The following is a 144,179-nucleotide window of genomic DNA, read 5'->3' on the forward strand; positions in this document are numbered from 1 at the left end:
AAGAATTCATCTGCTGTTTACCTGCCTAAATCTTGTTTTCTTTCAGACTTTGCAGTTCATGATGCTTCTGCTACAGGTTTGTACTTGCATAACTCCTTTTATCTAAGTATATCAATCTTCTTTATTTTGGGGGGGAGGGGTGGTGGTTTTTTGTTGTTGGGGTTTTTTGGGTTTTTTTGTTTGTTTGTTTCTTTCTATAAACCTTACAAAGCTCTGGGAGATAGGGAAGCCTCTGCACTTGTGGCTGGATAAACTGAGGCAAAGAAATCATACATCTTGCTTAAGATTTAAAAAAAAAAAAAAAATATATATATAAAAAAATCAGTAACGGGTATTCTTTCCTCTGATTTGCAATACACAGGCTTGTGTTAGGCTTATATTTAAAATGTGACATTTTGTCCATTTCTAAGTGATCTTCAAGGGTAAGCATCCATCACATTTGTATCTCAGGATTTAATCTGACCCTCATACATTGATTCTTTAAAAGAAAGGTAATAATATTTTTAACAAAGTATTGCTTTAAAAAAAAAAATAAACTGAGCAGAGATGATTCAAGGTAGGGATAAATTCTTGTGCAAAAGGGCAATGGATTTGAAAACAGTGATTGCTGAAGACTTCATTTGTACAAGCTTCACAGTATATTTGATATCTGAGTTTCTCATAAGATTATATTGGCTCAGGTTTATCATTTCAGCAAACAGATCTGTAAAAATATAACTTTTTGAAAGATGGTAAACAAATGTAGCTGGCTGAAAATCACTTAAATTGCTTCTGTTGGCAACAGATGTAATACAACAATAATTTTACTGATTTCTGTTTAAAATTAGTATCAATTGAATATATTCATTTTCATTTTGATATTTTATAAATATTTTTATCAACTCACCCTAACTTTCCAAAGAGATTTATTATGTTTTATCAAGTATCTCAACAAGTTCTTTAGAAACCTTTTAATAATGCAATTAATGAGAAACTTCAATATGGCTCTCTAGTGTATTCAGAGAATGATGGAGTATTTAATCTTAAATGGGTAAAAAAGATATGGAATGGAATGATAGCCAGAGCTTTGATCCTTTAATATTGTTCAGATATGCACATTAAGAGAAACCCTGGAAAACTTTTCTGTGCTCTAATTTTATTGTATTTATATGCCCACAGCTAACTCTAAGCTTTTAGTGTGTCCTTTCCCCACTATTTCAGTCAGAAGGATCTGAGATTTAAAATTAAAATTAAAAAAAAAGTTGGTAATCCAATTTGAGGCAGTTGACTGGCAAAACTAATTAACTACTCAATCTTCAAGAATAAAGACTCTAAAACTTGGGAGAAAGAAAACAAGAGAGTTCCTCTGAATCCTAGCACTGTCACAAGAGCTCTAATATTTGTCAGATATAAATTCTGAATAATATCTTCCATTTAAAATTGTACCTGTTAGAATTTAATTGTGAAAGCAATATATGTAAATAGCCTTTTATAAAAATGTAATATTTAGAACACACAAAGCTTTAATGAGTTGCTTGTCTCCTAAGAGCTAATTAACAGCTTGACAAAACGTACTCTCTCTAAATCCATTAAGAGAAGTCCATTTTGCTTGCTCAGATCACATCAATGACTAATGAATATTTTACTAATTTTTGAAGATAGTCATCACCTACAGATTTCTATAGTACATCCTCTTTAATCTTTATTTCTAAGGGGAAGAAGAGATCTAACTTGTTCAATATCTGTAAAATCATTTGTGACAGAAAATACGTAGGCTTGCAGACCTGCAAGTGAGACAAGGGCCATAGTACAGAACAGAGTAAGACTGACTGGTTGTGATTAGTATTAAATGACATTCTTTTCTTCCATGTAATCCATACTTCTACAATATTACAAAACAATAATGTTTTGCAAGTGCGAAAACAGATGTAGTCAGCAAGTGACCTGGTAAAACCAGGCATATAATGTCAGTCTTCTGTCACAGGTATCCCTGCTGCTGTTGTCTCTTAAGTTAGCAGCCAATGAAATAATATTTTCCTGTATGTGTATGTTAACATCCACAAAATGGAAAATGAGAGTCATAAGCTGACTTGAAACAATCTGCTTAGTTTTGCACTGACATAACTGAACACAATTCCAGACCAAGGATGTCTTTTAGCTGTACGATTCTTAATAATAACATTTCTCTAAATGTTTCCTTTCCAAAAACAAATAAAATATTCCTTCCGCCCGCCTTTAAATGTACCATAACTGATTCTAGTAGAAGAGAATTATAGTAGTATAATGCAACAAATATTAACTGTTTGGTTGATTAAAATTATTTCTATGAAAATAGAAATGATTAGGACAAATAAGGGCAAATCATGATTAGCTGAACATCAGAATAAGGCCCATGGAAAGTATTTGTATTTAAATTAATCCCCAAACTAAGAAAAAGGAAAATATAAAGGCTCATTCAGTAACTTGTTGACATTCATAGTTCAGAATCCCAAGACCTGTGAGAAATGTCCTATCTTTGCATGAATAAATGCATCCTGAGGTGCATTTTAATTGGTTTGTTCATTAAGAGAGTTTACTTTTAAAAATGGTTGGACTTGATGATCTTAAGGGTCCTTTCAAGCCTAAATGATTCTATGTAAAGACCTATACAGTTAAACAACATACATGTAACTCAACAAAAAGAATGTCACAAGTGTAACTGATCATAAGACTACTGTAAAATGATGTGGTTTAAAATATTAAATGTGTCTTCTGCTATGTGGTAAAACTGATGTTTAGATTAGGAATGCTGTTCTCACTCTAGAAAATAGTAAAACAATAAATTGCATATTCTCGTATACATTACTCTAGTAGTTTTATGACCCATTACCACTGGATGCTTAAGCTATGAAGACATGCAAGACAGGACAAACAAGGGAATGAGTAATTTAGTTTTGCAACAAAGTTGTTACTATATATAAATAAAAAAAATCAAGTGTGAATGAAATAACTATCCAATTATTCATTATGTGTCAAAAGTTGGGGAACAATAGAAAATAAATTTTCTTAAAAGATGACAAACATTTGTGTCATTGAGATACAGTGCACATCTGTGCTTGCTAATAAAGTCATACTTTGTATTTGTTAAACAGTGATAGGCAATATAACTGGTTAAAGTGGGAGAGCTCAAATCAGTTTTTCATTATTTTAATGGAAGAACTTGGAGAATGAAAATTAAATACTATTATAAAGGTGTATATCTACTTATTTATAATACATACACATAGATATTTATACACTTAGCTACAATGGGGTCCGACAGATGCTGTGAAAACAGCCATGGGTCTAGGTGCGTTTCAGAATGGGCACAGACATGAAAATGTGTGTGTGTGTATATGTTCACATTATCCCTTCAGAAATCAGTCAGAAGATGAGGAAGACATAAGAAAGACACACATGAGGTTTTGGGATGGGACTGCAAGAAAATAATGAATATGTGTTTGTAAGCTGATAGCTAATGTTAAGAATAGGAGGGAATTTTAGCATCTGATCTCTACCAGGGTTTGTAGTTTCAAAATCCATGGTGTCCAAGGCAAAGAGGTAGGTGGCTAATACATTGCAGTAATTTTTAATATAGAATATTCATTTTACTTTCTATTTTTAACAAGATTAAACAACATCAGCTATGTAACATAAAAGCTCGATGTCCTGCTAGTCCTATTTATTTACACAGTAAAATAAAGACAAGTTTATTAGGAATGAAATCACTTAATAGTTGCATTTACAACTTCCGTTAACTTTTTCCATAAATGAAAATTACTACTACTACTTTAGCTCACCCATTTATTTTACGTTATGATGCTTTCTGAACAGGGATTGCTTATTTCAAACCCGCCAGGATACAAGGACAGAATAGGGGCAGGGGAAATAAGGACAAATCATATTAGTTAGGAATCTTACTGCTTTAATTACTCAGCATGACTGTGTAATGCTGTTTTTAAGTAACTCTCTGGTACAGAAGCATTAAAAGAAGACTGAAGTTACAGGACAGAGGATTGATGATATTAGCAAATCATACTGATTCATCACTTAGAAAAGAGCCAGCTTAAAGTTAACGAGTTATGAGTAATGGCAGAAGGACAGGGTCTACCTTAATGTTAATGAGACTATTTAGGCAGGTTTTATGGATTGAAAAGGTGTTCAAAGGTTGCAGAATGACTGCGTTTGCTGGTTTGGTGTATTTTTTCCCCTTTCAGAGTGATTTTCTAGCAGCTGTGAGGAAGGGATTCCTCTGGGCTCAGTGTCTTGGAATCCAGGGGCCTCTGGGCAGATCTTTGTGCCTCTGCAGCCACTCTGAAGTGTTGGCAGCTCTTGTTTGCAATAGCAAATTGACAAAGACATGTAGGTGGACTTCACAGCCACTAAAAGGCCTGTTTTCTCATTTCCCCCTTCCTCTCTGTGTGCAGATTGCCAACCAGCTTCAATATATGCAAGTGAAAGGATTTCTGTATTTAGAAAAGCTAACAGCATTACACTTTTTGTAAAAACATTTGAATTAGCCTATCATAAAAAGTGCCTTTCAGAGCCAAATCTAAATAAAATTAATCTACGTACACCTATTGATACTCGATCTGAACAGAACGGATCAAGCAATTCTTTAGGGTGGTGGTGTTTGTTCCCGACAATTTTGGATCATATACAACCTTGAGGATTTGACCATATTCTGGGGTACTTCGTGCTTCTAGAGAAAATGTTTAAGTGATGGCAAGCCCTTAGAGAACAGGCAATTTCATTTTCAGTAAAAATACTGCATTGTTTGTGTTATGCTCACCAATAGTCATCTAACTTCTTTTAGACTACTGATTAATTTTGTGAGAGTACCAAATGATCAGCAACATAGAATAGCCTTTTTCACTGTAGAAGGGAGAAGACTGCTAAAGGCAGGGAGGAAAGAAAGATGACTTAACTGTCCTGGGGGATTAGGAAACTAAGATTAGCACAGATATGTAGGAGGGCTGGAAATCCACAGATGCCTTTGCAGAAAAGATATGCTTAAGGACTCATCTAAATGTTCCCTAACTCAGAATCTATCCCTGAAGCGGTGTCTACATGTTTGTCTATACGTTTCATTGTCTCACTTTAAAATACCAATTTATACTACATGCTGATGAGATAAATGTCTCAGTATTCAGTCATTTTTTTCCGCTTGCTTCCGTCTTGTATTTACATATAAATCTGTGATATGAAAATGGGTATCCTGTAACCACTGTGCCCTTGATGCAGTTTTAGGGATCTACTACATGTCAAGGATGACCTTTCACTAAAATATAACTTTCGTTTCCTGGGAGAAAAATCTTGGTGATGGTAGGAGGGGGGGAAGGATTAAAACAACCAAAAAGCCCTTCATGCTTATGTATGCCCATTCCCTCATGCTTACTAGCGCTACACCAGCGTATTCAGGGACAAAGAGGGGAAAAATAAAAGGAGCATGGCCCAGCTCTAGCTCCATTCCTCCTTTGTCATGGGAGCTGATTACCTGTGCAAATGGCCCAGCCCAGTTCAGGGACAGGAGAAAGGAATAGTATAGAAATAGCAGAGCAGTGTAGGGGCATATAAGCTTAGGCTGGTATTGTGGATGTAACCAATATTGCAGTAATACTGATGACTATTAGTTTTGGTATTGGATATATTTAATATTATAATATGGTTATGTATTTGGTATATCACCTGTCACTGAGTCAGGTGGTCTTCTCTCTTAATATTCCTGTTAATAAATGCAGTGAAATTATAAGCACCAGCTCTTGTTCTTCGTGGGTTATATATTTCTAGTATATATTCGCACCAGAAAAGGATTTATGTCATCTTTGTATAGAGAAGGATAAGGTAGAGATTTCTGTGAACATTGCAGTAGTTGAAATAGATGGTAATCAGTAATAAAACAGCTTGAATAAAATGTTCAGGTGTAAGTTCTTGAAAAACATAAATTCCCTTTGTTATTGAAGTTGTGCATGCCTGTTTTGTAATGATGATACAGTGAAGTGCAAACTATGCAAGCTTTAATTTTAATGGGAGAAATCCCAGCATTACTAAGGTGTACAAAGCTTACCAATTTAGTAAGTGTTTTTGTAAATCTTATCTAGATGAAGGTTTGTTTTTTATCTGACATTGACTTGATTGCTTGGATCCTCATATTAGCAGTATGTTCAGTAACTTCTATGAAATGTTTTTTCAAGAAAAAAGTTAATTTTTCTTTTTCCTTGAGAATACTGCTTTCCTGCTGAAGCTGATCCAAGAAAATCTCGGCAGACTATTCTATTTGAAATCAGCAAACATTAGCGTTCTCTCCCAGGTGAGCTTGGGAGAAAACATGAAATACTTAGAGGTTTATGTGTATGAAATACATATATTTGGGGAAGTAAAAATATTTCAAACAATAATAATCCTGTTGAAAACACTTCCTCATTTTTGCTCTTGCTTCAACAACAAGCCAAAGGAGAGCTTAGCAAATCATGGTTTTTTTTCTGTCTCTGGAGCCTGTCTTAACAATAATCCTTAACATTCTTTAGTTTCCCATGTACTATATGAAGACAACAGGTATTTAATTTCCCTGGAGCATAGTTTGGTAATTTCATGTTCTAGACATATATTTCTGAGTGTGCATATTGTTTTCTAGTTTATTTCTTGCATTTGTTCAGGCTTTTAATATGTATCTGTAAATAACAAATGCCTAATGTATCTTTACACTTATTTGAGAAATCTTACCTGTTCAGAAAATTATCCTTCCAGCTGAAGATCGTTATTTTAAAATGAAGAGTAGAATTTTGTTATTGAAGTAAAGATACTTCGGCCTTTCTTGGGATGCTACCAGTAAGTCAAAGATCATTCTTCTAAGCTGATAACTTAGCACGTTCCATTTTGAAATGGGCATTTGTACTGTTATTTCTAGCAATTTAAAGTTCTTTTTCCTGTAATAGCACTGACCTAAGCCATTATTTTGACAGCTTTCTATTACTTCTATTTTTTGTGCTCTGGTTATGTTAGTGTCTACAAGTACAGACAAGAATCTCATTTTTCTAGGCCTTTGTGAGATATATCAGATTATCTACCATTTGAAATACGTTTTTTTCATTATTTTTCCAAATTCTTATTACAGTTTACTTTTCTTACATTTGCCTGGCTTTATAAAACAGTAACTTAACTAATAGTGAAAATTAAATAGGGGATAATTAGACTGATACTGAAGAACAATGACAGACCATATCGTGAGAATGCTTGCAGGGGCACTGTCGCAGCCCTGAGAATTCAGGGAACAAAAGGTAAGGTCATCTCAATGGGAAAAGTGAGTCAACACAGGTAAATAGTCTCCAAGGGCTTTGTCTGCCAAAACATGGAAAACAGATTACTAGAGCTCTCTTTGCTCTTTTTCTCTCCACTTCAGGGCTACCCTTTTGCTTAACAGTGTCTGCCACACCAGCAATCTGATTTGGATGGATTTTTGTGTTCAATGCTGTCAATTAGTGAGTTGAAAAAGACGACAGCTATGATCAGGAGATAGAGAGGAACTTCAGTGACAGCAGAAATCAGGATTAAAGAGAACCCATCTGCCAGAAATCTCAGAGCCCTCACTGAAGTCAGTGGAAATGTCTGCATAACTGGAAATATGTTTTCCTTTCAAAGAAAGAGGGAGTAATTTTTTATAAATTGCTGCGTTTTGTTCATAATCTTCATATTTTTAGTAAGATGAAAGGAGAGCAGAATGGGTCTACTAGGCTTTTGTAACTATTAGGAACAGAGGAACATAGGCACAAATTTATACTACTATTTTTATCAATGAATACAAGAGATAAAAGGAAAAAGAGATATATATCTCCCATTCTCATAAGATGTTAATGAAAGATTTAATTAGCAGCAGCAATGTTGTATAATAAATCAATTAATCTCTCCTGCACTTTCCCTTGTGAACTTTTAAAAAACCCCCACAATTAATGAATTGAAACCTTTTGTCACTTAATCGCTGCCCTACAACCCTGAACTATCCTGTGATGCCATAGACTAAAAAGTCATATTTTTGATACGTGGGATGACCCTTCTAGCTTGAATTAATTTACAGTAGTTTTACAGAATAATTTAGAACAGATTTTTTGCTGCTTGGTTTGAAATTTGAAGGGACCTTCTCACTGATATGCTTGCTGATGAAGAAGATCTATCTGTATATATATAAATGTTATACATATTACAACACATATAACGTATACAGTCATATAAGAATTACAATGTAATGTATAATATACAATACACACTTTTTTTTCCAGTTCATCTTGCAGCACATGTCCTTTGTACCTCAGTACTGCTAATTGGATCACAGAGGGAGAAACATCTGGGCTGGAAGTGCTCATATGAAGGGGACAACACTGACTCGGGGCAATTCCTTAATTTTGGAATGTGGTAAGAGCTTAGCCATATTTTACCTCATATTTCTCACATATCAAAACACTCACAAGTGTTTGTAGTGGAAGACAAGTGAAAGACTTGTCTTAATACTGCATATTCAGAAGCTAATCTGCTTAAAGAATGAAGCGGGGAGTAAGGAGATGAATGTTTGACTCTGGCCTGCTACAGGGTCCTATGTGTCCTTGAGCCACTTATCTTGAGCTCAGCGTTTGCTTGTTCACTCAATCACTAAATCTATAAAAATAGCTCAATAAATCATCAAAGGTAATTAGGATGTGTTGGAGATCTTCAGAGAGAAGATGTTGTTATTAATAGCTCTCTTTTTATGTCTTTATTTTATTTAAGGATTAACGTGTTAAACACGTAATTTCATATAGTGCTTAAGGTGCTTTCCACAATTACCATAACCCTGTCTGAAATCCTGACACGAGAGAACTGCAGCCAGCCTCTCCCCAAAGGTCAGCAGATGTTTGAATTACTTTTTTGCCATTAAGGTGACAGCGATTATACTCTCTCTGCTGCTTGATATGTGTGTGTGCAGGGTTAAAATACATTCAAATAAAAAATAAAAATTCAGAAATGAGTAATACATATTTATAAGAAATTCATGTTTTGGCAAAGTTTGTTTTGCTGACGCTGTTTATAAAAGCACAGGTGTGTGATAAAAGCTTTCGTGTTGAAAGAAATATGCTCCTTAGTTTTGATTGGGCTGTTCTTTTTTTTTTTTTTTCTTTCTGCCTTTTATGAAGCACATTGCATCTTTGACAAATTATCTACTCAAAAATAATCAAGATGTTCTCAAGTATTCAAGTTGCCAAAAGCAATCCAAAGCTTGTCTTGGTTTTGGTTGTCATTAAAATTTGGTTGTCTTAAAAACACAGAACAAATTTTCACTTCACTGTAGTAAATGCACTTTGATTAATATTGTATGCTGCATTTTTACATGTAGATTTCAAATTGTGTTCTGAAATCTGCAGTGAGGAGATGCTGTTTGGAAGGTCTTGGAGAAAAAGAGATTGATAAAGAGTTTTGCTAGCAGAGAACTAAACCAACAGGTGCCACACTGACGCAAGCGAGCACCTGAACTCCCCTGTGCTGGTTCCAAAGCACATCCTCCTCTTCTTGTCCAGCTTGCTTTTTCTTGTGGGGAATACTGTAATAGAGACCAGAGGAAAATCTGTTTTACAAAGGTCATTTGACCAATATTACAAAGGCCCTTCCTTCTGCCACTCGTCTAAGCTGCAGTCATATCTTTGCCAAAAGGATTTGTGCTTTACCATGTGCGGAGTGCCTCTTCTGAATGAATGACTACTTGGAAAGGAGTTTCTCAAGAAAGATTGTCTAGAAAGACAAATGTTGAAAGGGACTAGATAAATGAGCATCGGTGTTCGTGAAGTAATTGGGTGAAAGAACTCCAGCAGTTCTGTTGACCTGGAGTAGCTGGCAGATATAGACAGACTCTTAGCTTTCATGTGAAAGACAAGTTTTAAACCGAGTTCATCAGGCTGTAACAAACCTGTTTCCTCCTGGTTGTCAGTGAATCAGAATGACGCAGAGCATCTGTGACTATTGTATGAGAGATTTCCTAGGACTGCCAAGCTAGAATTTACTTGAAAGTGAATGTGCTAAAGCATAATTTCTGTCAATCAAATTATGCATAAGTTTTTTTTTTCAATAATTTATGATAAAAATGTAAACATTTTGATAAAAGTTGATCTTCTGTTTGGCAGATGGTTTTGTCCCTTAAAAACAGGATATTAAAATACAGGATACTTCAGCTTCGCATATTTATTATAGCTCTTCATACTTATACTAATATGGGTATTTCTCAATGATGAGAACAAGGCAATGAAAATGACAGTAAATTATTCTAAAATAAAACGGCTTTCAGACTAATTGGCTGACTTAAAAGCAATGCATTAATAAAAATACTAAATGACAGTTCAATTATTAAGAAATGATATATATGTAAGTAAGGACAAATAAAGACTTGGTTCAGAAAGGTGACAGCGGTGCTTGCTTTGAAAGTTAGGTATCTTCCCTCGCCCCCCCAAGAAGGCAATGTTAGACTATTAAATATGGAACTGCAAGTTACCACATTTAAGTCAACGATCTTAAAATAATAAAGTTTCATAGGGTTATTTTCTAGAAAACTTAAAGCATGCTGCTGGGCATTATCCTTGTCTTAGTAAAAAGAAATATGAAGGATTATTGTGGGGATAACCAGGTCAGAGCAATCTGGGATATCCTTGAGAACTGAGAATAAATATGAGGCAACTGAACCATTAAGGAATTGATATTAGCTGGCGCAGTTTTTTTTATTTTATTTTTTTACAGCAAGCTTGTGGGCCTGCTGTTTTCTATTCTTTGTGGGGTTTTTCTTTAATTAGCTCTGTACTACAATCACTAAAGATACTGAAATTAAAAGCGTTGCTAAGCAGATGTTGTACTAGAAAATGGGTCCAGTTCGTTGAATATATTTGTCTCACTTAAATGATTTACTATCATTTTCAAAAAAAGTACTTTAAAAAAACCCCACAAATACAGACATGTGAGTTTATTCCTCCTAAAAGCAAATATATTTCACTTATTAAAATTTAAAGCTAAGATACTGACAGTTAATAAATAAACTCTCTCTTCTTTTTTATGCAATAACAATCCATCTATATGAAAATTCATGGGGTTTTATGGACAGTAGATAGTATATGAAGTTATTGGAGAAGGTGGGAAATGGAAGTCCCGAGTTGCAGAGGCCTGTTGTCTTGCCTGATTTGTCTGCAATAACTTCAAGTCAAATGCACCTTTTTCAAATTTGGTTTGAGGCAACTTCCACCACCTTTGTGAATCCTTCTTCTCTATATTTCCCATGTCTGAAACTAATGATCTGTTTTTTCATTGGATGCTTAACATTTCTGTTTTATCTCTTATTTGTTAGGGTTTGTCATAATGCTTTGAAATATTTTTGAGGCATTCTTGAAGACAAGTTTAATTTGATGGCTGTACTATGATATAGCAACACTGAACAAAGCTATGAAATGGTATCCCAGGGACTTAATAGAGAGCCACAGACAAAATCTATAGCTTTCACTATACTGCTTTTATGTCACAACTCTAAAATAACTCCTGCTCGAAGCAGTCAGCATGAATTTACCAAGTGCAAATAGTGCTTGACCAACCTGATCGACTTCTGTGACGAGAGGACTTGCTCTGTGGATGAAAGGAGTGCAGTAGATACTGTTTACTTTGATCAATGTACCTGCTCTTCATTTAAGTCTCCATTGAAATTTTTATGTCGTCGTGATATTCAAACTACCACCTTTGCAGAAGCCATTCTATGAAATATTGCAGAGAAGTCTAAGGAATATTTTTAACATTTTATGTAATTATCCTCTTAGCTTTTTTTTTATCTTCTGTGATGCAAAACCTGGATTGTCAATATTCATACCATTCTTCTTGAATTTTAAGAGCAAGTTTTTGTTATTATATAAAGGATGCCTCTTGAAATTAATCTCTAATGAAGTTTTCTTTAAGCACTTTTCTCAATAATAAATATTATTAACACCTTAAAAATACCTCATCGTTGTCTGTATGCCGTAGGTCATGAACGAATGTAGGCCCCATAGGATAACTAGACAGAGGCTTGTGTAAGTCTAAAATCCAAGGGCACTTTTCAGTGTGACAGTGTGAGAGAGCTGGAGAATGTGTGTGTTATTCTTATCTCCTTTTAACAATATTTTTTTTTAACTCAGCTTTCTTCATGCAATAGTTCATTAAATGTCTGAATCTAATTCACAAACATGTGTTTCTATTCTTAACATGTGAGTACAGAAATATTCCATGATAATATGCCAGGAGAGATTTGCTTCTTTGTACAACCAGTTTTCTTGATCTCATTGCTGAGAAGTTCAGTCTTCATGTAAAATATCTCAGTGAATTTTTTTTCACTCAGCTGAGCTATAAATGCCCATTCCTATGAGAATAGAAGCAGAGTTTTCAGATATTTTGCCTCTACATCTTTTTTGTATTTAACTTGACCTTCAACAGTCTGTCCCCACAGCTGCCTCATAGTCACTCCGCTACCGCAGTCCTTCATCTCCTCTTTCTGGGTATAAGCAACCAACAGGCTAAAGGATTTTAGTTCTCATATAATTTATTTTGTCCTTCAGTCTTGACTGTTTTGATCAGTCCCTGGCCTAGAAATCACCTTTGCCTATACTTCAAGGCAGTTTTTGCTGGATCTTGCTAGTGGTGTAAGACAGTCACCTAAAAGTTAACCAGAAGTGGATATCAACTATTGTTAACAAGAGAGAAAAACAGCTGAATAGGTCTTAGATTAACCATTGATGTTGGTTTAGGGAAAGCAACTCCTGAGTTAAAAGGTATTGGTTCTTGGGAGGAGCAGGGAGGAACCTGAAAGAGGGACGTCTGTTTCAACTAGTCCTTCCAAGTGTTCCTGTCATCAAGTAAAATACATTTTTCAGGATATGTTTGTGTTTCTTCCTTTTGTGTGTCATGCCCCATAAAAAAAAGCATAGTAACCTGCTTTCACAGTAATTTGAAGACTCCAGTGGCCTTCATTATAGGCAGATAGATATAGATTTATATGAAAGGACAGGACATCTTCCTCTGTTCTGAATTATCCAGGTACTCGGGGAGGGAGCAAGTCAAGCTGTTTTCAGAAGTATTTTTTTATATAGTCTTCATTTATGTGGGAGCTAAGATCTTCAGAAGTAATTTATTCTTTGTCTCAATGGCTATGTGCTTATTATTATTATATTTTTGGATGGAAAGTGGCTCTTAGTCAAAAGAATGGTAGTTACTGTACTGCATAGTAGTCTAGAGCTAGCTCTCGGATCCCAGGCTTCTTGCGCTAGACCTGTCTTGCCCCAAACTGGGAATAAATATCTGACTTCTTTTCCTTCCCTCCCTTTCCCCCCGCCCTTATGTGTTATGTAGATCTTTAGAAAAGTTCTTTTTAACTGGTTGCATTTGCGCTTTACTGTGCAAGACAAATGTGTGTTATTACCAAAGGGAGTGGCATCCACTTCAGCTGCTGCTGTTCAGTTTGACAGTGATCATGAATCAAAGCCATCAGCTGTCACAACTCAGGCTGGTGTATTAAGTGAAATCAATGGCAATTTACATTAGTACATCGGGCTTTGAATGGCAGCAACTACAGTGGTCAAATTATCTTTTTTAGTGAGTTTCTCTGCCTTTTGCCAGTAATCTCTGGCTGCAAACCTTTAAATCCAGCCTAGCTTACGTTGCTAGAGTTTGCAAGAGCCATTCTGGTCTGTCATTCCCAAGGGCAGAAGATTAATTCATTTTTAATAATAGCAATAAGAGTAATAGAAAACTAGTCTGGGGCTACCATGGGACGCATGACACGGTTCAGAATACTTTTCAAATAAGAAAGCTGTTTCTGTAAAATCTGGAGGGCAGTTGGTTCCTAATGGAAACTAAAAAGTTGATTATTAATCCATATTTTCTAATAATAAGGCCAGCTGAACCTTGTATGATAGTGATTATAATGGGCATAAAATGCTACACCAGAAATTACAGTTTAGAGTTCAATGCTGAACACAGGTAAGAGAAACAGTAATTTTTGTGTGTGCATTCAGCTTTCTAAATGTGGAAGGAATGTTATTTGACATAAATATTATGCCATAGCATTAAAAGTCTATGTATGTGTTCCTTTTCATTGCTTCTGTAATATCCCATCTTGATTTTTTAAATTTTTTAACAGTACATTTATGAAAGAACTATTCCTTGCTGAATCAACTATTTCCCCATCTCAATGTCCAACCACTCAATCCAGTTATAATGACATATATATATATTAGATCAGGCATCATGCCCACATTCTAGCAACTCATCTTGATTCCATCAATTTTATCATCAGTGTAGGGAGATAAAAAGGCACGATGTTATTCCAATGGTATTAGTTTAACACTGCATATTTTCAACTGCACTGTTACTGAAAACTGTCACAGCTCTAAGCAAACTACATAAATATGAAACTAGTTAGACTGTTAGCAAAATAGCTTTATTTTACATAAAACATTTATACAGTTGATTGTTAGATTCATTTGAGATGTAGAGAAATAATTAAAAGCAGTGATTTCTCATTTTTAACTCCAAATTATAACTGCTAGTTAATGTTTAAAATGTATTGTTTATTTGCATATGTATAAATTTTGGATTTTGTCTATTTTTGACATCTCAAATATTTTTTTCTCAAGTTTTCCAAGGTCTGTTTTGAAATTTGGGATTATTTGTCTATATGCAAAGAATAATCGTACACTTATAAACATATACAGTAGCTGTATTCATTTAGCTTAAAACAAACTCAAATGATGGAAAGTAATTATATTCCTTATGAAAAATCAACATATTGTGGCATCAATACCACTGGAAACCTCATTCTGGACAGAATAGTTTTGATGTGGCCAGAAAACAAAACAAACAAAAAACCCAACTACATTATTATTGTTGTTGTAAAGAATTAGTTCACTTCAGATTTTAATTTTAAAAATTCCCTCTCCACATCTCCCCTGGACCAAATCTGTTCTGATTTCTTTTTGGATACTTTTCCTAAGCTGGATTTCTGTTCAGATTTCATTTAATAGTCTTTGTATTTGTCTTAGAGGGCTTTCCATACGTTTTTCTCCATTCCCAGTAGCAACCTTATTCCTTTTATATATTGTCTTTGATTCAGTTGATTCTTGAGCAGTTCTTGTTCATATTTGTTTTGTATGTATCCACCTGCAGATTGCAATCTAAAGCCTTGAAATTTAATTTACAGAAGAAATTCCTGCTGCCTGTCTATGGATAACAGTCTTCCTTATTAGTCAGTCTTATAACAATTATTTTACATTGTAGTATGTAACTAACATGTTACACATGTATTTTGTAAGTAGCATACTCGATGATGTTTCATATTCTTTTTGTAAACGCTATAACTTAAATGTTCTGTTAGTAAAATCCTTTTATTAATCTTTTGCATAGCCTGGGTTTTTTATGATTTATCTATGTGATACTTCTAATTTGATGTTTTGCTGCATACTATAGACTATTATGAGAGCAATTGCTTTAGGAAAATTTGAGTGTCCAAAAGAATTGGACAACATTTGTGAATGAAGTAAGTGTCAGTGATTTACATTTAATTATGAAACATTAGTGCACAAAACATGTTGAATGAAGTGAGTTCTGAACCCAATTGTGTCATGTAACTAAATATTGATGGGACTCTTGTTTGAGACTAGTAGAATGTAGCCATTAGTTACTAGGTCGATTCTTTTTTTGCTTCAGGGAGACTTTATGCTAAAGTCATGATTAAACACAACTTCCATCTGTTGTAGCCTAACCTAATTATATCTGACCAAAACAAGAGCCATTGGGAATGTCCGCACCTGTTCACATAAGCACAGAGTCTGGCCCAATGTATTTACTCTTACTGTGGCATTCCCTAAATTTTTATGATGATATAATCCTTACTGGAAAAAGTTGTCTGGAATTATAAATAAGTCACTTTCCTATTTAGTCCTACTTCTCTGCCAGATTAATGAGAAATAATATTCTTTCTCTGTGGTCTTACTTTATTTCTTCCCAGAGCATTGTTACATGATAATTTGGAAGGACTCGTACAATAGGTCATGAAACATGCCCTGAATGGTTTTAAAGCCTGCATCCTTCCAAGTTTTGCAAGTGACAACACATCCGCAAGCTTTACTTTATTTGGTTTTAATCTTTGAATCAAACTGTTTCTAATGCTAGTCTCTTAATACCTGACAGGTGAAAACAAATTTTAAATTGTGTTGGGTCAGGTGAAGTTTGATACCACAAGGCAGTTCTGTATCACATAGTTGTTCAGGATGACAGCCCAGACTACCTCAGGGCATATCATTCTGTAATGTTTCATGACACCTTTGGCCCAAAGATTGAATAACACTGTTAGCTTCCTTATTCTGGTCTTTTTACAGAGTGAAATGATTTCAGACACTATCACGTTGCCTTGATCAACATTTTTAGCTGTGGTAACTGTTTCATTTCATTTAAAACTGTGGCAATAAAAGACTGTAAGTTTTAAGAAACAAACTACATCCTTCACAAAAAGTCACAAAGGGAACAGTCTGTTGTTAAATGTGAGCAGATACCAAACATTGACTTCATCCCCATTAGATCCAATCATGTTCTATGTTGTTATTTCATGTACTTGTGTAATTATTATAAGTGATCCTCAAATATTTCACCTATTTTAGTCCATTTATGTTTTTTATATTTCTTAATGTCTCCAAAATATTTTTCTCCTCTGCTTTGCTACAGTATCGCTAGCTGCTATTGAAAAAGAAGTCTCTGGAATTTCTTCTCTCTCGTTGCTATGCATGATAGTAACAATGAAAACATTCACGTACAAATTCATGAAGCCTTCTAAAAAGTTTTCCCCCCATTAATGCTTTGTTTCTTATATAGCTTTTGGTGGGTTAATAAAGCCCACTTTATTTTCAGCAAAGTGAACATCTCTAAATACTTGAGACAGGAAGGTTTAGGATGGTAACGATTCACGATGGGAATATTGGTCCTGTGAAGAAAAATAAGCTGTTAGAAACTGCTGTCTAGTTCTCACTGGGTGATGCAAAAAGTTGCAGTTGTGAGGAAATTCTGTGTCCTTTTTCTCATTGCTGTTCTATTGAGTCTGAAATCTCACTCCTACATGAGTAAGAAAAGGGGGAATGGTCAAAGTCCAGAATCCTTGCATTTATACTGTCCTGGGGGAAACGTTACCTCAAAATAAGATTTTAAGCTATCAGCAAGGTAAAGTAGTCACAAGCCAGACACGATCAGATTGCTGAATTGGTTAGGAAAGATTAAATAAAAAATAAAAAAAAAAACCCACAACATGATTTTTAGGTTTCATGTGGAAACTGTGCAAGTTGTTAATTTTTGTTTAGAGACCATGCACCAGAGAAAAAAAGTATTGTAAGAGCAATCAATGTATGTATTAAAACCCATGCATGTTATGTAGAGACCTGTTATTGTCAGTCAGTTTTGCTCATTCAAGCTTCTATATAAAAAATACAATTTCTTGCAGGGACAAATGAGATTAATCCACCCTCCCTTTGTTGGATCAGGGAAGGGTAATATAAATTTTGAGGGCAGTGGAAACTGAGGGGGAAGCAGGACAAGGAACTTCATTGTGAGAAGAAAAAATAGAGGAAGGCAGACACCAAATGTGGAGAGTGAGAGGAGGCGGTTCATATTATTCCCAGAAAGTTTTAATCTTCATATTAATTTAGTAATTTGTAGGAAATTACATATTAGATCAAATAAGTTGACTTAGTTTGCCTGGTACCCTTCCTTTGACAGTTTTGAGTTTAGATGACTCCTACAGACAAGCCTGGAAATTAAAACAATTAGAAGTTGATGGATGCACTGAGTCTTCATGTACCTTAATTAAAACTGCACTTGCAGTTATCCATTTAGAGTTTATATAAATACATTTCATCTATATACATGTGTGTATGTATATCTATATAGGGGTATGTGTGTATATAAAGACTGAATGTTTCATGTAATCCTGATACAAAAAAAAAAAAAAGAAAAAAGGTTTTCAGGAGCACTTTCCTGTGCTCTTGTTATCTTACAGACCACTAAAGCAATGATCAGTTATCAGTTAGACTTAGTTGACTGTTGTACATTTCTGCATTGCCTGAAGTATAGTCTCAATTTTTACTTTATAATTTTTTACTTTATTATTTTTGTTTCTGCCTTCCTTCTCTGTTCGTTCACTATACCAAATATGTCGTCTTTACTTTCTAAGTGAAGATTGTCATTACTTTTCTTCAGTTGTATTTACCTCCTTAGCCTTTCTTTGTGAATTACTTTTGTAAATACTCCTATTTAAAGATGAAACTGCAGAAAGGGTAGAAAAGTGCATACCAGATGGTACCTGAATCAGAATGAGTAGATTACTATGTCAAGCTTTTGCAACCTATGTATTTTCACAAGTTTCACTATTGCTGACAGAGACACCTGAGAGAGAAATTTTGAATCATAAACTTGAAAAAAATCAGTGGGATGGCTTTACTAAACTGACAAACCGTTTCCCTGGAGTTTTCTTGTATAAGCTTTCACCTTAAAATGGCAGTTCCAAAGGTAACAGAATGTTACAGTAATTGGATGTAAACCAACTTTGTATGTCCTTTCATTACCTACATGAAACACAGTATTAAAATAGAACCGAAAAGGTAAAATGTTAGCTTTTTTTTTTAACTCTGCATTGTGTTCACTTGTATTTAGACTGCTTTTTTCTTACTCCTTATTATAATTCACCCAGAAAATCAGCTCTCTGCAAACCAAAGTATGAGTTGTTTGTGTTTGTGGGATTTGGATGAGTACATATTTAAATAAGGAAACATAATACGGAGATGGGAAAACATTATTTGCCGGTAAAGGATGCAGGCAGTCACTGGAACATATGGAAATCCTTATTTGACTAAAAAGCAATAGCTACATTTTATTAGACTAAAACAAGAAAAGCTGGTGCTTGGAAAGCTTTTGGTTTGGGTCTGGCTTCCACTGCTGACATTTGTAAAGTTCCTGGGTTTGAATGCTGAAAGAGATGGACCGTGTGCAAAACAGAGAAACTTATGATTGTGGTCAGTAGTAAAAGAGGCATAGTAGTTGTGTTGAACGTGATTTGGTAAAACCCAATTACTAGGGATATTCCATGTATGTAGCTTTTCCAAGAGTGTTGGAATAGGCTCAGTATCTCCTTCTGCTGTGGGACTTGCTGCCTTATACTAAACAGAGTTGTATGTTCTGGGCTTGGCATGAATCTACTCTCTTCATACACACATTTTCCAGTTTAAAAGACAGTGCCCCAACAATAACATGCAGAATATGATCTCCCTGGTAAGAAATAGAAAAATACTGAATAATAGGATTGCTTTTTCTCAGTCTATGAAAACGTAGTAAGGAAAAAAACAGGCTGGTTACCAACTGAACTTAAAAACATGTAATAATAATGAATAATAGTGATATAATAAAATGGACATATTGCAATTTGTATCATTATTTTGATGAGATGACTGATGCGTGCGATGACTTCCTCTGCTGTCTCGTATTTCCTATCAGTGATGCGACCTTTGCAAGGCAGGCTGACAGCTTTATTGAAAGTGAATGTCTAACCACATATGTAATTTTTTCTTCCATATGGTTGTAAACACACACTTATTCAATGCATTAAAATTAGAAAAAAGAATCATGATCATCTTACCATGCAGTATCTTATCCCTTGAGAAACTGAGAAAAAGAAATTTGTGCAAAACCTTGAAGGAAAAATGTAGTTTACTGTATCAAAATTTGTAAAATACCATTCAGTTCATGGGGTTGGGTGGGGAAATCTCGTAATGCACGCAGAAAAATGGTCCTTCATTAATGAAATTTATCATCAAGATAGTGAGGAGTCAGACAGGACTTGAACTATATTCTTTCTTCCTTGCTAGTTGCTCAGATACTGGGACAGGGCTCTGTTTCATGACCTCTGTAATGTACAGTTCCTTTCTAGCTAATTATAATTACTACTGTTTTGAGATAGCTTAATAAACTAGCGGACATTGAATAAAATCTCTCTTCCCATGCAACCTACTGATAATAGGTACATGAGTAACTCTAGGTGAACCAAAACTGTTGTTTCTTAATCCTTAAATTTAATAAACCTTTTTGCTTCAGTCCTATCATCGTGCCAGCATGTATCTGTAGTTTTCTGTAAGCTGCAATTTTTCTTTATAGGAAGAATCTACGCTGTAAGTCATGCATAAAAATAAGTGGATACATTTGGGGCAAACTGTGAAAATTACTTGGTTTTATTTATTTATTAGATATAGCTCACAGTCATAAATATTTCAAATGTTCATAAGAGTACTTGTATTTGTAGGTACTGCACAGTGCACAACTATTAACTTGAAATACAGAAGAAGCGGAAAAAGAGCTAAAACACTTGAATATTCATTATTTCCCATCTTGACTATAAACAAGGTATGAATAAGTGGCTGCCCACATAAAAAATTAGTTGTATATGTCTACTGAAAACAATTAACAGAATACGTTGGTTAAGATGGATGAAATCTAAATCTAAAAACATATTTTAACTGTTGTTCCCTGTTGGGAGATCACTTTGTTCAAAGTTCAGGTACCGTTATCTTTGGGGATAATGCAAGTCGACAGGGTAGGTGTCTCATACATAGACAAACATTTTTAGCCTGTCAATTCATTACTGTATGTTTGACTTTCCTTTGGAAAAATATTCTTTCTGTCACTGCCCTTGAACCAGTCTGTGTCAGTTTTATTTATATTGAATAGTGATAATTTATTCAGAACTATTCTGGTTGACTCTAAGGATTGTTCACATGCTAACTACTTCACATATTATGAATCATGATGTATGGATATTTACTGCTTTTGACTCAGTTTGGGGAGGAATAACGTCTAAATTAAGAAAAATTAGAGATACTAATCACAAAGACTTTTTTATTTTGATTTAATGGTCTTTTTAAAATTTATTTATTTCAATACATTGTTTAATATCTTCATTTAAGAGTTAGTAATACTAACTGTGCTAATAATATTTGGGTCCACACACCTTATCTAAGTCTAAAACTTTCCTCTTCACCCATTTACAATTGTAGATTGTTTTCTATGTTTTCCTTTAAATCTTTCAGTAATGTCAGTGAGTTTGGGTGTTCTTTAAAAGAATCTGATGGCAAAAGAGGCACAACAACCATCGCGGATTATTTCCCTGGCTCTTCAGTACTGTGATAAAGATGTATTTTTGTCAGCAGAGCATAACTTAAGAATTCACATTCTGAACAAAGGAATACATGTTTTTATGTACTAGTCTTTTTTAATAATAGTTATCTAAATTAACCTACATATATGACTTGAATGCTATTTGTAGTTAGATTTTTCAAATTGTGACAAAGAAGCTGCTTGTGTCTGATGACTGTGTGAATTGTTCTGATGCTGAAGGTTGCTACACACATTGCAATACAAGTTGTTATATGTAGGAAGGGACAAAATTTCTCTTGTCGTTGTCGCATATCTTTTGTTTAGAAGCAGATTGCGTTCCTGAATAACCAGCACTTCCCTGTCACTCTCACCTGGCCTTATGGTTGTTAGGTGGGTCTGGGATGTTAACCCGCATTAAAATACTGCGAATAAAGAGTAGCCACTGCTACAGCTTATAGGCTATATCAGTGATTAGCAGAAAAAGTAAGTGTATTTTAATTCTATGATTTAGCTAAGAGCTGGGAAGGAATTGTCATAGTACTGCTCACTCCACCCACATGAGGAAACTTTTGCTATTTAAATTATGTTGTTGAATGTTGGGGTTTCATTATTTTTGTTGGAAAATTCTAGACTATTGCTTTTGAGGCAACATTGATTTCAAATAGCTTTCTTCCTCAACTTTTCTGATATCTGTTCATTTTCCAGAGTGTTGCTTTCCTGAATAACATAAATGCAAAAAGTTTTGGTAAAATTTAAATTCCATAAGAATTGATTCATAAAGCAGTTTAGGTGGCAAACTCTTGTAGACTTGATTGGAGTTGCTTCAATGTTTGATGAATTTCTGTACCAGTGATAAGAGATGGTCTCTTTTCCTAAAATGGCTGGAAAGTGTCAGAAGTAGCGCATGGCAAGTTTGGAAATATGCAACTAGGAGCTTGAGTGAAAGCTGGAATATGTTCATAACTTGCTGCCTGCTGTCTCAATTGATTGTCTACGTTGAGGATTAGCTTTGATTATTCCAATTTTCCAGAATATTCCTTATTCTTTGGAACAATGAAGTAGAATAAAATATTTTTATAATTAATTTTAAATAGCTATTGTATGTATTCTCTCCATTTCTTTATAACATCATTTATAATGTATAAATATACATATGCTTATAACGCATAACGTCTTTTTTTATAATGTATACAGGCTTATGCTATGTGACATTTAATGTCCACAGTGCTCAAAAGCTCTGTTCTGGATAAGAATTTCCTTCCTTATGTTAGCATAAGGCAATATAATATTCAAATATATTTGAAGAACAGGTTGTTTTTAGGACCTGCTAAAGCAGGTTATATTGTTTTAAGTAATTAATCTTGCTGGGTAGATGAGCTGTTCTTTCTTACCAGGTCCACAGCTAATTTCCTTTTCAGTTTGAGGCTGCTGTGAGGTATGCTTGGAGTTGCACATTGTCATTGATCACGTGATATCTTCCCTGATTTCCTTCGTTATTGTTGTTTTTTGTGTATGTTCATGCATGCAGATAGTTGTCAGTTGAGTCTCTGACATTTAGATGTTTCTGTCTCCTGGAACTTATCCTGAAGTTGTAAACTTTGGCTGGTGCACAGCATTTTATGAGACTCGTTATGATTTGTGCATGTTTTAATGTCTGACAATTTAATAACTACATGCTACTTCTCTTCTACTACATAATACCGAACAATAACTACACTTGAAGGTTTGTATTTTCTGCATGTTATTAAAAGGAAAGGTATGCCTCGAGGTGGTTTGTAATAATTCTGCAGTCAAAGGCAGAAATCGGAAGGGACAAAACTGATCTGACACTGCTTCAGCTCATGTGAAGCAGTAAATGTATTAACTTTGGTTCATTTGTGAAGTAGACATAATTTGGGATTAAATATTACGGCGTATGTAATCAGGGTTTACTTCTTTAAAGAACTGGAGCAGTACTGTTGAAAATACTGAACCATAAAGATACTGAAAAAGTACTGTTGTTTGATTTTTATTTTTTGTTTGTTTGTATTCTTCCTGTCCAGACATTCAGTACAAGTTGTTAAAAACATAGTCTCCTCCAATTTTGCTCTTGCAAAAAAGGAAAAGGGTTTTTTAATCTGATTTAAGATATAATATGTTATTACAGTTATTTGTATATATCTGACCTATCGAAGTTAATTCTGCTAAAATTTAGAGTGAAATAATCCTGTCAGATATCCTTGAATTAGAAAAATTCCTAAACATCTGCTTGGTTTGGAGGAGGCTCTTGAATTTATGTCTCTACACTATAGGAATGTTCTGACCACAGGGTCTTACTGCTCAGGAAAGAGTCTGTCTCTTTCTTCATTTCTTTCCCATTTATCTCTTCTTTTCTTTGGAGACAAACGCCCCTGTGTGTGCAGGTCCTTTTGTAAGAAAAAGGTGTTATGATTTTGTTTGCTGCCCCCCATTTTACTGTCTCTCTTTTCCCTAGGGTACTTCAAAAGTCTGTATTTCCAGTACAGAGCTTGGGGGCTCTAACAGGCTTTTCTTCTGTGGTTGTTCCCCCCCCTCCAATATCCAGCCTTCATTTCAGTGACCTGGCCTTTTCAAGTGGAATAATATTCTTCATGAGAATTTCCTACTAGATCTGCTGCTGAACTCAATGAATGTATGATCTTTCTTGATAGCAAAATGGGAGCTGAGTACCTTTGAATCTAGCCAAGAATTTAGGAAAATCTTGCTTTTAAGTAACTGTTTGCCTAACAAACTACCTTTGGCTTTAAGCTCCATACATAATGAAGTGCTTTTTTGGTCTTGGGCCAGAAGCCTCAGCACCACGCACAATCATATCATTGATTTGCTAGCGTGCCATTATTTCTCATAAGGCTAATGCCATAAATCTCTTTATACTTTACTGCAGATAACAGGTAGCAGACTCCCTTGACTCTTCTCTGAAAACGGTCAGCAAAAAGTTGCAGAGTTCCCAGGGCTCATTTGAGTTCCCCCAGTGACATCTAGGCTTATTCCAGGAAAGATGATACATCTTAATATCTCTAGGATCTTGTAAATATGAAAGGAAATATATAACACACAAGCTGCTGTCGTTTCAGGAAGTTTCATATATTTTATGTACTTAAAGGCTTGAGCAGTCATTTGATTGTGCAATTTGACCTCCTGCATATTTAATGGCCAGAGGACCATTAAATTGCTCTGTTACCTATGCATTAACCTCAGTAACTTGTGTCCTGTTGCCTTCAGGAGTCTCTAGAACAAACTTATTTATTTTTCAAAACTTAATGTTTGAAGTTCTTTTTCTAAACTCTATGGTTAGCTGTGAGTTGCACACCTAAATAACATGAGCCTCCAAAAAGGCTAGCAATTCAGCAACATCTGCTGAAAGACAAAGAGTATCTACCTTAGCAAGTACTGAAGAGCCAAGGCTACTGCAGATGTTTGCACTATATTTTTAGATTAAAAATAGCATCATGCTATAGAAATAAAAAGTGGCAATTTCTGAAGTTCCACCTGGCAATGAAACAACCCTTTATTTCTTCTCTCTTTCATAGGCTATTACTCTCTCTCTTATGGCTGTCAATACAGCTAGTCTAGATATAAAATCACACAGTTGATGGAATATTTCTCACCTGACATTCATTCTATCATTGTTCTAATAACTGAAGAACAATAGTATATGTTTAAAAAACCAAACAAAAAAATCTTTGTACCTACTTATTTAACATGACAGTTGCTGATTTGTTGTTGTCCTACTTGAAGCTACCAGAACGTGGAAACACTTTTAAACTCTTCTGGAAGTCCACCCCTGTTTACAGTAACATCAGTTGATTATTTTCCTTTGATATTAACAGAATGCGAAGCAGGAGTTTCCATTTAGTTTGGCTGTGAATCCTTTTTGCCAATGAACTACTTGTACCTTTTAAAAAATAGTAAATTAGATTTCCATTTTAAAGTACTAATTACTAAAAGGAAATATAGAGAAATAAGATATTAATGCCCAAAGAATTCAGTGGACATAGCACCGTTGAATGGTGATTTGCTTGCTTGCTGGCTTATTAGTTTGTGATGTTGCTTCACAACAGACATTATACTGATTATATGAGCATACAGATGTGTTGACAGGTAATACTGTCTATGCATGATTGTCTAAGTTAAGTCCAGAAAAGTGACCAAAAACCTTGCCTGATTTATTTCAGCTCTACTAACGCCGTTTTAATAATGTAAAAGTAACAATATACCAAAAAACAGAGTGCAAGTCTTATAGTTGTTAATATCTATTTTATAGTTTTATTTAATTCAATTTAGGAATATAATGCAAGGATGCATTTAGAATACTAATGGTTTTGGTGGTATTTATAATTGTACATGATAGTGTGGCTGGAGTTTCTATTTTTTGGTGGTTGTTTTCCTTTCCATATATGTGTTTTCTTCCTGTTTTCCTTCTTTCCGTGATCCCTTTTCTTTTATTCCCACTGCATTAAGGAGGTCATTATTATTTTTTGCCAAAGGCTTGATTTGTATGCATTTTGGGTATGTTTGTGGAGTACTTATTCTTAATGTTAACAGTTCGGACTAGGTTTGTGAGATTGTCAGCTTTACATATAATCCGGCATAAAAACTTGCATTCAGTCCTAATCTCTAAAATGCTACTAAGAAAAAAGAAAAATCAGTAAAAATAAGGCTTCTTATGGGTTTAGCTTAAATCCATTTTGTTATGGAAACTAGTTATTTTTCCCTTCCCTTTTTCTTGTTTTGATTATAGATTTTATAAATGCTGCTGTTTTATTAGCAAAGATACAAGATAAATACATTATGAATCTTCAGCTCTCTAGCTGTATGTTTAGAGCTGAGAACTCATTTTTTGACAATAGAACTTGGATCGCTGCTGATAAATTTAAAAATGTAAATAATGGGGGGAAAAAAAAAAGACTGAAAATTTGTAACTAACTAGATTTTCCCACTCCATAAAATATTTTGTGTTCAGCGCATTCAAAATACTCCCATGTTGAAATCATTCAGAAAAATGAGACAGACACTTTAGAACATTTTCCTGATAATCCAGGCAGTCACCTATGATGTGGAAGAACCAAATGATAATTCTGTATTCTGCATGACCGTAGGTGGTCCAGACAAGGGATTGCTTCTTCCAAAACCTAAATGAATGATCTAACCACTGGGTTTATGAACTCAGCCTTTTTCTTGTTGGTCCAGTGAATATTTGAGATATTTGTATAGTTTTCCTGCAAGACTTGAGAGACTAACTCAACATTGAATATTGAGATGGTTCAGAGTAAGAACTGGAACATCTGCTCTTCTTCCAGGGTTCAGGCTGTGTACTATTGTTAAGAATTTTACCAAAAAATTTCTTTCCTGAACCTCACAAAATTTTTGCCTTAAAAATTCTTGAAACTAAGTGGAGCTTTTCCATGAGAACTTTCTATATCAGCTGATCATGTTTTCTGATTAAAACAAAACAACCTCCCCTCAACTTTCTGCATTATTAAAGAAAAAAATACTGTTCTGACCAGCTCAGGAATTTATGAAGGCACAAAGACATGATTATTTATCTTCTCTTTTTTCTTTTTTTTTTTTTTTTTTCCAAATCTTGTAATTAAAATAAGTGATACAAATTTAACAGGTTGTCAGAGCTATCCATAGGGAAATTCTTTATCTTATCTTGATAGGTTTTTATACATTATTAACCTTTTTTAACATCCATCTGTCTTTGCTAAGGATGCCTAATTGTGAAAATTTTACACTTCTTAAAAGCAATAAATAAATAAATAAATAAAACCCCAAAACAAAACCCAGCCTGAAATTTTAGGCCGGATCTTATGTAAAAATGAAACAATCCTTTGTTTCTCAGAGAAGTGTAAACAAACATGCTAATATTTCAAATGCAAAAATACATCAATACTTTTGCTTGCAGGCTGGAAAACAGTGAATTATTTCTTGCAAAAATCTGCACTGTTTTTAATGCTCTGTGACCATGTATCTATTAATAGTCCACCAGCTCTGATCCCCAAACCAAATCTAAATCCAAACAAAAAGTAGTTTTTTAAAAAAGGCATAGCTTTCTGTTGTATTCAATTACGTTAATTTAACTCCACTGGGCTTTAAATTCTGTTCCTTTAAATTGCGATGTAAAAAGGCACATGAGCATTGGGCCATTGAGACTTTTGGTTCTGCTGATGTCAAAAGAATTTATATGCAGGGAAAACTAAAAAAAATTGCTGAAATATAGTAATATATAAAATACAAATATGCAAAATAGGTACATTAAACTCTATAAATCATAGTTAATTGGACTGGGGCTTGCTTTAATTTAATTAGATGTGGCTCTCTGGCACTAATGCCCGGAAAATGTTCTGGTCTTAAGGTCATTGTTTCTATAAAATGCTAATGTTCTAAGGGTTTTCTTCCATTCCAATTGTCAGTGCAACCATTAATTCCTGTGATTTATAGGGTTAAACACTAGGAACTAGAAAACAATTTGAGATTCCTCTTATTGTAAGCTTTGGCTAGGAATAATAATCCTGAGTTGGGTACAAGTAACTTCCATTGTCTCCTCTGGAGAACGCAATTCCATGTCATCCAAGTGCTCTTTACCCCAGAAATATGTTTCAGTAGAAAGAAACAGTATACTGGTTAATTTATTTTTTAACTTATCTTTCACTTCCTCACTATCTCTAATCAGATTTTAAACTCTGAGACAGAAGCTGTCTTTGTAAACAAAACCCTAGTAATAATTATGCCTCTAAAGAAAATGATGATATTTGAGAGTCTAAGATGACAACAGCTCAAATAAGTATTTTTTCTTTTCTTTTTTTTCGCTCCTTGTCTTTATATGAATTATCACTTCCATTTAGTGTACATTAAAAAAGAATCTTTTTCTGCAAGTTATATCCAGTGTCACATGTACACATCCAATACATGTAATAGGATGAAGTTCCCCCAGTATGAGTGAGTTGAGTCACGTAGTTGGGTTCATGAATGAAGTAGAAAAAGAACCTCACAGATTTCCAAAACTGGTTGCTAATACTGAAGATGATAAAAGAGGAAACATTAAGAATACACAGATACAGCAGAGGGTAACATTTCAAAAATGAAAACTTAACCTCAGGTGAGTTCAATTTTGTGCATTATTGCTTTTAAAATACTTTGGTATTTTGCAAGTTGAATTGGAAGATTAGCTTTACAGAAAAATACAGTAAATCTTACTTGAAACCTGGCAAAAAACCTAAGCAATTCCATGCTAAGGTATATAAACAAGTTTTTTTTCCAGAACTTCTGTTTTGCAGCTATGAAAGGGTGGGGCTGAATTGCTAAAGCAAACCATATTAACAAAAAAAAAATCCCAACCCTCAAAGCGAAGAACAACAGCAGAGGGCATTCCGTGCTTATTAAGGACTTCCAGATATTAATTTCTCAGTTGAAAAATGAAAAGGTTATTTAGAAACTTGTAAACCTGTACACTGTCCTAGGACCTAACTGTTAAGTACCCACAAGGGGCGTAAATGTATTCAACCAATAAGCCAAGTTTAACAACTCTTTTATTGATTTGAGACAGAATAAGATCCAGAACACTTACCAATAAATATTCTTGTTCTGCGATTCTAAGAGCTACGGTCCAGTTCAAAATGATCAGCAGATGGAAAGTGATCAGAATTTAACGATTCCATAGTATTGTTCTAAGGTATTTTTCTTCACTTCCAGTTTGCAGTTTCACTCTTCCCATGCTCTTTTCAGATGATTTTGGTGTGAATGTAAATAAAGGCAAAGCTGATTACACTTGACGTTTCAAATAATCCTTTTGTCTTGGGCACAGATGAAGAAATACAAGATGCGAGAGAATGCTGTAACTGCAAAATTTAGCTATTAATTCTTCTGGGAACTGCCAGTAATTTGTTTGGGGAGGTCATAACTTCTTTCTTACCACTGACAACTGTTTCTATGAACCATTGTGGGAGACCTATTGCCTTGCTTTTCCTTAAGAGAGTGCAGAAAACTATTTATTTATTTATTTATTTATTTATTTATTGAAAAATTATACCTAATGTTGGGGTTTCCTTCCTCCCAGATTTTTTCCTGTGGATCTTTTTCTTAGGTCTAGTACAATTCTACTACGTCTGAGAACCAGACCATCTTTAAGGAGAGCTTCACTGGACTGAAGAAAGTGGCAGCACCAGGACTTTCCTCTACACCTAGGTTTCTAGAGAACTTGACGTTTTCTAGGTAAGCTTTTTTCCATATAGAGTGATGTATATATATGGCTTATGAAGGATCTGTTTACAAAGTGTAATGCGTTTTGTTGGGTAAAGGCTGACGTTACTTTTCTTTGGCCATTTGTCATTTTTTTCTTCATGAATAAAATTAATGCTTCATTGTATTGTATAACATTAATTTGACACAGTAAAACTAATACAAAGCAAAAGAAAACAAATCCTTTTAGTAGCACTTCTTCCAAGCTGACTAGTGCTGCTTTGTGCCCAATCTCACCTGACTGGTCTGCCCTGTGTCAGAGCTCTGTCTCAGCTGCAGCAGTCTCCAACAGGCACACACCTTGGCGGAGGTGAGAAATGAAGAACTTGGAAGTCTGATTGCTGGAGAGCAGCCCATCGTTGCGTTAGCTCACGTGACGTTCTCCATGACATCAACGTCAGCTGAAATCAGGGTGGAAAGAGAAAGGTTTTGAAAAAGCTGGACTCTCTAAGAATGGATTAACTCATCTTTCTTTAATTCCTCTGGCAATTGTGGAACTGTAGTGGTGAAGCATGATAGTATGGGAATATGAAAATTCTATCGCAAATATAGAAATTTAGATCAAAATGTGCCTGCCTACATAGTGGAACTGTCTTCAGTGGTAACTACCAATATTGACAGCAATTATCTTATGAAATAAGTATACATATTTAAGCATAAACACCTATTTTGAGAATTAAGGAAAAAAATCTAAAATATTTCATTGTAATATGAATAGGTCTATTTACTTTCCTCTAAGTTTTGAAACCGAACACAAGGGCACTGTAAAAATGTATCAATATCGTTAGTTCATTATGGATGAAAAATTATTTTTGAGTTAGACTGAACAGCAAATAATGTTTAATTCATTACAAAATGGGCATTTGTCTTCATAAAAAAAAGAGTAAAAGTAGTTAAAGAGTTTATAGTCATTATAGCAAATAGTTGTAAAGTTTTGATTTGTAGGTTTTCATACTTCTATATAATTTCAAACTAGTTTTGAAGTTAAAGTGAATAGTTCACATAAAAGTCTATTCCAGTAGATCTGTTGCAGTAATCTTATATAGTAGGAGCCATGTCTCTAGACTGTCACAGTCATTGTTTCATTTCATCATGACACTCAGACGCATTGTCTCAACAGAATTTTTCTGTCAGCATGATGAGATTGTTGTGACATCTGCAAGCCCCTGAAGTTTATGGGAAATTGGCATTCATAACATCCTGTAAAGGGACTGTGGTATACACTTAGTGACTCTTTTTAACTCACTGTAACTACTTTGGCCATCGTACATCAAAGGCACTTAAAATTGTACATAAAAAGTACTTTAGCTATTTGAAAACTTCATTCAACCTATCAATATGACTAGCAAGGCAATCTGTACAGATCTGTGAAACTGGTCCTGGCTTTAGGATTTTTTGTCTTAAGTTAAAAATGGGGTAAAAATGAATGTGTTATATTTAGAGGAAAGAGGTGTAACACTTTGGAAGTGGATGCAGAGACTGTCGACATAAGGAATGAGCAGTGTAAATTGAATAACAGATTATGTTCCCTGGTTTGCTTTTCTAGGACCAGATCTGAAGAGAAGCAAGATAGTTCTACTTCTGCATTTTTACTAAAGCAAGCATAGGTGAAGAAATTCCAGAAAGACTCAGAAAAGCTAGTAGACCAAAGCAGAAGATAACATTTTACACAGAGAAACTGCAGCTCTGGAAAAAGCATGTTGAAAATCTCATTATAGCAATGCTTATTTGCCTGGTGGGCCCCAAGTTTCATGTTTATTCTCATTCTATAATTTAAAAAATTTCTAGATTGCAATTCATTCCATGCTGGCTTTTTGGATTCTTCTTGGACTTTATTTTTGTACTCTGTGAAGACTGGCTGTCCCTTGCTCCTCTTGTAAGGCTTTTGGTCCCTACTTTATCTTTAGACACCTTTCCTGTCTCTCCCAGCCTTTCCTCCTTGTCCCCTTTTATTTTCTTGCATCTGTGGCACATGGGAGCAGATGCTCGGTTGCCCTCAGAGAAGAAGCAATGGCTATGTGTTTCTAGGTGGTACCCAGTGAGAAGCAGCTTCTGACCGGCTGTAGTCTTTAAGGGAACACAACAAACAGTGGCATTTGGTTACTGTGTGTGGTCAAGTACACTAACTGTACTGTGCACCTGGTATAAGTACAATCTTTGATGTTGATATCAGCATCGCTGTAAGGTCATGAGTTCAGGTTTAATTTTAACAATTTTATAGCGTTTTTCTTTTCACTTAAATCAGCCTGTGAAACTGAAGCTTTTTACAAAACTTTGAGAATTGTTCTGGGCCGACTGCTACTGAAACTTTATTGACTCCTCTAAAAATCAGTCCTCTTCCACTTAAGGAGAAACTTTTTTTAATGTATGTATAGAACAACTGAAAACTGAGGTCTCCATCTGGAAGAAAGTGCTGATGTTTTGAAATAGTTACTATGCTTAGTCTGAGGCTTAACAGCACTATGTTTAGAGGCTGTGACAGGGCTGATAAGTTGATTTGTTACAGAAAGCAGGCTCAGGCCCCGAGTCATCCGCTGACCTGCTTGTTGAACCAAAGGCAGATGGATGTGATATTAGTCAGTTGTACGAGACTGCTACGGACACTGATGTATGTTTAGCATGCTGTCCTTACAGTTCCTGTGAGCTGTGGGAGACCTATGTCTTGAGTTTGTCCAGTCCTGTTGCAAGACAGAATTCTTACTATTAACTCTGAGGGGAGAAGGATTTCATGTTTACATTTTCATTCAGGAACGTTACCTTCTAGCAGATGGCTGCATTAGAAAAAAGTGATTTATAGATATTCTTTGGCTGTGGATTATTCTAGTGCAATACTGGCTCCCAACCTTATAAAAGGTCAAAGCCATTATAGATGGATCCATTTCATCTCCTACTGAAATCAATGCAAAGACTTCAGTGACTTCACAGGGAGCTTAGCTAGCATAACAAAGTCTTCCTGAGAAGTACTATGTGGCTTAGTTGAAACCCACCAATTATTATAATGTGGCTTGCTGCAATGTCTGGGTAATGTTACAGTTATACAAGTTCTCTATTTAAGAGCATGGTCCTAAAATTCAGACTGTGTCAAGTTAGTACCATTTTCACTAAGCCTAAAATACATAACAACTATGGTAATTATTTTACCTTATTTAACAAATAAGAGGGGCTTATTTTAATTTAATGTCTCATTCCACAGTAGTAGTGATTTACATTAGACTATGATCTTTGTCCCACAAGTACATAATCATGTAAGTAAAACAAGTGTATTTAAGCATTTTCTTGAGTAGAGTATAAATACAGGCTCTAGGACAGTCACTTTTACAAATACGCTTATGTCCTAACTTTTTCATTATTCTGCAAGCATCCTGAAGTGACGATCGTGTGTGAATAACCTACTATGATTTTCTGTTTCAAGCTAGTGTTTTTCTTGTTTCAAGGGCCATGGAAAATTTGTCATTCCATTGTCTTTTCCTCTTCCCGAAGACTGTGTGAGATATCTTTGATTTACTTCTTCTGAGGGTGTCCCTGCCTGGCAATAAATAAATACATCTCTGTTTTAATGCTATTTCTCCCCTTGGGTGTCTTTCAAATGCTTTTAACTAGAAGGGATTTTGCTGGAGTAATGCATCAATGCTAGTAAGACCTTGTTCAAATTGTGGAGGCCAGTAATAGCAACACGACTGGCTCTGAAGGAGGTTAAAAGAATGTTAACCTTGTATAAAGCTATGTCTGTTTCCCATAGGGATGCTCATCTAGGTTTGACAAGTTTAATTAAGGAAGATGAGCGGAATTTGGAAATGTTCCCTGAGTTTCCTAACAGTTGGGAAACAGTTTGGATGTAGATAAAAGCATGTGCTTTAGTTGCAGAGGATGAAAATGGAAACAAGGAAGGAAAAAAAACCCAAACCCCACAAAAAAGAAACCAAACCCTTTTCTGCTGTTATCTGCAAAAGAGTCAATTATTAATGCTACTACAAAATTATAAAAGTTTTTTTTTCTTTCTCTTCAACTAATGTGAAGATAGAAGGGAAAGCCAAGTACCAGGCAGTGAAATTCATGGTTTTCTCCAGCTACCAGAACTCTGATTTTTCAGGTTTAGAATCAGACAGTAGACTCTTATAGAATCAGACATGAATGACTATATATTTTAAAAAATAATAATAAAAAAAAATCTGATACTGAAGTGTTGGTTCAGAAATAGTTCATAGTTTTCTGAATAGTTCTGAAGGGATCAATTATTGTATCCCTGGAGTTTAGCTATAAAACAACTAAAGTGGAAATCTGAAAATGATAAATATTATTTTGCGTGTTCTTCTTGTTTTATACATGGCATGTGTTTTATTTTCCTTATTTTATTCCTGTACTATAATGGCCATTGTGCCCTGGATATTTATATGTGGCTTGATATATGTATATATTACTACTATTATTTATTATATAAAAATGCTTTTCAGCTATTTTGTAGTAATAATAAGACTGAACAGCTGGACACACTGATAGGTCTTCCAAGGAAAGAAAGTATTTAATGATAAGTAACTTTTAGGTATATAAATACTTGGAGTTCAGTATCTACTGTTTCTGGAGAGACTTAGGTGCATGTGCATATCCATTACACCTTGCCAACTCAGTGCCAGGCCAGACATACCTGAGCTAACTCTGAGGTAGTTATGTCATGATGCTTTACTGCAGCAAGATGCAAGGAGATTAACTTTTGTCCAAGAAGTAGGACCTTGTTATTCCTGTGTCTGAATATGTGAACTGTTCCTTATCTTTGCACCGAAAGAAAATGAACGCAACCACCTAACCTACTAGTGTGGTTACTTGCCTGACACAGCAGAAGTGTCCTACTTAATCTGTGTCATCCCATTACTGTGTATATATTTCATGATAAGATGTTGCTTCATAAAGCAGATGGAAAGGGGGGAGCAAAGGTTTGAATCTCCTTGAACAGAGAAATTAATTAATTCCAGGTGAAATGCTGTTTTAACCATTGCCTAAAGGGGAGCATTGGTTCAGGTGTGAGTGCTTGCTGGCACAGGTGCTGCAGGTGAGGCAGGCAGAAGAACGTGCAGCCTGTGGCCTTTCATGCCTTGCAGGGTACGGGATGGGTGCTGAGCTGCTCAGGCCGAAGTGTTTCTGAGCATTTCCTGACACAGAATTGAGGCAGCTAGGAACTCTAAACTAAAAATATTGGTGCCTACAGATTCCTAAATCTCCTCTTCAATAATAGAGAGAATTCTCTGGACATGCTTTGGTGGCAGCGAATCCAGACTAGTGTTGTTTGGCAAAGGGCAGCTTGCGGAAACCAAACAGTGGTCACTGGAAATGTTGCTTCATCATTGACTCTGTAGAACATTTGGGAAACAGAGGAGGAAACTGACTGGGAAACTAAACCGTCCTTCAAATTGATGAATTCCCCTTTTTGCAGCCGATATTGTGATCTAAGGAAGAAAACTACAGCCACTATGGTAAATCAATCCCATTGGAATTAATTTGGGGAATTTTCGGCATTAATTACCTTGTTTCTTGTTAGGATCAAAATAGATCACAACTAATTCTAGTCATAATTTGTGACTATTTGGATGAACAAAAACCTTGACATATGGGGATGTATCACTGCAATCCAATATTTATAAAGTGCTGGTTTTACATAAATAATGAAATGTGGTTATTACCATGAGAGCTATTCTATTTTTTCTACTTTAATGTTTTAATTAATAGACTTGAAATTGCAATTTGTTAAAATGCCAACAAATGAAAAATCTCTTTTCTGATGAATCTCACCTGTTAGTAGACAGCAAAGGGGGACTTAATTTAACTGTTTTTCTGTAAAAACCCTGTCAACACCTTAAAAACACTAATATCCACACATCCCACACCACCACATTCCTCTGTCCGTTTTTTTTAAAGGCAGTTCTGTGGAGGGAGGCTGGGAATCACCCTTTGAAAATACCTGTGTTTGTTTAAAGTCTGGGAGCGGAATAAAGACACTGCTTAAAAATGCCATTCTCATTTCAGCTCCCATGTTCTTCTGTAACAGCTTGGGACACTTAATTGGACTTTGGGGAGCAAAGAGTGTTTATACTTATGCATTGCAGGCTGATGTGAACTGGCTTCTGAACCAAAACAATTCTGAGTGACTGTATTAGTGTAGCACTGAGCTAAGGGATAATAAACCCCGCCGAGATGTTATTGAATGTTTTGCAGTGGTAGCCAGAGTTAGGTGATGCATATACAAACTGCCATCCCTTCCCTCCCTCCTCTTGGGTTCATCTTTTGGATCTGGTGGAATACTGTGGATTTGCTGCTGCATGTTCTGAGGAGGAATGCATCAATGAGTAATTCTTATTGCCAGGAGGTACCAGTTTTGGGGTCATCCTAGGAAATACTTGTTTTAGTTCTAAGATTAGTTAGTTCTTCTATTAGCTAAAGTGTTTGCTGTGTCCCTAACATGCGAGGATTTGTAGATACCTACAGTCATGCAAAATATTGACATAAACTGCATTTTTAAAAGTATTTAACTACCTGCAGAGGTTCAAAGGACTCCAAATAACTGCATGAAAAGATATCCAAGACACACACCGTTTGTTTCTCCTATCCCCTGAGGTAAGGAAAGGCAAAAGTTTTGCTTCTGTTTTGGTTTTAAGCTAAACATGATTGCAGATTCATGCCTGTGCCCCCTCACTACTCCTTTTTTTGTGTGCTTTTTGTTTGTTTGTTTTCATGTTGAATGAAAGCCCGCAGACCAAGTTACCCTATAATTCTGGATAATTGGGTTATTCATTTAAAAACCCTTAGCTGGTAGGAGGAAATAATCACTGTGCCTGTATGAATTAGAAAGGTGCCATTCGATTGAAACCAAGGTGAGACAATTTGTTTCTGGAATACCAGCAAGAACTGAGCTGTTGGAGAATGAATGCCTTTTGAGATAAAACTAGACTAAACAGCTTTAAGCTTTCCTTTACTTGCTGGTGCCTGCAGTTCTGAACATTTTAATTGAAGTTTTTTTTTTTTGTTCCACATAAAAGAAAGCTTTGTCCATCTGTTCAAAATAAAATGTTATTTTCTTTAAAAGAACACATTTTGACAGTTGAACTGCAATGCATTATTTTAAAAGCATTTGGTCATATCCTGAGTTGGTGTAAAATCAATACTGAAGTTAATAAGAACTATACACCATAAAAGAATCTAATCCATCTACCTCTTGCACCACACTTAATTTATGCGAGGGCCAGCATTTAATAATATCCTAAGGTAAGCAACACCATTTTGGTTATCATACAAGTGATTGTATCTGTCCTTTTTGATCTGTGAGATGTGACGCCTTACATGCTAATTAAAAGGTCTGGCCTTGAACATGATGTTTCTGCTTTTCTTTCTCTGCCTTCAAAATAGAAATATATTAATTTTTTAAAAAATTATTTCTATAGTTATTACAGAGTGGAATCCATAAGTCTAAATACCAGCTATTGTTAAAATATGTCTGCTTGAATTTCTTCAAATTTGAGCATCTCTAAACTTCACTGCATGTGGAAAAACGCAGTACACAGATGACAACACTAATATTTAAAGCTGAGCATCTGAAGATTGGCTTTATTAACAAAACATTCTATCACCAAGCAACTGAATGCGTTTTAACATCCTTTATCAGATGTCCAAGGAAAGTGATGAATTCTGAAGAAAGTAAGATGATGTTGTCACTGTTTTTAATAAAAGACAAATACTTCAGGGGATGTGTTTCTATTTCCTTTCCGATAATGACTAAGTTCTGGCACAACTGTACAGAATATAATGAGCTATTGAAGGGTATACAAAGTTATAGCTGCAGTCATTGAGGACGTTTCCTTAAATGTGAGCTCTCTAATATTACACATAACCAATCATAATCTATAAAATCTTAGGCTAAGTGAGCTTTTTCTTTGGAGTTGGTCAATACCATTGTTGCTGTTGAATAGTTACTGACTATAAGCAGCTTAAGAAATACGGAAGAAACAAATCTCTAGTACGTACAAGAAGAGCAAAACCAAGAATAAGAAAAAATTGACACAAGTTTCATTAATTCAGGGAATAGTCACTAGATAATCAGTGAGTTTAAAGAGGTTTACATTAGCATGTAATGTTTACTTTGTTAAAGTGAGTGCCTAGAAAATATATTGTATATAATTATTATTATTTAATACTATGAGTACCTTGAATGGCGTTACCTGTGGGCTGGTGATAATAAAAGGGCACTTAACTCATTCATTAATCATGAAGGAATGATAAATGGAAGCGTTTTAAATAAGTGTTATGTAAATCTCAGGTAAAACACGTCTATCTGAGAAAATAAAAATGGAATTTAACAATACAGGAAGGATGAGGCCCTCAAAGCTGCATCCTCTCTTCATAAAAAATACTCTTAATTCTAAAAATTCCAAAAAGTTTAAATAAAAATGTTAAAAATTCTAGCTATTCTAAATAAGATTAATAGGGGAAAACAAGGTCTTTCTAGCACCTCATGGCAATTACCACCTGCAGTGTTGTTCAAAGACATAACATATGTGCATTTAATTTTCTCTTGATTTGCACAAACTGCTTTCCATGAGCTTTGCCTTGATGCATCCTGCTTGGCCTACTTGCCTTGACCTTGATGGACCAGTATTAACTATCGGAGTCATTTTAGTTAATGCCTACTTTTGCAATCAGTGATAATTGACTCTAGCAGCAGCCGGACCTTCAGTTCCAAAGCCTGTCTTGAGAGAAGAAACCTGGATGGATAAATCACTGAGCACTACAAAAACTGACTGACCTGTGGCAGAGAGCATAAAACCAAAATTCCTCTCCCATTCGAAAATATGGATGTCTAGGAGCTTCTGAGGGTAAGTTGTTTTTCTTCTTATTTTAGGCTATTTAGCAATTGTACAGGAACATCTTAGCAGGAAGAGGAACTGCAGAAACTGAGATATTAAAAAGAGTTAAAAAGATAAGTATGGTGTTATACGTGTGTGTATATATATGTAATCAAAGTTAATGTCTAGCTGAATGGTTCAAAACACCTGCAGATCAAAGGACACCGTCTCCTGTTTACAGCCTCTCTCCTTCCTCTAAAATACTGTGTACTGGTAGAGATGTTTGGGAAGCTGATTCAACTGTATTTGGTGCATGGCATCCCAGGCGGAGAGGAGCAGGAGTGTTTCATGGCAGTTGGGAAATGTGTGTCTAGTATCTGGGACCTTTATTTAGTGCAACTCTTCATTCTTGCTGTAGCCCCTCTTCTGATCTTTCTGTCATGAGAATCAAGGGACTCTTTGATCCTACACTAAGTGTATCTTAATCTTATGCCTCCAAAATGCATGTTTTCCCATCATGTGGCCTGATGCAGTGGTGTGCCTCTTAACAGTCACTTGATCCGAGTTATCACATCTCTTGGAAAAGTGAGCGCGTGTCTTGCCTATGAAAATCAGTACAATTTTAAAACTTAACAGAACAAATGAAATACCAAGGACTAGTTTTATTTTTATGTAAATAATGGACAAGACAAGAACGCAGTCTGTGTCGTGTATTTAAAGATTCTATATGGGATGTGCTAGTAGAAAGCCTGTGGAACTGATCAGAGGATTAGCTGTTACATCAGCTGCTGCTACTGAGTGAGAGAGAAACAGTTCTAATTCAACATATTTCTCCAGCACTTAAAGCACCTGTGTCATTCAACCTGATTCCCCATAAGCCTACTCCAGGTCCATTTTAATTGAAATTTAAGGAAACTTCAAATAATAGTTTTCAAAATATCTGTATTCATAGAGCTGGCTGATGAATCTCTTCCTGAAATGATATGTAGTTATTTATCACTTCATCCTAAACTAGAACAAAAAGTCATAAAGACTAAATATATTTTAGAAAGGGATGTCTAGAAAGCATTTATTTTGGAAAAAATATTGTCCTCCTTTCTGGCTGCTTAGCTGGAAAACTTGTGCTGAAAATTAGTGAGTTAAGGGTCAAAAGTAATTTTTATTGCCTTGAGTAAAACTTTAAAATAAACTTCCATTATAATTTGTTCTTTAAATGAATTGTTTTAAGTAGCAAGAAAAACTGAAATAATCTCTTACATAATTTTTTTTAATTAGTATACCCTTTCAAGGTGTATATATTTTGCTCTCATGCTGTAGGGAGTAGATGAGTCTGAATTCTTGTAGTATGTAGTAACTCCAAAGGAATTAATTACTGGAGATTCAGGGACACAATGTGAGAAGACTGAATATTAACCTGAGAAAGGAAAAAAAGTTAGAGACCTTGGTAGAGTGATAGAAGAGCCGAAGATGGACAATGAGATTTGGTGGCTGAGAAAGAGATTGAGGAAGACTCAGCCTGTCTTCTCTCTGAAAATAGGCAATGGAGAATGATGAACAGTGCCAAGCTTACATAGTAACTGCATGTTATTGATTCATAACACCAAATGCCTTTAAAAATGGAATTATCTATTATTTATTTGTTGAAATGTCTAGACTTCATATAAAGTAAAACATTAGGATGGTATCAGTTTGAGAAATATTGCTATGATACTTAAAATTTCAGAACTAATATTAGAAAAGAACAGTATTGATTTCAACATCTGTGCAAACACTGAAAAAAGGGAGGCAACAGTAATGAAACTAGGATATTGAATTATAGACATATTTCCTCTTGTAACATTCTTTTTCTGCATTTTCAATATTTTGTAATGATGGTGACCTCATTTCTGCCAGAAACAGTAGTCCATCTAAGGTTCTACCTACAAGCTCCAGAAACCAATCCAGGGAAAGATCGTGAACTTCAGTTTCCTAATTCCTGTTCCCAGCTGCTTCCCTGGTGGATAAAAGTGAGTACATATGATGACATTTCAAACCCACCAAGGTTAAATTTGGATCCCTTAATGATATTGCGGTGTTACCTCAGGTTGCTGTTATGCTTGGGACTTGTATGGGTCCCTACAACCATCCGCCTGCTGGAGCCCACTTACTGCTTATGTGGTGTATGTGATTTCAGTAGTAAAATTCATGTGGTTAATATTTGTGGAATCCAAGTAGATCTGTAATGTAGTCTCAGTTTGCTGTTTTCTAATCTCACACACACACACACACAAAAATCATACTATCCTTATACTTGATGACTTCCATATTGAGAATAATTCTACAAGCAAGCAATTTGGTGAAATCTAAGTTCCTGTGGATTTTTGCCTCATGACTGAGCGCTATGGTGTTTAGTATGCTGTGAACTACAAGAGAATTTTTCCCTCCCCTATTTTACAAAATTTATAGCTCCTCTTGGTAACTCAACTCTTTTGATGGAGAAGTCAGAGAAAATACCTTTGCGTGGTTTCACAAATCTGTAGAAATTGAGATCTTTTGAAAAATAAGATTCCTCTCAAATTAGACTTAAGTGTAACAGTGATTTCAGAACTGCTGGGGAAGAGGGGGTTGGACTGATTTACATCTGAGGAGTGTGATCAAATGTTTTATATCCTGGCCTACTGTTTAATTTCATGCATGTGCAAAAGTCCTGCTGATTTCAAAACCTGGAAAATGGACTAGGGAGTTAGCTTCCTTATCTCCAAATTTAAATTTACTACAGGAGATGAAAAATAACATTTCAATGCAAACACTCAGCAAAACATGGAAGAATAACTTTAATTTAATAAGCTAATTATTTTCCTATTAATTGTGTATTGATTGTTGCAAGAACAATTATTGAGCTTAACAAGTATGAAAGAGATTAGTTAAAATCTAATTAGTTCAGAATTCAACGGGCAATACAAATAATCAGAAGGAACTGTACTTATAGGAAAGCTAAAGATTTATTAATGAAAAATGCTCTAATTGTATGAGTACATATTGTAGAATTTACATAAGAATTCAGGGAAGTAACAGTTTTAGGAAACTGCTAGTTTACCATCTCTCCAGTTGCCTTAAGATTACACTTACATGTGTGAAGACGACAGCGATAAGACAGGTACCAGTCATGCTTATAGTTTAAGTCTGTGTTAAAACTATTTTTATTAAATAAATAAAAAGCAGTTTCCTTACCACCAAAGGACTGAAAACCTGCTATAAAGAACAAAAATGCTGCATTTTCAGTAGATGGCCAAAGGAGAAAATAATTTAAAAAACTGCCTGTCATTAAAACATTGTGTTCCCTTTTGCAGAGTAGAGGCCTTGTAGCAAAGAAAAGCACAGGACAGCTGGGATCTGTTCTGCCACGGGATCTATGCATGTGAAAAGTCTGAATAAAACAATCCACCGAGAATGTGCGTGGAACAGAAGGATGAGCGGCGTGGGCTGAAGGAGGCTGAATGGCCCCTTTTCCCTATACGCATACACAGAGAGCGCTCATGAAAAAGCTTACACTGTAATTCCTAAATGTTATTAAATTGAAAGAGTTTCACTGACAGGGCCGAATGATTTTTATACAGAGATTTTTAAGGAGATGGGCCATAAATTTTAGCAATGCTGAGCAGTATTTTATAGCTCTATAGGCCAAATGAGGTTTGTGGGTCATTTTGAAGCCCTTGCTAGCTAAACAAGCAAGCGATGTGTTTAACTCTATTATCATTAATGGGAAAGGAACTGTTGAGATGTCTCATAAAATGCTTAGAAAAATTTGGTGAGGCATTATGTTTAGAGCAAAACAAAAACAATCAATCAAGGAGAAAGGATGAATTAATCTTGTTGCTGCAAGATCACACAGAAGGGACTTAAAATGTCAAGGTAGTTCAGAAGAGCTGTGGTTAAGCATTTAAACTTTTCCAGGTGTACTCAGACAGGAGCTAGTATTATAAGATGCGTATTGGTCTTTTACTGATAGAATTAATCTAGTTGTCTGGTGATCAGATGCAGTAGAAATAGAAATGTAGAAATAAAAAGAAAGTAGAAAAGAATTCTTAGAAATTTTGAGCACATTAATTAAAAAAAGGCCTCTTCTCAGTTTGTGGTATAGAAAAACAGTGTATTTGTGAAAGATAAAATATAATAGATAATAATTTGAAAAGAATTTGCTTGTGTCTGAATCCTGAGGAAATTTTCTTCAAGACTGCATTTTCATTACTGTTTTAAAACCAATATCTGTTCATAAAGCTTTCCAAAATGTGTCACAGAAATTCGTTAGCCCTATTAGTAACTGTCTTTCAGAACATACAACAATAAAATGACTTGTCCAAGGTCAGAGTGGATCAATAGTGTCAGTGGGGATCAAATCCCGTGAACTCCTGTTTTAGTTCTTTGCTTTTGTTACTAAGCTGTTTCCTGTCGATTTCTTCGTATATGACAATTCAAAGCCAGCCGAAAACCTGTGCATATTTCATCCTTGCTTCTCCTTTGTACTCTCTTCAAACATATTTATTTTGCGAAATAGAGTGAAACTCCATCTGTCTCAATTTGTTTGAGTTCTCTCTCCTTCACACGCTCCCTGATTAAATATTCTAGGTCATAGGCTCACTGCAGATTACCAGCTCCTTGCCCACGTCTTTCTCCCCGTTCACAGTTTCAGTGCTGTGAGAGCAGGGGGCAATTAGGAGTCTTCTGCAGCAGCTCTTTCATCCACAGAAGACACAGACTGTGCATTACTGGCTTTTAGAGTGAGAAACCCAGTAGTGCCCCTTGACCTATCGCTCGTGTGTCAGTGAAAGAAGCTGAAACAGCTGTTTCTCAGAGGACAGCAAATGTATCAACAAAACACTTTGTTGAGATAGCTACCTCGCACAAATCTAGCCTCTGTACCTAGATGTGGCAAATAAAGGCTATTTTGGGTTGACAAATATATAATAACTCCTGTGTAGAGATTTGTAAAAAGCAAAGTTTGTTCTGCACAACTTAAATCTTTTCAATGTGTAGGGCCTAGGAAAAGTTGGTGTTCTTTTAGGTCAAGGAGATGTGATTTGCAATGTTTTCTCTTAGGGCAAACTTTGTGAAAGAAGCTAGAATCCCTCTGCTCTGGGACTGTGTGTCCTGACACAGCTGCTGCTCTCTTCCCGTTTCCTTTCACTTTTCTCCTCTGTTTCTCTTTGCTCCTTGTGTTTTCTTGTTTATTAAACTAAACTAACTCTTTAAAATTTTCCTCTCTGCATATTTCTGCAAGTCTTATGTTAAACTTACTCAAAGGTTATATGCTTCTCCAGGTATGGGCACAGAGTGGTACTCTGGCAACCAAACGTTGTACGTGTGGGTTCTTGCATTTGTGTACTTACTTTAGAAGTCACACCAAGAGGAGGAGCAGAAAATACTACTTTTCAAATAGCTGTATTCTCGTATTCCTACCAATTACTGGGATATTCCTGGTATAAGTTAGACCTCAGTGCCATTATCTTCCTTTCTTATTTGATTTTAGCTGTCTGTCTAGACTAACACCTACACTAGAAAAGAGCAATATTCAAAGGATGAGAAACCCTGAAGCAAACTATTCAACATTCAAAATGTATGTATTTGTAGGAAAATGGGTGAGTAAGAGGAAATAGCTAGGCAAACTATTGCATTCTAAATATACTGTAAAGTATTAACCCTAGCTAATGCATTAACTATTAACAACCCAATACTATGTATTCATAACATATTTCAATGAAAAACAAGAAAGGGATTTTGTGAGTGTCTGTTTTCAGGACAAATATTGCAATGATGGAAAGAGTATTTGATTCTCTTGGCATGTGTTTGAATAACTGGTTTAAAGAAATCGCCTCTCAAACTTGATTGATGCTGTATGATATGGTAAAGTAATAAAAATGTATGTTCAATGTATGTCCATCTGCAAAAATCCAGATTCAATTTTTGTATCATTTTAAAACACAAAAATCTTTTAAACCTGTTTACATAGGAGCAGGTTATTTGATTCGTGTGTGTTTGCAGGCATTTGTTAGGGAAGAAATCCAAAATTAGCGACTGAAAGGTGTGCATTTCACAGTGGGAGTATCTTGTAAGGAGGTAAGAAGCTGTTTTTAAACATGCAGGTAGTCAACGTTTAGCTAATATTAACAAGGAAATGTATTTCCCTTTCTAGTTTCCTATAGGCACAGCAGAATGCTGTAAACCGAGGTCATTATATCCTATAGTACAGACTATAGATTACAGGAATTCAGTATGTTTCAGCTGAGAGTTATTATAAATCAGCTATTGTTAAATGCGATAGCTTAACCTTTTTGAAAAACTTATGTGTACTCCCCAGAGCCTGCGGTGCCAATTTAGACTAACTGTTGAACAACAACCATGCATATTTTTAAGCAAATTAAATTCAAGATGTAAAGACTGAAACAGAATTCTTTACAAAGCGGTTGGACAATAGAAATTTTCACTTTACTGCAATTTTTTACATTGTAATAGAAGGTCACATTGTATGTGATTCATGGCGTAAATGGTTTTGATATACCCCATCACCTTTCAGACTTCCTTGGGTAAAGTGTTTAACGATTAGGAAAGCTCTCTAGAGTAACAGAGCCTATTAATCCTGAAGACTTTCTCTGGTTGGGAGAACAGCTGAATATATAGAAATTTCAAAAACATGTGGAAGGCAGAATAAAACCCAAAACATATGTCATACTGAACAGTATATAGCAGAGCTATTCTAATCTGATCGGCACCACACCCTGGGAGCTATAAGAAGTGTATAGCTGCGAAGGAAGATCTAACAGGCATGTGTCTGGGGTAATGATTTTGGATCTCCCAATTTAGACATAGCCAATGTTGCCTATCATTTTCTCTGATACTATGGGAAGTACTTGCAGGATTCAATCCATATCTCAAAAATTGAATATTGATTAACTTTATTTGATTTTTTTTTTTTCCTGCTGCTACAGTTATTCTAATTATGTTGTTGAATGTGATATCATGAGGCTACAGACTGTAACGTGTAGTTAAAGTGTGTTCTAACTCATGGAGACAGAGTTAAATCCTCTTTCTTCACCATCAGAATTCAGTGTGCTGCTCTAGCACTGGAACCGTTCAGGGCTATAGGGCAGGAACACTGATGAACTGACAAATAAAATGGGCAAAGAGAGGATAATCTTTCAAAGTGTGGACGGGAGACAGAACATACGCACTTTTTGAAATATGTTTGGTTAAAGAAATCCTCACAGAATTTCATTTTGGCCCTAAAGGTCTACAACATATTTGTTTGGGGTTGTTTTGTTTGGGGTTTTTTGGGGTTTTGTTTCTTTTTGGGTTTTTTTTTTTGTTTTTTTTTTTTTTTTAAGCAATATGTTCAACTGTATGGAATAATTTTGTGTTGTATCCTCCCCAGAAAACAGTTTAGGTAAGAAACAGAAAACATCAACATTGCATGTGTAGCTGCTGCTGCATATTTGTACTGCTTGTCTGAAGGGTACAAAATAGTGAATTTATGATGAAAATACCTAGAAAGATGCCGTAGTAAGCAATGCAAAATATGTTATTTAAAATCAAGAAAATAGATCAAGCAGAATAAAGCAGACAGGAAGAACGTTATATTTGTGACTTAACTGAAGTTGAATACATCTGCAGTTCAAATAATAATATTAGTGTTTTAAGAAATAAATGAGTAAAAGATACACCATTAACAAAATATGTAGGATATGGAATATATCTCCCTGTATTATATTCTGACTAATATCATCGTATACATTCAGTAAAAGACATTATCTATCACTGGATTTTAGAGTTTAGTTTTAACTATTAGAATGGGAGAGTAGTTTTAAGACATTCTTCAGAATGATCTGATGAAAATACTGCAGCTAGGTAATCTTCTTTCAAAGTATCCCTCAACTTACAAATAAGGTGTAAGAATTGATTTCTATAATTACTGCTCTCCCTCATACAGAAGAAAAACAGATTTTTTTTTTTTTTCTCCACTCCAGATGCTATATTAGAAATTGCTACTACGTCACACGTCATTTTTAGGTGAAACTGTTCATTTTTTTCAAATTACTTTCTACACTCTGAATGCCAGCTGTAGTCTCTTTAGTTGACTTTAGTTGCCACCAGAAAAGCAACACACATCATAGTGTAGTACACCTTGCCTGAGAGTCCATTACTACTTATAGCTCCCATTTAGGTTGGTGAGATTATGGATGATGTCTTTTGAATGCTGCTCGTCTAGTTCATCAGAAACATTCAGAGTTGAATTTTTTTATGTTTGGTTATGTTTCTCAGCAGAACTATCTGCCGCCTTCATCTTTGCTTTTGACATGCAACATTAACAAGGAGAGTATTTGTGATATCTATTGCCAAACAAGTAGTTTTGAAAATAGATGCTGACTGGATAGTCAATGCAACTAACAGATGGTCTTGTAACACGTTCTTTTGAATCACTAAAAAAGAAAAATAGATTCACTTGAGCTTCTTTCTCTCAGCAGACAAGCTCTATGACAAACAATAGAATCCTGCTGGTTCCTTAGTCAATTGAAAAAATACATTGTCTGCCTCTAGAAGACAAGGAGAAAGACAAGTTTCCTAGGAAAAAGAGCCTGTAGGTGATATCTGCTCTCTTAGTCTAACTCATTGTTCCCGAGAAGAAAAATTGAAGAGCATAGCCTTCAGTACACCTATGTTATTATAATGCTATGTTGTTAATGCTTTTTTAATTTGTTGTTTTGAAAACACTGATTATTCCTAATCACAGCCTGCACACAATTAATCATTGTCAGCTGACAGATGGCAGATGAGTTTGAAAAATATTCTCTTTATAAACATTTTCTTTGGATACATTCACATTTTCTAGACTTTATTGCTTTTTCAGCCTTCAGAAAGAAACTTAATACAAACCCAGGATCTTTTCTTTTTAAAACCTCAATCTCATCTGCTGTTCATAGCCTGTGGCATGAACAGCTAGTTATTGTGTTACAAACAGGATGGTAACAAATCTGGATCAGCAAAAAGAGAATATATGAAAATTCCCTGAACCTAATTTTCCCATATTAAATCCCATGAAGTGACCACTAAGCAGTAGCCTTCTACAAATGAGTGTCTGATACGTTGTGCTTTGGGAATACTTTCTACTCACTTTGCATAAGTGCCAGCAAGTCCTTCAGTGACAAAACAGATTTGTCATCTGTTTTGCAGCTTTGTAAAATCTTTGCGAAATAAGCCTGTCCAGTTATTTACATGTGCTCAGTCCTGAGGTCATGTTTGCCAAGTCTCAATTTCTCAGTTACATAGTTAATAATTTAGCTATGTCTTAAGGAATGCAACATTTAGGTTTCTACTTTTGTATGCTTCTATTTTCAATAGAAGAAATAGGACTTTTGAAAACCTTTTGTCTCTGAAGATGGCATCTAGACTTCAATAAGCAGGACTTCCAATAAACTTCAAACTGATCCGAAGGAGATGGATGACTTTCAGTTGATTAAAACTTCCATTTGTTACTGGGCTGTTAAAGATGTCATTTGCTAAGGTGAAAGGGTTTTTAAAAAGCACTATTTTAACAAGTCCACCCTATTTTTTTTTTTTTTTTCACAGACTTGGTCAGTGATCTTCATCCATGTATCAGCATAAATTGACAGAGTCAAGTGAAATGCACGGCAAGATGTCTGTATTGATTGGCAGACTTGGCCTGTGAAGCTATTATGGGCATGCAGTGAATTTCCCTTTCAGAAACTGATTGGCATCTTTGCAGCCATAAGCAGCTTGACGAAGGCTAATGTGAGGAGGGAAGAGGTTCCAGCACATGTCCTTGGTGATATAGGTATACACCTATTGATTTCGAAATGGGAATGACAATGTCAGTGTGTTGTACGTGTGCTCGGTATAGCAGATAAGGTAGCCACATTCTCTAGGGGGGAGATGCATGTCTCTTCCTCATTTTGTCATTCATTTTCTACAGCTTTCTTATTCAGTTCTGGGAACAAATTTTGATGGTGAAATGCTTAGGGTGTAAATTCAAGAAACAAAATTTCAACTTCATGTGATAACAGCTTCAGAAGATATTGGACACATGTTCAGAACATAATATTCAGAACTTAATACTCATAATAGAGGTATAAACATGCATAGTTTTCTATGAAAAGATGCAGATGCTACAAAAATGAAACCTGCATCTCAGTGTCAATGACGTTTGTTTTGTTTTGAGAAGAAAAGGAAAAATAAGTTAATTTAGTTAAGCCTCTAGTTCTGACATTTTAATTTTTTTTTTTGTTTTGAGATTGCTTCTTGTTCTGAAAATACTTTGCATCTGTTAAAGACCTCAGAAAAAATCAAACTGAAGCAAAAAATCCATTTTTTCAAAATATTTTTTCAAATAATATGATATAATAATTTCTTGTTTCTCTTGCTTTCCAAACTGAAAAAAAAATTCTGTAGAAATCCTTAAATTCCCATTAAACAAAAAACTAAACTGAGCTGCTTCCCCCCCCCCAAGTTTTCTTTCTGGTAATAACATATACTAATTTCTGTAATATCTCCACAACAACTGTAAAAATAAAAAGTTTATATTTCTAATTTGGGCTAGAAAAATCACACTTGTATCATTATGCAGATATGCTATATGTACTCAGTTAATAGCCTTTACCCAAGGTCCTTCAAAGTTTAGCTAGTTTCTAAGCAGTGATTCATTTTCTCAGCATTACAGATCTGGCCTGGTGATCAGTACAGATTTGTTTCATTTTGTATCACTACTCATGTCTTTCTCCTGCTTTCCACATGTCTGCCACAGGAAGTAGGAACATCTTTGACATACTGACTGCATTATTCTATTTCATCATGAATTTCAGTAATTGTTTTAAAGGAGAAAAACTGTTCTACTCTATACTAATTAAGAGTCCACAAAACAAGTCCTCCAAAGCTACAACAGATTCAGCTCTCCAGTTTTTGTCTGAAGTTCATTCATTTCTTCAAGTTAAAACTTTGTCTTGGGGAGGGGAAAAAACCAAACCAAACCAACACCTATATATAAAGAGAACAAAATCCTTAATTACTAATCAGGGAGAGGAGACTCTTGAAGGAGATATCGGTGAAGAATAAATACGATGCAATAATAAATGCACTCAAAAATAACATTGCATAAGCAATGCAAGGAGAAAAGAAAAACATCATTAGGAGATTAATTAAGGACATTCATGATTGTGTATTTTTTTCTATATATGGTGAGAGTAACGTTAACATTTATCTAAAACATTTTTTCTTTTAGTGCCACTCTGAACTGAGTGCAGTACTTCATACGTTGTACAAAATATATCCCATTAACCTTTCTCCCTTTGCAGAAAATCAAAATGATCCTTACTCTTTTCACAAGCTCTGTCAATTAATAGTTCTGCCACAGAAGTTTGAATTTCATAGGCTTGACCCCATTTCAGATGATTGATCCTAAATAATTTTGCTCAGTGTCTGATTTACCTAAGAACTTTCTACCATAGGTTTTATGAAAAACTGTAAGATCAATATGCAGATGACTCATTTTTCCAGAATCTCAGGATATTGTAACCTTTAAAAAAGCAGAGAATTTAAGGTTTAAAAAAAAAAAAAAGCTGCTAATGATACAGATCTTTGGTTCTTATAATAAAGTGCTTTAAAGTATTAGGAGATGTATTGACATGTAATATGAGAAAACTATGAGGAAAAGAATGTATTCAAGAAGCAGCTCACTATTTGCTGAAAGTTGTTCATGGGACAAATAAGCCAGTTCAGAGCATCTTATGCTATTCTAGATACATCTCAGTTATCTGAATGTGATATTAGTGTCAAACTAACATCATTTCCTCATTTTTATGTAGCTCAAATTTGACTTGTGCTATGTTGTGCTAGATTACAAGTTGGAAATTAGGAAGACATCTAGTCCTGCAATAACTGGGTTTGGGGGAGTTGTTCTGTTTTGGTTTTTACACTACCCATGAAATCCGCCTTGCCACTTCTAGCTCTACCATCCCATACTATGCACAGCATCACAGTGGAGTAAAGAAGGGAGCGTTAGGCAGTTGAGATGGCTACTGTCATATCCCTTAGAGCAATTTGTTGTTGAGTAAGAGTACTCTGGGGGATCCTGCGGTGTCCTAGTTTCTTATTACTCATAAAGATAAGATGGCACAAATTATTTCCAGCTCTAACTATTGTTTCTGTTGGCAGTCTGGGAAATTGAAATTAGGTCTTTCTGTTTTGGCTTCCACCCGCATGTTGAAAGTTCTGCCTCTGTCTTCATGGCACATTGGCTAGTCACTGGCTGTTGAAATGGGAAAGTATTACAATGCTATTGTCCCTAGACTTTCCGTCAGTTTTGCAAAATGAAGTTCACAGACATTGTTATATGCTGAACTTTTTGAGGTTCTCCCATAGCGTCAAGATTAATTCAGCTGGTAAATGTTTCATATGAACCTTTGCAAAGGTTAAGATTCTGATTTCAGAATACAAGTTACCGTAATTGGAATTTACCCTCTGAGTTATTGCTGTTCTCTTCTATGAAGGTGTAGACTTGTTTTCAGAAGTCAAAATATGCTTTTAAAATATCTTATTTTACTCCAACCCCACCCCTCAAAAAACCCCCACCAACTTTCCAATGCATATGGCAAACTTGAACAACATAGTGCTAGCAAATTGTACTTTTATTTTCTTACAGACAAAAAAAAATCATTACTATCTGCATGTAAACAAGCATTGTAACAGTCTGATTATGATTATTGCTCTTCATTGCTTAACTTCTGTCTGCATCTTATTGTTTTTCCTTCCTTCATCTTAATCCATTTATCTCATTTTCATGTTACATCTTTCTTATTAAGAAGATGAGAGATTGCAATGAGAGATTACGCACTGCTACTTTCTCCATGTCAGTATAGTGACCAACATCATAGTACTCATAGTACTGGCTGAATGCTAAACTACTTATCAAACCTGTGCTCCTAGTGAATCACTATTGTATATTCAGTTGCTACCTTCCAATTTTTATATCAACTAAGGCAAAAGTCCCACAGATGACAGCCTCATTCACTATGCAACCCTGATTCATCCCTGGAGCGCTGTCCATCCAACACAAAATGCGATTAAGTAATAAAAAACTGTATCAAAATGCATACACGCAGGGGGGTACAGGGAATTCAAAATGCACAGTCAGTGTTAATTCTAGCATTTCTTCATTTTTCAGTGCTTGACTTTGCAGACTTAATGACCTTTTAACAGAGTTTTTGCATGTAACTTGCTATGTTTGTTAAAAAGTAAATCGAAAGAAACTCAGAACGGCTATCATGGGGGACAGTATAGAGGCCCATGCAGCTACCATTTAGAGGGGTCTGGTCAACAGTTCAGACCTCTTTCTATTCAGCTAACAAGATTCATAAGCAGTAGAAGTTGTAAATTGTCACCCTTTATGAAGATCAGCCACAAGAGGAAGGTATGGCATGTATTTTGCAGGGGTTCCTATATAGTATTTGCTGATAGGAAATTACACTATGTAAGAACAGTAGTTTTTATTCCAGATTTTCTGTATATTAGTCACCTCTTCCTTTTGTGCCAGCTCTGGGTACTCTAAGCTCCGCGGGTCTTCTCTCTATTTCCTGAACTCCTGAGTTCCTGTTCTGCTCCCTAACATGTACGATTATTAATTTTAAGAGTATTAAACATGAGAGTAGTAATTTTAATGTGATTTTCCTCTGCCCTCTAATATTTTAGCCTGACCATGACTATGCATGCCAGGGGTGCAGTCTGCCTCTGACTTCAAAGGTGTGTGACAGGGGCTAAGACCAGACTCAAAATTACCGGTATAGGTGGCAATCAGTATATGAATATATAGAAGTAGGCAGGAAGGTACTTAAAGTCCTGGCTTTATTTACAAAAGTGTTATGGAAAAGTGGAATGTGATGAACATAACAGTATGAAATGAACATCAGTATGAAATCTATAATAAATCTTAATATTGTTAAGGACTATGGTGGGACTGCTGAGGCTTTAGAGGAGTTCATAAACCAAGAAAAACACACCTACATGCACTGTAGTGGCAATGTTGCAAGCATCAGTATACAACATGTCAGAGAGATTTGGGCATAAGGTGAAATAATTTTTGTCTTTTTCAAAATAATTATATAATCCTTATATTAATCATAATCCATGCTAAATTTACATGTATTAAAAAGAGAAAATGTTTATATTTTATGCCCTTCTAAATGCGTTTGAATTATTTTCCTACTTTTTCATTCTGCCTTTGAAGCACAATTTCTGACCTTGCTGTCCAGTAGAATTATAGTTTAAATGAAAACCCTGGTAATTTTTCATGGATCCCTGCAGGCTTTCACTTAGAACTGTATGTCAGTGCACAATGCAAGGTGCAACAGCTGTGTAGTCCATCAGCACACAGTGACATTGGAAACTGGTTTTATTTTAAGCTCTTTTTTAAACAGATGATTACACTTGATTTAGAATCTATTGAATCAATGATTGTAAACAATATCAGAATTTTCTCTGAAAATAGTCTGTAACTTACTGAGGAGCATGATAAATGCCTGCATGAGTATGCAATAGTCTGAAACTCCTAGAGGAAGAGATGTGGCTTGGCAGAATAGCATTAAAAGAAAATTAAATCTAATTGCAATAATTATGTCAACAAAATATTTGTTGAATGTAGATATAGGCTTTCACCTAAGTAATCTAAAATGTTAGAGGGAGAAAAAAGCCTTTTTTGTTAAAATAAATATTGTTTTCCTGACCTAGGTCTTGCTTTGTAGATTTTGAAGTATGCAATAGCCCTCAGGGGAGACAGCGCTGTTCTTGAAACGTGTGAGTCTGAGGCCTGTAGTGATGTTGAAAGGAATGACAGACAGATGCCTCTTTGTACATTTGAGTGTAATGCTGTTTAAAAGAAAATGCAATGATTAAATGGTCCCTGGTCGTCGTTTTGACATATTCAGATTGTAGTCAGCCCTGCAGGGAGATTTAGCTGTCTGTTCTGTGAGACAGAAGAGTGGGAACTATACAGAAGTTAGCAGAAGCCATAGATGAAATTTGCTTCTTCAATTACATGATAAGTTCTGTTCAAAAGAAAATATTGCATTCCATTTTCACTTTTAAATATGAAGTTTCCTTTCTGTTCCCATCCTGTCAGACTCTGCTGATAACCTCCCAGCTGGAGGCTGTTATCAATGGGAAGGAGGTCAAAAACACTGATCCCAGAAATGGGCAAAAGCTTGGGACACTAAAGATGTGAAATTAAATCTAATTCAAGAAGGATGTTTACAATGTAATGAGTCCTGGAGGTTAAACTTGGGTACAAAATACTTACATTTCTAATATGAGCATGTTTGAGTGAGGAAGTTTTCATAATGGTGAGAATTATTCTGTACTGTTTCTAGACTTGCTCTAGTGAAGACTCAGCACACTTGCCTCCTACGCAGGAGTACAAAGGCAGCACAAAATTAGCATCTCTGCATGTTGTAATGACGATGCAACACTTCAAAGGCATTGTAATAACAAAAGTATTATCTACATTTCCTTTATGTACGTTGTATGTTAGTTGTGCATTAATTGGCTGAAGAATTTGCATGCATTTCTGCTGTGGTGTTGTGAACATGATGGTTCCTTAAACACTCATCGCTTCTATGAAAATGCATAAATAACTTGCTCCCAATAACTTTTTCCCTTTCAGGAAAGTTGCATTTAAGAGATGCATATCTTGGGGTAACTCCTGATATGGCAACAGCGAACAGAATGTATGAAAGATATTGTCTGGTTTTAATTTTATATGCCTATTTTTAAGACTAAAGAAGAGCGAATGGGACATCTGTCTCAGAAAGTCCCGAAGCTGCTCACCGTTGTGGTCTGGATAGTTCTACATGGGGAAGTATCGCTAAAACTTTGCTCTGTTCTTGTATTCTCACTCTAAGCAGCTGCTGCCTAGTTAGGTGCATACATACTTTTTTGTTTGCTTGTTTCTCAAGGTCACAGTAGATATGTATGCAGAACAATATGTACTTGCTTATGTACTTAAAGGAACAGAAATTTGATTGTAAAGTTAAAAATATTTCTATCTTTAATCTTTTAAAGGAATGTTTATAATTTTCTACATCATCGTTCATTGATGACAAGAGTTAATATTCCTAACAGAACCGTAGATAGATATATTTCTCTCTCAAATATGTCAAAATCACCAGTGTAGTTTAAAGGTTTATGTGTTTTAGCTCAAGTTGTATAGAGAATTTCCTCACTTCATAGATTAAATTTTACATAGTGACCACAATGACAGCATTGTCTGCAGGGACAAAGAGAAAATACTCCACTAATGAAGAAAACATTGAGTTATAAGAACAGCTAAGGGCGGGATGGAAGAAAGACCATTAGTAAACTCGCAAAGAAATTTGGGTTGTGTCTCACCGTTCAATAGAATTGCATCAGTCGCCATTCACATCCCTGTTACCTAATACTTCATGATTGATTCACCCCATTTAACCTATCATCTTCAACATTTGACTCAACTGACTTTTTGGTGCTTTATACAGCAGAAGTGTGAGGCACAGGAACAAATCAAAGTGAGAAAAATCTTTCAAAGTGGTTTCTGTTAGCCAAGATTGTCAGCTGAGCATTTTTTTAATGCACAGAGGCTAAACTGACTGTGAGGTGGGATTTTTCTGCGTTAATTATATGGCAGGTTAAATAGTGTCTGTTTTAGAATGGGTACAGTCTTTAGCTTGTTGGCAAGCAGAGGGGTTCCAATTCTGTCTGTAAATGAAAGGAACTAGTGTTTGCCAATTAAATCAAGCAGCTGTTTCACAGACAGTATTGCTAATAGCTACCAACTAAACTCCAAGCCATTACTCTGGATTGTTTAATGAACTGCTTTTAATACATAGTAAATGCTAACCTCTGTATCTCAATTTATTGAGCAAGAAGGGAGGGATATTTAAAGGCACATCTCCCTTCAAACTTCTATAGTATCATAGGAACAGTCTGTGCCAATGAAGCACAGGAATTTGAGACTTTTTATTTACACTATATAAATTTATAAGAATCCTGGAAAGAATAGTGCTAGTTAAATTGTTTTTGACAGCGTGTGACAAAAATCGCCATGATCTGATGCTATACAGTGATTGTATTTTTCTTTCTTAAGGAGATATTGTAGACATGTTATGTAAACTTGCAGCTTGTATTCTTCAATATTAACTGCACAAGACTGATGCTAAAATCAAAATGCATCTTTCGTTGGACATACCAATGTATGTAGCAGTTTTGGGTGATAAAATTAATAAAGGTATTGAAAACAATATATGGTTTTCACCTAGAAACATTCAAAACTTAGGAATTCTATCCTGAGGGGAGAGAGAGAGATATATACACACACATATATATTTATTTTTATTTTTTCCCACAAGGCCTAATCTCTGGTATTGGTTCTCCATTGCTCAGAAGGCCTTCTTTACGTCAGCTCTTCTGAAAATAAGCATAAGGAAATGAGGCATCAAAGCTATCTCTGCTTCAAACGCTAGAAGTAACTGGTTCAGCGCTCTGCAAAACAAAGTTTTCTGTCTAGACATACATTATTCCAAAGCTAACTCATTTAATACTGCTGTTCCTAATAACAATCTTTTTACTTCTCAGCTGATGGCTCTTTAAGATTTCAGCATATCACATTACAATGAGTCACTATCTTCCAACCCTAAATACAGTTGCCTGTATGTCTGCAGATATTTTTCTAGCGGTAAGTGTAGAACTTCTGAAGTGTCTTAGAATGGGACTATTCTAGCTTGCTAAGCTTCAACTGTCCAGAAAATAACAAAAAATGTCTTGAGACAAAGTGGTAAAAATGAGTTTATAATTTGAATCATAACTGTTCAGGGAAACAGGAGACTGAGCTTCAGCACAAAGAGGAAGTACACAGAATGTGAAAGCAGGGAGAGGTTACCCAGGAAAGAGTATGGAGACACTGGGCATGCAAGGACGGAGTTAGGAAAGCCAGAAATTCTACTAGTCATGAAACTAGGAAGGGATGTGAAGTGTGATACAAATTGCCTCTGTTAAGTACATTAGCTGCAAGAGAAAGGTGGAGGAAAATGTGGGCTTGTTGTTCAATGATGGCAGATGACTTGGTGATGAAGGACATGGAAAAGGTTGATCAGTTGCCCTATGGGGAGAGGCTGTGGGATCAAGGCTTGTTCAACCTGGGGAAGATTTGGCCCAAGAGGTGATATGGGTTTTGTCTACAGCTTTCTGATGGGACTGTGTGGAGAAATAAAGACAGACCCTTCTCAGAGGTGCACAGGAGGCAATGGACATAAGCTGAAACATAAGAACTTTAGAGAAGACACAAGGAGTGATGGTGATTTGTGTGGTTAGTGTGTTTGTATTTGTTTTACTGTTTTTGCCAAGACAGTTGTTAAACACAGGAACAGGTTGTTCAATCTGTTATCTCCATCCTTGGAAATACTCGGAACTTGTGTGGATATGGCCTTGAGCAACCTGAGCAGCCTTGGAGCAAGGAGATGACTTAAACGACCTCTAGAGATCCCTTCTAACCTAAATTATGATTTTGTGATTACATGTCTAGTAACACGGCCTTACTAAATCCTTTTAAAACTATGGAGATTCTTCTCTTAGAGCCTCCTATCTTCTAATCAAAGTTGTCCTCTGAACTGATTCAAAAACAATGTCAATGAGAATGGTCTGGTTATAGAGGGTGGTGTTGGAGCATTCAGACTTAATTTCAGTGTTTTTTCTCATACCAGTGCCTATTACGCCTGCAGATACAGGTTGGTTTGGGTTTTTTTTTCTTAAGTTTCTTAAGAGAATTTCTGAGTTGGTGAAACTGCATACAGAGGGAGCATCCCTAGCCCACACCTTAATTCTAATGCTGTATTAAAAAGGTCTAAATATCTTTGTATTGATCCCGCCTGCATTTTACAGACACTGTTACATCAACTTAAACTGCAGTTAGTCTTGCTTGCTACATTTCTATGGCTAAGCTTTGCCTTAGCCATGAATCTAGAAGTAAATGGCATTTTTACTTTCTCAATTTTGAAACTCAAACAATCAAGAAAGAGTGAAAAATATAAAAAGCTTTCTTTTTTTTTCTTCTTCTTGTTATCTAGGTCTTGTGCATCCATTAAGTGCTGCAGAGGATGAAAAATATAAATATATCTTAGAAGCCACCTCATTTTCTTTCCTTATTTCCAGCTAACATCTGTCTTTAAAAGGGGAGAAAACAAAAAGAGACAAGGAAGAAAAAATTAAGGAAATTTCCATAGACCTGTTGCAATCGGCATTCTCTGTGCTTTTTCTGTTACTGTTTTATGAATAAATCAGACTAGAGAAATTATAATAATAGGGCATGGGGGGAAACAACCACAAAACCAAACACACAAAAAACAGAGATGCAAACTTCTGACTTTACAGATGGCTGTTTTTCTTAATTATATGGATAATAGTTTAGAAATACCTAATTGGTCATGCTTGACAAGTAATAGCAGTTTTTCCAAGATAAACAAATGTTCACATTTTTCATACTTAATCAGGGAGTTTATGTGCAAAAATGACCAAATGTATCATCTATTCTAAGCCTCCTATGTTATTTTGTAATAAACCACCATCTGTACTTTGATTTTGCAGAATCTGTGTGTGATGACCACAGAACCTGACTATATGGCAGATGGGTTTGGGGAAGAAACTAAAAAATATAAAATAAAATTAAAAATTAAAATCTAATGTAAACTACAAAAGCTCACTTCATTAATTTAGAGATGTCCCCAAAGAAAGTTTATTTTGCTTTTATCTGGCAGGTAGTGCTCTGAACACTCGATGACTGTCTTACTCTTGCTTTCCTGTGTTTTCCAAACTCACAGACATTGCTTGATGAATGTATTCAGCTTGTGATATTGTGTATTTGTTTCTGTGCTGTATGTTTGCATATTGGTGGTTTATTTTTCTGAGTTATTTAAGTTTTAGTGAATGAGCTTGTCCATTATTGTTAAGATATTAATTTAGTCATATGCTGAGAGCTTGGCAATTTAGATCTTTTTTTTCTAGTTACTTGTTTTATGAAACTTCATAACTCTTCAGGTTTTGTCTTAGTGAGTAAATATGCCTGAAATAACTATTTTTTACTAACTCTTTTGGTGAGTAGTTCTTCTTTCACACCAATAGTATTTCTGGCTTTTGCTATTTAGAACATTTTTACAACGTGCTACCGGATGGGGCTGTGCCCAAAAGGAGACCTGCAGCAGAGGAGGGTGTGGTACAGCTATGTCCTGGCTCCCCACAGGTCAAAGTGTGATCCTTCTCCCTTCCTCCTCAGAAGCGTGCCAGCCATGTCTCCAAGCCAGACTGGGCATGCACACACGCATCTGATTCTAACCATGTGCAATTTAAGAGCATTTAGGTAGGAAGGCAGCGAGGAATACTTCATGCAATCCAAAATCACACTTTTACCCTATTTCTCAATAACTCCTTCATTTAGAAAAAGTCTTAGATATCTCAAAGAAAATAATCTGAAAGACTACCTCATCTCTACTCCCCCTCCGCCCCACTTCTGCTGATCCCTACCCCAAATCCTGCAAAAATGGAGTATTATCAGTGAAACTGGGAGGATATTCAGCGGCAAGCTGTCAGCTACTCTGAAAAAACATATGGTGACCTGAAAGTCACTCACGCCATCTTTCTACACTTTTTTTTTCTAGCTTTTCTTCCTGATCATTCTCAATTTAGCCTTTAAGGGTTGCTCTATCTAAATTGTGCTCCTTAGGATGCCTTGAGCATGATGCACTCCAGACCACTTTTACTATCTACTCTTCATGCTTTCAGGGAGGACAGCTGATACTGGGATAGATGTTAACAAGATTCCATGTGATAAAAAATTGTGGTCAGCGGAGAGTCCCAAACGGGCATAATCTTGGCCTGAATGATCATAAGAATGTAATTTTTCTCCACTGTCATGAGCTAATTTAAGCTGATTCAGATAGCGTGAAATGACAAGATTGGAGTGGAAAAGTATTTTACCATATTACCAGATTTAAAGCAACTTCTAATTTGGCTGAGTTTTGAGAAGCAGTCTATTTCCAGGCTATTGCAAGAGCATCTGCTCTTGCATCTCATGCCTTACAGATTTGCTATTTTAGTAATAGCGGGTGTGAAGAAGACAGAAAAACTGTCATTGAAGATATTCCCAAAATACTTATGACAATAGCTGGAGATACTTCATTCTGTACTGGCTGTAGATGGGTTTTTTCTTTTTCTACCCCGTCACCCCCCTCTTCTTCCTTTGGTTGGTTGCTCTTTTGCTGTTAGAATTGGGTTGGGTTAGTTGGATATTCACAGCTCCAAATAATTGGTAGGGTAATACCTGTTATTAGGGAACAGAAGAAGAAAGGTTAATTACACTCACTAATTACTCCTCCTCATGAGGGTTGCATGCCCTGCCTGAGCTGCAGGTGGGAATGCCCCGTTCTGAGGGACTGAGGATGAAGCACCAGGAGAAGAAAAGTTCCTAGTATCTTTGTCCATCTGCACACTTCTTTCTGATTGCCCTGGGGCCAGGAAGCCTCTAAATCTTGGGAATGTAAAAACTTGAAAAGGTTTGCTTCAGACACATGCTCAGAAAAATAAAAATACATTTTCTGAACTTTATGAGCTTACTAAATGTTGAGAACTGGCTTGAACTAATTTTGTGAGAATAGGCTCTCTCCCAAAATCATTGGTACTTACCATTCCAGGTCGTGCTGGCACAGCTACAGGCATAAGTTTTGTTGTGATATTTCAGTGCTTTTACTTCCAATCTCAGCTTGATTCAGGGAGTATAAATGTATGCAAAATGGAAATTGGCTGTTAAAAAAACCTGTCTTGCTTTGCTCGTTTGTTTGAAAGCTTTTAAAGTTCAGTTTGGACTTGTTTCAATTTATGGGCTAGAATTTGTGTTGCTTTTTTACATACAAATCTGTATTTTTCTCCTTAACATATGGAATAAAAATAGAATGAAATATTATAAGAAAATATGCAACAGTACAAACATGGTATATATAAAAATAAAATATATAACAAAAATTAAACCCAAATACTTTATTCCTTATACGGAGCAAAAACCTTCTGGAATTTTAATGTTTGTGTGTGTATTGAACTTTCATAATTTGAAATTCAGTATTTCCCAAATCAAAAAAAGAAAAAAAAAAGTAGGAAATAAATACTAGCATAGTAGGAAAATAAAAGTAAGACGGAAAGAGAAAAATCCTATACAGATGATCTGCAATAAGCATATCGTAGGCTGATTCGTATGCTGGCTGAACCTCATTAAGATCATTGGCTTTTTCTTTACACATAAGGCTACTTGCAAAGAACTGTTGTAGATTTGAAATCCAAGTTCTGTATTTGTTGTATTCCATTAGTAACTTGAAAGGAGTTTAAACAATTTAATCTTGTAATTTTAAATCTTTGGGATTAGGCAAACTGTTCCCAAGTAGATCAAAACCATTGAATGTCATTTAGATATTTATCAAAGCTTGAAACACTGAGGAAAGTGCCAGAGGACCAAGCAAAAGTACTGTTGTGCTAATATATGCTAGAAAAGCTTGAACACAATCAACTTGATAAAGATTGAACAGTTAGCCTGAATTGTTGGATAGCATTATGGAAGTGCTCTTTTTAGATGTAATAAGTAAAGGAAATTAGTGTGATTAATATCTATTGCAGTTTGGAAAGGTGATTTCTGTTTAACACATTTGTTAGTATTTTTTGATGAGATTGTAAGTTGACAGACACAAATGTTGACTTCTGCAAATCATTTGAGATTTGAGTTACTCTTGCATGACATTTTGATTAAAAGATTACCACTATAGAATATCAATATACCTACATTTAAGTGGATTTTTCATAGGTGGTATAACAGGAAATCTTCCTCCAGCAATGTGTTTGCAGTTAGATCCTTCAACAGTATATTCTTAGCTCCATTAAATCCAGTATCTTCCACACTGATTTATAAAATATATAAAAATAATTACATGTAATGTTCATCATCACATCAAAATTGGTGGGACAATGAACAAAAATAAGTATGTACAAGCTGAACTATATTACTTCATAATACAGACTCAATTAAACACTATGGCCAAACACAGTCATATATCTTAAAAAAATATAAGCAGTCATTTTTGTGTGATAGGGACAGTTATAAAATGGAAGTGATTTAGGGCGTTATGTATTTATGTATATATATGTGTGTATGTGTATAATCATTATATATACATTTTAATGAAGTAAGGTGTAGCTAACTCTGAACATAATCTTTAGGAGTCCAAACAGGGGCATGTCAAATGGAAGACAGCAGACAAAGATACTTCATTGTACATGACAGGTAAGACAATTACTAAAGAGTTCATGAATGTCCAACATCCACAATTTTGAAATGACATTGCAAAATTAAAAACAGAACTCTAAAAAAAAAATCTTTAAAGCCTGGGGGGGGGGGGGGGGGGGGAACCTTAGTGCTTGTCTAAAGTGTTTAGATCTGTTTAGTATTGCAAAGAGTTTTGTTTAGCTTTGATCAGCGAGTACAAATGTTGGCATCCTTAGGGATGGAAACTTCTTTAAGATGTTTCTGAGAGTCAAGGGATGGGGTGCAGGGTAAGAAAAGACTTAACAAGATCCGTAGATGATCCACTTTCTGGGAGATGATACTAGTCAAATTAAAACCAGAAATCAACAATTATTTTTCCATAGTGAGGAAAAGTAGTCTGGAATAAAACAGGGATGCATTGGAACATTTTGAAGTCTTCAAGACCTTGCTTATTTCTGAAATACAGTCCCAAGGTGTAAAATATAAATTGTCAATTACACAGAAAATGTTGTGTGATGCACCTGAGCAATGTTAAGATTTTCAGGTCCCAACTGATGTATAGTCAGAGTTGGTAAAAAACCCACCACAAAACCTCATAATGCAATTTTGTGAAAATATTAAATAAGAAAGAAGCAGAGATATTCTCAGAAGGTAAAGAAAGCATAATAGGTATCTGTTTTTCTCATGAAGTTTGAAAAAATATTAAAAAAGTAACTTAGAATCACAAAGTGAAAGTACAACTACAGATCAGTATTGAAATTGTACTGAGCATAAGAAAAACCCATCTTTCTGGAAAGGAAGTAGTCTTGACCAAAAACACTCTAGGTTAGTTGTTGCAGTAAATTATTCTGCAATGAGCAAGTATGAAGTTGAAATGCATTTGTGTTTCATTGAAGGAGACTCTTAATTTCCAGTTTGTTGCTTGATAAAGCTATTTATACAAAAGTTCCTTTGTACTTATTTAGCCTGGTATATTCATTTGAGAGAAATAAATAAGAGCTAGAATCTTTTAATGGCAAACCGCTTGAGACAAGTAATTTTGCCTCTAAGGGAAAATTTAAAAAGTGTATTCACAGACTCTTCCTCTCTTGCTATTGTTGCTTGACCCTAGCAATCTTAAACAATAAGGGATGAGATCCTGAGCTGAGCCCTTCAGAGGTGCAGTATATAAGTCCCACAGCACAGGGAGATGATGCAAGCCAAGGCTGTCAGTTGTATAGCAGGAGACCAGAACCCCACATACCTGTCTGAGACACTCATGAAGTGACTTGAGTTGACAAGAAATCCAGCAGGGTTAAATATCCCAGATTTCATCAGTAGCATTCAATTAAATCAACACAATCCTCTTTAAAAAAAAAAAAAAAAAAAAAAAAAAAAAATTCTATTTTCTACAGAAAAGGTATACTACTTGCATTAGCCGTACCCTGGAACCGGGTAAAGTCCACATAAGATGAAGGTAAGTGAGATTTTCCTCATGGAGCATCTTTGTCCCTCAGTAAAATATGTTGATTGTAGTCCATGACAGTTAAGCAGTCTTTGGCAGCTTTTCATCATTTCATGCATTTCATTAAAGGAAAGAGCAGCAGTTGTTGCCTTTTGCTTTGATCTAGTCATACTGGTCACACTGTTATTCATATTACTATCCATAACTTTGTTTTATTTTTAAATATTTTAATTTATTTACAGAATCAAAAACTTCAAAGATGATAAGGACTCCCAAACCTAGCCCATTGGTCAGTGTGACACAGAAGATCTAAAAAAAAATTCATATAGCTGTGTGCCAAAGCTAATAAACCCTGCCTTAAGTAGTAGAGGATTCTCAGCAGTGTGTTTCATCGTGTTTTGCGGTGAATAAGGAACTTGGTAGAGGATCCCAACACTATCTTCTCTCAATGGGTTATGCCTTTTGTTTTTGCACTAGAGGATAGAAGATGCACTTCTGGTATGCGAGTATTAATTATGTGGTTGCACCATGGATCTCATCTACAGTAGCTGCTGCTTCTCATATTTGTCTGTGAAAAGGGTTAATGGTATAAGCTTTGTAGGTTACCTCTGTTTTAAGGGTTGCCATATTACATTCCTGATTTTCCCCACTCTGACAAAAGCTGTTCTAGATTAAGATGTCTATACATGTTAATGTACCTTAAATACCAGCCTCTCCTGCTGTTAGTGTTCATCTGATAGTGTTCCAACTGTTGTTTTCTGGCTGAGAGATTTTCCTGTGCTTCTTAAAGCCCCGCCATATAGTGTGCCATGAGAATATGCCTTAAAGTGCCTCCCTTATTTGAATGTTAAAATTATACAAGCTGAGAGATGCCATTATTTCCTAATTCTTATTTCTGTAGAGAGTAAATAATAAATCAGTAGACATCCCTGGCAGATTTTTAGTGGTACATATATATTGTCATCAAAGTTTCACTGAGTTCACTGGAGCAATGATAACCTACCCAGATGATGATCTGTTCCTGCTGATGGAAACATGACAGGCTACTGCAACCGATATGTTCATTTTTCTATTGCTGTTCTGAGCAAACATGACTTACAAGAACTTGGGGAGAAAAGGTTCCTTAGGTCAAGTACAGCTATTTGTTAGGGTGGGATTCAGTTGCTTAAGCATAGATGTGTAGTGAGTGACATTGTAGGTGTCCTGGTATGTCCAAGACATCCATGTCAGGCTGGCCAAAGTGTCACAGGGCTGACAAGGAACCTGAATCCTTTTAGCAGGGTACATAAAGCCCAAGCAGAATACACTGTAGGATATCTGAAACAACAATAAATGTTTCCCAGGTTAAGTGCTCAAGCCTCACTGCCCAAGCCAGAGAAGGCAAAGGCAGGGACTGGGAGAATGAAGAGCCGCCCACTGCGGGAGAACATCAGGTTCGAGACATCTAAGGCACCTGAAGGTGCACAAGTCCATGGGACCCAATGAGATCCATCCGCAGGTCCTGAAGGAACTGGCAGATGAGGTTGCTAAGCCACTATCCATTGTATTTGAGAAGTCGTGGCAGTCCGGTGAAGTTCCCACTGACTGGTAAAGGGGAAACATAACCCCCATTTTTAGAAAGTGAAAAAAGGAAGACCCAGGGAACTACAGGCCTGTCAGTCTCACCCCTGTGCCTGGCAAGATCATGGAACAGATCCTCCTGGAAGCTATGCTAAGGCACATGGAGGACAGGGAGGTGATTTGAGACAGCCAGCATGGCTTCACCAAGGGCAAGTCCTGCCTGACCAACCTAGTGGCCTTCTGTGATGGAGTGACTACATCAGTGGACACGGGAAGGGCTACAGATGTCCTCTATCTGGACCTCTGTAAGGCCTTTGACACGGTCCCCCACAACATCCTTCTCTCTAAACTGGAGAGGTATGGGTTTGATGGGTGGACTGTCCGGTGGGTGAGAAATTAGTTAGAAGGTTGCATCCAGAGGGTAGTGGTCAATGGCTCAACAGCCAGATGGAGATTGGTGATGAGTGGCGTCCCACAGGGGTCCGTATTGGGACCAGTACTGTTTAATATCTTCATCAATGACATTGACAGTGGGATCGAGTGCACCCTCAGCAAGTTTGCAGATGACACCAAGCTGAGTGGTGCAGTCGACACGCCGGAGGGAGGGGATGCCATCCAGAAGGACCTGGACAAGCTTGAGAAGTGGGCCTGTGTGAACCTCATGAGGTCTAAGAAGGCCAAGTGCAAGGTCCTGCACGTGCGTTGGGGCAACCCCCAGCATCAATCCAGGCTGGGGGACGAAGGGATTGAGAGCAGCCCTGCCGAGAAGGACTTGGGGGTACTGGTGGATGAAAAGCTGGCCATGAGCCAGCAATGTGCGCTGGCAGCCCAGAAGGCCATTTGTATCCTGGGCTGCATCACAAGAAGCATGGCCAGCAGGTCGAGGGAGGGGATTCTGCCCCTCTACTCTGCTCTGGTGAGACCCCACCTGGAGTCCTGCGTCCAGCTCTGGAGCCCTCAGCATAAGAAAGACATGGACCTGTTGGAGCAGCTCCAGAAGAGGGCCATGAAAATAATCGGGGGGATGGAACACCTCTCCTATGAAGAAAGGCTGAGAGAGTTGGGGTTGTTCAGCCTAGAGAAGAGAAGGCTTTGGGGAGACCTTATTGCAGCCTTTCAGTACTTAAAGGGGGCTTATAAAAAAGGTGGCAGCAAACTTTTTAGCAGGGCTTGTTGCGACAGGACAAGGGGGAGTGGCTTTAAACTAAAGAGGGGTAGATTTAGACTAGGTATAAGAAGGAAGAAATTTTTTATGCTGAGGGTGGTGAAGCACTGGCACAGGTTTCCCAGAGAGGTGGTGGATGCCCCATCCCTGGCAACATTCCAGGTCAGGTTGGAGGGGGCTCTGAGCAACCTGCTCTAGTTGAAGATGTCCCTGCCCAGGGCAGGGGGGTTGGACTAGATGACCTTTAGAGGTCCCTTCCAACCCAAACTATTCTATGATTCTGTATAAAATATATAGGTTGGTATAAAAACCTTAATTACGTTCTCAGAATTTTTTTCTACAGTTTCTCTATTTTCATAAGCTCTCTATTCCTCTGTGCACAAAATCAAAGTCATAAGTTTAACAAACAGTCCAAACCAACAGACTTTGGCCTCTCCCACCCCTCTGTAGGGTGTTCAAGATTCCAGAAATTTCAGAATCAAAGGAAATATTTCATGAAAGATATTTCTACTTTGTAAACCTCAGAAATCTATGCAATCACAGATCTGACTTTTTAACTATTACTAACTCATAGAATTAGTCTTTGATAAGTCAACAGACAGCAAGCAATATTTTGTTCTTTTCCAAAAATCTGAAGATAGTTTCCTTATTCAGTACTGCTATTACTATGCTCTGGTTTTACTGCTATGAGCATTGTCGTTTTGTAAAAACACAGTGGCTGATAGTATAAAAGATGCTCACAGATGATTTTTAAACTAATTTTTTCATCTTTTTTTTTTTTAACCAATATTTTAAAGAGAAGTTGTCCTGGACCAAAAGTTTGCCTTCTGTAAACTTTCAAATCTTGTAAAAAGTTAAGTTCTGAATTCTCTTAATCAGAAAATATGTTCTGTCCTACATATTTGTTTATTAATATAAAGAAAAATGAATGTTTCTGTTGTCTGAACCAGACATTGCCTTGATGATGTTTTCATACATCATTTTGTACTTTCATATATCACTTTGTACTTTCCAACATTATTTGTACTTCAAAAATATTTTGTGTGTTTTGGCAGCTAAAGGTTCAAGGTCATTCTGAAATTCTGCCTTTCTGTTCTGCATAACATGGAAGTTATGTAGTGAATGGTTTTCTCTTACTAATTACAGTCATTTATTTTCAACATTTCTGTCTTGTAAAGCCTAGTTCATTTTTTTGTTTAAAGAGAAACAGAAAGAGTGTTACAAATACATTTTGATGCTGTATATCTGTATGAGATGGGAGCTGTATGTGTGCCTGAATTTTAAATCTGTGAATGCCCAACTTAAGGTAATTTGGACAAGGATTGTCTGTTACTAATGGTTTGCGCTAGCCTAGCATGGTATGTCCTGGTCTTTGGCTTGGCTACGAAGGTGCTACTGCAATACAAATAAGTGATAATAACAACATTTTAAAGCTACTTGTCTTGCTGAACTCAACCTATAATATCCCATTTCTTTAGACACAAGGCCAAGCTCTTCTGCACTAAATCAATTCTTCCTCTCATTTGAACCTTCTTAAAATTCTACATGCAGATTGTCAGTTAAGTCATTACAAGGACATATCCCAGAGTTTTAGGCATTTGAAGAAACACAAGGGAATAAGGGGAAGCTTAGTACTTGCCTTGATATATTTTTATTTACTGATCTTCTGTTTAGTGCACTTAATTTATGTCAGATAAATCACTTGAATTCTTTTCAAAGATCAAGTGGGGAAAATGTCATAGCATTAAGCATAAGTATCCAATTTTTTGCTAAAGGTCGTCTTGTCCCTAGGTACATGCATGTAGAAGGTTCTTGGAGACAAGCACATACCCTTTATTTTGAACTCTTGTTGTCTGATTTTTATAATATTCCAAACTTGTCTATATTTGGAATCAATTTACACAAATGAAGATTAGCTACTTTAATTAAAAATAAAGATCACTGGGATTAGCAGTTGAAAAAGAGGTATCTGTATCTATGCAGTTGAAACTGTAGATTCTTATTTTCTCCCTATCATCAAGACTTGAAGTCACCAGGTGGTGCTATTACATAGTATTGCAAGACCTTCTTCTGTAATTTGGTGGTTTTTTTTTTTCTCCCAGGAAATGCTGTATAATCCCTTTGCCTTACAGTTGAAAGAAGCTATAGCAGCTTCTTGACCGGTGGCTTTTAGTTTGGGAGTAGAAGGACTTTGTGGGAGATGGGCATTGGTGGTTAAGGTTGCCTTCCTCTAAAACAATGTGGTTTGCATTCTCTTTGTGGTTGCCTTTGTTCCTGGTCTGGAATAATACATAACTTGCTACAACATGCAACACATTATTTTGTCCCTTGAACCGCAAGGAAAAAAAAATAAAACTTGGTGGTAGGTCAATGATTGTGTTAGGAAGAGAAAACGGATATCAAAAGGATAACTAAGCTGCTATTTGCATGGAGAATAATATCGTGACTTTGGGGGCTTTTTAAAATCTCTTTAAGAAAAAGTCTTTGTGATTAGTTTCCTTCTTTCTTTGGATTACATTAGAGAGAATAACCATTAGAGTAACTATTCATTCAGGTGACATTGATTTAGATTTTTATCAGCAAAATCAGTTGAAATCATACAAATGTAAGCTGGAGAAAAAAAAAAAAGAAAAAGGTAAATAGTCATTATCTGTCAGTACATGTTGTAGCATAATAGAGTGATAAAGAAAAATACCTTAATGGGAAGGTAGCCATCTGGAGTTTAAGAGAATAATGATTCAATCTGCTTCAAAAGATTCAGTAATTTTAACATAAAAAGTCTTGTTAGTGACCGAGATGAGAATCTGTTATCATCTTATATATGGAATGTGGATGGTGCTACTTACCTCACCTCATTAGCATTTTAAAATAATAGCAAAGACAATTATGTAAAGAGAATCTGATTGGGAGGGGGAAGTTTTTCTGGTAACTATTTATAATAACTTATATAGTTCACACAGGCACGCGCATTTCTTTTTTTCCAGGATGAGCTTTATTTTTTTAAACGACTTGTGGTGACAGTTTTCTTCCTTTGATGAGGTTTAACTGCCACATTATGTCTCTACAAAGTTGAATGCAGTCACTTTTAAGAATACCTAAAATTAATTGTGTAGCTGCATGATGATCAATATGAATAATGTCCCTCTTTACTACAAGTTTTAAAGTAATTTTTGTAATGGTTAATGCCTTTATGTTTGGTGACTTTGGTAGGAATGAGAAAAGTAGCTTACTTATACCAAAGTCTTGTCTTGGAGGATATCTAAACTAGATTTGAAATATCATTCAGCTAAGCTTTAGAAATAGACACTTATTTATGCTTTAAATATAATTTCAAAATGTCTTTAAATTATTCTAGGTACGTAACAATTGCCTATGTCAGAAAGAATAAGAACTTATATTTTCCATTTTCCAGGGTGGTTGTTTTGTGCTCTTTTTACTAACTAGTTATGATAAAGCTTGACAGTTAATGCAATTTAGGACATGGCTATGTTGGATGGACTGGGATACTGGTCCAATGCAAAGGCTGTTCTTGGGAGAAATCACTTTTTTTTTTTTAAATTTGCTTGACCTATTTAAGAATTTCTCATATGGGTAATATAAAAAAAAAAGGTTATTGCCATCTTTAACGGTTTAATATTGTCTTCATGTATGTAGTGTTGAAGAAAATAATTAATGAATTGTATTTCTGTGTTACAATAGATTACTCACTAAAATGTACTTTTAATAGTTCACATAATTTTCATTAACCTCTTGATACTTTATTCATCTCCATTAGAACAACATTGTACAATCAAACCAATAGAAAAGCATAGACTATTCTAGAGGCAGAAATGAGTAGGAAGTCATATAAGAAAGGACAGAGGTCAACGAGGTCAAACCTTCAACATTTTTTTTGCTCTTCACCAATTTCCTCTACCTGAGTATTTCTTGCTATTAATTGTATTTCTGTATTGCTTTCTATTCTGCTTTAATTCATTAATATGAGGAACTTGAAAACAGGCTTATGGTTGCAATGCTAAATCTTCTTAGAAGATATGAAAAGCAGCACAGTTTTGAGTAACATTTTGATCTGACACTGATTTTTATGGTACTGTTATTCTGCTGACATCATTAGACTTCTCATTTCCATCTCTACATTTACATCATGAGAACTGAATCAGGTTCTCTGAATCCTAGGGAATGTTTCCCTTTTGATGATTAAGTCATTGCTTTTTTTATAAAACTAACACATCACTATTTTTCAAAATGTCAAGATTTATTTTGAGCCACATTCCTGAGTTTTATGCTACAACACTTTGTTCTGAACCTTAATGATGTGTGACTCAGAAATCATATCCTACAAGGATTTTAATAAGGAGGAGGTTGGCAAAGTGAAAGTGTATCACAGAAAAAAGGAATGCTTGCTGAATAGAACAGTTATATTTGCACATGCTCTTTAGCTGTCTGAACACAGAAAACACGGGTAAGATTATAAACACCTTTTCACAGATTTATTTCTTTATTTTAATCTCTAGATAAATACACACCTCAAGATGTCACAAATATGTTTTTCATCCTAAGAACATCTGGGAGACTTGTCCTGTTGGGAGGCACTCCAAATCTTTTGGGTTTAAAGAAAAAGAGTTTAAGAATAGTACTTTATATATGTAATAACTTGTGGGTCACTTGAAATCTCCCTCTATCTGAAGAGAACAAAAGAGGTCTTAAAATGAAGGACTTGAACTGATTTTGGGCTTAAGGGACATCTAGAAGATATCTCTTCTAGAGTCATCTAGAAGAAAGGAGGTAAAACCACTGGAACAGGGATTTGGAAGAAGACGTGTTTTTTCATTCTTGATATGCAAGATTTCCTCCTGAAGTGAATGAAAGTTTTAAGTGTGTACAGAATGGGAGACTAATAGCAAGGTTAAGAGAAGATCTAACAGGAAGCTGTGAAAATTTTGGAAGCAGTGAGGACAATAAGAGCACAAGTTAATGCTATGGGAATTAAAATATATTTATGTTTAGCCCTTACTTATATTACTTCCTAGTAATATAAATTTATATGTGGTGAAGTTTATTATCTCTAGTATGCTAATTCTGTTCTCACGTTAAAGAATTCCTGCTCTTTATGGAGTCACAAAACAGATTGTGCTTCGTTCTTGAGATATTCCATCTCAGTATTTTTTTTTATTTCTTTAGAACAAACTCTTCCATCTCCCTCACCAGTTTGTTATGCAAAATTTTCCAAACTCAGTTTACAGTTTGTATGAATCTAGTCCTAAAAAGGACATCCAAGTATGAATAACAAAATAAGTACCATCTATGATTATTTTCTATCTATAAAGAATATAATTTCCCTAATGATATTACAGCTACTATAAAGAAACATTTTCAGGAAATCAGAAATAGGCTAGCAGGGCATGTAAAGTGTCTAGAGGAAGAATAAAGAGAATAACTTTGGATTAATACTATCAGTGAAATCACTAAATATATCAAGATGTTTACTTTTCCTTTTAGAGGACATATACGGAAAGTAAATGGCTTTCCAAATATCCAACCAGACTAGTTTAAATCCACATTCCCTGGGCTAACCTGACTCTCCTATAATTTCTATTCTTCCATTTGGGACATCCCAGATGAATCTCCTGGTTCCTGAACTTTTTGCTTATGATTGAGTCTCACTTCTAAAATGAGCTCAGTATTTTGTCAGCCCACTTTCCTGAGACATCTCACCTGCTGTAGTTCGCATTTACAAGGTGAGGATCTCAGACAGTAGTTGAATCCAGAATTCTCCAAATTTCTTTTTCCTGATTAATGTTTTGTCTATCCTTTCTCACAATGCTGCAGAGATGAGCAAAATTCTTTTTTGTAGGAGGAATGGGGAAAAAAGTATTTTGAGCCATATTTTCTTAACATATAAATGGGAACCAGAGTGCATATACACAATTGCATTTAGCAATACATTTTTGCATAATCTAACATGTTAATAATGTAATTTAAATAAAAATGTCCTAATAGAATCTTAATTTATAAGGCCTCTGAATTACATTTCTGCAGCTTTAATTTTATGTCTTTAATCTCCTTTATAGGTTTAAAATGCTTCATTGATTATAAACTACAACAAGTCTATGCATTTCTTTTGATTAAATCAGTTTCTGTTTTTTTGTTTTGTTTTGTTTTAGCAGGTATGACATTTTCCAAAAGAATAAAATAACTTTATCTCAGAATTATAAAACAAGGTAGGTTTTCTTCTTCTAGCAATAAGGGACATCAACTCTGTGTACATTCCTTTGTATTGCTGATTGTTTATCAAGGACAGACTTTCCTGAGAATACCAGGATATGGAACTATCATCTATGGATTTAGTCTCTGTTGAGATAATAAAATCATTTAATTAGTCATGTTAATACATTTTAAAACATATTAAATATCTATTTTATATCACTATTTAAGTAGATAAATGCAGTATTACCTGCTTATTGAATCATAATTTTATTCAGTATGAATTTCAGTTACATGGGAAAGTTAAGATCTTAAAAAACAGAACAGAAAAGTAAACTTCCCCAAAGGTTTAGTCTGTATTACTAAATACTAAGAATGAAGGAATAGTTAGATAAAATTTAAGCAAGTTAATTGATAATGGCTTATAATTATCAGAAGATAAAATGCAAAGAACTTCATAAAATTAATATACATATCATTAAGATACACACATATATTATAACATTTCTGAGCTAGAGAAAGAATAACTAAAGAATAAATATTAAACTAAAAGAAAGCCTACCATAAAAAAAAAAGGGGACTCTTTAGAGTAGTTATGATAACAAAACAGATGACAATATGCATGTTAATGAACACCAATCAATTTATGTTCTTGAATCCACTTTGAAGGACATCACATCAAGAATGTCTCACAGAACAAATGACAATCACCTGACAGTAGTCCTTCCCCTGGAGGGAATTCATATCTAAAGCAGCAGAAGTATTTGTGAAAAACAAAAGAATTTACCATACAAATCAAAATTAGGCAAGGAGAAAAACTCAGATGTGATGAAATTACTTTCAATGAAAACAGGAGAAAAAGAAAGCTAACAAGTTAGCTGGGGTTGAGAAACATATCATGAAATATGCAAAGGAAGAACAGTCAGAGTTTTCTTGGAATTCAGTTTATACTTTTACTTTTTCAAGGCTGAAGATAGATCTAGCTGGTTTATGTTTGTCCTGTGACGTTAAAGCAAGATGAAAATATATATCTTTCTTATGCTTTTTCCTTTTGTTTTTTCTTGTATTCATTTTTAAAGTCCTAAAGAGGTATTTTTTAAAGAAATAAAAAGATCCAAACTCGTCAATACTTAGGTTCTTTTTGGTCTTTACCTATGCACAGTCCCATGGACTGCAAAAGAATACCTGTGTTTTAAATGAAACACTCATGTAGATAACTGCAGTATCAGTGATTTAATCTCGTCTGTGTAGTGAAAGATTCACTCAGAATACATTTTTTTTTTTTTAAATAAGTAAATGTACTACTACCATTACATGTCAGTCTTGTGTTGACGTGTGCAGTGAATATATAACTACTGACAACAGCTAGGAGTGAATTGTTCTTGTATAGTACTATACTGTATCTGACACTATTTACAGTTCTTGCAGTCCACAGCCATGCTGGAAAACCCTGGCGTCCAGCTTTAATTGTTCCTTTCCTCTGATGCAGTAGGTGCCATTAATCTTTTAATCAACTGCCTCAGATAAGTAGCCAGATCCCATAGTCTTAAACCTAAAAGGAGTTTTATGGGCTGCTTCAGCAGATTTAGCCAGGTAATTAGGAATTCAGGACCAAGTCTAAAATATTTGTAGAAAAATTTTTTAGGGATGTTGAGTAGGATCGTATGCTCCTGTGAATGCAGCTATAATATATTAAGTTAAATAACTGCAATATACTTTTGTGTTTGAAATGGTTTACTAGAACAAATATCCAGTTGTTACTTTGTCTTGCTTTCATGCATATTTGAAGTGTGAAGATTTTCAGAGGAATAAGGCTTTTTTTTTTCTTTCATGTAGGGGTGGTCCGTGTACCGAAGCATACAAGCTGTTTTCATGTTCTCTCAAGTTAATCATAATATGATGGGTGAAACAACAGGTTTTCAATTCATAATTGCCCCAGTGAAAATAATTTATCATCTGAGCACAACTCCCACTAGGGAGCTCAGAATATTTACTGTATTTGTTATTGTATCGGAGGAAAAACCTTACGAAATATATAGATCTCTCTGTTACATTCAGGTTTGCCTGGATATAGCTTGCCTTCTGAGCATTTAATTTCTCTGTTATATATCTTGATAAATATATAGGTCTTATTTTTCAGAATGACTTAGGAGCCTTAAGACCAAATTTCAGCTGACTTCTATGACTTGGAAGAGGGATTAAGCTTTAACTCCTTCAGACCTACTCTAACTCTGGCTTTTATGTTGATTGATAGAGAAAACAAGATTTTTGAGGTATCGTTTGACCTTAAAGCCAAGATTGAATAATTAACTAGGATATCTCATGTTTATAGCTTTCTGTAAACATGGTAGAGCTTAAATAAGGAAATGGAGAGGAAAGGACTGTATTTCTGCCTTAAAGAACTTAAGCGTTCATCTGGACTGACAAGACTGAGATTGAGACGTCTTTCCTTGAATTATTGGAAGCTAAGGAGTAGGGCCATCTTTTCAATTTACAAATCTAGATCCAAACACTTTTCTCCTAATAAATGGTGAGAGGAAGATTGGGAATAGGGACAGCTTACAAAAAAAGCTTACCACCAAGATGTTCAAAAGTTATACCTAGCCTCAAGTTTCAATTTATTAGTTCCATGTCATGCTAACTGAGGCTAATTGGTTTTGGTTTCAAGAAGGCTGGCATCTGGTTTACTCAGAATGTAGGCAGAATGTGCTCATGTCTGCCTGCTAGGCTCTATATATCCATATTAGACATCTTGAAATCAGTATCCTATATAATTTTTGGCAAGCGTAGCTTTTCTGCATCATTAGTGAGCTTGTTGAGTCGCTACTGCAGAAGCACTTTTGGTATGAGTGGTGATGCATTAATCCTTTGCAAAGACCAGCACCTGGAGTGGAGAGCACTTAAATATCTTATTTAAATCTTTATTTTGAATCACTAAGCAAGGTTTACCTAGTGCAGAACTCTATGCTGGCATCCTGAATGTGTGTGAACTTCACAGCATATATTTGATTTTGGCCCTTAGTGTGAAGGTATACACTGGAAGAACTGACTTCCATTTTAGAGTTCCTAGGGGAGGCTAAGCATTAATGCTCTCCACTAACTTCATGAGGCTTCAAAGTGCTAAATAACTTCAGTATTATGCTGTTAATGTGAACTCTACAGGGATAGATTAGTCATTCATAACCAGTTAAAATTTTGTGTACTATATGTTTGTTTCCTTTTAGAAAATATTTGCTTATATTTTGTTATCAAGTATAAATATATAAGAAAAAGTAAAAAAGGCAGATATAGCTTTAAGGTCCTGTGGTCATAGACACACTCTTTGTAAGATTATAAAGGGTTTATTCTCTCTTAATTCTCATTTATATTGGTTGGGTTCTCAGGATAATTTGCATGCTATATTGCAATTATTCCACTAGGAATTGCTTTGATGGTAAAATTTAAAATTAATGTATTTATTCAGGTCAGAAACAGAATCAGCAAACTCCAGAATGCATGCTGATAAAAATTGTTTTTAATTTAATTAGAGCTGTATAAGCTAAAAATATCTATATTGATATGTGCATACATTGAGATATGCTTTGGTTATAGGTGATTGTCTTTTAACTTGTTTCAGTCTTTTAACTCTCTTAAAGTCCCATTAAGATATGAATGCTGAGAAACTAGATTGACCATAAAAAAAGTAGAGATCTAGAAAGACAATACATGTATTTTTTTTTTATTTCCTTTTATTTATTTATCTAGTTTCTAAGACGTCATTAAAATATCACTGCATTGTATAGCAATGAGATCTTATACAAGGTGCAGCTGAAGAAGTGAAAATGACCTCACCTCACAGGATAACGAGGTACCATGAATGTGATATACTTTGAAATGTAAAAAAAAAAAAAAAAAATTGCTACTTTTGCAAAACCTGAGCAACACTTTAATTCAAGATTAGCTGTGTGTTTTATTTTTATTATACTTTATGTCATAGGAGAAAAAAGAATCAGAAGAAATTATTGCAAGACCGCAGAACTAAACAGTCTCCAGAAGTTAAAGTTGTTTTGCTAATATAAGTAGATTTTCTCATATCTCTACCAACTTTCTATTTCTCTTCCTGTAATTAAATTAGTGTGGAAACTATATAACCAATATAACATTATACATATATATGTTTATATATATGTTGTATGACTTCTTTATTGAGCCAATATTTTAACATTTTTTTGCTGTTTCTAAACCTCTGAATCTGCAACCTCACAACTCATATTAGCAGTAATAACATACTAGGTTGCTATGTCATGTACTTTAGAAAAATTGACATGGTAGCAACCAATGAATCAAAACTTTTTACCAACAGGGTGGAGAATCCTGAGCTTTACACTCATGGTCTCCCCTCTTCCCTCTGAAAGGTTATGGATATATCCCATCTACCCTTCTGGCCACTCAAGCCTGATAGTTCAATTTCATCTTTGACTGTTCTTGTACTTCGATCTGTGCTTATGAATCTTGCTGATTTATTTCATTTTGGCATCTCAAGATCTGATAGTTCTTCCTTGCTCACACTTGAAACTCACAACTAAACCCTGATCATCTTGCATCTTCAGTGGTGTAATTTCCTTCCTAGACTTGGTGGCTGTGACCTATCGCTCTCTGATTCAAAAAGATGCTGCTAGAATTAACTTTCTGGATTGTTGCTCTGTTTCATCTTCTTCTATTGCTCCTTCTCTTTCAACCGCTTGTATACAAATTTCTTGTCAAGTATTCATAGCCCTGCAAACTTACTTTTACTTGATCTCTGTTCAGATGTTTAACCTTTCCATTACAAGGTGGGCACATTCCATCAGTGATGCTCCATCATTATGACTAATTCTCTGTTCTGAAAAGCGTGTTTGAAGTTTCTCTGACACAAAAGCACGGTCGTCTATCCATTGTGTCATCAGTTTATCCTTTTGTATGCCCAAATGTGATGTTATTGCTGTCATCATCCTAGCACACTGCAAGCTAATAATGACTAGACAGGAGGTAAGGTCGATTCACCATTCTAGCAGTCCTTTCTGCCTTTGTACCTACAAATGGCCCTCAAACCCTGTTCAGCTATCATGTCGTTAAAGTAGGGTCATTTAGCATATTTTATGCAGTTCCCTGCGAAACACAGCACAAGATATTTGGCCTCCGTTCTCATCACAGCTTTTTCGGAGGAGCTGGGTTTGAGCACTTTGTAGATATCTCTGTTTGGCATGCAGTGAACTTTCTTTTGCATCCATTATCAGTAAACGATCTCAAAGTACGTTTCTTAAAGGTGGGATACTAACTATGATTATCTTTCTCTTTTTTTTACATAGTGAAGTGAAATAAAACTGTTGTCTGGGGCCAGAGAAAGAAAACTTCAAAAGAAAATTGTTTTGTCAAAATCAGTAAATATTTCAGGAACATTTCAATTTCAAAATATTTTCATGAGGTGAAAGATTCTGATATTTAGTTTCAAAGTTGTGGAAATATTTTCTTTCAATGGTGCTCTGTCAGACTTTTTTTTTTTAATTGACATTATGCTAATACATATGTGATATCTTACCGTCCAAAGGTATGTATTTAATATGTTCATTTATGTATTTGAATATAAAGCATTTATTATACTATAGAAAGTATAAGGGAATTTTTAAATGTTATTGCAGTGCTGAATTACATTTGCCTCTTCCCACCCCTCAAAATTCTCATTTTTTAAGACTTTTACTCTTGCAATAGTGTTTTTTTAATACCAGAATTTTCTGGAGAGCAGAACTTCCTACTGTTATATACAGTCCTGCTGGTTTATATTTTCTTTTCTTCATTTATGCTGGCTGTTTGTTTCTGAAAAGAATTATATTTTATTCCACAACGGGTTTTTTTTGCCATTGCTCAACCCTACACAAATGTTGGCATATAAGCCCCATTCATGTGTATCATCTTTAAATTCCAAGAACTCAGAGTTCTGAGAAGTTTCTATATAACTGTATTCAAAGCTGTGAACACAAAAAGGGCAGAAATTGCTTATAAGTGACAAATATGCAGTGGTATTTTTTTCTTTGTCTTTCTGGCAGAATTCAGCACAACCTTGGAGGTAATGATTAAACAGCATTGAGTAAGTACTACAGACAAAAAAAAAAAATCATTTTTTAACATATTCTACAGATTTAATTAAAGAAACTCTTGTAAGAATGTGGAGTCCATAATAAAACATGCCTGAATGTAGCATCTGTTTAAAAATTCTACAGCTACATGCAGGGACCTCTTTGTTGTAACACTCTTTGTCAACAGTTCCCATAAAAAAAGAATAGGGGCAGGCAGGTAACTGGTGTGAGTCTGCACCCAGGTCAGTGTAGCATCACTTTCTCATACTGGATGAGTGATTTATTCACAGAAATCAACTTTGCAATGCACTTGCACAACATTTACCTTCAGTGTATGAGACTTCATTTTGTCAATAGTTTTTGGTATTATTATCTCTGACAGAACAATAACAGATGATTGGCAAGAAAAAAAGCCAGCGTACTATTTCTTCGAGAGAGGAAATGGCTCCTATTGAATGTAAGTGTTTTTATTTGATGCACTATTCCCCAGATGCAAAATAAATATTTTAAAAGTTTGTACTGCATTCCCACTCCCTGGGAAGTTATGTCTTACAGAAAAGTGGTGGGGTTTTTTTTGTTATTGGTTGGTCGGCGTTTTTTTCTCTCATCACTTCTGTTACTATTGAGTTACTTGGTCTCTGTTTAAAGCCTGCTGATTTAACTGCAATATTTTTTTTCCATTCTTTGTAAAGAAGATCTGTTCTGGTAGATTTTTCTTTTGCTGCTTTACTCCATTTTCCTGTGAAAAGGACAGCTATGTATAGTTTTAGTAGCCTACAGCAAACTTCGAAGTGTTTCTTAAGTATGTGATGTTGAAGAGAGAAAATAAAGGGGAGAATGTCTGATTTTATAAAAGTTAACAGACTTCCTTGACTTTTCCCAGATACTTAATGAATAACTAAGTAGAGATGCAAATTTACATAAATCTGAGGGGCAATTAGGAAAAACAAGATGCCTCATATTTTTATTGCATTCCCTTACTTTCATGAGTAAGACATTAGAAATGTAAATCCTAGGTGTATTAAGCTACCCAGGGAGGAGGGGAAAATTCTTGTGTTCAAATAAATAAGAGGAATCGTCTTCTGGAGCTGTACTAAAACCCAATGAAAGGAATGCGAATCTATAGAAAGGCATTTGAGATGTTAAACTATTGCAGAGTTCTAGGGTCAAGCCAGTGCGTATGGAAACTGTTTAGAGAAAATTAAAGTTGTGGCTCTGAGTTATTATAATAAAGACCTTCATTAATATTTCTGGATAATTTTAAAAAATAATCTTCCCTTTTTCAGCATTGTTTTATTTTACATGTGAAAGAAAGAATTGCCTTAACACACAAATTCCTTTTTTATTCTCTTATAAACTAAGTGCAGTTAACAAATGCTTATAATATACTTCACAGCTGCTCTCATGACAATGCTGACATTGGGAATTTAGAGAAGTTAGGGAAATGTCTAAACATGTTTAGCTTTAAAAAGTAAAATTATATGGGTAAATAAAAAAGACCAAACCCCGCTCTCAAAACGAAGTGAAGTCAGCCAGTATGTATTCTTTTGTCAGGCTGACTTTGATAGGCAAATAGTTTTTACTTGTATTTCCAAAATATGCATACCATTCTCTTATAGAAAAGAAGAAAAAATACTTTGTTACTTCTGCAAGTTATCTAGAAGTGCATATTTGCAGTATGTTTCCTAATATTACAGTTTTACTACATTTATTTTTTTCTTCTAAAGACCAAAGGAGCAAGAAGCTCTTCTCTCTTAACAAGACGAAGAAGCTGACATGACAAGATTAGAGCCTAATGGAAGTTTCTCTTCCCATTCGACAATAAGTGTAGGCACTAGAAGAAATTTTATTCTGTTTTAAACACTGTTAAAAATATATTTATTAATATCCTATAGAGGTTTGTTTTTCGTTATCTTTATGATTGACAACAACAACCACTTACAACAAATGAGATAATGAAGAAGTCTTTGCCATTTGCAGTACAATGGAATTAAAACCTGAATTAGGGCTCTTTTCAGCTTTCATACTAGAACAACTTGTACTTTGTAACTTCTTTGGTGACTCTCCCAATAACTCCTGCTGACTTAGTTTAAATAAGAACTCACTGATGTTTTCAAGTTCTTAAGTTCATACTTTGGAAATTATATGTGTATATATTTAGCCAAGTTCTAAGAAGAAAAATCAACCTTTTCCATGAAGAAGTGTAGTTGATTTGGAGGCCAGTTGTCAAGAAGCTGTATAGTCAGGGAATAGGTAAACTCTCTGCCATCATGATCTGACTGCTCTTCACAGTTAAGAGATTATCCTGAACTACCAGCCCTGCAGCACCTACCCACGAAACCCACAGGCTCCTTTCCTCTTCTGCTTATTGAATCACAGAAACTCGGTCATTGTACCGCAGCTGACTTCAGGAAAATAACTTGAACAAGTTGTAATGGATTTGGTGCCTGATCTTAGAATCATAGAATAGTTTGGGTTGGAAGGGACCTCTAAAGGTCATCTAGTCCAACCCCCCTGCCCTGGGCAGGGACATCTTCAACTAGATCAGGTTGCTCAGAGCCCCCTCCAACCTGACCTGGAATGTTGCCAGGGATGGGGCATCCACCACCTCTCTGGGCAACTTGTGCCAGTGCTCCACCACCCTCAGCATAAAAAATTTCTTCCTTATATCTAGTCTAAATCTACCCCCCTTTAATTTAAAAGCCCTTGTCCTGTTGCAACAGGCCCTGCTAAAAAGTCTGCTGCCACCTTTTTTATAAGCCCCCTTTAAGTACTGAAAGGCTGCAATAAGGTCTCCCCAAAGCCTTCTCTTCTCTAGGCTGAACAACCCCAACTCTCTCAGCCTTTCTTCACAGGAGAGGTGCTCCATCCCCCCGATCATTTTCATGGCCCTCTTCTGGACCTGCTCCAACAGGTCCATGTCTGTCTTATGCTGAGTGCTCCAGAGCTGGACGCAGGACTCCAGGTGGGCTCTCACCAGAGCAGAGTAGAGGGGCAGAATCCCCTCCCTCGACCTGCTGGCCATGCTTCTTGTGATGCAGCCCAGGATACAAATGGCCTTCTGGGCTGCAAGCATACATTGGTGGTTCATGTCCAGCTTTTCATCCACCAGTACCCCCAAGTCATTCTCGGCAGGGCTGCTCTCAATCCCTTCATCCCCCAGCCTGGATTGATGCTGGGGGTTGCCCCGACCCAGGTGCAGGACCTTGCACTTGGCCTTCTTAGACCTCATGAGGTTCACACAGGCCCACTTCTCAAGCTTGTCCAGGTCCTTCTGGATGGCATCCCCTCCCTCTGGTGTGTCAACCGCACCACTCAGCTTGGTGTCATCTGCAAACTTGCTGAGGGTGCACTCGATCCCACTGTCAATGTCATTGATGAAGATATTAAACAGTACTGGTCTCAATACAGACCTCTGTGGGACGCCACTCGTCACCAATCTCCATCTGGACATTGAGCCATTGACCACTGCCCTCTGGATGTGACCATCTAACCAATTCCTCACCCACCGGACAGTCCACCCATCAAATCCATCTCTCTCCAGTTTAGAGAGAAGGATGTTGTGGGGGACCGTGTCAAAGGCCTTACAGAGGTCCAGATAGAGGACATCTGTAGCCCTTCCCGTGTCCACTGATGTAGTCACTCCATCACAGAAGGCCACTAGGTTGGTCAGGCAGGACTTGCTCTTGGTGAAGCCATGCTGGCTGTCTCAAATCACCTCCCTGTCCTCCATGTGCCTTAGCATAGCTTCCAGGAGGATCTGTTCCATGATCTTCCCAGGCACAGGGGTGAGACTGACAGGCCTGTAGTTCCCTGGGTCTTCTTTTATTCCCTTTTTAAAAATGGGGGTTATGTTTCCCCTTTACCAGTCAGTGGAACTTCACCAGAGTACATCTTGTAGGCTTTTGAGTTCTTGCAGTCCTGAACATTCCTCAGGACAAGTTCTTAAATCCATTATACAACAGGTTTCTTACTCATCAGTACTAATAATGCCCTGAGCAGATATTCAGGAGATGAGGCAGAAGATGCTCAAAAGAAATTGCTCTGCTTTCAACCAGGTTCAAATATGGGGGGCGGGGACATGACACAGACACACGACAACAACAACAAATGTTTCCGAAAAGATGTGTCGTTAATCCTCATTCTTAAATTCACAGAACACTATTCTTGAATTAAGGAATGTGAATTAGCAGTAAGTCAACTGTCCTACTCTGTTGGCTCAGATCCATTCTTTCTACAAAGTGAACCACAGCAATTTTATCACATAAGTGATGCCTTTGATCAGTCCGAGAAGGACGGTATTTTTCCCTTAGAAGTGGAATATCATTCTGACAGGTCTTTAAGTTGTTATTTGTCATTTCAGATGAAGCATCCTTTTTGATTATAATTAAAATCCATTGAAATTCAGACATGCTTATGAAGGAACTGAATTTTTAAATATTTGAGTTTTTTAGGTACTTCATAACTTGGGTTTTCATACCATGGGAGACAACCCAGCGTGTATTTACCTCTAGTTGAAATACTATCTTTTAGAACAAAAACATGTCATTGGAGAAGTAGTGGAGGCAGACACCATACTGTAATATCTCCTTTGTATTGGTGAAGACTTGAATAATTTAATTTATTTCATTCATCAGTCTCTGGGGCTGTTGACTGAAATGCTGATTCTGTTAGAGCTAAAAACTCCCAGTGAGGCCAAGGATTTCACCTGAATAAGAAATATACAGATAAGTTCCAAGTTGGATTGGCCTCTCCCAAGTCACGTGATGTGCTTTTAAAAATTATTTTATTTTATTTTTCATTCTATGAGAGCTAGGGGGCAACATTGTTTCAAAAGACACTGCAAAAGCACATCACAAACTGCAAGAAGTTTTGAGCTAATGAAAGTCTCTGTTCTGACATCTTCTTTAATTAAGTTAAGATACCTGCCTAAGACATCATTCTATGAGGTCTACTTAATAGGGCATTTTAAAACTGGTCTTTTCATGTTCAGTGACTGGTAAGGATTTATGACGCTTGTGGATTGGATAATACATAGGATATTCAGGATGGAAGATATATTCTCTGGCCGGTAATAAGGAGAAAGTTAATTTACAAGATAGTATTATTTAGTGAAAAGGTTTTTCACAGTGCAGGTGTAGGACAAATAAACATCCAACTAAGATTAGAGACATCCAGGGATTAGAAGTGACCGTAATTAAGTGAGAGCTACTTTTTCTTTTCTACAAATTATGCTTATCTGAAAATGCAGTAGCTTCAGAGTTCATGCAAGCTGGTATCACGCTGTTTACTGCCTGACCTGAATATGTTTGCTACAGTTCTGAATTTGGTCAATGTTTTTTGGACAAATTGATCTAATGGATAAAAATTCATTAATTTGTCCATCTGATGGATTCATATAAGTACTGTTGGGATTTAGTCTATCAATGTGTGGGTAACACTGTCCTTGTTTTATTCAAAAACATTTTTTTTTTCTTAAATGATGGCCGTAAAAGATATTTTATGGAGCTTGTGAAGTTGGCAAAATGTCCTGTCTCCAAGTAAGCAAGAAATTCAGAAAGATGAAATAAAAATTTCAAATAAAAAATAAACTCAGCATCTAGCAATAAATTCTACTGTTGTGCATTTGGCATCCAAATGTACAGTGGCAGTTCAGTTGAATCACTACTCCATGGAAACTATGAGCTCAGAAGTTGCATGCCTGGATTATCATGTTCCACTTGTAAAGGAAATAAACACTTTAAAAATCAATCCTTAGTTCTGAGTGGAATAAAACCTGGAGTTGTAGAAATTATCCATATCAAATTGCTTTTCAGGCAAACTGTTTTGAAAATATTGACTTGGGGTCCAACCAATCTGCCTGTTTCTTCCTATTGTGTTTTATTTTTTCTTTTGGAAATTGGATTCTAAATGAAATTATTTGATTATATGAAACATTCTGATTTCAGCATAACGATCTATTGTAATGAAATATAGTCTGAGCAAAAAACGTTATGACCATGGTAACTGGGTTATAGTTGCTTATGGTTAATACATTTTAATTCTTGGTTAAAAAATTTTTCAAAGTTTTGCTACAAATCACTACAGAAATATGTAAAACAGCAAATTAGAACAATGTCTCCCTTACAGAGATAAATTAACAGAATAAGTAAAAATGTCAAGCTGTAATTTCAGATTTTTTGATCTCACTGTTTTTTACTATTTAGGTATGTTATTCTGTATGCATTTTTAGTGGATTTTGAGAGAATTGGAGAGCTTAATATGTTGTTATTATTGTTAATCAAGACCTGATAGAATATATAGTTATATTAAATTATTTCATGCTCTAAAGATAGTAAAAATATAAAAAATATAAAGATCTTATCCACATTTATCAATAAAGGATAAATATATTCACGATAGCTTTGCAGAAACATATCGTTGAATTCAAAAATGTTGTCTATGTGCATGTTTGTGTCTTAATGCTATATCTATAAATATGTGTGTATGAATATCTATATAGCAACTATTTATGCTAAAGCTGTAAAGTTATATTTTGACAGTTGTCATGTAAATTCAGAGTAATTTTCACTTTTCTTCACTTGTCTGATCTGAAAACTGAGTGATAAAACTCAGAAGCTCAGTCATCCCATTTCCTTTTTGTAATCTCCTGCACGCTTTAAGTGCCCCTGTCTATTTCGGTCCACAGGAATCTTGCAAGGACTATTACTCTCGTGATCACCCAGAGTTCTGTTCATCCCTCATTAAATTAAGAAGTTTAATGAGTATATTAATTTCCCTGCATCTTTCTCATGCTGAAAAACACATTGGTGTTTAATATTTTTATATTAAGGAATTATAGTTTAAAATAGGAGGAAAAAACCAGAATAGCCATGACCCTATTTATAACTGTACTCCAAAAGTGGTGGCATAAAAATTAAAGAGGAATGGAATTTGGCCCACAGATTTGCATGGCTTTTAGAAGAAAAGAAAAGGAAACAAAAAGTAGTATTGAGTGTACATTAACTGTGGCTGCCTTTACAAACCAGGAGGGAAATCTATTTGTCATTATCTTCAGAATGATTCATTTATATCTGCCATCAGAGCTCCAGATTTCTTCTCATACTTGTTGAGCATTGTTGTGTGTAGTTCTTCCATAGCCCTCTCTTTCTCTTCTTCCAGTTCCATGATTAATTCATGTGAAAGTGTACTACACATAACGCTGTCCTGGTGGTAGCTTTTCTGTGTTTAGTTACTTCTAAACTTTGAGGTGCCTCAGCTCCTACTCAGACCACCTTGCTGGTGGCACCCTGACAGTTTTGCTGAAGCATGGAGCGTCAACATTGGCATAATTTGTCTCTCTGAATTATGGACTCGGTATAGGTTCTGATACTTAATCTCAGCCCTTTATGAATTCAGTGAAGTGGCAGTCTACCATCAAATGTAAGAAGTTAATGCATGCCATGTACTGATGCATAAAACCATGAGTTTTAGGACAACTTTTCTCCCTGTGTCTGATATTTGCATAGTACTTCTATGAAGCACATTTGTTACCACACGGTATCATGGAAGCAGTTATAAATAACTGAAAGTTAGATTTAAAGTGCAGCTGAAAGTTTGTTCTGGTATAAAAATTATATCTGTTGTGACCTCAGTAAGGGTCTATTGAGCATCTTTGCTGCTGCAATTAGGATACCAACTATAAGGCACATCACAGTGCATGCTTCAAGGGAAGTGCTCTTCAGACTTCAGAGTCTTTTTAACACTGCTCAGGCGTCAGGTAGAATGTCCACTGTGTCCAAGAAATAACATTGGCAGTAAGACCTATGACCTATATGTTACCTTAAAATAAAACTTGATGAACATAAGCAACAGGTACAACATTTCTGTATTTTCTAGATTACAGATTGACCCTGCGCTTTTGTATGTTTAGAAATTTTATGAGAAAAGCCCAAATTTTAAAAATCCATTACTAATCCTGATGATTTACTTAATGTAAATAACAATGGCTCTAGTTTTTTAATCTTCACAATATGACTTTTATTTTTCAAATTGCTTATTTTAGTTAATCAGCTTTGTCTAAATAATTCTGTTGCTATGAATAGATTTTAAGCCCCTCTTTGAGCCTTAGTGGAAAATGAAGCCATTCAAGGTGAAAATATTTGAGTCTGACTTATTTTTATGATTTCTTAAAATAAATAAATAAAAGAAAAAATCATCATCTTTGCCATCACCTTTGCACGTTAGTACATTTTAAAATAAGTCTGCTGATATGAGAATTAGATGCTGAATATCACTTTTGCTTTTATGTTTCCTATTGCTGTTAGTACATACATAATGTGAAAGATTCATTTTTGTACCTTTCAACATACACTACTACTTTTTTTATTTATTTGTTTTTAATTTCAGTGTCACATAGGTGGAAGCAAACATAAAAGGAGAAGTCAGTGAAGATCTTTTCAAGTGGGAAGGATGCACACAGGTCCCACAACTTCACAAGATGTAAATGCTAATCTAATATCACTTCAGGTTATATATTCATGGAATGTTCCTTCAAGAGTTGTAGTAGTTTTCCCAAACATTCATTGACAGCAAGAAAAAGGTGTGATTTTTAGTTTTTATGTTCCAGTCTGCACTTTGGTAAGGATTAGCTAATGTGTGTTCAGTCCTCTGACTTCATCAATTAAGAGTGTTTTAATTATACAGCTTCCGGTTCAGTTTCTGATAAAGTCCAGTTGGGATGACTTCAAGGAATACCCTTTCACAGGTTTGTTTAGGTAAGTGAAAATGAGATTTTTAAATTTAAAGAACAGAACGGTGATAGTTATATAAAAGGATAATTCCTTGCCATCCCCAACCTGTTCCTGCTTTATAAAGGTCGCTTCCCTGCTGTAACATTGTATTTCTGAACTGAAGCACAAAAATACTGCGCTGTTTGATAACATAAATCAAGGTGCTCTTGTAGGTAAGAGATGATTGCAAGCTTGCTGTATTTCATTAAGCTAGTACTCTCATGCTGCCACCTTATTTAATCATTTTCCCTGTCTAGTTAATTTTCACGTTTGCTTTTCTTCTCCTCACTTTGTCTTAATTTCAAGCTTTTTCATCACTCTTAGTATCAAGACATCATTTTGCACAGAAGAATAATCATATAATTGCAACAATCTTAAATACTGCTGTCATAATTTCTGAAATTATTTTTTTAAATTAGCATGACTGTGACCTCCCTGTGTCATAAAAACACTCAGTATAATCTCCTAATCTAGAAATTAATGTTTAAGAATAACTGAAGAATTATTGATTCTCTATTCTTCTTCAAGGCCAAGTCTAATGATCTTATCTATTTGCTTCTTAAATACAAGCATTGCATCCTGGAAATATGCCCTTATTGCATACTAATTAATGTGCTTTTTGCAGCGTGGCATGCAACTATGAAAAATATTTCCTTGTATAATGATTCATGTGATATGCAATTAAATATCCACATAATAATTATATAGCAGCACTAAATTAATGAGAGTATTAGGTAGTATTGAGCTGTTACTGATTTTTAGATTACTTGCTACCTGAAAATCCTTCCCTTAAAGAGTGACGACATGTAGTGCTTTTTTACAGTTCCTTAAACCTGGTAATTCCTTTCATTATACAGATATTATTAACTGATGAAAGCTGTCTTGGAAAAAAAAAAAAAATGGTGTGTGTGGGATGCTTTATGGGCAATATTCATTTTTGAATGTTACTTGTTCCACTACATTGCTATAGTTCTGATTTCCATTTCCAGAAGAAAATACAAGAAAGCTGGAAAGTTTCCCCAGGAAGGTCTGTGGCCAGACACAGTGTTAATGTAAACTGTAGCTCTGTTGACTCAGTAATATTCTTAGAGTGAAGTTGACAACTGATTTTTAACTATTCTTGTATTGATTTACCATACACAATTGGCTTGTTGTGATGGAAGAGGGAAAGTAACATGGCATCTCAACTGTGCCATGAACAGAGGTCTACAGGAGACAGGCAGGTTGCGCAGAACTTGAGCCAAAACTGGGGAATCCATTTGCCTAAATAGAGCTCTCGGCCCTCTTCACTTTCCCGTGCCAGGAAAACGCTGGCAGCAAAGCTGACTCCTTGCCTTGTTCTCTGTGGTTTCAGTAGGGCAGCTGTGCCACGTGGCTCGTGAGATGATGATTGCAGTCTCCGTGTGGGCTCTGACTACTACTCTATGAAAGATTAACAACTCCGAGATCTGTGTCTGATACATAAATTATTCACGGGACTATGTCACATAAAGGTACGACTAAGCTCATCTTACAGTGTTGACTTCAGTTCCTTCTTCTTTTACAAGAGGACTGTTGATGGTTACATACTGAGAAAGGGGAAAGTATTAGCACATGATCATCTTTCCTCTCCATTAAGTTTATGCACTTTGGCTTCACTTTACAATGCACAGCATGGTGGAACAGAGACTCCTATAGAGAGTGCTGTTACTCTTGCATAGCCTATACTGCTGGTATGGTTAAACACGCTCGCATAAATTTTTGGAAGTCATTTACTGCCTTGGAGTTTGCTCAAAAAAAAGTTTCAGATGAAGCAGTGATAATTCAACACAAATTTCTCTGTTTAGCTCATGAAAGGGTCCTGATGAAAACCTTTTAAACCAGTAAATTCAAAATTAAGCTAACATTTTGTCCAGGGTGTATTATACCAAAAGAAGACAAAAGAACTGGAATGAATTAAAGATGGAATGTCTGTACTAATTTCTGTGTTTATAATTTATTTCATTTTGTCATGTGTTAATGGTTTTTACATTTCTATATTTAAAATTGAAATGGAAGAATTAAACACATGAACCATATTTTATGGAAAATTATAAACTTCAGCCTACGTACATCAGGACCATAATGACTCCTTAAAGCAATTTCTGGGTTGTTTTGTTTGTTTGATTTATGTGATCTTTATTTTGACCATTTGTAACAATACTTAAGAAATCTTATTCTTCCAAGAACTTACTGGTTTTAAGCATGGCTTATTAACAATCAGCATGTGAAGTTATTTCAGAGTAGAAACAGAATTGGTGCATATGGTGCAAACCCAGAATGTCTCAAAGTCAGCTTTACAAGACAGATCTTCATTCGTTGTGTCTCTTGAGTATTTACACACCTGTTAATAGAACTTGATAGTGGTTTTTTGTTCCTTTCTTCTCCCTTTTCCTGTTAAAATGATCATAGAGATTTGCATAAGGAACAGAGCCCTTTCCAAGTACCAGAGAATGTATTGATGATAATTTCTCTTATCCCTCTATTTAAAAAAAAGAAAAGTTAATCTTCAGTTACATAGAGGTTACAACAAAAGCATCCTCCCTGCACTCAGATCCACTAGATGAAAAATTATTAGCATTTTTTTCCACCTAGGATAGGTCATCTCAACAAAACAAAATTTTGGGGATTTAATAAAAAGAAACAAATCATTTTTGCATCATTCACTTGCTTATAATCTCTACTTAACTAAAATGCAGATATCATTACTTCAAAGCTATTCTTTGTGTTCACAAACAACTAACCGAAAGAATAACAAGGGCTTACCAAAGTAGAGTTTAAACAGGGGTTATGAAGGTAGGGGATTTGTTTGTTTGGTTTTTATCTGTGGCTCCTGGAAAAGCAATGGAAGATTTGGTTCCTCAGCTGGGGATACTTTCTTAGGATGTGCTTCTCTGTTTCATAGGGCAGCTTGAGCATGTCAGCAGATTGTATTTGATGCCAGTTTCCATGCAAAAAAACCCAACATCGGAGGTCACACAAGTGTTTTCTAAAATGCCATTCCGTGACCCAACGCCCGTCAGCTTTGTATCCATAGGTGATGTTTATAAAAGAAACAACAAGACAAAAGAACCACAGTGCTGAACCATATAGATTTTTGTGCATGTACAGTTAACACTGAGCTGCTTCTGCTCTTCCATTTCCAGCACTTGCAGTCATTTTGACATGGAAAAGTGAGCTCTGAGTTAAGCAAGGAAGTTGCCAAACTACAAAATGTAGTATTCTGCTGAACGGAAAACTGGGTGAAGTTCCCCGCTGTTCTGCGAAACCTGAGGTGATCACCAATAATCCCTCAGGCTCCCTCTGCTCTTCTGGTGATAAAGACATTGAGTGATTTGGCTGCCTGCCGATTAATTTACTGTTTTATTTGCTGATTCAAGGGAGGGGTTGTTTGATCGTTCTTTTCAAAATTAATTTTTGTTTTCTAGAGCTCTTGATGGGAATGGGAATGTGTCTCCTCTACAAGTAGTCTCTGCAGTCCTGACAGCTTTCAATATTGTTAAGCACTGCAGGACCTTTGTTTAATATACGAATATTTCAAATCTGCCACAGAGGTCTTATGTTCAGGAGATATGTATACACGGCTGAAAATGCATCTGCAGATAATGCTGTGTAAGCTATGAGATTTTTCAGCTTGTCGTTATTTCATTTATTTAGTATGAGCAACTTGCTAACAAGAACAAGTGGCACATTTATGTGAACAATGCTCATTACGTGACGAAAAGGGAGAGAAATTTTTTTCTGGTTCCTCACAAGGTTATATTTCCAGAAAGTAGCAATGATGTGGTGGTCTTTGTAAATGCTGGCAGTTTAATAACTGTTTCTATTTGAAATTAAGATTTTACTTAAAATTGTGATGATCATTGATATTTTGGACAAAATAAATTATCATAATTGCAGATGCATTACTCATAAATACAAGAGGTATTGTATTCTTCCATATGTACGCTTCCATAACTTGTAAATGTCTTGTAATTTAGATAGAAGACATGCTTACATAAAAAGCAGTAGGCAAATATTTTCTGCTAGTTTCAACAGAAGAATTTCCATCAAGTGGGAGTTTACTGAAGTAAAGCAGGAAAGAATTTGGTTAATCACGTTTTACAGAGAGATACATATACATACAAGTGGTCTTGAAATGGCAGTTTCACCTACAGAGGTCCTGGATGTGTAAGTATTTCAAACTCAGAGCAGATTTCATTTTCACAGAAAGGTAAATTTATATTATTAACCATCTTATGTCAAATAATGTTAATGCTGAATAAATGTGTTCAGAGGCAACATGTGGTGACTAGTTTTTAAATTATTAGTCTGCATTATTACCTGGCAAAAAGTGAGAAAATAATTGTAAATGTTTGTATAATTTCTAAGTAGAAAATTGTATTCCAGTTGTTTTCTCAGGCGTTTTAATTCTCTTTTTGGAACCCTGATCCTCATTCAGGCTATTGGAATGCTTCCAGAAATTGGTAACAGAGACATAGATACTTAAAAAGATAAAATAATCTACAGGGCAGACAACAAAATTCAATTTTAACATTTGATTCTTGCTTGCATTCCACTTCTATACTGTTTTAATCACTTCTTACCTTTCTTAGCATCAGCATCAGTCCTTGTTTTGGCTAAAGAACTAAATAAGTATTCTAACACTTTCTATTTATTTTAAACTTTGTGTGGTTTTGCATCCCTCCAAGAGCTAAATTTTTTTAAACCACCCTAATGGACTCAAATTTTAAGTGCAATTTATAAATATAACTTAATGCAAAGACTATAGTTAATCAAACTGGAATTTAGTTTATTCACCTATATAATGAAAAATAAACATTCAGCAGAACAGTCAAGGTAAATATTTTCTTTTAAATGCTGTTTCTTTTCTGTATGTTTTTATGGTGGTATTTCTCGAATTTTATTAACAAACGATGAGGGTATCTGTCCTCTCCATTTTCAGTTTAGATTACAATAAAAAGATCATCCTACTTGACAGTTCCTTTCTTTCAGGGTCATACTGTTAATAATTTTTATCTTCTAGCTGCTTCTCTTGATTTATACCAAAAAAGAAATCATGTCTTCAATTGTTCAGCAGGAATTGCCATGTAAGCAAAGTTGCAAAAGCTGGGATGTAAGCACTGCATTAACTAGACCAGTGCGTCATAGTATACTACTGTTAACATGCTAGTTTGCAAGTAATTAATCAATCTTCTTTCTCCCATGCTGACTAAAACCATTATACAAAACAAAGCTATACCATAGTGACAAGAATCACATGGGGTTATACTTACTAATTTTTCTGTTATCAAGGATATAATGCAAATATTTTCAAAAGCGAGAAGGGAAGAAAGGAGGAGGGGTGGCCCATTCATTAAAATATTCCATACAAATCAAATCTGTTAATAATAACACTATTGCTATCTCTTTCCATTGCTTAAATACCACTCATTAAGTTTATATTCAGGAAGTCTAGTTCAATATCACTGTGTGAAAATTATTCATAGGTATACTGTATGTTGTTGGATAGGATCAGCAGTCTACCTTCTCTGACAAGCACCTTGTTAATCTTCGCAGCGCTGTTCCTGGGTGAGCAGACATCTAATGGCTTAGTGCAAAGTGGAAGAGTTTCAGGAGGATGAGCCAGGTCATCTCATCCCCAGTACCCAGCCTGGACTCTATGCTCTGTTTGTAGAAGGTAAGAGATTTTAAATCCTCCTAGAGAAAAGAATTTAACTATGATTTCCAAATGAGTTCTAAGTGCTTTAACCGTAAAACTGATAAAAAGGGACATATACATGTATAACTGAAAATCTTTGAAATAAAAATAATTTGTGCCTATGCCAGCTGCAGCAAATTCCAGTTCTGAACCCCAAGTTTATGAAGGCATCTCTGTATAACAGCAGCCTGTGTGTCCTGAAGAGGGATTCAGTTTAAACAACCACCTGTACCAGTGTGCTAGATTCAGCAGCTCCCTGTGTTCACCTCCTGTTAATCCTGTTTTGAGGCACCTAACTCTCCTAATAAATTATGTAAGAAACCTAAAGCCAATTTAAGGATGTGAATATGTTACAAGAGCCAGGTACGTATGAGATATGTTGTTATGGTATCTCTGCCTCTCTTCTCTATGTGATTATTAACGCTTCCCTAATTTTAATAAAATCCTTCTCCAGACTCCAATCAGTTTATCAGTTTTCCTTTTACTGTTTGAGGGCATAACGCGACCTATTAGATTATTATATACTTCACATTTTTGTTTTCTTTTAATGATTTAATGTGCCAAAAAAGATATTCCTTTATCCCTGGCTATCAATATTGTTATCTGCAGGAGAAAACATCATAATTTCCAGTCTGGCACTCACACTCTGTTAAGCTCAATAATGAGCAAAAGGAGGGTTAAACACATTGGATTAAAGAGCCCTTTTGGGGAAAAACCTAAACACACTTTATATGATCTCTATAATTTTATGTATTTAATGACTTCAAAACTACTATGTATTTACAGAGTCCCACCAACAAGTAAATCCTATTGACAAGCCTGCTACAGAATAGTCTTATATTCTTTCTACTAAATGATTCTTTCTTTTGTAACAGATCTGAGCTTCCATTTTGACATTATGGCTATAACTCTTAATGGTGAAGAAAAGGGGGAAAGAGAATGGTGATAAAGGGTGGTATGCCAATACACAAATGAATAATGAAGTGCTATGACTGACTTAGTCTTGCTTCCACATTAAAAAAAAAAAAGCCAATTTACCATTGGCTTGATTAAACCATGTAGTTGTAGGTATCCACTACTTCAAAATTGTAATTCGATAATGGAGAAATTCAGCAGCCTGTGGTGTACATGAGGTCAAACTTCATGGTCACAATGATCATCTCTGAATGACTTGAGAATTGGTATGGATGAATCATTTTCTTGAGGTCTGATTTACTATACCAATTTTTCTGAAAAACAATTCTTAAAACATTGAATAAAATATGAACTTGTCTGATGCCAAATTTCTTGAAACCAGTCATTAAGATTTACTATTTCCATTATGAATAATGTCCATTATGAAAGAAGAAAAACATGACTGTAAGGCAAGCATATATTTTCTGTCATAGCACAGCAGTTTGTCTTCAATGACTGATGTTGTTTGCAGTTTGGGAAAGTAATAACAGAGAAACAGCAAGTAAGAATTGTATTTTTAGCAGAAACTCATTGTTCATCACATACATTATTTTCATTCATCGATAAAGTGAATGCTTATTACTGTCAATAGTGACAATAAAAAGCCAGCTGACCTCTTCTCATAGCTTAATAATACTACAAACATTGATGAACAAAGCATAATGTAATAACCATTTATGACAGGCCTCACCAAAGTGTACATGGCACATGTTATAAAGAAAACCTTCCTTAACATGACATAATTGTCTCATGTTCTTTCTTAATGAGGAAACAGTAGGAGCATGGCTGTTAGATACACACAGAAACATATATGTTTCTTAAACTCTTTGAGAACACAATGCTAGTTTTGGTTCCTAACTTAGCAACCTCATGAGCTGGTAGCAGCTCAGCTCCTCTAGAGGTAGGTTGCAGGCAGCTTTACTTCTTCCCTCTTGTCTGTTGTCATTCTCCTGTTCGCTCTTTGTCTTGAGGAACACCTTCCAATCTCTTCTCTTCCTCCTGCTCTGTTTAGAGGAGGACAACTGCAGTCGGCAATTAAATAGACATTTCCTGCCTAGTGTAAATACTTGAAGCCAGTAATTAAAGCCCAGTTTCATTTTCCACCCCCACACCCCCTGCATTGTTTGAGGAGCTGAATTGCTGATGACTTCGGGGAACCTGAGCTGCTGCTGACTGCAGGCAACTAATAGTTGGCAATATTCTCAACCTATTTTGTGACCCTGGAGGACTGTGATCACCTGCTTGAGAAAAGAATGAAATAAAATATTTCCCCAGAAGCAAAATGTTATTATCAAAGTAACAGTAATTTTCTGTGCAGTATCCCATTGGAGGAGTCTGTGGTGTGTCCTCATGTGCTTGCTTGCTCAGCCTTAGCAAGGGTGCTGGGAACTTGTACATGCTATAGGTGATGCAGGATAGTATAACGCTACAGGAAGCTCTCTGAACAAGAAAAGTCCCATACCACATTGCAGAATTCACAGTTACTTATTTCTAGTGCTCCTTTTCTCTTTGGTCTTGCCTGCTTGCTTTGTATATCGTTGCAAAGCCAGAGGCTGTTGCCACCTCATCTCTGTGATTCCTTAGGGACCACCTGTGCTTATCAGAGAGCCATACTGGTGCTGTCACTGTGCGTAGCAGAAGGGAAGGGAGCAAGCTGAATGAGAGGGCAGACAGCAACATTTCTTTGTGCCCTCTCAGCTTCCGTCTACAATCCAAGTCAGTCAGTGCAACGCGTGGCCGTTGCAGATCACAGTCTGTGCTCCCACACGGTGCCTGCAGTGCCTGCGGGTGCCATTAGGAAAGATGCAGACAAAGCTCTTCAAAATTAACACAAGTATTACCTTCACAAATACAGCTTAGAAACCAAAGACACTGAACTCAATTTGTTCTGTGTAATACTTCAGATGTGTAAAACATTCTGTAGCTGAAAAAATCATTATGAGAAAAAAAACCCGACACGAGGACTCTAGGGCTGAAAACATGAGGTTCAGTGTTAGGCCGTATTTCTACTCTCTCAAAATAATGTTATATACTGTTACAACACGTACGTTTAAGCTGCTGAAACTTCTATCAACCCTACTAGGAAATATATGGTGGTGTCTTTTTTTCACATGGATTCTAACTCTTTCTCTTTGTCAGTGGAAAACCCTGTCAACTTCTGTGTGAATATCTCTAAATAAGTATCTAAAATAATTTCATCTAATATGATCAAAGCATTACAGAAAATCATTTTACACAACATATATTGTAGCTACACAGCATTGTATTTCAAAACCTGACCTTTATTATCTGTATATCTATATCGAGATTTAGATTTGCTTCTTCACTATAAAACAGTTTTAGACAAACTTTCCAAAACAAAAATCAATGCTTGAGGAACAGAAGAAATAAATGCATAATGAAGACTTAGTGTTCTGTACAGATAGTGAATGGAAACCCTAGGAACATGAGTATTTTTCATTGTAATTTTTCATAGTAAAGATGTCACTGTAATAAAACTATGTTTTTAAATTAGTGACATTTGCAAATTGGTTTCAGATTTATGAGAAAGCTGCGCTGGTGGGAAATAATCCAAGAAAGAGTGCTCAAGAATCTGTTAATTACAAAGTACAATTCTTGCTATGTCTTGAGCTACCAGAAATATCTGCTAATTGCTACCAGTCATCCCCTTTCACTTCAAGCTGATCTAATTAATTTCAAAACACACTTGAATTTCAGAGCCTGGATTTCTAGGTTTCAGAAAATTTATTTGCTCTTGAAGACTTTAATAAAAACTCACATATCATCTGCATCAAGTAGATGCTTTCAGATAGATCCCATATTAGGTAGATCCATGACATGTTTTCCTTCCTGTACCCTTCTTTCTTTACATAAAATACTTCTGATATGCAACATGCTTGATGTAAATGTTTGAGATAACTGTGCTTGTAGTTAGGAAATGTTAACTCTACTTGTACATAGGACACAATGATAATTTAGACAGAATCTACTTTTCTTAGTGGCATCTATTGATGTAAAATTTTTGTTAATCACTCATCTCACATGAAGGTGAATTATTGCAGAAATTAACTGTAGATTATAATAAGCATGTTACATTTTGCATTCTACAGCCGTTCTTCAGTATTTCAACTTGATTCCTATTTTGTGCTTAAGAGTTACCCTAGACCCCTTTGTTCTTTTAACAAATTTAGAACTTGTATTTGGAGACAAGGGTTTTGTTTTGAATTGTGTCTAATATTAGAAAATTCTGTCAGCTGTTTATGAGAAGCATATGTGGGTGAGGGGTAAGAATTCTGTACATTAAACACAGAAGGTGACATTAACCATTGAAGTAGTTCAACACTATCAATTCCAAAAAGACCACACAGTAAGTTAAGGTTTGCACAAGTGTTCAGAACATTATACTTAAAGTTTTTGAAGTGGAATGAGAAAGTACATTCACATAATTTCCTTAACAATTTTTCTATGCTTTCCCACCACAGTAAAATCAGGTGTGTGTTGGTTGGCTGGCTTGCTTGTTTATTACCTGCAGAAATCACAGATGTGATGAAGGTGTTCAGCTTGCTCTCCTCTGTAAAGGCAGACTTTGGATCCCCATTTGACTGAGAGACTGTTAGCTGTAGACATTTGATTAGCCAAAGAAGTGTTTGTTTAGAGAGTAACCACAAAGCCGTGCTTTCCTTCAAGTATCTGGCCAATGATCTCCCTTTTAGCCTGAAGCAATGATTGTCTGTGCATTTTAACAGTTCATTTGCTTTCACTACACTATTTCTTTCTTAGCACATTGGATTTTACGCAGTTTTGAAGTAACCCCTTGTGATGGTTCAAATGAGCATTTGTATTAGATGCAGTGCAGTAGAAGAAATTACTGATACTGGCTGTGTACATTTTTACATGGATAAGCAGTACCTATGGATGCCATCTTAAAAAGGATTTATTTATATCTCTTGTCTTGCAGCAATGATAGATGAAGGTACCGCATTTAACATATAATAGTATTTTCCCAGGTTTTGGTTTTTCAAATACAAATACAACCATGAATCAAATACTCCCTGTGGGCTATCAGCACCAAATTAGAGAGAGAGAGAGATGTTCATGTAATATAGTCTTAGTGGTGTCCAACCACAAGAATCATTTCCCAAATGGATAAAGAAAGCAAAAGAATTAAGCACACTGATTTCTGAGCGGTCTTTTGGCTCCAGGAATTATGTGAGGATACTATAGCATTCATAAGAGTCCTATAAAGTTATGCAGTTAGCTTCTGCTGCAAAACAGTCTGTACTAGAGCAGTAATAAAGGATGAACTGAAATGTATGCTGCAGCCTCAAGGGGCAGCATAACTAGGGATTATAAAAGCACTTTTATTCAGTTTAAATACAGTACAGTGAAATTAACCTTATTTCAAATGCTTTTTACTATTGAAATTTGTTGGAATGAATTACTAAAGTTTGTCTGAATACAGTGGAGAGCTTGTTATTTATAGCAAAACAACTTTGGACCAAAGAAATTGGAACTGTTTTATAACATCGAAAGAGGAAAAGCCAGAATAAAGACTGAAGTATATTGCATTCTCTTACTTTAGTAAGACTGTCCCTTCTCTCTAGGTTTGGTCTTTCAAAAAAAAAAAAAAAAGGTGTGTGTGTGTGTAGGCTTTGTTTTTCACCCTGTATCTTTACAATATTACAAGCATATGTATTTTGTAGACTCCTGTATATCTTCTTTCCTTGTGTAAAATTGCTTAACGTGATATTTGATTTCTATAAAGTAAAAATAGTAAGAGATGTTTAAAGAAAAAAAGATGAAGGAAAATGATTGACCCCTGTATAATTGGTCTGAATGTGCTATTTTCTTATTGTTTGCTCTCTGAGATATTTTCAAGGGTTATAACACTCCTTAGTTAAGAAGGACTTGCTACGTACAGGGGCTTTGCTCTCCCTCATTCAGAGATGCGAAGTTTAGCAATATCTCTTACTGATGGCAAGCAGCAAGTGCCATGCCATACCAAACTTACTTTCCTTCCTTTTTTAGCTGAAAATGTCTTGTACTCTGTTCTCAAACATCTTATTTAGGCCTGCAATGCAACTACGTGCTGTTATATAATATTGTGCAAGTCAACAGAAATCTGAAAATGTACCAAAAATGTCAAGAAGTTATTTTCAGGTAGATGATAACAGGTTGCAATGCTTATAGAATGTGCTTGTTGTCTTAAACGTATATATATTATGATGTGAGGAACAAACGCAATGGGTATCAAAACAAAACAACGCAAAATTTTGAAAACTGGAGTTTATCCTAAGTATGTAGCTACTGGTTCCAGCTGAAGACAGGGCTGTACCAGACGACTATCTGCTAGAACTTTCATTTAATGTTTTATCCCACAAGATCATTAACTTATACAGTAAGTTCAAAGTCGTTCTTAAAGTGAACTGCAGTATTGCTGGTCAATAATTTTTCTTTCTGTTATTTTGGTAATTATTGAACTTCTACGAATGCATTGTTACATTCTTTAAAAAACAAACAGACAAACCACCATTTCCTGTCTCCAAGACATTCTTTAGACAACAGTTGGATGACAGGACACCGTATGTCCTGTCATAACTGTAACATGTGCCTAAATGTTGTCAGTGTACACCTTTGCCTTTCATGACAACTTGGTAAGAAGAGTTTAAAAAGGTAAGAGAGATGTGTAGAAAGAGTAAAGTCCCTGTGGCAGTGGAGCCTGACCTTCTGGATTATAGGCATGTTAGCCATTCCAGAGGCTTAAGGAATATTTTTTAATTATTTAAATCAGTGAGAGTGTAATGCAGTATGATTGGACTTTCGTTTTTCTGCAGCTGATAGCAAAAAATGGTATTACTCTTTTCATGCATAGCTAAAGTATTTCTCTGTTGTGTTCCATGGTGTAGTTGTGGTCCAATGTTACATTAATTTTTTATGTCTTTCATTTATATTCCTGGTTGAACTATTAACGTAGACTTGAAACACAGGGTAAGTCTTTAATGACTCTCCTGGTGGTCTGTCTTCCCCCCCCACCCCTCCCCGATCATGTCACCAGAAAGGTGAATTGTTCTCTTTGATTTTAGACTGAGCTGTGTGCTCTGAGATTTAAACGTATGCTCGCACACAGGTTCAAAGAATTAATAAAGAGTAATTAAGATCACAAGAGTAACTGAGATCACAAATCTGAAGAGTGACAAAAAAATGGTCTAATCTCAAGTCAGGTAAACACTTAGTATATGCTTATCATGAGTACCTGCACTAATTTAGCATTGTGAATGGAAAAATTTTAAACATGATAAAGCAATAAAAATCTTCATGTTCATGGTAGGGATAATAGCCAGGGTGAAGGGAATTTTAGCTGCCAATAACTTAGATTTCAAATTATTAAAAGAAAATTAAAAAAAAATCTCAACACTTGACTTTGTCCGAACTAAATCATGTGCTGCAAGCTGCTAAGGAATAAATAAGGTACTTGAAGTTATTAAACTATATTTCAGATATAAGCTGATTAAATATGTGTCATTGACATAAACCATGTTAATTGGAACCTACATGGAAAATAATTGGGCTTTTTTAGCCAATGCTAGAAGGCTATACCCCAAGAGATTTCCTCCTGCTCTCTAGTCTTCTGTCATCTATGCATTCCTTGTATGACATGCCGTGAGATCTTGTCAAAATAACAAATTTAAGATTATCAATTAATCTCCAATAACAGTAAAATAAATGGCACACGTCATGAACAGATAGCCTACATCCAAACAGAATGCCCGGGGAACCAAATGTTGCAGCACAAAATCTGTGAGCAAAAGCATTCAACAACAAAGTAACAGAAAACACTTACCCAAGCAAGTAAAGAAAAAAAAGCATTTTGTATTCGGTAGCATTTTTAACAAAACCATTCCTCCTCCATTCCCTTAGTCCCTATTCCTAAGAGAAACCTACAAATTACCTTCAGAAGTTGACCCTGGAGTCAGAAATGTAAGAGAGATTAACAAATTGCAAATCACAGACTCAGCAGATATATTAGTTTTCTGGCATACCATAAATTTCCTCACACCCAACTTCCAACTAAACTGTCAATGTTCTAAAATCAATATTTAGCATTCTCTCTCTGTCCAAGAGGACTAATTACTTAATCGTCTCCCTCTCTCCTAACAGTCTTTTCTATTCTTCTGGTTCAGATTGCTATTTTACCTCAAATTGTTTAATTGATTTATATAGTAAATTAACCCCAATGAAAAGTTCTGGTGTCTCCTGTTTCTGTTTTACGTTTGTGTCAGTCTTTTTGAAAGAAATTTAAGCAGCAGTAGAAAATCTAGAATCAAGAATATAAACTCTTCAGTGACTTCAAATGAAATTTGTACATAATTTTCATTTTTATTCCAATACAAAGGCAATATTTACTTGTTAGAAACTGTGATAATTAAAATTTCATAAATGTCACATATCAAAAAATTGCTCTATCTGTTTAGTGCACAGGATTTGGAATTAGATAAATACAATGAAGACACTGTGAGAGCCACAATTTTGTGCAAAACAGCTATGCTGTCTTCACATTTTTGTGTGAATATTAGCTACAAAGTTGTTCCTTACAAATACATTTGAAATTATATTCAGGGTAGTCTGCTCAAATTAAATTTTCACAGGTGAAATATTTTAATTCTCCATAACTACTTTAGTTACTATTTTTATTCTTGGCTAAAATGCTTGTCATATGTTTCTGTAGGCCAAATTGCCATATTAGCACCTTATACTGTAAAATCCAGTATAATTACTATGGCAATGCTTTTACTATTTCTGTGAATTGTCTGAAGCAGGCAAAGCTTAATGAGACATTCTTGGTGCGATAGATGAATTAGTGTGAAATTTAATTTGTGTTAATCCACCTTACATGGAAGTAGTATGGGGGTAAAAAAAAATGTAAGCAGGAATTACCTATTTTAAAATACAGCATCATTATTATTAAATACTCATCCTTAGGGATCTATTTTATGAGTTGTGGGGGAATCTAACCCCACATGTGACTGCTTTATCTGTATTGGATTATACACTTCAAGGTTTCTCTTACATTGACTTATCTTTCTTTTTTGAACTTAATTTCATATTTTTCAGAAGAATACTTCTAGCTAATCAGCATCACAGTCCGTCTCATAGCATTCTTTAAAGCTCTGCTTTCAGGAATAGATGAGGATTGTACAGTTTTTGTTGTGTGCAAATCTAATATCTTAAGGGTTTTCAAATATGGAATCACCAGTTTCACTAGACTCCCTGAAAACAGCTAGAATAAACTAAGTGGTACTAAGGCCCTCCAAAGGTGCAAAGCAAATGCTTTACTTTAACAGGTAGTGTCACTGGGATTTTGGAAATGAAGAATAATTATTAATATGCCCACCTCAAGGAAATGTGTACACTTAGCAACACCTGAGCAGTTCTGGAGCTTCTCTTCCCTTTTCTGAATGAAAGATATTTGTGATTAATAAAACTGAGGAGCTTTTGACAATTTCATCAGATTAATAGTAGAATTTGCACACCGATCTTACATTTAGATCTACTTCAGTAGTTTACTATTGACTGATATATACATCAAGAACATTGTACTAAGGAGACTGCTATACACATCCGTTAATTCTTACATGGAAAGATCTATCATTCTTAAAAAAACAACAAAGCTTTCCAAAAGAAATAAATTCAATTGGATAGCACTTGCGGACTTTGCTATTTTTAAAAGGGATACAAGTTGACAAAGAGTTTGCCTTGGAGGTATGTGGAGACCGCAAATATTTTCCCACCCACAGCAGGAATTCATAGGTTAAAGTGGGATTTCAGAGACATGGATTTTTCAAGACTAATGTCACCCACTGACCAGTATCATAGAGTCTCTGCATCTGTGGAAGGGGAAGCAAAAACTAGCATATGTAAGAGAAAGTAGCAGATGAAAGCTAACAAAAGAAAGTACTAAATTAAATCTGCAATGACAGTAAGATTTGCCCAATGAAACTTACTAAACAGAAAAAAATGAAAAATTTTACAAAATGATTGAGATTAAAGTATTCTACTAAGGAAAGATGTGCTACTATTGTGACAAATTGCTTATCAATCAGCCAGGACTGAAGATGAACTAAAAGTTGGGGTTTTTTTTATTAATTTGACAAAAGAAAAAGCTTTAAAGTCCTACTGTGGAAAACTAAATAAGGTATTGGCCTTAAAAAAAATAACTGTTAAAAGAACAAAGACATTTAAAAAAAAAAAAACCACTGTTTTTCAAGTTCTGCAGTCATATAGCTATTGTGAAAGCCAAATGCACATGTATAATGAGAGATTGCTGTAAAGGTCTGAAAATTTAAGGCAGATGAAACTTTTTTGTAAATGGCAGTCCTTTCATGATCCCGTATATGCGTGATCTCCTTTGGAAGGAGAGCCTCCAGGTTCGCTTAGAACTGTAAACAGAATCTGATAGAAACCTGATAGGAAAAGCTTACATTAATACCATTTAATCTGTTTTGAAGTCTACCCACAGATACGTTTTCGGAGGTATGTCCCTGCTTTTGTACACAGTCTAACATACGGGACTGCTCATTGGAGACTTCAGGTGCTAGTATGGTGTGAGTACATTGAGGGGGTGACAAAATTCAGATACAGAAGCAACAAATTACCTAGCTAACTAAAGAATGTATAGCATCATCTAGTAGCGTTTTTCTTCTTTGGTGTCATAATATGCAGCATTCTTTTAAGGGATATGGATGAGAAGTGATTTTTCAGTTTAGCTTAGCTAGCAAAGTTGATGCGTATGTAAGAATTGTAGCTGTAGCATAAATAATGCAATTTATCCTTAACAACATATTTCTATCTTCAGCAGTGAAGAAAAAGCCTGGTATGGAAAAGAATGACAATTCTCTCTGTGAGTATGGAATCCAGCATCAGTTTTCTTGCTGTGATAACCCAAGACAAATGCTTACACAGATGACTTGTTTAATTGACCAAGTCAGAGAGCAGTCAGCTTTGAAGAAAAATAATCTTCAAAAGTTTATTATGCCCAGTTTGAATTAATAAGCCAAATGAACCTTTGGATTGAGGAAGAGCAAGCACCGTTGCTTGCTGCTAGTCTGAAAGGATGCAGACATATTTTGCCCAGCAATTTGTTAGAAAAAGACAGGAAAGTGTTTGCAGGCATTAGCAGCAGCTACATTATCTTGGCATTCTGGAGTCGGACATCAAATAAAATTGGCAGAGCTACAGAATTATAGTAGATAAAATGAAGCATCTGTACCAGGACTGTCTGAAGAGAAGACCATTGAAGATTGCTATGTCAAGCACATCTGGATATCTCTAAAGACCTCTGAATTAGCTTATCTAAAAGACCCATTTTTAAATGCTTTAATGATAATAGAAATGACGATGAAAATAAACCTAAACTCTTTGTTAAACACTGTTAGAATCTATTGAATATACCTTGACTGGCGTTATTCAATTTAGCAAATCTCTAAAATTAAAAGTAAATGAAGGTAGTTGGTTTGGAGAAACAGTTGGATAAGATACATGAAAAAGTAAAAGTCAGAGCATATGCTAACAGAAGATTAAAAAAAAAAAAAAGAGAGAGAGTAATAGCTGGTAGTTTTTTCTTCACTGTGAGAAGAGTCCAAATCTCAAATATAGTATAAAGGATTTTCCTTATAATCAATCAAACAAACAAATAAAAAACCCACCAAAACCCCCAAGCAAACAAAGAAACACCCCCCCCCTTTTTTTTTTTCAGTAAAAGTGACTACAAAAATTCTGTGTGCCACCGGGAATATGGTTGTTCCTGAAGGCAAAATACATCATTAACTTTCCATTAATTTAAATAAGTATAGCAGAGATGCCATGGAAGGTAGTGGTTTTGTACTAATCTCTTTCATTTTGATAGCAACACCTTGCCAACCTGTGCATTGTGGTATTTCTATTTTAGTAGTATATATTTTCCTGCCTGTATTGTCTTTTACATTTTGATTTATTATAAATTCACAGAGGTTTGATTATAATTTTACAGGATACATAGATGCTATGTGTATGATTTACAGTATGTCAAGGTCTTTGTGTAAAGCAAAGATTTCTGTTTGCATCCAGTAAGTTGAGACAAAAGTTTTGACTGGGCAAGATTATCACATTTGTTATCTTGCTGTAATGTTGAAGTCTTCTAACACATCACACCTAGGTAAATGGGTAAGCTACATTGGTCAAGAGACTAACTGAATATCCCAATACTAAGGTACTAGTTGTCTCATGGCAATTATTGTAGCTAGCAGCAAAAGTACATGAGTTATTTTCATTTAAAATAGAAATAATTTATCAAATTACATTAAGGGGATCTGATATTTATAAAATATATAAACAGAAGGGAAATAATCCCTTCATCCTTTTATTTATATCTAGATATTCGTAAGAGGGAGAAAAAAAAAAAGAAAACAAAACCATAAATTCCAAAGAAAAGCTTTTGCAATATATTTAAAAACTAGTCTGTAATGTTGTTCAGTATGGCATGAACTTAGCCTTATGACACAACATAATTGAGAGGCATACATGTAATTGTACTACAAATTATTGTAAATAAGAAGTAGGAGGATACGCTGGGCCAGATTCCTAGTGATAGAAGTTAATTTAGTATATAAATTGACATCAATTAACATTGTCTTATTATGTGGTCCTAAAAAAATAATTAGAAGAATTTTTTTTTAATTATTTGCATCTTGAAGGAAGATAACTGAAAATAAGCTATGCAATTTTCATCAACTATGCAAACAAGAAAAGTGTTTTCTTTGTTTTCTTTAATTTTTCATTTAACTTTATGTAAACATTTGATAGTGAAATTTGAAAACTTCAAAAATAGTGATTAAAATTCAAATTAGACTTTTTAATCAGCACTTAAAAATCTTCCAAATACTTGATTAATAATAAATGCAGTTTTATTCATTACTGTGGCAATTTGATGCTAATTTTTTATGAATATATTGGCTTTTAAACTTCTACATTTTTTCCAGTCATCATATAACTAAGAATATTTGTACTTACATACTTTTCTACCGCAATCTTAGCTGCATATATAGTTTTGGCATACAATCTTGACATAACACGTAAATCCTTCCATACTCTTCCATGCTGAGAAAAAACAACATCCGGTCCAAATATTTGAATCAGGGGGAAGCAAAAATTTATAGCATGTTATTTTGCCAAGTGTTAAGCATTCAGACCAGCTACTCTGACTTTCACAGGTTCCCATGGTCCTCTTCTGATTTATGTGGAAGGTGCATGTATTGAACAGCTTTGAGAATTAGGCTGCATTCCCAAATGCTTTCATACAGGTTACAGTGTGCGAGTATGAATTTAGGTGCTTATATTACGGCATCTGCCCTTTTTGTAGTTGTTACTCTTCTTACTTCACATTTTGGAGGAATGCGTATGAGGTGGGAACTCGTACTTTCCCTTTCCAAAATACGCAAGCTCAAGGCACGATTAAGATGATCTCCTGCTTTTCTTTTTCAGCGTTTATGTCCCTGTTAGCTATGCACACAGAACCATGTCAGTAGGATTATTTAAAACAGAACTGAAAAATCTGAGTTTGTCATTGACAAAACAGACTTTGCCAAGCGGCAAGTAACTAAATTTTCTGAAATAATGATAATTTCAGATTATTTTCTAAATGAACAAACTGGATTCAGTATCACTGCAATAGTATGTTTAGTATATTTTCACAGGGGCAGAAGTTAAGAAAAATTCAACAAAATCAGCAGTATTTTAAATATGCTTAACACATGGTATTGATTCTCTTCAGATTATTTAAAAAAAAAGTTAACATTAGAGAAGAGGAATCATCTCTTTAGTCTCTCTCATCTTATTTCTGTGAAGACAGTCGCATCTCTCACCAATCTGCTTAGAGCTTAGAAGGAAGTGCAGAGTGGTGGGAGTGCAGAAACCCTGCCTGGAGAGCGTGTGCACAATGCTAGCTGAACTGGAGCATCTCAGGAAATAATTCAATTTATAAAAAGCCAGTTTAGTTTTACAAACGTGAGCGTGTCCTAGGGTGTTTTTTTTAGTTTACTTTTACAAGTTTAGCTTTACAAGTGTGTTTTGTTACCCAGCGTGCAGTACATGAAAAGATGACTGTTAGTGCAGGAGATCCCTAGTAAGGAAAGCTGTGTTTAACAAGCAAACTGAAGCAATAGAAATTTAGGATTGTGATAGGACTCAGACCACTGGGAACACAAATTTTCCAAGGGAAAAAAATTAGAACTTGCAGGACTCGGGAACTGCAGATGCAAGAACTAACTCTGGGTATTAAAGATAAGAAAAAATGAAGGTAATTTTTTTTTTTAATGTGTGTGTTATTTTTCTAAAAAATATTAGGAGGAGGGGGAAAGTGGAGGATCAGAAGCAATGGAGCTAACAGTGCCAGGAATAAAGCCTGACATGCTGAAAAAGCTGATAAAAGTTGTTAATTAGTACTGTCATTGCAGACAGCATAAGATTATAAAAGAGCTAGAGTGACATATTTTCTGGTTTTGCTGGTTTTTTTTTTTTAATTTCTGGGCTTTTGCAAATGACTCAGAAATATTAAAAACTTGGAGATACTACAAAATTCAAAGTTTAAGACAATCTAATTTTTAGATTTTAGTTTTGACAGAGTTTAGAGTTCTCAAGAAATGTAACTGTTCTATTTAAATCCTTTGGTTTTCTATTGCTGTTTTGAAAAAACCTCCCACACTCAAATGATAGGTAATTACATGAAGAACAACAAATAAACATGAAAAGCAACAGCCCTATTACAGTTTTTGTTGAACTAACTCAAATCGGACAACACAATTACCAGATCAAACTGGGTCAGTCGATTAACTACAATTATAACACTCAGCAGCCAGCAGTTATCAAATTAATATAGCCAATAATGGCATAATGAGATTAATTCATCTGATAGCCAATTCATATGAATTCCAGCCTGAAGAATATAGAGATTGGATCATTCCAAAGCACAAACCAAGTGTAATGAACTGGACAACGTAACATTTCAGAACAATCTCCAAATAGTTTATCCTTCAGTTCCTAAAGCAAATGTGGACTGCTGATTCCCCTACAAAATACTTGACTACCATCACGTAAAAAAAAATCACAAGAATTAATGCAGATCTGTCTTGCTAATATTTTTCATTCAACTCTGGCAAGACACAACGATTTTAACAATTTTGTTTGCTTAGATTCAGGGAACTATTGTGGGTGCCTTTTTCTAGAAAATTCATACTAAATTCTGGTGTGCAGAAGAATGTATTCATTCATATCTCTGAAGAAATTCAGCAAAATATGATTGGTGTGATTTTTTGCTTTTCCAGAGAAAGAACAAATAAACAAACAGTTGTTTGAAAGGTGTGAACCTTTTATAGTTCACATCTATAGTATGGACTTTATAGTTCATAGCATATTCAGAATCAAGTGTCACCAGATCCAGGGTTTTCTGTTGGTGATACAACTTTGTGTTATGTGGTCTTCATGAATCTTAGGCTTTGAATGTCTTGCTTCTTGTCTCTCTACAATATCATCTTCAGAAAGCAGAATGCATCAGTCTCTCTTAACTGAAAAATTCACCATTCTTAATTCTTCCAATTGGGCTCTCTTCAGTGAAAACTAATGTAATTATTAGCAATGCAAACTTAAAAAAGGAAAAAAAGAAAAAAGCAAGAGCTAGATAGAGAAGAAGCAATGAGACGAAGCAGAAGTTTATCTACCCCAAATACTTGCTGAGGTACCAGATAGTATGCATCTCTGAGTGTTGTTGGTGATGACAATTTTTTTTTATATACCAAGACGTAATCCAGCAAATTATGACAACTTCTCCAAAAATTATGAGTTTTATTGGACCTGCTAAAACCAGACATCTACCTCTGACACCTGATTTTTTTTTTTTTTTTTTTTTTTTTTAAGACCCTGAGAGCCTTCAAGGATACTCCTAGAGCAAGTAATTCAAGAGAAAGTTAGCACTGTAAAAAGGCTGTCAACTATTTCTCTAGATTCTTGTGAAAAAACACAGGAGTTTGCAGGATTGCTTGGGTCAGAGACTCATAAACAAGCAGTTAAAACAAAACCATAAATGAGACTTATATGTTTTAAAAAATTTCAGTGTTGCATGAAAGCTAAAGCCACAGCATGAGAGCGCAGGAGCCCTACCAGCAACACTGCACCAAAACTCAGCACCTCGCAGCATTTTCCAGTAGAGCACCAGCAGATGCAGAAGTGTCATGTCCTCAGCAAAAAGGACCTGCTAGCTTTGGTTTTTTGGAACAGAACAGTTGCATCAATTCACCTTTGGGCACAAGTTGAATGTTAGAGTCTGGCTCCAAGGTATTAGTATCATGAAGAAGCCACTGCTGAGTGCACCCTCATGATCACAGTGCGTGTTATTTAGACTCCAGCTCATGATGTGAAAATAAAGGTCTGCCCAGGAAAGTCGCTACTGGTGGCAGACACACTGAACAGGGCGTACCTTCCTGAGCACAACCAACACAGATGGCACTATAGAACAAGAGAGAAAGTCTATCAACATGCTACGTTACCTTTGCATCTGGGAGGCTCCAGGCAATCCAGCAAGGGCACTGAAGAGGATCGGGTACTGCAGGCAGAAAACCAGTGCATACTCCAAGAATGGCCAGAACCAGTGATGCGGGAGGTTACACCTATTACACCACAAGAACTATGTAAAATATATTTATTCCATTTATTGCTTAAATTTAATTACTATTTAATTAATTTATATTTAGTTTGTTTAAAAATTCCTTAAGTAGAACTACGACAGATTTAAGAACTGACATCATGAAATAACCATGTGCTTGAAATGTCCATGCAAGAACAGTCAACTGTGTGGTGCTTAGCTGCCGACTGGGGTTAAACCACAAGAGCTGTATAAAGCAATGTGTGTTGTGCAAAGAGATTAGTGATGGGCAAGACAAGCAAGCTTTATAGATAGATCTGTGCAATCCCACTCAATCTCATGAAAGGCTGGAACCCGAAGGCCATGCTCTGCAGAGGATGGGAACTTAATAGTCAGGAGGTTATTAGTTTAGTTCATAGAGCTGGACTTTCTGGAGGAAACTTAGTCAAGATTGAGGATCAGAAAACTAAAGGCATATTTTGCCAAGTATTGTAGATCTGACATGCTGTGATTAGCAAAATAGCCTCTGCACAAAGCCACAGATTTCAAATGTTCAGGGCCAAAAGGAAATTTGAATTCAGACGGGTTTTTCAGGATACGTACTACACAGTAAAGAACAGATTTTTTAGTAAGACAGCCAGGAAATTAATGGTCAAGGCAGAAAAAAAGGGGTAACCTCCTTTCCCCATGTGCCTGGAATCACTGGACCAACAAAGGTACTTTCAACTGTAATCAATGTAGTGCATTGCATATCCCCAATTCCTTTTCTGTTTGTGTATTTAATTCACTCGCTACCTTTATCAGAAATAGAGTATTGTAGAAATGCTGGGTTTTGGCTGTTGGCTCAAGTGATTTCTGAACGCTACAGATGGGGTTGTGATTAGAAATAGGTCTGGCTGCAGGTGACTTTCCCAAGGCCCCATCAGTACTGGAGGGAGCAAATTTCATGAGATAACACGCTTTAGCATCATTTTTTAATGCTCTGTGGTTCACTTGGGCATAGTATTAGAGAGTTCTGCAGAGAAGCACATACTTGGAAGTGAAGGGAGAAGGTCATCTCTACTGATTCTTCTGTGTTGCTCCTTTGCCATTAGGGGAGGGAAGGGAGGAGACTCACACAATAAAAACTGCTGGAAGTTTCAGAATACTTCTCTTCTCTTCCCTTGGAATTCAATGTAGGTGGGAAAAATGTGCTAAATTTTCAGAGTATTTTTTTCCCATTTTTGAGGCAGATAATAGGGAGCTAGATTACTAATAATTATGCTACCATGAGATGCAAATCTGAACCTTTAGGCTCCTTTTCCGTTGCAGCTGAAAGGAAAAAAAAAAAAAACACAAACCACAAAATAACAAAACCAAACCCTAAAAACCAATTCATGAATACTTAATGAATGAGCAAACATTTGCATCATATAAATATTTTCTTTCTCCTCGTCAGTATTCAGGGGCTGTATTGCCATCTGGCAAAGGTTTCAGTTGACTAACGCTGAAGCAATAAATTAATACAGTAGAAGATGCTACCAACAGTTTTAAACCAATTAAAATGCTCGAAGCAGACTCTATGCATGTTAAAATGTCATGTCATGATCCTGCTGCACAGAACCAAAGAACTGTAATGAGCCAAGTGTGAATGAGCAAAGATTACGGGATTCAAGGGTATTGCTTGGTGTGAGCCTTATGGCATGCACAAATATTCTTGTAATTCAAAACATTAAAAGGCTTACCCGCATTAGGGTGGATGCTAGTTTTACTATAGAACAGAGTTTGTCTCATGTTTTTGTAGTCTTTAATTTGGATATGATAAGAACAAAAAACAAGGTTAAGTGTGTATTTTAGCTCTCCCATGACCATCTAAAAGCTCCACGGAATAATGATTCAGAAAACACTCACATTAGAAAGGGGTTTGCTGCCTGGAGACAGCGAACAGCAAAAGGGAGCGCTGGGGGACAACAAGGACCAAGCAGCAGCCACCTCTGTGTATCTGTCTTGCCCGGGCTTGGACTGCAGATTTACGCCTGGGCTGTGCTGGATCCCCCATCCAGAGTTACCTCCTCAAGCGCAGGGTACCTGCAACCGTTCTTCCAAGAAACCGAGCAGAGCTTGCCGCTGTCTTTTGAAACGGCAGGTTTCCTCCAACTCTTTATGGAGACTGTAAAAGTGAATGCTGTGCTTAGAAGTTTGAGACTTTCCTTACAGAAACGCCTTGTGGTCTGATTCCTTTCTTGGGGAAAAATGTCACTGGATTTGCAAGCCCTATGAAAAGCTCTTGTAGCAGTGACGCAGAGTGATGCCATAACCTCTCGTGAAAACAGCTAAAGAATTTTATTGAACTTTGTGGTTTGTTTTTTTTTAAAGCAGCACAGCATACTTTAAATCAGTCTGTCAAAAGGATGCTATCAAACATCTTTCTCAAGGTTTCCAAGGCAAGGAATACCTACGGGACATTGAAGACAGGTGAGAAGCCTGTTCCCAAACCTGTCAGTTTGGTATGTTGGTTTTGTACAACAGAGGAAGGAAAGAAAAGAGAAGAAATGTTCCCTATCCTCCAAAACTGACTGTATCGAAAATGCGAAACCAGCTTTCAAGAACATGCCACTCATTTACTTTCATCAAACATTGTTTATGAAGGTAGCAATTGTGTGGCTGTGTTACTGGAAAATATATAACACTGTTAATGTCTTCTGCAAATATAGTGTTTGTAAAGCAGAAACATTAGAAAGATGTTTTTGACTGTAAATTAATATTATGAGAAATAAGTTAAAACTATGCAGTAAGACCTACTAATGGCAAGATTATGCTAGAATGTTGTTTTGGTTTTTTTTTTCTGTTAAGCATCTATCACTAAAGGTCAGAGCTAGCTGAATTACACATGAATAAAGTACCAGGATAGATATGTATCTTTTAGAGATATGAATGTTAATAGATGATTGCTACAGAAATATTTGAGATTTTAAAGTGATATATTGTAATAGTTGTAAGTATTTTGGAAAGCACAGATGATCCTTTTAATGTGGGCTGATCATATCACTGCAGGAGAGAGAAGAGAAAACTCGTCTTTTTTTCATGAGTGGCAATGATTTAAAGAATGCTAAAGGAAAACACCATTTTAATGTGTTTTTTTTTCTGAAGTATGTATTGCTGCTGCCTTGTATGCTTGTACAAGTCAGATATCCTAAGCTTTCATTTATGATAGAAAAAAATGTTTTTCAGCTTAATGACTTTATTAACTCATAAAACTTTATCTATATTCTAATAAATTAACTTAATTTGTATATCTGTCATACTAAAAAAAAAAGAAAAAGGAAAAAAAGCATAACCATCTCTGAATCTATTTACTGAATGAAAATGCCGTTTCCATTTGAACTATAAGATCTGACATAATGTCTGTCATAATGAATTCAGAATGCTCACCTTCAGAGTACTGGAATGTTATAGGGGAATGCTATGCAGATTCCTTAAGTGCCCCTTGACTACATAATGTTATCATTTAACATATTAATGTTATATGTAGAGGAGGTTTTTTTAGATGATGTTTCAGTCTTTAAGTAATGCTTATGATTTATTGAAACCCAAACATTTTTCATGAAGATACTTAAACAAGGTAAGGTTATTTTCTTTTATACACAAAGCAAGACATTTGAGAATTAATTTACAGCTCCCCGTGACCACCCTACCCCTTATTTCTGTTTTGCAGTGATCTCTTTAAAATAAATTCCATAGACTACTGTATATCAGGGAAAGAAAAGCAAAGAACAACTCGGGAACTGAGGTTTGTTTTCGCCATCCTCACCTTCATAATTACTAAGGAGCATCAGCTTGCACCTAAGCAATCTGTGTCAGTCATGCAAGTAAGTTCCAGTAGCTGAAGAAGATTTTAAGATCTTTCAACAAAATAATTGTACTGCTGTGATGACGTACCTCCAGACAGCTATCTGTTCTGGTAGTTCTGCAGTTCCTTTGATAGAGGAGGAAAAGTGGTTTTAATTTTTTTTCTTTTATAAATACAAAGAACAAATTCTGAATTATCTATATCAGATTTTGAGCTGTTATATGACGATATGTGAGAAGGCAATTAACTATAAGAAGATAGTTTTATTTTTCAATAACTTCCAGAAAGAATAGTGTCTCCAATGTTTTCACTAGTATTATGCTAACAATAGCCAGTAATGGTAAATTGCTAAAGATAAAATCATTTGCTTCTAAAACAGCTTTTACATCTTCCACTATTCCTAACCTAGTTTTAGAGCTACCTTGAAGAGCAGAGCAAAGAATGGGTTATTGTGTAGTAACCAAATGCTTTAAGAAACCTTTAATGAGATGGGAGGTAATACAACGTTGAAAATGTATGAAGCACATGTTCTACCAAATATTCTCTTTTTAGATGTGGGCAAATCTTGATAATGAACACTGCTGAAATTTTCAGTCCTAGCTTGTATTTACTCATAGGAAAGGGGCAAGTTCCCCTTGCTACTGGAGAGCACGCCGGGCTCAGTGCGCAGCAGCCTGGAAAAGGCAGACAGACCACCTTGTTCCACCCTTTCAAGAGAACATGATGCGTAGTCAACAGGGAAACCAGGTATGCCCTTCATCACAGTCCATGTAGAAGCGGCTTTTTTCTTGGACTGTATAAACTATTGCTTGAGATCACATCCTCAGTCCTTAACCTTGTGAAATGATGAGATAGTTACAGGGAAATGAAGCAGTTTCTGCGTGTCCTTCAATGACAGATGGTTGAAGGGGGGCTGACGACTCTGCTGCCTTCCCTCTCCTGCCCAGCATGGAGAGTGGTGGAAACAGCCCTCTGCGCTGACCACCTGCACTCCTCGCACAATATACATTCCAGAAAATAAATCTTCTGCTCTATTTAACCCTAGGAAGTACCTCAAATTTATTGAGAAAATTTTTTTTGTTTTTCTAAATACACTCAGATTTAAGTGGTTTGAAGTTTGACCTGGCTTGTCTAGCCTCATCCTAACTCTAACAAGGTGCAGCGTGGCTAGCAGTCAGTCACAGCCTGGACATCCAGGAGTTTTCAGTTTGTACATCACTGTTTTTTATTGGAGAGGGCAAAATATGCAACAGAACAAGATCAATCTTTAAATTCAGGCACCTCGGATCTCTTGGGGAATTGAATTAAAATAAACAATTTGAAAGTGTATCCAGTGCCCTTGCAGAGCATATTATAGCTGCAGCGAACCACTTAGCGGACATGTTTTAAGTGCTCTTCCATTATTTGAATAATGTAGTGTTGTTATTGATGTTTAAAATATAGATAATTCTTGTGTACCTTCTCAGTTGATGTATCTTAATGAACTAGTGTTGGCTGAATGGGCTGAGTCATTGGCTTATTGACCCATGTTCAAAATAACGCTCAGGATTTAGTCTAATTTTGTCTAAAATTATACAGGGCGGATATAATCTCCAGGGAAGGCTCTGTATGAAATAAAGATGGAGATGCTATTACAAGACCAGATAGACAAGATGATTGAACAGATCTTTTGCAGGTATGATTGTTATTGCTACTGCTCACATTGGGTTTTAATATGTGGAGAAAAACATTTTTGTTTGTTTCAGGGTCTTTGCAAACTGCTGCCGTGTTAATTTCAGTACAGCGATTCAAAAAACACCAGCTTCAATTGCATAAGCAACTTTTAAATAAAAGAAGACCAGGAGAATTAGGAAATGTAAACTGATGTATTCAATTATGGTCATCTTTATTTTTGCAGTCTGCATGTAATTGTTATAACTGATAACAAAAACCTCTTTTTGTTCTGAAACTAAAACATTAGCAGTATGCAAATTGGCAGAAATATCAGCACAGCAGTTCACACAGGTGCAGAGTGTAATTCAAAGTTCATTTCGTAATATTCGGCCCCAAACTTGTTTTGATAGCCAGAGAAACGTGTAGATTAAACTTATGCTCAGAGAGTTATCAAAGCTAAGATGCTGTCTTTATTTTATCATTTTAGTTGCAAAATTATTATCCCAAACAAACCCTGATGGAGTTGTTATTGCTAGTACATCTTACATCCCAAGCATGATACTTCTGCAAAAAAGAGACCAGAAAAAGAGACTTTGTGAGGTTCATTAAGACTTCCCAATACTGACAATTAGAATGGAAATGAAGATTGGGAACTTGAAGGCTTACCCCAAAATATTTTGCCTCCTTAAAATTTATTAACATGAGAATATATTTTCAGTTGGTATTTCCTGCATTGTATAGAAGCCAGGAATATAGAATTAGAAAGGGGTAAAATTTGACAATACTCTTTTCAGTAAATTTATTGAATTATAATCACTAAACTTTAGCGTCTGAATCAAAATTATTTAAAATCTCAGCCCACAGTGAGACAAAAATTTTAGTATAAATATTGTATAACTGGAGGTTTCCCAAATTCCTGAATTTTACCTTAACTTCCCCTCCTTTAGTTGTCTTATGCAAATACCCTGTTTTTCTGTACACTGTGAAATCATAATTTAATAAGGGGAATAGATCAAAATATATATTGATATATCAGAAACCTGTTTTCTCAGGGTGAAATTTAAAATCCAATTGTCTTATTTAGCAATTCTGTAACTTCACTTACATACTACTTTCTATCCCTGTTTGTTTCACGCATCTGTTCTATCATATATAAAATCGCATGCTGTTTAGAATATCTTGTGGAATATGTTTTGCTATATAAATCAATAATAATATTCTAAGCTACAGTTGTAATTGCAGTACTAATATCAACTGCTGCTTAATCAGTTGATCAAACAACTGTTTTGTACAGTATTATCAGATATGTTGACTTTCATGGCACTGTGGTTACTGTAAAAATATACAGAATTCATAAAAGTATTTAGAAACGTGTGACTTACAAACCCAAGAGTGTATCTTACTGAAGTCACATATCATTGCAGTCTGCAGCTCCTACAGAAATATGTAGGGATTGTAAAGCATTTAAAGCTTGGTGAGTATGAAGAGCAATGTTTTGAGACAAATTGAGAAAGCAGGCTGCAGAACATCATCTAAGTCTCAGACAACATGGGAACCCGAACAGAACATGCTGTTGTGGCTGTATCTTTCCTGGGAAAAGGTGGAGGTGGAGAGTTGCATGGGAGAATGTGATTACTTTTTCCGAGTGGTGATCCTCAGTTATAGGTCTTCAAAAGCAACTTCATTTGGTGCCATGAGGCTTTCTACCTGTGGTTTGTCTTGATGGTGTCTTTCTTCATTAAGATTCTCTTTACGAATATTTTGACACTAAAATAAGTGTTAGCATTTTCCCAGTAATTTCCCAGTAAATTTTCATGTGAGACGAGTCTTAGCCAACCAAAGGTACTGCATACCATGCTGCCTATGTCAATAGCTGTAGCATATATGCCACACTAATGCAGATGATCTGATCGCCTCTTGTTCAATGTCAGCTTGAGTTACTTGAGTAAACATACTATCGGTGGTGTGAGAAGCATGGTAGAGTACCTCAACTGCATTTTGTGGGATAGAGGAGGATTCTTTCCTTAATAGTCTCATCCTCAATGTGGAAAAGTCACATAATCAGATGAAAACAAACATATATTCTAGATCGTGACTACCTCAACTTCTATCTGTTTGCCATTTACCTTAGTATTGGTTGGGTATCAGGCATTTGAACTAAATAGAAAGATAGACATTAACAGCACAGCTTGGCCTAACAGGGAAAGGAAAAGGTTTGATGATAAACATCCTGGCAAAACTCAAGAAAGCTGAACGGTTATTGCAAGGTAACAGTTTTATTTGTCATTATTTTTAGCAGAAACTGTGATTTAGATATATGCTCTGGCAAAACACCAGCCACAGAAACATCTTGGGTCATCATGATGGGTATTTATTATTCGTTTTATAGTTATATAGGAACATCTAGATTTTTGTTTTTCTTTTGTAGTCAAAGGGGAAACTACTAACTATGTCATTGGACCCTTAACGTTTGTAGATCTGTTCATCCTCTGGGGGTTGCATGGGAAGTGAAGTTGCATGCAAGCTTTTCTTCATACAAGCTATAAAATGGTTTCTTCTATAACATTATTTTATGTTTCAAAAGTTTTATCAGGCTTGATGTTGTCTTTTTTTGCTACAGTATGAGAGATTTATTTAGAAATTTTCTTAAGCCAACTGAAGAAAAAGCATGTGCGTGTGATGACTTAAAGAGAAAGTCATCATCTTGGTGTTTCTGAAACACTTTTTCTTTCTGTTGTTGTGGCTTCACTACCCCCCACCCCCCCTCCTTTGCTTTGTCACATCTGAGGAGATTTGTGGAAGGAAAGTGTAAAGTGATTTTTTCAGTTTCCTAGGCTGCAGGCTGATTAGACCTGTTGAGGTGCACTTTGGCTCTGTGACAGTGCTTGACAAAACTGGCAGAGCTGGTGATTCCCTTGAGGGCAGTTTTTAGTATATAACTCTTAAATAAGAAAACATCTACTGGTTTTCTTACTATGTTTCTCCCTTCTCTGATTCTACCTCTCAAAATTAAAGATGCAGGAGGCAACTGAAAACAGTTTTATTTTCACCCTAGAATAAAATAATAAGCCTTTTTAAAAGTTATTCCTTCCATATACAAGTTAAACTGTTGTTGAGGTTCATCACAGAGGCAGATGGGTCAGAAAATCATCACAGAAATTACATTAGCGCCCATAATTGCTAGCTTTTTTCTTTCCTTTTTTTTTTTTTTAACATTCCAGCTTTTGGCATGAGTGTTCACAGAGCAAATAAATTAGGCTGTTTATTCTTCTTTGTGATATAAGAGCAATTCTAAGATTTTTCCTGGACATTCGTTATAAGCAAATAAAACAAAATTTCTTTGTAAATTACTGTTCTGGATGGTTTTCATAGATCACTCATAAATTGCCATCTTTAGAGGTCACACAATTACCTCTCAAATCAACATTGGTATGTTTAGAATAAAGTCATGTTAAAGTCAAAGAAGCAAATAATCCCAAGTCACCTGGGAGTAGTGCATTCACATCCAGATGACAAATACTGATAGAAAAACTTGCTAAAATCTTCATAATCTAGGAAACTTGAGGATTGCCTTACTATGTATCCAAAGGGACAGTACTTCCAGCTTAAAATTTAAAATTTACTCCAGTCATTCAATTATTTACAAATGCAGTTCAGATAGAACTAACTGGAAATTTTTACTAGCATTTATGCGACATCTTATCTAACATTGCTTAATTTCTCAGGGTGCTTTCTGGCAAATAATGGACACAGTAGACCCCTTCTGTATTACGCTTGGACCAACAAACAGTGTCACAGGCTGTATCATGTCTTACACCTTGTCTGTTCTCTACTCCATGCTGACTGACAGAGAATATTGAGCTGGTGTCCCTGGCACGGCTGAGTTCAAGACACGAAGCTCTCATTTCACTGATGGAAAGGTCCAGCAATCCCACTTCCCTGAAAACACAGCACAAGCTGATAGGTAATCACAATAAATAAGAGCTATGGCAAAAAGCAAAACATCTTTGCAATATTCTAACCTTCAGAAGTCCAAGTTCCATGGGAGCTTATTACACTACAAAGGTTTTCAGGAACACTATAAAATGCTTTTATTTCATGTTTTCACACAATGCAGTTAAAGAAATTACTGTCTGCTGCAGGAGGGGGAAAGAGAGGAGTCAAAAAAAGTATTGCAGAAATACGAGAGAGATATTTAAGGCATGAAAAAAATCTACAAATTTTGAAATAGATAACGGTTATGTTCCATAAAACTAAGAGTATGATTTTGAATATTTGATTGTTTGAAAGTTTTGAAATTGATGTTTTTGATCAAAAATTTGGTGTTGATTTCTAGTGCTGAGTTATTTTTTGGTCCCATCAAGTTATTAAGGAGAAATTCACTGTGAATTGTTTGACAGGAAGATTCCTAGTAGTCCACTTTCAGAGCAAAAATTACCTATACCCTTGTGTTTGTGAGGTTTCAGGGCTTCTATATTTTCCTCATAAATAAGCTACTGAAATAAAAATTACTTTTTTGCAGTTAAATTCATTCAAAACCTTGCTATCAGTTTTTATTAAAAACACAAAATGAATTTTCAGCAGAGCTTTGACACTTGCATTTGTTAATGTGCCTTCAGGCATGTAATTAGTAGAAGAGTTTAATCTTTTATATTCCATACTTTGATCAGAGTAAATAAGCTCAGAGAAGCTATAAAGTATTGACCAGCATCTTTGATAAAAGAAATTTGTAAGCACCACTTGAAGATACTTTCATAAACTTGAATGCACATCATTAGTTCTGCATATAATAGAGAGCATGTTCACTTATTGTTATTATTGGTATATCAGTCCAGCCCATAGTGTGTTGGTGGTTTTTTTTTCTCCCTCTCCCTGTGTTTGTTTAGAAACTTGTGTTATTTTTCAGTATTCATGAAAAAACTTGAAAACTGCTATCTGTAGCAGCCCAACAAATAAATGATTTATTCTATAGCTGATTCCATGCTAAAAAAATTAATTGATCATTAACAAAATATGTCTGGTAATCTGACTGATAAGATGAAGCTGTTTGCATTAATATTTTTGAGCATGTAATGAAGACTGAAATTAGGGTGCCATTAAATAAAATAGGATTTGTCATTGAATTAGCAGAACAAAAATCAAATTTGAAAAGTCAGCACTTTTTATAAAAATATCATGTTGAAATGTTTGAATTTCTTAATTCTACACTTTTCTCATACCTGCGTAGATCAGACCAGTCACTAATTGATGTTAGTGGGTGAAATAATCAGCAGATTTCTTTTCATGGAACATCCAAAACTTTTCCTGATGTTTGGAGTTATGAAACATTAAAAATAAAATGAAATTTGTATTTTTCCACTGAAATAGAAGAAATAAATCAATTAACCACGAATAAAAATGTTTAGGCACCTCATGGTTAACCTATAAAAAACCCAAGAAACTTGACAAGATGTGTTCTTTTAAAGTCCTTCATTTTTTAAAAAAGAAACTCTCAAGGGAACATGATTTCTTCTGATTAGAGCACTTATCTAAGAAAGAGAGAGACGGGGAAAAAAGCCCACACGTCATTTTGTCTGTTTTATACTATTATTTCCTTTGTTTTTTACAGACTTTTGGTGCTCCATTTCTGCCACACCCCCCCCCCCCCCCCCCCCCCATCTCCCACCCCCAGTGCACCCCTAGTGAGCCTCCATGCACCCCTGGTGAGCAGCATTTCAATTCAGGCAGTTGGGGTGGAGAAATCAAAATCACACATTTCCAGCTGTTTTTTTTTTCTTGCTGTTCAGCATAAGTAACAATGCTGTTTCATTGAGTCTAATTTTTAGTTACCTAGTTCCTCAATGCCTACATAGGCAGAATCTCCCAAGGATGACAAATTTCACTTGGGAACCCTGAAGCGCCTTCTGCCACCATTGACTCAAACCTTGACGAAAAACTGCTGAGTGTTCATAAATGTAATTGCAGTCAATGAAAAGAGCCTCCTGGGCAACTGTTAGCATACTTATTTTCCTATTTCTTCTTCCAGATGGCTTTATGCATACACCTTGTGTGGCATGCTAAACCACAGAGAAATTTGAAGTTCCCTGCATACAACAGGTGAATTTCTGGCTGCCCCTACAGGTATATTTGCCATTGCAGGTAAGTTTCATCTTGAGAGAGAGGTGTTGGGCCCAGCCTTAAGAGAGAAGGCAAGCTTAATCAGAATCTAATGACCAGGTTCTGGTAATTGTTTCTTGTTCCATTTATTTCCATAATAATAATGAAAATGTCTTTTTGTCTTTGAATTTTGCAAAATTAAATTGATATATTTGTGACTTGTGATTCAGATCATACTATAGACAAATCCCCAAAGGAGAATTCTGTTCTGAAAGTATGTATGTTCAGTAGGTAGTACATGAAATACAGGATCACATAATGAAAAAAACCATGACCCTAAAGTTAACTTAATGCTAATTTCAGGAACAATGAAAATAATAGAACTATTTTATTTATTCCATATAGCACTCAGTTGTTTCACAGTCTACAGAACACATTTAATATTCAAAGGAATACCTATAAATAATTCTATATGATCTTTGAGGAATAACAATTTACATATTTTAAATGTTGCTTAAATAAAGAAACCCACTTAAATATAAAAGCATTTTAAAGAATTGTTGGTGCCATCTCTAAATTATGAACCTAGAAACAAACTCATGACGCCAATCTATCTTCACCAAAAACCTGAATAATTTCAGCACTTTCATTTTGTCTCAGACTGTTATCTCATCCCTTTCCAGAAGCAAACAACAGTAAGGTGACAAGAAGCAATGATTTAGCATCAAGAAAAGACAACCTTTTGAAGTTCCTTTGTCTTTCCTTTCCATAGGGCAGATCGTTGCTTCTACATTTTGTGATGACATTATTGAGACTTCAGGCTTGGGGGTAAAAGGAAATTTGACAGATGTTGCATAGAGGTTGTATATTTCAAACTCTTTTGCAGAATAAGTTAGTAACACTTTCTCCTGTCAAATACTAAAATCATTTAGACTAACTGTTCCCGAAGAGAAGATGCACGTATAACTCAAAGAACTAAATGAAATAGTGGATTGAATGTGATTTTAATTAATTTACCTGTCTCTAGACAATTTCTCAATATTTTTGCTCCTTTTGAAGGCTTTCCTCTTTTTTTAATTAGTTAGATTTGCTTGTTCATAAATGTCCTGGTTTTGGCAGGGATAGAGTTAATTTCCATCCTAGTAGCTGGTACAGTGCTGTGTTTTGGATTTAGGATGAGAATGATGTTGATAACACACCGATGTTTTAGTTGTTGCTAAGCAGTGCTTACACTAGTCAAGGACTTTTCAGCTTCCCATGCTCTACCGACTGAGAAGGCTGGAGGTGCACAAGAAGCTGGGAGGGGGCACAGCCAGGACAGCTGACCCCAACTGGCCCAAGGGACATTCCATACCATGTGACGTCATGCTCAGTACATAAACTGGGGAAAGCTGGCTGGGGGGGGGGCTGCTGCTCGGGGACTGGCTGGGCATCGGTCAGCAGGTGGTGAGCAATTGCACTGTGCATCACAGTGGGTCGTGGGTTCATGCCCCACGTTGGGCACCAAAAAGGACTGTTGTGGTTTAACCTCAGTCAGCAACTGAGCACCACACAGCTGCTCACTCACTCCCTGCTCTGCCCCCTCCCCCCCCCACCCCCCTCCGTGGGATGGGGGAGAGAATTGGAAGAGTAGAAGTGAGAAAAACTCTTGGGCTGAGATAAAAACTTTAATAATTGAAATAAAATAATAATAACAATAATAATATACAAAGCAAGTGATGCACAGTGCAATTGCTTACCACCTGCTGACCAATGCCCAGCCAGTCCCTGAGCAGCAGCCCCCCCCAGCCAACTCCCCCAGTTTCTTTATTGAGCATGACATCACATGGTATGGAATGTCCCTTTGGCCAGTTGGGGTCAGCTGTCCTGGCTGTGCCCCCTCCCAGCTTCTTGTGCACCCCCAGCCTTCTCAGTCGGTAGAGCATGGGAAGCTGAAAAGTCCTTGACTAGTGTAAGCACTGCTTAGCAACAATTAAAACAATAACCAAGGTATCTGTGAAAACACAAAAATAAATCACTCTCCCATCTTTATTCTAAATTATTCTGCCATGTGCAACTTGTTTTGATTTATTCACCAAAACAGAATTCATTTTATAGTTAATACATTTTGATCTGGGTTCTCAAAAGAAATGTGCTGTAACCAGAAATAACCTTTCTAAGCATAATTTTGCTAATTTATCTCAAAAGAGACATTTAATTTGGAGATTTTGATGGAAATATGTTACATTTATTGTTTAATTTTCCTTTTAATGATAATAAAAATCAGATAGTCGTAGTTTAACGTGTGCCTTGGAAACAAGAGCAGGGAACTCTGGTGACTAAAAAGGAGCGAATTAAAACTCATAAGGGACATTTTAAATAACAGCTTTTAGTTTGTCATTCTTTATTTTTTCTAACTGACAAATTCAAGATTAAATTTTTGTTAAAAATGCAATACTTTACACACTACTTAGTACCCTCTATATTTAATCAGTACAGTGAAAGAGATAGGAGTCTGTCAGAAAAAAGGTAAAAATAAACTGGTATGATTGAAGACTGCACCATAATGCATATTTACCAAAAGCTCGTTTAAAATAACTTTTCTGAAAAAGCCTGAGATAATATTTTATATTTTCAAATTTTAGATTCCATTTGCACATAAGGTTTTGGGCCAATCAATTTGAAAATGTATAAAAAGTGAAAAAAATACCTAAGTTACTTAAAAACTCTATCAGTTGTATTTTGCAAGAACTTTCTAACCTAACAAAAAAATAATTGTGTTATTTCAGATAATAAATGAAGACTGTAATTAGGTTATTGAAAAGCTGTAAAGCTTACAGATATTGCATAATGTCATAATGCACATATATGCATTTGTGCTAGGAATACAAATCTGTTTTTTCTCCAAATTTATTACAAAAAGCGAAATCATTTTTTGTTAAAAATCACACGAAGGATGAATCAACATTATCAGAAACCCCAGCAAGTTTTACCCTGAAAAAGAATTTCAGCTGCAGAGCAGCATTGCCAGATCTATCACACCTCTGTAGCTAGAAGTCTATTCATTGTGCCACAAGCTTCATTTAACCTGAGCAGTGGCAGGGCAAGTGAGACACTGTCTCAGCTAGTGACTTGCTGATGGCTTTCTTCCTCTTCTCCCTTCCAGGGGAGCAGGCTCTTGCCGTAGATGACTGGTGGTGCTGAACGTCACAGCTGAAACTACAACCTGCTTACCAGAAGCAGAGTGAAGATGGATCATCTCTGGCCTCAGCGGGGAAGCAGTAGCTATGGGCTTGTGACTTTGCGGTTAATTTAGAGAACAGCTAGATGAGGATACTTCCCAGTGAGGAAAGGCAGCAGCTGTTGGACTCCCCCCTCCCCAGCAAAGAGGAAGAGACTGCCCACCCAGGGAGGACAGGGACAGCACCCGTGTGATTGACTCTGGTCTTCCATGCAGACTCGCTCATTTGGAGGGACTTCAAGGTAGACTAAACTTTCTACTGCAGCGGAGGAAAGTCAGATTTCCAAATCACAAGTTATTTTTCATTAAAAATGTACTATTCCTTGTGGCTAGTGCAGATGTGCCCATGAGCATCCACATAGGCACATATTATGTTTCCAGCCTGAGACCAGTAGACGTGATGTATACACTCAGCCTGAAAAGTATTGTGTATATAAGATGTGACAGAAATGACACCAGTACCTCATCACGCATGGTTATCCTGCTGCTATACAACACAAGCTAGTTACAAAAAAAATAAATCTAAATGTATTCTTCTGGTTTTCTTCATGTTCTCCTGCGGTTTCCTCATGGTTTTGATTGAGCTGTTTGTGTTTTGTAGGTAGTATTGATATAATGGGTTAAAGTCTTTGTGTAAGAAGCTAAGTGCATTAAGGCTAGCTGGGAGGATCTGAAAGAAGGCTGGAATGTATGGCTTGTCGTACATCTTAGTTATGAGAATGGCAAAATTCTTGCCTATGTCTGGTGGAGCAGAGATGTCAATGACATGGGTGCCATAATGTTAAGGCACTGCCAGCAGCATAACTCTGACTTAGAGATGTGAAGACTTGCTTACAATTTCTCTAAGGGAGGAAATAGTGCTTAAAACTACACACGGCTTATTTCCATGTGTTTGTGTCAATAATGGAATCCTCCTAAGATAGGAAATTGAACATAACAGCTGTTTATGTAAATTACTTAATACAGTTTAAAAAAAAAAAATCAACGTTTTTAGAAAATCATAATATGGACTTAATAGACAGCTGTTGAAGGAATGTGAATATGGCAATGTTACCTATATTCAACTTGCTTGGAGGATGGAGGTTTTTTCTGATTCTTTTTTCTTTTTCTTTTTAGTTTTTTTGTGGTTTTTTTATCTCAAAACTTACTGCTTGAATTGGCGATACGCAGAATGTTAAAATGTCACTTAATTTGTTTAGATGAAGGTAACAAATCCTACATGCTGAAGCAGTGTGAAACTAAATATAACAAAAGTCAGGTTGTTGTTATTTGTGTACTATAGCACAAGCGCTGGTAACTGCAGTGATGGAAGATCAAAGCAAAACAAACAAAACCTTACAATACTTCTACGCTTCCCCAAAACAAAACAACAGTAATTAATGCTGGATAAAACACTTTTGGATGTAAGCTCTTGAATATTACTCACAGAATACATTATCCTCCTAAAGTAGCTGTTATTCATTAAATAAATTATTCAAGAATAGTCTTTTGCAGTATTTGACCCTCTCTCTATCTGGTTGAATGCCAACTCATTGAACAAATTGTTCAAAAGATAACAGCTTGATTCATGTATAATGTATTTGAAAAGCTTCTTTTCTAGTTCTTACCAGCTCTGCTTAGACTAAGTAACATCCTGTGCATTTATTAATAATTTGTCATTTGGTTGGCAAAAATGAAAAAAAGGCAGCAATAAAGGATAGGATCTGACTTCTCCTGAGGTCAGTGGGAGTTTTGCCATTGACTTTAAATGGGTCCAGGGTTTCACCCACAATGTTTAAATGACTTTGAAATGTGATGCGCATTGTTAGTGTATTTAAGTTTGTCTAAACTTTAAAGAACTGAATATATTCTAATATCCTACAGTGATGACAATGTGCCATAACATTTTGGTATAAACTTTCTACGGATGATTGATGTAGGAACAGAATCATTATCCAACATGAACAGAACTGTGTGCTTTAAAGAGTTACTTCTCTTAAGAGTCATTCTTTGAGCTTGTATCAATCTGTAAATCACAAAGTATGGAAATTGCAGTATGAATACAATGGTGATTTTGACAATTTTTGGTGATAAATATATAAAGAAAAATCCTGCAAATGTGTCTCTGCTTTATAAGAAGCTAGAGCCAGAGGTGATATACAATAAGCGAGTTTCCAGAAGCCTGTTTGCTGAACATTCCCTGCATGCTGGCGATGAAGTGACAATGATGAAAGACCCATGCTGTTGATTGCATTAGACAAGACAGGACAAAATAACACAAGATATATTAATGTTGAAGTTAAATTTAAATCCAGGTATAAACAACTTCAGACAGTGTACATAAAGCAAAAGAGAGCTCAAAAATAAAGCACCATGCATTTATCCAAGGCTAGGGGTTCATCTACCCAGGTTATGAATTTTTTAAGATGAAGTTTGCAACAACAGCATTGTAATTTGACTTGGAAATCCATGGATTGCCTTACCGTTATCCATGGACTGCCTTACCGCTTGTAGGCACTGCATTGTACATAGAACTCATGTTCAGTTATTTTTCCTTGTAACCTTTCAGCCTTTTTCTCAGGCATTACTTTCCAAAATACAGTCATCTTGTATGTGACCTTCAATTTCTGCTTATTGCCGTGTTTAGATAAGATCAGCTTATTAAATCTAATATTGCCTTATTCTTACAATTATGTAGTATTGAGGTAATTGGGTTTTACATTCATTTTCTAAATGCATTACAAAAAAAAATTTAATACTATTAAGCTTTGGAAACTTGCTTACAGAATCCCCACTTAAAATGCTTGGATTGTAAGTATATAAGGACTTTTAAAGAAATAATTGTTTGCTATTGGTTCCTGTGCTACTTTGATTTCGTCCAGTATGACAGTTTTACTGAGTGTAACAGTTGAAAGGAGATTTAAAGCCTGTGAGACCCTTTTGTACGAGAAGAGTCTTCCCAACTCCTGATCACAGCTGCAATTGAAGTCACTGGTTCACGTTTTGCTTATTATGGAAGGTGGAGGTAGGAAGAATACTCTCTGGGAGGGATGAAACCCTGCGGGACCTTTTCTCCATCTTGCTCTGATATGCCTTTAGCGTGACAGCCGCCTTCTGAGTTCTTATTTGATTGTGCTTAGGGCTGGCTGATGCTATAGGGTGTTAGTGAACCTTTTCTAATATATAGGTGTATTGACTGAGTCTCATGACTGCCTAATGATTTCATGGCACTAGGAAGATCATCCTGTCATTCCATAATGTAATCAACCTATTCAGGTACCTGAAATATTCACACCTGCTTTTTTTTATTTATTCAATTTTAAATGAACTCTATGTTGACTTCATTTAGCAGGATTTTCCAACGATTGCAAACATTTATCCACCTAAACTAAGGAGGTGATTGATGGTAGCTAATGAGATTGGAAATATTTTTTTACAGAGTAGAGCAGTGTATTCCCAGAAGAATAACGCAATAGAATAAGGTGTTTACTCTAGAGGAGCTAAGAGTCTGTGATTATTAAGACATTGCAGTACAGATGGTAGGTGAAGCAGGGTGCACCTGCATCAACAGCATGCAGGTGTAATATTCTTTCCCTTCCCTGCCTCTTCCCATTTTGCTGCTACGTCCCGCAGTTTAGAGGGGCAAAGAATTCAGCCAACAAGAAAAAAAACAGTATTGAATGTGTAAAAACATTTGAACATGAGTAACCACAGCTAACACCACCAACTCTTCCCTCTAGCTCTTCTGCTTGGAAATAAAAGCTGGATATATCACAATGCTGGTTTTTTTTTTTTTTTTTGGGGGGGAGGGGTGTAAAATATTTGGAACTGTATTTTAACTGGTAATTGAAAAATTTGAATCCAGCTCACAGCACTCTAAACCCATACATTTGAGATCTGTATGAGTGGAATATTTAGATGATACATATTTAAGACTAGTTTCTTGTACACAATTTCCTAACTCCAGATCTTGGCATTTTGCTTTTCTTCCCATTGTTCTCCAGGTTCCATTACTGCATACAGATGGCAAAGCAGAGCTTCGGTTATCAGATTTGGTTTCTTATGCTGCCTTGTTCCAGTAAAAACATAAGAAAAAGGTGGGTTTTTTTGAGAATGTGAAGGATTGGAAGGTTCATTTTTATATCAGCACCTGCCCCATATCTTTACACTTAATTTGGAAGTTTTCATTAGAAAGAACAGCAACCAGATGATTTTTTTTACATTCTGAATAGAGTGATTATGATTCTGGTTATGGGGATCAGAAGTGAATATGTTATGCTTTATTCTTACCAACACTGAAAAGTTTTATATCCCTATTTTTCCATTGCTTGGACCTTTAATTATAGTTAAAATAATTATGGTGGTTCTGCATCAGAATAACTGGAATATTATTTGCCACAAACATGCTCTCTTTCTCAGATGGTTCTCTTGTTTATTTTCCATTTTTCTCTTCTTCATTAAAAGAATGGTGGCAAATTCAATTGCCTAAAAATGAGAGACTGTTCAGAAATAACAAATGATGTTAAAATCGGGTTCTACTTGCTAGTCCGCTAAAACTGATTGAAACTGCTTTAAACAGGGCCACAGTTTGAAAAATTTTGTGATGATACCAAATGACTGAATTATGATTGCCAATCTTAATGAATTTATCAAAAGACCTCACCTGAGGATTGCTGAAGTTCAAACTACTTGTCCCCTAAGCAATGTGAAATGCTTCTTTATTCACCTTTAATGTAAAAAATGTGATCTACTCAAATCTTAAATGCCAGCCTGCTGTTTGAAATATGTTTGAGTAATGGAAAATAGTTTTATAGGCCTTGATCACTTTTTTCCAAAAAAGAAAGGTGATTTGGAAAATCTCTGATACGTGTGAATGGAATATACTTACAGGGTTGCTTAATAATTTTTGGAAGAGGAAGAGGTGAAAGGAATTCACTTAGCACCTTAAAGAGTCACCAGTTTAAAACAATCAAATTCAACACTTCTTTTAATCAAATCCTGCTTCTGCTTAAGTAGTAAACAGGATTTCCTTTCTCTTGCAAATTAGCAGTGGATCTTGGGTTGATGCCCAAGGTGGAGGAGCTTTCAACTCTAGATTTATAATTGTTTGGTGAAGGAGATCCTCGCTGTTGTCATGATTTTGATAATAAACTTAGTCTCATGTTAACAAGGATTGAAAATACCGAAGACTTTCTAGTCTTAGGTACTAACACAGAACAGTTGTGCATTCTGGATGTGGTAAGTGAAGACTGAGAAGCAGAAATAAATAAGAGCAGTAAAAATCTATAACAAGGTATTTGGCTTATAGCAGAAGTATATCTATTCCTTGACGTTATGTCTATGAAAGACAATTTGAGTAAGTGTGGGTCATTTTAGCTATAAAGGTAAATACCACAAGGGTTCATCTGTGGATAAATTGAAATCTCATCAAGATGGAATGCTGGAATATTATTTTAAAAGAGAATTATCACAACATTAGCTATTAATATTATATTGGTAAGGATCTGTTAAAGGAAGTTGTCAGAATGTAATTTCATTTACGTACATATTTTTTAACAGAGACCTTATCTAACGGATCATATTTGAAATGTGAGAACATTTAGATATTAGTTTTATACTGCGGTACCTTTTTTTCTGTATTCACTTTTCAATTTCTGATATTTGTGCTTTGGCAAAAGATGTATTCTTTTAAAATTTATTCCTTTTTTGTTTCAATTAAGAGCAAAGGTATTCTTATTGCTTACCAGGGTACCATAAGGTGCTGCCATGGAAAGGAATGTGTTACTACAGGTACATTAGTGCGACCTCACTAGTGGAACCAAGAGGAAGAAGAGAGGATGGGTTTCACAGGACTTAATAACAATTTTTACTTTCTCTCCTTGGCATCCTTCTCTGCGTTCTCAGCAGACACGTCTTTTTCATAGGTAGAGTCAGAGGCTGATTTCTACTTTGAAGTCTTGCGGGAGGCTGAGACATGAACAGGTTAAGAGATGGATGGATGCCTTGTATACATACTACAAAATTAAAAGTAACTCAGAAGTTAAGTTAAAATCGCTTCCTGGAAACTCAAGACAGCTCCTGCACCAGATCCATGAAGGCATATTTTTGAGTCTCAGAGAGAAATTATTTAGGAAATTTCTCTAGTGTGTGTTTGCTTGGCTTGCTGTTTGCAGCTAGTTACAACTCCTTACCACATGCTGTAATCATACCTCATCTCAGAAAAATGGGATAGATGGCAGCACTCTGGAAACTTGTTTGTCTGTACTCTCTTCTAAAATGTAGATGTCCTGAATCTCGAAGGAAAGTATCAGTCTTCAGGACTTAGAGCCTTGCAATTCCCTTCTCTTCAATATCAGTTCCAACACCAAATACAAGGGGACAAACATTGTACCACTCCATTCAAACCCAACATTTTAAACAGATAACATTTAAATGGTACAAAGATGATACAAAGAGACGTAAAGCTCACCTAGAGATTACATGTTCATCCATAATTTTTGTGTTGTCAAAACCTAAGTCAAAAAATAACATATGACAATGAAATGCTTCTGTGGGCCTTATATTTCTATCCAGAAATATGATTTGAAAACAGGAATATAAAAAAGGACTCAGAGAGTAGACCTACAGAGACTTCTTATTTTCTTAATTATTTTCTTAATTATTTTCTTATTATTAACCTTTCAGGAATGAGCTCATCCTGCAGCAGATGTCACATAGTTACTCTTACAAATTTAACACAGGGAAAGTCATCGTGCCTGTGCAAATGGGCAGATACTACAATATAGGTACTGTGCTGCTGCAGTAACTTGCAGTGATGTGTTTATGTAGCCATGCCTCATGGTTCACAATTTCTAGAGAAAATGTCAGAAAAATTATTAAATAAAAAATATATTTTTAAAACCATGAGATGCTGGTAAGTCTCTCTATGGATTAGTTCTTGTATTCTCTGCTCTCCCCATTGAGAGCTCTCAACATGTGACAGTAGATTCTTTCTGATATTTGGAAGATACAGTGACTTAAATGGTTTTTCATCTTGCGTTAATGTTCTGAGACATTTCATAATTTGTATAGTGCTCAAAGAGTGGTGTAGGTATTTAGGGCATAAAAGCAGTAAGACATGCTTATGCCTGAAAACTGTACAGCCAGAGTGAGTATTTAAAACAGAAGGTTAAAGTTACCTTTTTATCCTTTTGTATTGTTTCCCCCCAATTTTACTACCTTTTTTTTCTTTAACCCCAGAAAATAAAGCTGGTTTTGTATTTACTGATTTATTATACATAAAGGGTGGTTATATTTAGATTGGAGTTTTAATTTTTTGCTGCATATACAAAATAAAATAGCAAAGGTAGTTCTAGTACTACCTACAAACTCTCAACTATTTTTCAGTTGATATAACTCCCACATCCATCATTTCCTACCCTCTCCTATACCGACCTCCATCTGTTATTTCCTGCTAACACTTTATTGAAGGTTATTCTATCTCTTGACTTGTATTGGTTCACTCGGCTATTTTTTTTCTTCTGAGGCATAAAAATTTCTCTTTCTAAACCTCCATCCCATATTTTCTTTGCTGTTAAAATTAACCAACACAGTCATTTTAGAGTGTCTTCTTTTATGGAGGATGGCATATCATCAGTCTTTTTGTTCTTGTACCGCTTAAGAGAAAAGACGACTTTTGAGTTTGGTCTTCATTCACTAATGGCTAGAAATCTTATTTCCCTCAGGTGAACAGTTTGTAAACCTTCTCACACTTACAATGAAAAAGGAGAATATAATACTTAATGAAGATTTTTTTTAATATATATAAGGCAAAAAATGTTGTTGTTTTCCTTAAAAAAAATAATCTCCCTTCTGATTTCTTTTTTAATTAAAATTTTAAAATCAGTGATATGTCTTCAACCTTTAATCATATTGTGAAAAGAAATATAGCACTTAGAGGGAAGTGCTCAGACCTTTATATATATATGGAAGATATTGTTAAGGAAGATATGGAATACATATGAAATATGGAAGATATCCTTAACACAATTAGCTTCTGCTTTGTTTGGAAGTTTCAGGTTTTGTTTAGGAATATATTTTTTTTAAGTAGGAAGGCTCATGTTGGAGGAAAAAAAAAAGGTGATAAAAATACAGTCCGAGATCAAACAAGAACTTTGACACAATTTGCTGCTTCTTTTTTGTAGGGATGGGTCTTTTTAATTATGCTAGTCTATGCATAACTGTATAATTACTGAAGTTCACTAAAACGTGTGTCCATTTTCACCTCAGCAAGAGGCATTCAGAAATGTGTCCAGGATGTTAATTTTATCCTTCACAAATTCAAGATGTAGTGAAAGATAATCCCATTGACATCATCAGAAGAGAAAGAGAAGCATTAAACCAAGAATTTGGTATGTTTCAAACATACAAACAAACAAAAGCATAGTAACTTTTCATTATGGCTGATCTAGTAATTTAAAAAGAAAAAGATGACTAAACACCCCTAACAGCTGGTGATGATTGGTACCAAACATCAAGCTTTATGCATTTTATACCACCTTATCATTAAGAAATTAATTTGGCCATAATGAAATTATTTGAGAGTTAAGGTCAGTCTAGTTTCAAACAGCACAACAAAATAATAGCATACTGGCAAAGAATATAGGAACAATTAATTTTAAAATTATTAATATCTGGGTCAGCTTCAATAGAATCATAGAATAGAATCATAGAATCATTAAGGTTGGAAAAGACCTCTAAGATCATTGAGTCCAACTGTCGACCCAACACCACCATGTCCACTAAACCATGTCCCTAAGCACCTCATCTACACATCTTTTAAATACTTCCAGGGATGGTGACTCCACCACTTCCCTGGGCAGCCTCTTCCAATGTTTAACCACTCTTTCAGTAAAGACATTTTTCCTTACATCCAATCTAAACCTCCCCTGGTGCAACCTGAGGCCATTTCCTCTCGTCCTATCGGTAGTTACTTGGGAGAAGAGACCGACACCCACCTCGCTACAACCTCCTGTCAGGTAGTTGTAGAGAGCGATGAGGTCTCCCCTCAGCCTCCTTTTCTCCAGGCTAAACAACCCCAGTTCCCTCAGCCGCTCCTCAGAAGACTTGTTCTCCAGACCCTTCACCAGCCTCGTTGCCCTTCTCTGGACACGCTCCAGCACCTCAACGTCCTTCTTGTAGTGAGGGGCCCAAAACTGAACACAGTATTTCAGGTGCGGCCTCACCAGTGCTGAGTACAGGGGCACAATCACTTCCCTACTCCTGCTAGAAAACAGTAATTCTCACTATTAATTTAGAAATTATTTGGGTGTAAAGTAGAGGTGCTTGAGGGGAGAAGGAATATAAGACAATACTGAATCAATACTAGTAGGTCATAAATGTAAAGTGTTCTTAGATACCTACTGTAATGGCTGTTAAATGAGCCTGAAGTTCTCTGCAAATCTGCTGTTGTTCGGCCTATTTGTGTACCTGCCAGAAATCCTTATTCAAATGCACATGGTGTCTGAAGAACGCGATAAGGTCAGGCTGCACAATCGCTCCAAATTCTACTGAAACCTGATCTGCTTGGGAGAAGGAGATATCACAGTGCATAAAGAGTGGAGCTGATAACATCCTCTCTGAAAATGGGGATGACCTGATTCACTTCTTAATAGAGATGGAAGCAAATGAAAATTCCAAATTTGCCGCAGAGTTCAGAGCTCTATGTAGGAAATTTAAGTTTATATTAAAGGGTTTTGTTGCTGCTCATTATGAAAGCATGAAATTTGAAATGATCTTTAGCATCTTGCCCTATTCTGCATTCCTATATTTTTCATTCCACTTCTTTTTTTAATCTATGAAAACAAAGCAGATATTGAGTTGGAACAACATTTCACATCATTGCCTTCCATGCTGCAATAAATTTCACTAAAGAAGAAGGAGAAAAAAAAAAAAAGATTTCTTAAGCTTCTAGTTCTGCTGCCTTAAAGAGGTAGACTCATATCATCCTCAGCATCCATTCAAAAATGAAATCCAAACAAAAATCTAGAGATCCACCACATTTCCTAGGCTGGTAGAGGTCATTAAAAGCACGTGAAATCAACTAAATGCTCCAAGGAGAAATATCAAGTAGTAATAGTCATAATTTAAATCTGTCCAGACATCAGCTGAATGTCTATTTTATGAAAGTCATTGTAACTTTGTTGGAATTTATTCTTTTAGTTTGGGATGTTTATCTCAGTACCTATTATATTCCACTGACAATCTCTTCCGTTTCTTTTGTTGGGTGAGGAGGTCTGCGGTTAAAACATGAAAAGCGATAGATGTAAGTAGACAAACTATTAATATTTCCTGTATTATTGGGTGCTTTATATGCATTGTAAAGATTAAAAGACAAGTAGAAAATTAAAGCAGAATACCTAGCAGTGCCCATACAAATTGCATTCTGATGGCTTGACACATCAGCAGCAGTAAGATAAAGATAAATTATCTCAGAATAAATAAAGTAAATATTAAGCAGATAAACAGCCTTCTACATCTCATCTACATCATCACATCACATCACACACTGGTAATGCTCCCAGGTGTATTCTCTCTACAGTTTGCTCAGTTTTGCTGCCATGCAGAGGAAGTGTTTTCCCTGAAACACAATTCCAATCTTGTCTACATGATTCTGTGTAATAACATCAATGAATGATAGATGAAATTGTCACATTCTTTTGGTTTTTTTACAAATATTTTGTACTTTAAAGCAGTCCACTGTTCAAAATCTGAATTTGTTGCATATGCTTTTGTTATGAAATGCCACACTGCAAATTCACAAAGAGTGATTATTTCTTTGTAAAATATGTAATGAGAATTTTCCTAGAAAAATTTTCATTTCGTTTCAGGTAGAAATGGAACTGTTTTCTCTTGAAATGTTGCCTTACTAAATGGAATTTTCATAGAGCAGGAAGTTAAGCTTGTACATAATTCTTTGTGAGATTATAGTTCATAGGTACTGCTGGAGAAATTACTTTGGTGCTGTAGACCAATTTTAATATGATATTTTAACTAAGGGAAAGGGAATTTCTTTGAAAAAGCATAGTGAAAAGTGAGAAGATATAGTAGCTTATGCGCTCATTATGGCTGTAAAACAGATCATTTATTTACCCTGAAGAGCTTCTGATCTAAAGAGATGATATGAACAAAGGAATGAAAAGTGAACTGCATAGGTTCATGCAGCAGGTCAATGCCAGAGCTGCAAAGAGAATTCAAAGTCTCCATTAGCCCACGTAACTTTGGAGAAGCTTGTGTGCAATGCATAAATGGACAAAGGATTATGAGCAATCATTCCTATATAGTTGATTTTAAGGTGTAATTGTATTATTTTTTATATAATAAATGTAAACCATCCTCTGTATCTGTAACACATAGGATTTAACTTTTCACTTTAGGCTTCAGCATACTAGAAAAAGAGGCTGCAAGACGAACAGAACTTGTCATAATGCATTAAGGAAGTTGTAGACTTCCATCCTGAGAATTAGAGCCTATCTAGATCTAGGAAGAGAAAAAAAAATAAAGTAAATAGCATTGTCCTGGTTTTGGTTGGGATAGAGTTAATTTTCTTCCTAGTATCTAGTATGGGGCTGTGTTTTGGATTTGTGCTGGAAACAGTGTTGATAACACAGGGATGTTTTTGTTACTGCTGAGCAGTGCTGACACAGGGTCAAGGCCTTTTCTGCCTCTCACCCCACCCCACCAGCGAGCAGGCTGGGGGTGCACAAGAAGTTGGGAGGGGACACAGCCGGGACAGCTGACCCCAACTGACCAAAGGGATATTCCACACCATATGACATCATGCTCAGCATATAAAGCTGGGGGAAGAAGAAGGAAGGGGGGACGTTCGGAGTGATGGCGTTTGTCTTCCCCAGTAACCATTATGCGTGATGGAGCCCTGCTTTCCTGGAGATGGCTGAACACCTGCCTGCCCATGGGAAGTAGTGAATGAATTCCTTGTTTTGCTTTGCTTGTGTGCGCGGCTTTTGCTTTACCTACTGAACTGTCTTTATCTCAACCCATGAGTTTTCTCACTTTTACCCTTCTGATTCTCTCCCCCATCCCACTGCAGGGGGAGTGAGCGAGCAGCTGCGTGGTGCTTAGTTGCTGGCTGTGGTTAAACCACGACAAGCGTTTAGATTCTTAAAGGAAAAAAATACTGTGCTACTATTACTTGAGTAGCTACTGATGAAGCTGTATCCATAGATAACTTACATTTCAGTAGCAAAAATCACTATATCTCTGCAGTTCTACTTTGTTATCTGCTACTTAAGAGTCTTAGGAGGGTTCTGCACATCAGTGATTCTCTCTTGTCTATCTTAAGTTTGTTTCAAGTCTGATCAGGTTCCATAATGAAATGTTTCTTAACCTACCTCATGTGAGGATGTTCTCTGAAATAAATGTCCTCTGAGAACAATTAAGGAATCGGTTTCTACACAAAAAAGCAGCCACAACTTTTCCTAAATATGACTGAAAGTAAAAGCGATGCCTTCTTTTTCTTATTTCTTGAAAAATAAAAAAAGTTAAAAAACCCAAAATAGTTCAGTTGTCTCAGCACTTACATAGATAATAGAAATGTAGGTACATTGAATTTAGTGTACCTAATCATACTCTTCTCTGTCTGAGACAACATAAAACTGTATCTTACATTTCTCTGGAGATTGCACCAAACACATAGTGTTCTGTGAAAGGAGATGCTTCTCATCCATGGGATCCAGTAGGGATAACTTTCTGAACTGGATAGAAGACCCTGAGTTCAGGCCTAGGTTCATTAAGTGGCTTGAGCCACTTTCATTCCTAGTGCATATTTTGGAAGTCCTACTGCCACTGTATGACACCATGGCAGCCCTTTATAACTTGGACTCAGGGGATGCATCTGCAGGAAGCAAACCCTGTGCTGCAGGGTTTCTTGCTGTGGAAATGTGCTGACTATGGTAGACAAGATGTGCGCACAAGCAGAACCCTTGCAACATCAAGATATGAACTCCTAGTTCCCATTGCTATTGAAGAATAACAACCTATACTGCTCCTTCAGCCAAATCGTGGCCTGCTCTGTGGACAAGCAGCTGAGGCAGAAAACACTATGGGGCCATGCTGTCTGCTGTATTTGAGCAGGGAATGGTGTGATATGAAGTTTTAGTGCCAATAGCTGGTGTCCCCGTTCTTCAGTGACAATAAGTTCACTCAGCCGCTGTCAATGTCAGCCCCTGCAGTCTGGCTGTTACTCATTCTTGTTGCTTAGTGGAAAATTGGTGCAAGTCCTTTAGGGGTAAGGAAGAGAGAAATCAAAATAGACATCTGTCTTTGCCTCTGGAAACCTCTGCCCTTCTTCCTTTTTTTTTTTTTCCCATCAGGAAAACTTTTACCCATCTCTCCAGGTTGCAGAAAAGTCCTTTAAGAGTGTGTGTAGGGACCATGGCTTCTAAAGCTTGCTGTCAGGTTTTCTCTCTCTAGTTTGGGTTTTCAGCCAGCTAGGAGTTCCCAAAGTCAGATATTAAAGTAGAAGTTCTTAAAACAGTTCCGTAGCTTAATTCAGCATTCAGCTAAAACTGTACTATTTTGAAGACAGTCGTGCCCTTGTGTACTAGTGATTTCAGGTCTTCAGAGAAAAGGGCAGGGTTTTTACACAGCTACAGTGTGTTACTTTGGTATACGGCTTCAAAACAGTTCACCTTGTGTTTTTGAGCTAAAACAATCTATCAGTCTGGAGTATCCAGTGCCAGTCATCTTCTGGGGACACTCTTATGATATTTTCTCAGGATTTTCTGTGCACCAAAACTTTATGTTCACGTGTGCTCCTCTTACATGTTGATGAGTACTGTGACTTGCTTGGCAACCTGTGTAATTCCCAAACAAATTCTTCTGAAATGAGAGAGGATCACTGTATATTGTAGTGGGACAATGTGACATAACTCAGCTGTGCAGTGGCACGTAAAATGGTCTGCCAGGTCATGAACCCTTAAAAGGTCTGTTAGAAGCTGAGTGATACAGCTCAGACTAGCCAAGTGGTGGTTATGTCCAAGGTATTTTAAGAGTAGAACCAAAGCAAGAGGCTGTTTCTTCCACCTTCTTCCTCTGCTCTATCCATATACAAACTAATTTGCATTGAGCATTACCCAACAAACTTGATCAGGCCATATGAATTCCATCCTGTTCTGCATCAGTTATTTTCAGATTACAATTTCTTTCAGATTTTCTTCTTTCACTGTACACTTTTCATGTGTATGGAATACATCCATTCCTCCTCCTGGTACCTTCCACTTTGTGTCTAAATTCTGGACAGAAGAATACATCTGAACTTTTGTGTACTCTGCATTTGTATCCCAGTCTCACACTGGACTGAGAAAAATGGATTTAAAAGTCAAAAATGCAGGCTGGAACTGGTAATACTCTGTCCTGGACCCTATTTGAATGATTGGGAGTACAGGAACTAAGTGCTTGTTATTATGCAAATACTGTTCATTCTTAGCATAACCTTTGCCTCCTCATGAATAAATGAAACCCCATAAAACACATTTTAAAATGAATGATAATACATTCTTTGTGTGAATTGGATTATGGGGTATATCATATTTCAAAAATAGTATGTAGTTATTAAAAAAGATTAATTGAAAACAGAGGCTTTGTAAACCAAATATTGAACACTGAATCAAGCGGGATATCTGAAACCTGAGTGGGTTTCCTGGCACGTAACACTACTATTTCCAAAAACGCATACCCAGAATTATGGAAAATAACTCTCCAAGGTTGCACAATGACAGCTATGCATGTCCTCTCTCTGTAAAAAAATTTGAAAAGAACATTGCAAAAATTTTGCAAAAGCAGCTTCCTGCTCTAGAGGAAGCCTGCCTACCCTGATGCTCAGCTGCAAGTAATGATCTATCTGGTCAGCAAGACAACAAAGCTGTTTGTCTATAAGGCAAAGAGAGATTTTTTCCTTTCCCCCCTCCCTTTTTAATACATTCATTTTTAAAGGTCAAAGCTGGGCTCAGCCTACCAGTGTTCTCTTATCAAAATAAATTCCTTAAGTCACGGTGAATGTTTTCAGACTAAACTGTTGAACTTATGATAAAAAATGTCAGTTGTCATCAACAATCAGATGCTCTGTACAAAGAGACAGGAGAAGAAATGTCTGCAGCTCAACACACATCGTGCATAACAGATTTCTGCATGGGCTTGAAAATGCTGTGCACATCCCTTCCATAGCTCGAGAGTTCTGCACTGAGCCAAACCTAAACAGGTGAATAAGCTACTATTTTTACAGTGCATCAGAGCATATCTGGACAAAGGAAAAATGTTTTATATAAAATAAATTTCTTATTTTAAAATTATTCATTAAGTAAAATGGAAATTTTCAGAGAAAATTTAATCAACTTATTTTTCTCTATTAGGCAAATAGATTTCATTTGGATACTCACAGAAAATGCTTTTGGAAATACAAGTTTTGCAACAAACCTTAAATCAAAAAGTGGAAAGGGAAAATGCAAATACTTCTGAACTGGATCATAGCGGATCTACCTGGACCCATGCCTTCCTTTCCCATCTCAACTACAGCATCACAATTTGCTGTTTGCTTTCCAATTTTGGTTTGAATGCAGCAAAGTTACTGAGGGAATGAAGTGCAGGATAGAAGAAATATCATTAGCGCAGTTCATGTCTTGACATTGTTACTACTTCTAGACACAACCTTCTAAACAATTACTCAAATATTGATTCAGTTACAAGGCCTAGCTGATACATCTTAAAAATCTTGGGCACAGATCCATAAAGGGATTTAGTGACTCACGGCGTTCTCCCTGGACTCCTGCAGCAGAACCGATTTTGTTGTGCACACCCTGTGTGAAGCACGGGGAGTTAGGCACATCAGGGTGTGACGCATAACAACTTACAGCATTTACATGAAGCAGTCATTGGCTAAAAAACCATGTATAGTCCTTAGAGCAGAAACCAAAACACAGTCCAGCTCCTGGATGGGAGCCTTAACTGCAAGGTCACCGAGTCCTGCTTTTCCAGTCTGTTAAAAGTGAAAGATAAATGAAAGAGTGAGTGGGACATCCCCTGATACTATAACACACTGACTAGCTTGCTGAATAGTTACTGTGACAAGGATATGAGTCTATGCAGAAACAAGAGAGGAATGAAGTCAAGTCCTTCTCAGCCTTGATGAGTCCTTTCACTCCAGAGCTGTGGAGCAGAGGGCAGTGTGTGCTGCCACCAGCTTCCACTTCTGTGATGCCTTGGAGAGTCATACCTACCCCTGAGACCTGCGTGGAGCTTGATCCAGCAGACATGGTGGGAGAAGGCCGATGAGAGCAGGGGTGTCGGGCAAGGCAAGTGAAAGGCACGGTCTGTGCATTCCCGAAGGCCCCCGTGCCACTCAGATGACCAGCTATACAGGCTCATAATCAGAACTGTGCTGCCTAGAGAGCTCTGAATATGGAAAACTTTGCTATCTCCAGGCTTAAGCAACTGCAGAGCAGGGTTTAGCATATCTAATGTTGGATTTGGTACCTAATGCCTTTGTGAGTTGGCCTCATTGCTAGCAATTAAATTTGCATTGTATTTGATTTTTTTTTTTTATCCTTTGTATTATGATATCTTCCATTAATATCAGAGACCTTTATGCTATCTGCGATGCATATCCACCATGAAAGAAGGTCTCTCCTCTGAAAAATTTAGTGCTGGACATCCTTAACCCCAAGTTATGAACCATCTGCTAGAATTATTATTCCCTGTTCTCACAGTCTCTGAATAATCTGATCCTTTTCGTTAAAAGAGAAGTGTTATCTTCCATATAGATGTGAGGAACAGGGAAAATAAATATTCTGTCTCAGATTCCCTGTGAAATTTTGGGCTGGGAGAGAGCCAGGCATTTGATTCATAACTTTTACCCAGTCCAGAGCTTTCATCCTAATGCTGACTTTGTAACATCAGTTGCCCATACATGGCAGAGTAGCTGTCTGGTTGCTTCTACAAGTTCCCTTAACGGAACAGCTGCATATTTGATGCAGTCATCCAGTTGACTTTCAGAGTTCCAATTACCTGTACTCACCTGGTGAAGACAGTCAAAATCCACAAGTTTATTCTATTATTTTAGTTTGAAAATGTCATACGTGTGCTTGCTGCTTTTGCTTTTCTTTTTTTTTTTTTTATTTTCTGATCTTTCCCTTTAGCAATCACTGAGAACTGTTTGGTGCTAATAATTACAGTTCAAATTGTATATATTTTTACCATTAAAAAAATCACAATTCTTATCTAAAACTCTGCATTGCTCTAAACAGTTATAATTAATCATCTTAGTACTTAGTTTTAGAAAAATATTATTTCTATTAAAAATTCCAAATTTACAGATAAATGGAAATTGATACAGACTATGCGATGTTTTCAAATGCTCTTATAAAAATATTTTCCTCACTGAGTGCTGAGCATAAATGCTATTAAATAGCATATTGTAGAAACAATAACAATAAATTAAATACCTTGCATAATAAAGAGTATCTCAAATACAAAAGTAGCTCGTCAAGAAGTATAAATAGCTTATAGGAGATATAAAAATGGATGATGTGGTAAAGTACAAAGGAGAAATATCACCATAATAGATGTATCGGTACTCCTTTTTAATAGGGGAACAAACAATGGGGAGAAATATGACAGGAACAGAATACACAGAGGAGCAGGTGATGCAAGAGAGAATGTAGAAGCAGAGATCAAAAAGTATCAAACTGGGTAGATCAGAGAAAATGACTGGGAGTAAATGTGTATCTATAATTGTCATATATTTGAAAATATTTGAAGTGCTGATTGAAAACGTTATACACCTTCCCATAATGCTGAAGCATATGGCAATAGCTCTTGCTTCAGACTATGAATCCCCAAATAGTACAGAGGCTGAGCTAATTAGAACAAACTACAGTATATTCTATACTACCGTATTTGAACTACCTAAGGACTCTTGCTTAGAATATTGAATGATGGCTGTAAGGAAAGTTCAATATAGGAAATCTCTTTTTTAAAAAATAAGTCAGTATTTATATAGCATCTTCTGCAAATGTCACTGTTAAGAACAGTCCTATGACTCCTTTCTCACGTCCGCCTTTTCCTACTTAGCATCCATTTTCATGAAAAGTTAGTTTACACTCCCAATAAAGTTTATATATTGTGTGATTAAATGAGCTAATCCTTTTTCATCTTCTATATAAATAGTGGTGGCTTTTTTTAATATCAACACTTCATAGAGGTTTGATGGCCTGTTTGTGCAATTCCTAGGCAAAATTTAAACTGAGATCAATGAGGATTTTGCATGTAAAAATGCATAATAGGGTTAAAGGTGTACCAAGTAGTCCAAGAGTGGCCATGGTCACGCCAGCAATATGCTAGAGGGGTAGTACTGGCAAAAGGCCTGCTTGTTAATTTGAGTCAGTCTGTGGAAAGAAATGAGTTATAAAGGGCAGATAAAAGTGGTATATCATGAAGTTATTCTAGAGCTCAGAAACATATTCAGCCTGGTCCTCTTCAGTGTGGAGCAATAGGCCCCTGGAAAGCATTTTTCTCTCTTGCTTGTGAACCCCAGGCATGCCAGATCTACTTTTTCTGCTTCTCAGTGCCACGCGGTTTGGGTAGGGGCTCACAAGATCAAAAAGATTAGCTGGGCTGATTTAGACAAGACTGTAAAGGTAACTGTTAGCTCACAGTAAGGGCCAAATATACAAAAGTATGTCCATTCCAATAGATAAATAGTCTAGATCTTCCTAACTTGCACTGACGTGCAGCCTAACTCTTGAGTTACTAACACTTCTTAAGATCTGATTTTCGCAGGTTCAAAAGCACCTTGGTTTTCAAAACCCTAAGCAGTTTCTCTTGTATGCTTTTGGAACATGGCTGCCTAATGCAATGTACATAAATGCAATATAAAATTGTTTTGTTTCAAGGTTCTCGGGTGTATGTCTTCAGCTAGAGGAAAGATGATTTTGTCTAGCTTTTTCCCTGGGAATTAAGACACATCTCTGTATCTGATGCTACTAAACTGCTTACCAGTACTGGACATCCTAACCTGAGTACACCCCAAAAGGTATTTGATTCTTTCAAACAGTTACTAATGGGGTAATGATCCATCTACTGATTGACTCAACCACATAGGGGGAATAGCACATGCTTTCATTTACGGAATGTGAGAGACTTTAAATAAATTTTAATGTCTTTTTTATGAATGTGACTTTCCTCTGGATGATAATTAAAACTTTGAATTTGATTGTCAACATTTATTTGAATTATGCACTCGGGGTAAGTTGGCAGAATTGTATTGTCTTTGCATTTTTAACAGTTTCTTCTAAATAGCTTAGAGCTGAATCAAATTTTAGTTTGATTTAAGTTATTTATGCTAATAGATTTTCACTAGAAACCAGCTTTATTACCCATTTCTAAGATTATTTGTATTAATGATGATGATGATACTTAGGAATGCTGAGGAATCAGTGTCCCCACTCTTCTGCCCTCTCTTTTCCTTTTTCCTGAAGATATTGCAAAGCTGCTGACTGGACATCTGCTTGAATTATCTGGGAGACAAGATTCTTGTAGATTTAATATAACGTTTTTTTTCATTACCTCTTGTTTGTACCTTGTGCTCTCCTGTTGAAATTATCTGTAGCCATACTTATCAGATTTTATTTGAATGGCTCCTACCTTTGTTAGAAATATCTCATCATGTTCTATGACAACAGAGAAAAATCAAATTATTTAACTGAATCATGCTTAGTTGAGATGGAATGTGGACAGAAAAGGCTTTTCTGAACAGTTATGGATTAGACTGTAGCAGCATTAGCTGTATGCTGTCTCAGGCATTCTCCTTTAGGTTGTAATTACTGTCTTATTTACAATCATTATTTGACATTTGAGCACCCGTGTGTGTGTTATCAAAACAGAATATAGGAAGCAACTGCAATGAAAGCAAATGCCTTGTGCAAGATAATACTCTCCCTGCTTTTCCTGACTTTTAGATAGTTTGGTAAATTATATAAATAACGATATTTTACTGCTATGGGTACAAAGAAGTTGGATAGATTTCAGTTGGAGTTATATGAATCTTATTGTCTATCACACTCTTAATTGCATAGGTTATAGACTCTAACGTTAAGATTTAAAAACTAATGTCATAATATAAACTTATGTTTACCAT

The sequence above is a fragment of the Aptenodytes patagonicus genome, chromosome 4 (assembly GCF_965638725.1).
Source record: "Aptenodytes patagonicus chromosome 4, bAptPat1.pri.cur, whole genome shotgun sequence".
Lineage (NCBI taxonomy): Eukaryota > Metazoa > Chordata > Aves > Sphenisciformes > Spheniscidae > Aptenodytes > Aptenodytes patagonicus.